This window comes from Myotis yumanensis, unplaced genomic scaffold (genome assembly GCF_028538775.1).
Source record: "Myotis yumanensis isolate MYYU_CA2020_CCGP unplaced genomic scaffold, mMyoYum1.0.hap1 SCAF_5, whole genome shotgun sequence".
In the NCBI taxonomy this organism is placed as follows: domain Eukaryota; kingdom Metazoa; phylum Chordata; class Mammalia; order Chiroptera; family Vespertilionidae; genus Myotis; species Myotis yumanensis.
Window position 1 is genome coordinate 27546382 of NW_027223756.1, and position 141869 is coordinate 27688250.

Here is a 141869-nt window from a genome sequence, read left to right on the forward strand (position 1 = left end):
TCCACGCAGCCACTGCCTTCTTCCTTCCGCCAGAGAGCCCACCGAGTTGCCATAGCAACAAAGGACTGCGCCAGAGACCAAATAGGGATGTCTGTATCTCCCAGCACTTCTGGGGAGGGCAGAGGGCAGGAGGGGGGTTGGCCCATAGCTGTGTCCTTGCTCTGTCTGCCTGGGGCCTGCCTGCTCTCTCTGAGCAGAGCGCCCTCCCCTGCTCCTCCTCCCCTCACTGAACATCTGAGGGAGCAGCACTCCCTTCAGAGTCTTCTCCATTGTTTTCTATCTCCTGCTGTGGAAGGAGAGGAGCCGGTGGCCTCATCTTTGTATCCTGTCCAGGCCCACAGATTGGCCAGAAGAACAAAGGAGAAGGATTCTCTGATGGCTTACAGCTCTCAAGACTGCCTTACAAATGTTTTCTCTCTGAACACCACATTGTTAATCTAACTGGCCAGCTCCTGGAGTTTTTTAGTCTCTGTTAGCTGCCTTTTTGGTCCCCCTAAATTTAGCAAAACATGGCTTTACTCCCCAGAAGCTGAACCCTTTGAGGAAGCAGCTATGAAACAGTTGTGTTATTTGTCAAAACAATGACAATAGCAACTAGCACTCACTAAGTGAGAGTGTGGCATGTATCACTTCTCATAATCCTTTCAACTGCCTGGGGGAAATGTCTTCATGGTCCCTCCGTACATGTAAGGACACAGGCTCCATCGTTCCTGGGGTCACAGAGTAGCTCAGAGGCCACGCTGCCATTTGAACACTGCACCCTCAGACTTGGACACCCACGCCATGGCCACCGCTCTACATTGGGAGGCACAAACAGCTACAGGGAACGACACCTGTAACTTCCCCAGCCCAGCCAGCCCCTTGGTCCTCATGTGGTCCTTTCCAGGTCATGGTGGCCAGCAGTTGGCTCTGGCCCCATGTCGCATCATCTCCACAGGGATCTGACAGCCACTCCCTCAGTGAAGGAACAAAGGCATCTCTTTTAGCCCCTTCTTTAGATACCTTGACTTCTTGCTGCATAAGCAGCTGCTTGGATTGGCTGCTACCATGGCAACTGACTGCTGATCTCTGTCCAATTATGTCAGCCCAGACCGAAGGGCCTCTGTGTCCATTTCCTGCCCCAGCTTGCCAACCCAGCCCTTCTGACCTCCAGGCAGCTTTGATTGCCTAGGCTTTCTAATTACAGCTGCTTTTCAGTTCCCTGGTCCTGCCTGAAACCTTTGTAATCTGCATTGAACTTCTCCTCCCAACAGCCCATTTGTCCCACCAGGGCCCCTTGCTCTTTATCTGTGGTTTCTGAAGCACTGGTTGTGTATCCAGGCTTGCCTCCAGTATACTTTCGCACTCTGGTCGGCAGATAGCTTGGACACAAAAATTTCAAGCGTCCTGGGATTAGTATTTGGCACTGTGATCTTTCTGCTGCAATTGTGACCTTGTAGGGGGTCTACAGTGCCCTAATTTCAAGCCTGATTTCTTCGTTCATACATTTATTCATTCACTGATTCATGAGCACCTGCTATGTCGCAGGCTCTAGGGTTACCACAGTAAATAAGAGAGTGGAACTTTGCATTTTCCGGAGGAAGAAGGGCAAACAGATCAGCAAACAAATATATATAATTTTGGTAGTGGTAAGTGTGAAGATACAGGAGCTAAGAAGCTTTAATCCTCGGGATGGCCTTTCCCTCTGTCCTCGTCTAAGCTCCCTACCTCCAGAGGGAGGGGTATACAGATGACAGGGATGAGGAGACGGTGCATGGTGTCCAGGGGGCACTCTTAGATGCAAAGGGCAGAGACCAAACTTAGGGAAGAGGGCTCTTTAGGCAATGCTGCTGCTGGGGACCTGAGGCCCGGAAGTCATCAGGACACCCTCACCATCTCCTCCCTCTCTCAGGCCACCAGCTTCCTTCTAGTTGTGGCTTTCCCTACCAAATGGAAAGTGTGGCTGTGACAGACTCTATAAGCTTTACTTTCCACAGCCTCAGTCATGGAAGGCAGCCTGACCCCAAGCATTCCTCCATTCCAACACCAAAACTCCAAGGGAAGAGACGCGTTGGCCCTGATCAGAGGTCCCCAGGTCTGGGCTAATGAGTGACGGCCAAGGATGGGTCAGAGTTCTAACAAAAAGGCTCCCTATCAGTTAGCTCCCTATGGTTGGGAAGGTGGGGGAGACCCATCCAGGTGTGTGCCCCTCAGTCCATCCCCCTCCCCCGACCCCTACTCCTACTTCCCCACTTTCATGGTCTCCATTCTGTGCCTGAGAGGCAGTTTTGTGCCAGTGCCCCAGTTTATTCCCAATTCTTAAGGTCACCTTCTGTTCTGGGGGCTTCTACCCACTATATGCATGACCTCAAGTCACCACCAACACTAGCTGTTGTGTACAGCAGGTTTTTCTGAAGGCTTGGGAGTGACAGATAGAGAACACCCTGTCGCTCAGAACTAACTTGAATTCCATCCATAGAATCGATTCTCACTGTCTTCTATCCTTAGTGCTCAGACTGTTATCACATTGTTTCCTTCTCTCCTTGACCGCTCCCCCCAGTACTGGCAGCAGGCACCTTGAAATTCCTGTTTATTTCCCATGTAGAGCTATTCCGCTTTCCGCTTCCACTCGAATCAAATTCCTGAACCTACCCTGGCCTAAAAACACACTTAGATGCTTTGCTAAGCCAAAGACTCTTATATCCGAGCCTACAAAGGACAGGAGCTTTGGAACTGAAGTTATTGGTCTAACTTATCCACTATCAAATTCTCAGGGCTCCCCTTTACGCCAAGCAGAGCAAGGGCAGGAGGTGGGAGTGGATGGGGTCATGCATTTTATCAGATTTGGCTGCAGGATAAAGTGCTGTCACCTCAATGCTGAGCTTTTGCAGGGGCGACTGGGAAACATACACATGGTACATCCCCTTTGAGGTTAGATGGGGTTGCATGCTCGGATCCCTGGGACTTCCTTTGAAGGGTAGACTCAGCAAGTCATACACTAACCCAACACTTTGAGGGTGATACAGAGGAAGAAAGAACAGCTACCCAACTGTAGAGGTCAGGAATGCCTCAGCAAGGAACACGAAATCTATTTCAGAGAAGAGAACGAGTAGCAGGACCCCTCCCTCCCACTGTCAGTTATATTTTCCAGCTGAAAAAGTTCAAGTCCGTGCCTGCATGTCCAATGCCTGCCCTTTTCACTCTCAGTGCTGTGGGGATCAGCAAATGCTAGAATTCTAACCGAGTTATTTCTTCTAAACCTAGCTATTGGGCTGGTGAAGATTCGAGGTGAAGGCCTCTGGGAAGCTATGCCCTTACATGTTTCCAGCTGCCTGCAGCTATTTCTGTGAACAATCAGAGCTTTCTTTGTGGCCTTGAAAAACCTGTTTGGGGGCAGACTGCCCACAAGGACACTCCTGCACAGTTCTAGCGTCTTGTTGTCAAGGCCATTTTTAACTTTAGGGAGGGATGGCAGGCAGTGGTGGGAGAGACAAACTGCCCATTCTGCTCTGTCCTCTTTTCCCCCAACGATTTCATATGAGAATTACCAAAATCTCGGTGCTCATTCCTTAGGAGTCTGGTTCCTTCTCATTAACTCAGGGTTCCTGAAGTCTGGACTTATTAATGGACTCCTTCTGACCTTGTGGTTATGAGCAGACTGCAGACTGCTTCTGCAAATAATCTGATTTTGGATCTAGGGACTAGGCTACATGGTTGTTGAGATCCTTTCCCCTTCTTATAAGAGGGAAGTAACCGGTGTAGGGGCATGAGAATGGGCCAGGAACCAGGTAACTTTGGGGATCTAGTCTTAGCTCTGATGAAGTCCAACTCTGAGCAAATCCCTCACATCTCAGAACCTTGCTCTTCTTATCTGTTAGCTATATTGTTTGACAGGGGTAGTTTCCTAACCCATCACTCATCTCTACCATATGTTTTGTCATACCCGTACTGTTATATAATGTTTGTTTTTTTTATTGAATTGCCTTTTCAACTTGGCTTTATGCTAAGCAATATATCCACGGAATCACATAATAATGTGCTAGTTTTGTTTCTCTACTATTCGTTAAAACAAATAGTTATTTGTAATCATACTCATCTGTAAAACCCCTGAGACCATCCTGAGTACCATTCATATGTACCACCCTTTGGGAAACAGTGGGTTAGAGCATCACTTCAGCTCCCAAATATTTCCACTCCTACTGTGGAATTCTAATAATCTCAAGAGGTAAAGCAATTTCAGATAAATATATATATATTTCCTGAGCCAACAGCCAGCATGACGCTTGAAACAAAATGGTTGTGTTTTGACTTTTTCTCTTCCATCAACTTCCAGACCCAATTCTGACCCCAATTTCCCACCCATTGCTCTTCCCTCAGCATCTCAGAATTCCACATGGTCTACTGAAGGCCTCATCCCAAACTACCCTAGGCCTGCACCTGTATCAGACTGTCAAACCTCAGAGGGAAGGCAGTGGAAGGTAGGAGGATGGATAAGAGATCAACCAAAGGACTTATATGCATGCATAGAAGCAAAACCAATGGACATAGACAGTAGGGGGATAAGGGCATGTGCTGGGGGGTGGGAGTGGCCGGGGAGAGGTCAATGGGGAAAAAGGATATCTATGTAATGCTTTAAACAATAAAGAATTTAATTTTAAAAAATCACCCAATGATATTCTGAAGAGCTGTGCATTGCACTGTACATAAATTTTACCTAAGTTAAAAAAATACAAAACTAAAAAAGATATGTTCTAGCTCCACCCCATTCCTACTGAATCAGAATCTCCAGTGGTAGAATCTGAAAAAATCCCCACCTTCTTCTGACACACAGCCAGGGTGGGGAACCTTTGGCTCCTAAGAAAGCTTTAGCTGACTCCCTCATAGTTTACCAGATTTAAGAAAATTATAAGGCGGCTACAAGAATGAAAGATTATGTAACAGCTATTGCTTATTGAACACTTATTCTGTTCTCAAATTCTTCCAATAATCCAGCAAAGCAGGTACTATTTTCTCCACTTGACAGATTTTTTAAAAAACTGAGAGTAAGACATTTGCCCAAATCAGACAGCTGGGAAGTAGCAAAAGTCCTTAGCCCAAGCCTTCTATACTACAAATATCTCATTCTTTCCACCATGCATTCGTTTCTCTCATTCGTTCATTCGTTCATTCATTCATTCATTCAATGAAACAATCAAAAACAATTAAGAACTGCCTGTCTTCTTGGAGCCTGGCCCAGGGAGCAGGCCCTCTGCTGGGCGTTTTGCCACACCACCTCCCTGAGAAGACGAGGAGTGATGGGCGAGGGAGATGAAGTCTGTGAGGCAGCATTTTCCTTTGCTTTGTAGACTTGGGGAGGAAATGGGATCCCAGGCCTCTTTTGATTTTAATTATTCAGGTGGCTTGGGGAAAGGCAGGAGGTTTATGGTTATATAAGCATAACTAAAGGAAGCCTCTGCTGCTTACTTTGGGAACTTTCCAGAAGCTAACACCAATAGCAAATCATGTTAAAAATGGGTTAAAATCATTATCAGATTATGAATAATTCACAAGGCACCCCCTGTTACCCATTACATTTGCTCTACATAATTGCTTCCTGGAAATCTGCTCCCAGTGCAGAGAATTGGGACTATGCTTGAAACGGAATATTTCTGCCCTTGACAAGGAAATTCAAACAAAATTGTGAATTAGTTTCAGTCCATTGCTGCCTATCCCCTTTGAGTTGCTAAGACTGGTCCTTTGCTCCAGAAAAATAACTGAGCAAGCAAAAAAGGGTCTCGTTCCTTGGAAAGGGAGGTCAGCCCCAGCTCCTATCCATACCAGGCAGTGCCCATGCTCTAGATGTTGTGGAGGGTTCAGGGCTACAGGAGGGATGCCTGTGGGAGAACCAGAGTCAAAATATACTCTGGATGGTACAATGTAAAGATGGGAATGACCAGACAATGAGAGTAATCTTTTTTTAAAAAAAATTCAGATGTAATCCATGCCCCCAAAATTCATCCCTTTTAATGTATACAAGTCACTTTCCCCCAGCCCATTCATCTACTTCTGTTTGCCTTTTATGGGTGTTTCACACAAACAGAATCATGCAATTTGTTGCCTTTTGTGACTGGCATTTAGCATCATATTTTCAAAGTTCATCTATGTTGTAGCATGAATGAGAATTGCATTCCTTTCTATTGTTGAATAATATTCCATTGCATGGATACACCATATTTTGCTGACTCATTCATCAGTTAACGGAAATGGGGTTGCTTCCCTTTTTTCACTATTATGAATAATACTGCTATCAACATTTGTGTATGGGTTTTGTGTGGACATATGTTTTCAGTTCTCTAAGGCTTCAATTCCACCTAGGAGTGGAATTGCTGGGTCATAAGGCATCTGTTCAATTTTTTGAGGAGGTGTCAAATTGTTTTCCACAGTGGCTGCGCCATCTCACATCCCCACCAGCAATGCACCAGGGTTCTGCCCTTTTCTAGCAATATCTCCTTTCTCTGGCAATACCCTTGCTTTATCTCCTCAAAATGTATCTGTTCTCTGTACTATTCACAGCTAATCTGGCTTCATGTGTCATCCCTCTGGACAACACATTCACAATTTAAGAAGAGCTTCCTGGAGATACACTAATACATTATTCAGGACACTTTCAAATTCTAACTGTCTGAAGAAAAAGAGGAGTTATTTACTTATGTAGCTGAGAAGATAGTGGGGTAGTTTACAGATCTAAGGGGGAGATTATGGGAACCAAGGCTTCAAGGTGAATCTCTTGCCCTCTCACTCTCACAACCCCCACCCTTCCGAATTTCCCTCTTGTTTCTTTTCTTCGGTGCCCTCTTTCCAGGATACTCTCTCCATCTCTCATCTCTGTAGCCTCTGCTGGGCCTCATTTAACATCAGGTTCTTTCCAAGTGCAAGAATATGGCTACCAGCAGCTCAGACTGACATCCTCCCAGGTAGTGGCTTAGGTCTAGGGACAGGAACCCTCTCTGTCCCAGCATCAGGTATGTCATGCCCATTCCTGGGTCAACCACGTGTTCAGGAAAACGAAGTCCAATGGTGGGTCCACACTGGCTCCCACAGAAGAAGGGAATGGATGTACAAGGCCAGGGGATGGGAGGGACATGCTAGGCAACAGAACATAATCATATTTCAAAGGGGAAGTTCTAGCCTGGCTAGTGTGGCTCAGTGGCTGAGTGTCAACCTATGAACCAGGAGGTCACGGTTCGATTCCCAGTCAGGGCACATGCCTGGGTTGCGGGCTCGATCCCCAGTGGGGTACGTGCAGGAGGCAGCCAATCTATGATTCTCTCTCATCGTTGATGTTTCTATCTCTCACTCTCCCTTCTCTGAAATCAATAAAAATATTTTTTTAAAAACACACACAAAGGGAAAGCTCTAGCGTTTGAGATTTCCATCATCATGGCAGACACATAGAAGGATACAATGGGGCAAGAGGGACCTGAAAAAGACCCCATAGCTTTCTCTGTCTGTGTCTAGAGCCAGCCCTGTTCTGGACAGTTTCCTGGGGTGACAGAAGATACCGAGTCCCTGGGAAACCAACAAGCGTGTCACACACTGTAAGGCCACACGCGTCACTGCAGCACACATGGAGGCCGGGCAGGCCCACGCCTGACCTAATGACTGCCTCCTTCGTCATTTCACTGTATGCAATTTTAATTTTTCTAAATGAGTGGAACTGAATCTTTCTCAGAAAACGGAGAAACAACTTCAGTAATTGAAAGCATTTTCTATTTTACTTTCAGTGGCTTCTAAAATTTGAGAAGGACTTCCAAGGGACTTTCAAAACCTCTCCAACAAGGTTAAACAAACAGCTATTAGAACCTACACATTAAAAAGAAAATGAGCTGAATCCTCAGATGTCAGAGCAGAAGGAGCATGTGGGACCACTTTGTCCCCCCACTCATTTTATAGAGGGAGCAACTAAGGCCCAGAGGTTGCAGAGCCTATCTGGTCATGTAGATAAGAGCAGGGCTGGCCCAGACAGGCGAGGCTCAATGGCTGGGCATCGACCCAGGAACCAAGAGGTCACTGGTTCTATTCCCGATCAGGGCACATGCCCAGGTTGCGGGCTGGAGGCTCATAGGAGGCAGCTGATTGATGTTTCTCTCCCAATGGTGTTTCTATCTCTCTCTCGTCCTCTCCCTTCCTCTCTGAAATCAATTTAAAAAACTTTTTTTAAAGAGGCAGGCTGGCACTAAATCCTGATCTCCCAGCCCATGCCCTTTCTTCTTGACCAGGCTTCTTGTCTGCACAAACTTGATTTAAAAAATACAGTTCCAGATGCATAGTTAGGGCACAGAAGGAGGTGTCGTACAGATGCAAATACTCCAGTTTTGACTCACTCCTTGGGCACTGCAGGATCCCGCTCTGTGCCTTGGGGAGGATTCTTGCTGAAATCAGCACTGTTTGGGCCATAACAAGCTGTGAGTCACACACTGCACAGGAAGCATCTTAATGAGGTTTCTGAGTGAGAGAGAATTCTTAAGGGGGCGGAACAGAAAAAGGTGCAGACATTTTTAGAACTGAAATAAAGAGCTGAAATCAACAGATTCGATCTGAGTACTGACAATGTGTAATGTTCTGTGGGCAGTACAAAGACATTTCAGACACAATCTTCTTCTTGCCCATTTACAATCCAAGTTACCCAGGAGAGGACACGTACTCCTGGAACGTGTTTAAGAGCCTATTTTTAAAAAATATATATATTTCTTTATTGATTTCAGAGAGGAGGGGAGAGGGAGAGATAGAAATATCAATGATAAAAGAGAATCATTGATTGGCTGTCTCCTCCACACCCCCTACTGGGGATCGAGCCCGCAACCCGGGCATGTGCCCTTGGCCGGAATCAAACCTGGGACCCTTCAGTCCGAAGGCCAACACTCTATCTACTGAGCCAAACCGGCTGGTTAAGGCTATTTTTTTATTTTTGCATTCAATTGAAAGGGCATTTGACATGAGTTTAGTTCTCATCTGTCTTATAAATTATAAATTATAAATATTTCTCTCCAGCTTTCAGCTTTTTAAAAAATATTTTTTTATTGATTTCAGAGAGGAAGGGAGAGGGAGAGGTAGAAACATCAATGAGAGAGAATCATTGATTGGCTGCCTCCTGATGGGGATTGAGCCCACAACCTGGGCATGTATCCTTGACTGGAATCGAACCCGGGACCCTTCAGTTCGTAGGCTGATGCTCTATCCACTGAGCCAAACCAACTAGGGCCAGCTTTCATCTATTGACTTGTTTTCCTCTTCTGAAGTTTTTAATTTTCCTGTGATCATATCTATCAATTATTTCCTTTGTGTTGCTTAAGCTTTGATGTCATCATTCAATATTCTTTTCTACTAGAAGATAACATTTATTATAAAACCACAAACCTCCCCTTAAAAGCTCGAGTTTGCAGTAACTTGAACATGACAGAATCAAGAACAGTTGCTCCCAGAGTTTCTAAGGGTCACGCCTGCGAGTCAGGATTCCCGGGACTGGTGGGGGTTGGGTCAGGGAGTGAAGGTGGCGCCATGCAAGGCCAGCTGCTGGTGGGAAGAGCTGGCTGTGGGGATTTCTAATGTGCCTCTGCCAGCTTACTCATACTTTAAACCTACAGATCCAGAGACAAAGCCCGGAGGGAATGGAGCCTGAAGGCATCATCGAGAGTGACTGGAATGAGATTGCTGACAGCTTTAATGACAGGGACCTCTCCGAGCTCCTCCCCAGTGGCACCTCCACCTATGATTTTGAAAAACCCTCTGCCATCCAGCAGCAAGCCATTTTTCCTGGTATCAAGGATACAGAAGGTAGTCACAGCTTTAGGAGATTACATGGGTGCCTCCTGCCATGCCTGCTTTGAGGTACCAACATGCATGCTGAGGTGCAGAAGCTGCAGACGGAAGTTCCCCGTATCATCATCGGAACCCCAGGCCGTGTTTGATACGCTTACCCGCTTAACCGCAGATACCTGTCTCCCAAATACATCAAGATGTTTGTCCTGGATGAAGCTGATGAAATGTTAAACCATGGATTCAAGGACCAGATCTATGACACATTCCCAAAGCTCAACAGCAACACCCAGGGGCGATGCTCGCCCGACTTCACCTTCTGCCATGGAGATACGGACCAGAGGAAGGAGACGTGATTATGAGAGAGTTCCGCTCTGGCTCTAGCAGAGCACTTACCACCACTGACCTGCTGGCCAGAGGCATTGATGTGCAGCAGGTTTCTTTCCTCATCAACTATGACCTTCCCACCAACAGGGAAAACTATGTCCACAGAGTCAGTCAGGGGTGGACGTTTTGGCTGTAAGGGTGTGGCTATGAATATGGTGACAGAAGAAGACAAGAGTACTCTTCTAGACATTGAGACCTTCTATTACACCTCCATTGAGGAGATGCCCCTCAGTGTTGCTGACCTCCCTGAGAGGGGCTGGCCTGCCTTCTCACTCCAGCCAGGGTTCAGTCGTTGGGGGACTGAGGAGGAGCAAGAGGGAGTAGGGAAGGGAGCCAAGGGATAGACATCTTGTCATTTTATTTCTTTTGTCTTTTCCTTTGACTGAATGTCACTTTTGAGGCAAAGAAGGAACAGTGAACATTTTAGATATTCTTTTCTTTGGGGTAGACCCGGCACCATCTCTTCTCTTAAAAACACTATCTACTTCCTTGACTTAGTAAACCCCCAAACTCCACAGGCTCTCCCTGCTCCAGCCAACTTCCTCTGAAAATGATCCAAGGGGCCATGATGTCACTCAACCTCATTTACCAGACCAAATCTGGAGGGAGAACCCCTGAGTTAGGTGGCCCAGGGGATTGTACCCAACTGTGGGGAGGAACAGGGAGAAAAATAGTAGCTATTTTTACATTTTTTGTATAGTGTTCATTGATTTAGAAACGAACTCAAAATTCTGAATAAAATTACTTGGAAACTGAAAAAAAAAAAAGATGAACAGCTGGCCCCATATCTATTCTACTTCAATTTCATCTGAATTTTCTTCTAAAACCTTTGTACACTCAAATATTAAACCATATGGAATTTATGTTGGTGTACAATGTGAGGTAGGGATCTAAGTTTCTGTTGTTTTGTTATTTTTTCCAAATGGTTAATCAGTTATCATTGGCTAATAGTCCTCTTCACTCCCAGTAATATTTTATAGAGGTGCAGACTGGGAAAAAGTAGGCTGGGTTGTTGTTTTAAAATATGTGCATAATCCATGACACTTCCCTTTAAAAGGTGGGATCTAATTCCCCTCCCCTTGAGTGTCAACTGTACTTAATAACTTCTAGTGAATACCCAAGAGTAAGGGGATTGATTAAATGATGGCATATCCATAAAATGGAACATTATTTAGCTTTGAAAAAACTATGCTGTAGATGAATACTTGTGGGAAACTGTTTATTGCCTTCACTAAATTGTTACAACTGCTTTGGGAAACAGGGTGGGCAGTATTACCAAAGCAAAACATACTCTATCCCATGGCCCAGGGTCATGGCATATACCCAGTTCCTTTCCCGAGTGTATACCAATAGAAATGAGTGTTTATGTACATACACCAAAATACATGTACGAAAGCATTCATTATTGCCTTACTAACAAGAGTCCAACACTGGAAAAACACCAGTGTTCATCAGCAACAGAATGGGGAAAATAAATTGTTACCACAGAATATCACAGAGCAGTGAAAAAGAACAAATGACTACAACATGCTATAATATGCATGAATTTCACAGATTTAACATTGAGTGAAAAAAAGTCTAATACAAAAAAAGCACATACTATATTATTCCATCTACATACAGGTTAAAAACAGGCCAAGTGAACTGTGGTAGGCAGTTAGACAGACGTGAGCAGAACAAGGACGATGGGCCAGGTACAAAAGGTCACCAGGGCAGAAAGCCGCAGGTGCCTAGCCAGGGACAACTGTAGGGTGGGACCTCATCCCCAGGGTGACCTTTCCTCCCCTAGGATATGGATGGTCATGGGTTTGAAGCCCTGACTTTTCCTCCCTAGAGATAACATCTAGGCCTCAGTTGTATTTCAGCTCCAGGCCCAGAAAAGCAGCAAAACCAGACAAGCAATGCCAAGGCTGACCTCAGGACCAACTGCATTGAAAAATGACCCCTGCCCTGGCCCTCTGCCCTGTCACCGACCAATCAATCCATGGAGGTCGGACTCTGAAAGGACACACCCGGAAAGCTGCTGAATAGTCTATTGAGATCTTCCCCTAGGACCTCCCCTAAAATCTCCACCCTTAGACCCCTTAGGATACGGACCCAGCACCCGCCAGTGCCTTTCCCTTCCCCACCTTCTCCCCCTGGCACATAACCATTACCTTCCTCACTCCCAAGCTCCACGGGCCCTTCTTTTGCCTCTACAACTTGTTTCCTCAGCCCATTGCTTCTAAAAATTACTCTACCTCTGTGATTTTCCAAATAAGTGTTCTCTTATAGTTTGAGTCTTGGCTCTGAATTCTTTCCTACGCAGAACTCAAGTAACAAGGTTGCTGAACCCAGATCCGAATTGACCCCACCGGTCTAACACCTGGTGCTATTCCCACCGCCCACAACAAGCCTAGGATGGCAGAGATCAGAATAGGGGTCACCTTTAGGGATGGTACTGATGGAAAAGGAACACGAGGGAGCCTTCAGGGTGCTGGGAATGCTCTATACCAGCACTGCCTGTTATGCCCAGATTTCAAGATTCCCAAGAAACCACATCAGGGAGCCATCCAATCCGATGCAAAAGCATAAGAATCTGTATTTCAAGCTAGCTTGAGCTCTCCATCCACCAGACTCACCGACACATCGGCTAGCCAAGTGGCCAAGAGAGCGAACCCCGCCCAGAGACCGGTTATATAGGGGGGGGGGTCGGAGTAAGGGGAGGAGAAAAGACTGTGCTCTGCCAATTGGCCAGGCGCAAGCCGGGTCCTGTTACACAGGATGTGGTCATATCTATGGCGCGCACTTCCCTTGATTGTCATTGGTTAGTTTAAAATCCCGGGTGTGGCCAGCAGAGGCCTGGGCTTCCGGGAAGAAGGCCGCACGTGGCCCCAACATGGAGGATACAGGCAAGATGGAGGGCATAGTCCTCGCCCTTTCACTGCCCAAAAGAAATATAATGCAAGCTGCACATGTCATTTAAAATTTCCTAGTAGCCATTTAAAAACCTAAAGAGAAACAGGTGAAATTAAGTTTAACGATATGTTTTCATTGAATGCAATAAACCCAAAATATATGTATATTTATTTATTGATTGATTGATTTTTATTGATTTTTTACAGAGAGGAAGGGAGAGGGATAGAGAGTTAGAAACATCGATCAGCTGCCTCCTGCACACCTCCTACTGGGGATGTGCCCACAACCAAGGTACATGCCCTTGACCGGAATCGAACCTGGGACCTTTCAGTCCGCAGGCCAATGCTCTATCCACTGAGCCAAACCGGTTGGAGCAATATATGTATATTTAATCATTATTTTAAAATTATCAATGAATGCTCCCTTTTATTTTTTGTACTAAGTTGTCAGGAGTGTACTTTACACTTACAGCACACCTCAGTTCCAACTAGCCACACTGCAATTGCCTGGTAGCCATACGGTGGCTGGAAGCTACTGTACTGAGCAGCACAGGACTGTATCTTGATCTGAGTGGTGTATACTTACATAAAAATTCATCAAGCTGTACATTTAAGATCTAAAAGTTATAAATCAATACAAGAAATGTAAAACAAATTTTTAGCCCTGGTGGATGAGGTTCAGTTGGTTGAGCACCTTTCCATGCATCAAAGGTCACCGGCTCAATTCCCCGCCGGAGCACATGCCCATGCCCAGGTGTGGCTCGGTCCCCACTAGGGGGTGTGCAGGAGTCAGCTGATTGATGTTTCTTTCATCAGTGTTTCTCTCTCCCTTCCTTTCTCTCTAAAAATCAATACAAACATATTTTTAAGAAGTTTTTAAATAAACATTTTTATCAAAAGGGCTAGGAGACATATCAAGTAAAGAAAAGCCGCCTGTGGCTCTTCAGCTCAGCTGACAAGCTGCTTTGGAGCAGAGGACACTGTTCAGAGTCTCAAGGTCACCTCTCAAGTCAGCTGACTTGCCTGCACTTCAGAGTCTTGCCCCGGGGTGTGGTGGAGCAGAGTGCAACCAGCTCCGCTGAAAGGAGGAGAAACAGAAACTTGAGGAGGATATGCAAGTGCTAATAGGAGTGTGGAGTGATTTTAAAAGTTAAAACACAGCGCCTTCTAACTGTGTTTGCCCCCACTGAAGAGAATGCTCTGGGACGCATCAGAAGGAAGGCAGGTGAGATCCCAACCCCCTGCCAAAAAGGTCCTCGCGGCCCCAGCTGACCTGTGTTCCACTCAAGCCTGAGAATCCGCCTCCGTAAATTTACTCTGAGCACCATAATTTAGGCCTGTGTTCCAAGGTGGGGCATATGTACCTGATGGTTTCAGTATACGCCAGTATATCTTCCTTGAAAAAATGTGTATCTAAGTCCTTTGCTAGTGTCTGAGTTTGAACGCGTCTTTGTTGTTGAGTTTGTAGCAAGGTGTTTACACGCATTGATTCCTTTCTTCCCAAATGCCCCAGAGCCTCCTCTTCATCCCCCAGCCAGGCACAGACTCAGGCCCTGCCTCCTCTGTGGGCAACACCAAGGCAGACCGGATTGGTAAATGAAACCCGCAATAGTAGTAGAGTCAGAAATAAACAAACGCAGAAAGGAGGGAGGGGAAGGTCAGCCAAGAGGATAAACAAACAGGCTGTACTTCTCTCAATCCAGTCCACACTAAATTAGATACAAAAACTCAGTGCCTCAAATCCAAATGTGAAGTGATTCGTATGAATTCCATCACTGAACTTCACAAGGGGAATGCGTCTTTGTGCGGAGTGACATACAAAGGAGCATCTCTCTGCCTCCCCCACAATGGAACAGCAGCAGCCAAGGCCAGAAGAAATAAGAAGAGTGAGGGGCCTGGAAAGTTGGTAGGTCCTGAGCAAGTAGCCTTCTGGGAGCAGAAACGTGTCTGGGGTGGGGAGAAGCAGGAAGAGTGATTCCTCTCCCGTCACATTCCCCAGAGGTGGAGTCTTAGCACAACCATGTAATAGTAAGATGGTGTTAATAAGTCAAGTGCATTCAGGATGAAAGTTATGGAGGGAAGACATGTGAGAACAAACTCAGAAACCCCCCTAAAAAGACAGCCATCCATGAGGTACTTTTAAAAAATATATTTATTTATTTATTTTAGAGAGAAAGGGAGAGGGAGAGAGAGAGAGAGAGAAACATCAATGATGAGAGAGAATCATTGATCAGGTGCCTTTTGCATGCCCCACACTGGGGATCAAGCCTGCAACCTCACAATGCCCTGACTGGGAACCGAACTATGACCTCCTGATTCAAAGGTCGATGCTCAACCACTGAGCAATGCCGGCTGGGCTCAAGAGGCACTTTTTAACCAGACTTTCTTCCTCCCCTGACAGTGACTCCAGCCCTGCCCCTGACTCCTTCCCAACATCTTATATAATAAAAGCCTAATATGCAAATCGACCAAACCACAGAAAGACCAGTTGCTATCCCACGCACAGATCACCAGAAGCAGATGCTCAACGCAGGAGCTGCCCCCAGCCCACAGGCCCCAACTGGTGGTGGCGATGGGGGGCGGGGACAGCAAGTGGGTGGTGCTGGGCCAGCCAAGGCGGGTGCCAACGGGGGCCCCCCCGATCGCCCTGCCGGTTGCCCTACAGATCAGCCCTGATAGCTGGCCAGGCCTAGGGACCCTACCCATGCATGAATTTCATACACCGGGCTTCTAGTACTAGAATAAGACTATAGCTCTTCACCAGGAAATGCTAAATGCAGGTTCGTGGGCACTATCTCCAGAGATATGGCCTCAGCAGGCCTGGGGTGGGGGCCAGGAATCTGCATTTTGATCCAGCTGCCCACGATGGCAGTGATGCAATGGCTGGAGCCCACACTCTGAGCCCTTCTGACTACCCTCAGTGGCAGAGACTCCCTTGGGCTCTCCCCAAATTCCTCTCCAATCTCCTCCCTAAATTCCTGAGATTATGAACAGAAAAGTTGCGGGGGGTGGGGGGGGTGACATTTACCCCATGACAACATGATTCTTCCTTTCTCAAAATAATTTGCTAAGAGATGCTTTTATTTTTTTTAGGTGCTTGTCTTTATGTGTTTGTTTGCCACACTAAGCATATGGGAGAGGTTTGGCAGATGGCATTCAGGGGAGAGATGGAGAGTCTTTTAAAGCCATTGGCAAACTGAACATCCCTGAGCAATGAAGGTAAAGGAGAATTGGAAGCTAAAGTTACAGAGAGAATAGGATTTGATTTACATACTTTTCAAGAACACTTCCTTTTATAACTGCAATAATGACTCATGAGACTCATGAACCAGGCCCTGTGCTGAGTGCTTTCTTCCTTAATTCATTAAAAATATATTTACACATGAACAAGTACATAAACAAACAAGTACAAAAATATAATCAGAGGCCGCATCTATAGATGGCAGATCAGTCAAGCAGTGTAGCCTTGTGGTTTAGCACAGGAGCTGCAGACAGCCTCAAGTTCAAGTCTGGCCTCAGTTTTCTCATTTGTCAAATAAGGGAGCATGTAGCTCATGGAGCTGTTCTGTGGATTAAATGAGATGATACATACAGAGTTCTTAGCACAGTCCTACATATAGTAAAACTGCTAACGAGTGTTTTCAATGGTTGTTATTATTACTGTCAGAGTAGAGTGTGAGTCCTCTGTCCTGAAGTGGGGTGAGTTGGTTCTATAGCCACTTCTGACTTCACATGTCCCTACAAAGATCCAAAGAAATCAGGGGTGGGGTTGGGGGTCGGGGCAGGCAGCTGCCAGGCCAGCATAATCACTGAGGTGTCATCCAGAGCTGGGAGCAACCTGCCTCCAGCATTCATTATGCTGGCTGACTCTCCTGCACAGAGAGTATGTCCTAGAAACTGCAAAGATTTATAAAATAGGCATGAGGTCATTTTAAGAATTAAATGAGGTCATAGACAAACAGTACCTGGCTCATAGCCAGTATTCAATCATTATTAGGCATCATTATTATCTATAATTTTATAAGACATTTGCTGTAGTGTCTCTAAAAATATGGCCTCATCCTATATAATAAAAGGGTAATATGCAAATAGACTGAATGGCAAAACAACCAATCAAAGAGTAATATGCTAATGATATGCTAAGGTTGCTCAACCGCTTGCTATGACATGCACTGACCACCAGGGGGAAGATGCTCCGACCGGTAGGTTAGCTTGCTGATGGGGTCCGGCTGATCGGGAATGGGCCAGACACTCCCTGGAGCCCGCCTGTGGTCCTTCCGCAGCCCGATTGTGCACCAGTAGGGTCCCTCAGCCTGGCCTGCACCCTCTCGCAATCTGGGACCCCTCAGAGATGTCGGAGAGCCGGTTTCAGTCTGAGCCTGCAGGCCACTCCCCTTGGGAAGGTGACAGACGCAGGGCTCATAGCTGCGAGCGCTGTGTGGCAGCCCGAGCCTCTCCCAATCAGGACTGATAGGGCGCGAGTCCGCAGCAGGCACAGTGAGGCCGGGATGAGCGGAAGCGGCAGGTTGGAGCTGCAGGCGGCGTTGGACTGCGGGTTTCAGACCAATCCCTGCAGGCCACCCAGAGGGACCCCACCTGTGCATGAATTAGTGCACTGGGCCTCTAGTCTATAATAATAAAAGTGTAATATGTTGCCCTAACAGGTTTGGCTCAGTGGATAGAGCATCGGTCTTCGGACTCATGGGTCCCAGGTTCGATTCCAGTCAAGGGCATGTACCTTGGTTGCGGGCACATCCCCAGTAGGGAGTGTGCAGGAGGCAGCTGATCGGTATTTCTCTCTCATCGATGTTTCTGACTCTCTATCCCTCTCCCTTCCTCTCTGTAAAAAATCAATGAAATATATTTTTTTAAAAAAAGTGTAATATGTTAATTAGACTGGACAGCTGAATGACCTTCCGGACGAAGTGCGGCAGTGGCAGGGGCTGAGGCAGAGGCAGTTAGGGGCGATCAGGCAGGCAGGCGAGTGTTTAGGGGCAATCAGGCAGGCAGGCAGGCCAGCGGTTAGGAGGCAGCAGTCCCAAATTGCGAGAAGGATGTCCGACTGCCAGTTTAGGCCCGATCCCAGGGCCTAAACCGACAGTCGGACATCCCCTGAGAAGTCCTGATTGTGAGAGGGTGCAGGCCAGGCTGAGGGACCTCCCCTCTCCCCGTGCATGAATTTCATGCACCAGGCCTGTAGTTAATAATAATTAGCATTAATTGAGCACCGCTCCAAGAGCCATCTCTTGGGTCTGGGTGCCCGATACTTTCACCTTTTCCTGATGGCAGCAGTCTTCTTTCCTTTGGGGAACTTCAGCCCTCCAGCCTATGACCTGGCAGTGCTGCCAATCACAGACTTCTAATCCAGCCCTTGGCAGTCCCGTTAAAGCCTAATGAGCCAGAGGCCACCATGGCCAAACCTGCAGTCTGGAGTCCGATCTTGACTTGATACAGCGAGGCGGGGCATTCCAGAGGACCCATGGAAGGAGGACAGCTCTTTTGTAAATTTTGGGTTCCAGCTCAAGAACTGTGGGGTCTCAGTGAAACAGCAATCACTTCTGGTCTGGCTGCTCTTTGGAGTGGGGATTGAGAAAAACAGAGATTAAGTACAGATGGAGTGTCGCCATGAGGTGAGGACAGCTGAGCAGTTGGTTATCCCAGTGATAGATGAGAACAGCAAAGCAGGCCTTTGCTTTTGTCCTAGATCAGAAAGCAGTAGTCACCCAACCGGGGGTCCTCGTGACACTTCACAGCTGCTGCATGGCTTCGGGAGAACGTCAGTTATGTACGTGTTCATATGTTTCCTGTGGCTTTGCAGCTGGCTTTAACTTCCCTCTCCTCCAAGCTGGCTTTTTTCTTTTGCAGTCCAAGCTAACTTCCACTTCTGGTCCCAGACTGGGTTGGGCTCTTTCAGCCCCAATTGTTACTTTGTACAAAGATACCCTTCTTCAAGACACTTGACTATTATTTGCTAAAAAACTGTCGTAATGAAATTTCCAACCTCTGATGACCTTGACATAAAAGTACCACTCCCACCACCCCACCCTAGAGTTGTGCAAAGCCCAGCCTGTAATTATAGGCAGCACCCTACCACACATGCCCTGAGCTGGGGCAATTAGGTGGGAGACAAAGGTCAGAGCAGGGACATCGAAGGCACAGTGCCAGGGGAGCCAGAGCGAAAGGCCAAAGGCATGGTGCTGAGATGCCTCCTGGCCTCTTCACCGCGCCTCCCAGAGGACCCGATGAGCTATTCTTTCAATTCTGAGAGCTATCCCAATGTTTTCCCAGTACATCAAGCCACTCAATTTCTGCTGCTTGCCACCCCAGAACTCTAAGTGCCATATCTCTTTCTGCAGGCCTTGTATTGGCGGCTGGGGAGGAGAGGAATATGATGCAGGCCCGCCTGAACGTACTCACTAACTACTTGTGATTAAAGGGAGTGATTAGTCTCATGACAAAAAAGATTCTTCCCTTTGCAGAATAATTTACTACTTGGTCCTCATTTCCTTTCCCAGCCCCTCATTCTGTAAACTCCATGATAGCTCACCCTACCCCAGCGCCTGGACCACAATAAGCCCTCAACACTCACTGAATGAATGAATGAATGAATGGTATGATCATCTCCATTTCTCCAGATAAGAAAACTGAGCCTCAAGAGGCTTATACTGTAGCTAGCCTCACACATGCCATCAACAGAGATTCAAAACCAGCTCAGCCTGTATGTTCTCTCTACTACACCACACCATGTTTCTTTTATGTGCCTTAGAAAGGAGCACTCCTTTTCTTAGATAGGAGAAAGCCAAGGTACCAAAGAAAGATTCCAATGGCAAAATATCACATTCCAATTTGGTGGGTCCTCAAGAGTTAAACACAGAATTACCATATGACCCAGCAATTCCACTCCTGGGTATATACTCAAACAAGTACATGCACATGCATATTCACAGCAGCATTTTGGCAAAAGCCAAAAGGTGGAAACAGCCCAAAATGTCCACCATTGCATGAATGATAAACACACTGTGGTATATGCATGCAATGGAATGTTATTCAGCCATAAAAAGCAAAATAGTACTGATATACGTTACAATGTGAATAAACCTCAAAAACACTATACTAAGTGCAAGAAGCCAGACACAAAGGAATCATATTGTATGGTTCCATTTATATGAAATATCCAGAATAGGTAAGTCCAGAAGCAGAACACAGATTTGGTTACCAGGGGTTGGAGGGAAGAGGAAGTGGAGAAACTGCTTCCTGGGTAGGGAGTTTCCTTATGGAGCGATGAAAGCTTTGAATTAAATAGAGATGGCATCACACAGCATGGTGAGTGTACTAAATGCCCCTCACTTTTTCAGTTTGAGATGGTTATTTTTGTCATGTGAATTTCATCTCCATTTTAAATAACACATTCCAGGAGCTCTGTGGGCACTCAGAAACACCAAATGTCCTTGACACCTCTCCCAGCCCCAGGCACACAGTAGGTATGCAGTGAATGCTTGAGGCTTTTCATTGGTTTTGATGCTGTGCTAGAGAAGCTCTCTTTTGGAGAGAATACGATCAAATGCCTAGAAGTACAGACAGCTCGGGTTCAAACCCCAGATCGGCCACTGCCATGATCTTGGGTGAATTCTGTCTGCTAGTTTTCTCATCAGTAAAACTGGAATAACTGTGCCTATCTCAGAGCGTTGTTCTAAGCACGGAGATTATTATGCATGCAAAGCACTTGAACAGCCCCTAGGACACAATACATAGTATTTGCTGCTATAATAATGGTGATTATCTGCTACAGTGGGTTCCACCGCTCTCAGCCCCTCTATTTTCAAAAGTTTTTGTCATACTACCTCCCTGTAGTACATTTTGTGCTGCAGAGATCTGTTTTGCTGGGAAAGAAGCTATTATATTCAAAGTGGACTGACTTGCAAATGAGGAGACCTCCAGCGATGAAATTTCAAGGACACTCTGGAGAACCCTTCTTGGTTTTTATTTCTCTTAGCAGCAGAGAGCTCCCGGGAACTGAACTCAATGCAGAGTAGCTTAGAGTGGTTCCTGTTCCCTTCGGCTGCTTGTGCAATTTAGTGCATTTCTTGTGAGGTCTGTTTCTCCATTATTTGCTATGTGGGGCGGCATTGCTCCCCTCACAGCCCCAGGCTATTTCCTGTGCCCTGTGATGTGGAGGAGACTTGAGATGTGGGAAACATTCCGCACAGCTGGCCGGCCAGCCTCAGAGGCCCACCCTGGTGCAGAAGGGTCACCGGCTCAGAAATCATCCTGCACTGATAACTTAGTAGTCTTATTTTCCTTATTATTTAAGCCTTATTATTTAATCCCCCCACACATACATATCAAGCTTGTACTTCTTCTATATATATATATATATATATATATATATATATATATATATATATATTATTGATTTTTTTACAGAGAAGAAGGGAGAGGGATAGAGAGTCAGAAACATCGATGAGAGAGATCGATCAGCTGCCTCCTGCACGCCCCCCAGAGGGGATGTGCCTGCAACCAAGGTACACGCCCCTGACCGGAATCGAACCTGGGACCCTTGAGTCCGCAGGCCGACGCTCTATCCACTGAGCCAAACCAGTTCGGCAAGCTTGTACTTCTTGTCACTCCCCAGTTCACACATTGGATTTTTATTATTTATTTATTTATTTATTTATTTATTATTTTTTGGGTTAATCCTCACCTGAGGATATTTTTCCATTGATCTTTCTAGAGAGAGTGGAAGAAAGAGGGAAAGACAGAGAGAAACACTGATGATGTGAGAGATTGGTTGCCTCATGCACAAGCCCTGACCAGAGCCCAGACCAGGGAGGAGCCTGCAACCGAGGTACATGCCCTTGACCAGAATCAAACCTGGTCCGCAGGCCAATGCTGTATCCACTGAGCCAAACTGGCTAGGGCCACACATTGGATTTTTAAAAATCATGTTTTAAAATAAAATAAAATAATTAAACTTGTTTAGTATAGGTAATGCATTCACAAAGGATGTAGTGGAGAGAAGACACAGGCTGACCTGGGTTTGAATCTCTGTTGATAAGTGTGCATAGGCTGGTTGCAAGCCTCTTTAAGGCTCAGTTTCCTTATCCATGGCGTGTAAGGGAAGATTCTTTCTGCTCCCTGTCCACAAAGAGATCATCACAACTGTTCCATGACACCATGCAAACTTTAGAATAAATGATACTATACATGGAGTTCTGCATCCCGCTATTTTAAAACCTAACTATCTACTAGTTCACAGAGCTCTGACTCCTTTTTAATGGCTATGTTTTATTCCATTTCATAGGCACAAAACTATATCAAACCAGCTCATGACTGATGGCTATTTAGGCTGTTGCCAATGTTTCTATTTAACAAGCAGGGCTACAATGACTGCACTTCCTTCTGCTAGGGGTGGGGCTTCCTCCCTTTCCCCTTGCACTTTCCCCACAGGGGTGCCTATATATACAGGACGTGTCCTGTATTTTGTCCTGCATTCTGTACTGACTAATAGTTTGTATTCAGCTGCCCCCCCCCACCCCCCAAAAAATTACAAAAATGCATCCGAGCAATTTCCTCCACAGTAATTGGTACTTAGTCACTTACCTAGCAACACTAGCTGAAAAGCATTTCTGCACAAATAAAGACCTAGACCAGTGGTTCTCAACCTTCCTAATGCCACGACCCTTTAATACAGTTCCTCATGTTGTGGTGACCCCCAATTTCATTGTTACAAATTGAACATAATTAAAGCATAGTGATTAATCACAAAAACAATATGTAATTATATATGTGTTTTCCGATGGTCTTAGGCGACCCCTGTGAAAGGGTCGTTCGACTCCCAAAGGGGTCGCGACCCACAGGTTGAGAACCGCTGACCTAGACGATTCCTTATGGTTTCCTTCGGGTTTGGCGAAGGGAAGTACAAAAGGGGAGACTGGGAATTAAAGGGACTTACTTTCATATTCAAGAAAGGAAAACACTGTTCTTTGGCCAAGTTCTGAACAGTAACCACCCTTAGTTAATAAGAAATAACTTACGATTTTTGTTCTGAAAATCAGCCAATCAGCAATACTCTCACCCTAGTTAATGCTTCTGAAAGTGAGCAAATCCATGGCAGAACCTAGTTTCTGACAGTCAGCCAATCAGTGACAGCCCCCACATCTAGACACAGCCAATCAGCAAGTGCCTCACTCCAGGACTGTGCTTGAAGTCAGCCAGTTAAAGGCAGCCTTGCTCCAGAGATTCACTAACACAGCTGAAAGGCCTTACATCCCTTAAATACTTCTGAAAGCCCACCAGCCCCTGCGCTGGGCCCAGGCTTCCCCAAACCTTGCCTTAAACCAGGTCTGGCTTTGTGGGGGAGACTTTGCCTTAAAAGTACAGTTCTCACTTTCAGACAAACAGGAAGTTCACCTTCTTTGCATCAGATGTCAAGTTCAATTTAATGAATTTGGAGCCCTTTCAACAATTATGAGTTCAGACTTGTGATAGATGCACTGTTGCCATTGTGAGATTATCAAATTCAATCTCTTTGATCCTTACAGTGGTTTCTATTATATATTTAGTGTATATTTGAACCCCAAATACTAAAAAGCAAGCAAAAATTTCATGCTGGATTTTCTGAGCAGCGAACATTAAATGAGGAAAAATTCCATTTGAAGCTTTCTATAGTATGCAATTGTTCATTTAACGTAAAAGATGGAAAATCACATATAAACCAGCATACGATGCATGAGTTAAGCATAAAAGATGCATGAGTTCCTCAAGTAGTCCGAAGAAAAGTGATAACCTAACACTTTTTTTGATGAAGAGAAATTCAGATTAAGAAGATAAAATAATTGTAGCAGAAATGTAATGGACTTCCCCACTCTATATCATCCTCAGTCTTTCAGCTCAAATAACTGTTTGGCTCAGCTGGTGTGGCTCAGTGGTTGAGCGTCAACTTATGAACCAGGAAGTTCGGTTCCCAGTCAGGGCACATGTCCAGGATGCAGGCTCAATCCCCAGTGGGGGGCGTACAGGAGGCAACCAACCAATGATTCTCTCTCATCACTGATGTTTCTATCTCTCTATTCCTCTCCTTTCCTCTCTGAAATCAATAACAATATATTAAAATAACTATTTGAATGTACTACTACCAGAAGTGTTTTTTGGCTCCAAAATTGCAAGCACATTTTCAAAAACGTAATAGCTCCATTTATTATTACAAAGATTATCAAAGATCTAAATGCCTCACCTTTTTATGGCACGGCCACAATGCAGGCAATCACAATGCAGAAGCAACTCTTCCTTTGTGCAGTATTTTTCTTTGTCTTTTTTTATAATATATTTTTATCGATCTCAGAGAGGAAGGACACAGAGATAGAAACATCAATGATGAGAGAGAAACAGTGATTGGCTGCTTCCTGCATGCTCCCCACTGGGGATTGAGCTGGCAACCCTGCATGTGACCTCCTGACTCATAGGTCGATGCTCAACCACTGAACCACACCGGCTGGGCTGTGCAATATTTTTCTTATGAAAAATGTTTGCTTATGAGGCTATTGGGAGTAGAATTTTTTCCAGATGAAACTTCAGAAACAGTAGCAAATTTTTGCAGAAACTCTGTTATTACTTGTTAATGATAAACACACGCCAAAAACAAAAGGACACAAAACACTTTTGGAGATGATGTATGTCTATCTTGATTGTGGTGACGGTTCACAGATGTATGCATATGCCCAAACTTAATCATATTACACATTAAATATATGCAGTTTGCATATATAAAAAAGAGTTAATTTGAAATTTTTTACTACTTAGTTGGAGATAATACTTTTTAAAAAAATATATTTTATTGATTTTTTTACAGAGAAGAAAGGAGAGGGACAGAGAGCCAGAAACATTGATGAGAGAGATCGATCAGCTGCCTCCTGCACGCCCCCCACTGGGGATGTGCCCGCAACCAGGGCACATGCCCCCGACCGGAATCAAACCCTGGACCCCTGAGTCCGCAGGCCGACGCTCCATCCACTGAGCCAAACCGGTTTGGCAATAATACAACTTTTGATGAATGTCTGCATAAGGGTACAATGTTCATTCAAAGTTGAAGCAAAGCATGGATAACTATGGAAGGTGTTGCTTATCCTGCCTACATTCTGCATAATGCTGCTCAATAGTATCTGATTGTGGCGAGCCAGCACAGCCATGGCATACTCAGCCCCAGGGCGCCTTATGTGCCGTGCCAGCTCAGCCAGGTTCGGTGAGCCTGAGAGGGGGTGGTGAAGGATTAAGAAAGGACAGACAAGAGAATAAAAGCTGGGTCTGGGTGGGACGCCGTCCTCTCTGATGGAGAGCCTCTTTGATGGAGAGCTAGCGACAGCGCCACGGACTACAAGCTGTGTCTTTATTTTATAGCCAGATTCCACGAGGCAAAGTAAGGGCGTGGTCAAGATGTTTACAACATTCTCGTGGGTTTCGATCCTATTCAACTACATACACCTGAACTCTATCAAGCCCATATTACTCAGACACGTGGGGCCACGTGTTCGGACCATAGGTTCTAGCTTACACTATAGCTGTTGGCTATAATTGTGCTGGGAGGGCTCTGCCCTCCAAGCTAGCACTTGCACGTGGCAATGAGAGGACTGTGCTCTCTCATTAGTCCAAGGCTTGAACCTGCCAAACACTGTAGCCGCTCTCCACATCTGATGTCTTTTCTCTTGAGACTGAAGTAACTGTCATGAAACTGTTCTCCTACTTCAGCATTTACACTGTTCTAACTGAGCAATGTAAGGATTTTGGTGGTTTTGGTGGTGTTCAGTATTCTTCATTTCCCTCATATTCAAAGGCCATTGACTCTCTTTAACAAATGTCATCGGCTCTGGCCGGGTAGCTCAGTTGGTTAGTGCATCATCCCAATACACCAAGGTTGAGGGTTCAATCCCGGATCAGGGCACATACAAGAATCAACTACGCCCTGATCAGTGTGGTTCAGTTGGTTGGAGCATCGACCCAGACATTGAAAGGTTGCAGGTTTGATTCCAGGTCAGGGCACATATCCAGATTGTGGGTTCGATCCCCAGTCAGGGTAGGTAAGGGAGGCAACTGATCGATGTTTCTCTCTCATGTTGGTGTTTCTCTCTCTCTCTCTCCCTTTCCCTTCCTCTCTCGCTGAAAAAAAAAAAATCAACCAATGAATACATAAATAAGTGAAACAAATCAATCTTTCTCTCTTTCCCTCTCTCAAATCAGTAAAAAATGTCATTAAGAGAATCCTCCATTTATATGAAATACTAACATTATACTTTAATTCTAAAGAAAAGGATCCCAAAATTCTGGTTGACTTTTGAAATACTACATTGGATAAAGTCTACTTATTTCTTGTTCATCTTTCAATATCAATTTAGCAATAAGACTACACAAAATGAAAGAAAAGCAAACAGTGTTACTGAAGTACTCCATTGCTTAAAGAACTTGTTAAATATGTTAACGAATTAATGAAAAGTTTATCCCTTTTATTAGCAAAGCTGTTCTTAAGAGGGACATTCTATATAAACAGGAAAATGAATCACAGGCCAAAGCGGATAATTACTGTACCACTTGCTATGACTCTTTTGAAATGAATTTCATCTGGTGAAATTTTGTATTATTTTACCTGGATGTCCCTCAGTACTCTTTCAGCACGGGTACAGGCGGAATCATCACGTGTAGCACTGAAGACTCAGGGAAAGCCTTGGCAGGAGATCCCAGAAGCACGGGGAGGGCAGGACAGTGTGGGGGCGTGGGGGTGAGGAATGGAGTGTCTCTAGTGGGTCAGAGATAAGGGTTGAATCCCTTGCCCATCATCCACTCCACATGCGGAATTTATCTGAATATAATGTTACAGAAAACTGGAGAAGAAGCAAGCAACACTTAGAGAGATGGAGTTACATTTATTATTATTATGTGCGGGCCCAGAGGAAAATGTCTCTCAAATTCTGGGCAAAATCACACAGGAAGTTTCCTGTATTTATACTATTTTACCTTTTTTTGTCTCCCAAATATGGGGTTTTTCCGGTTCCCTTTGCAAGTTCTTAAAGGGCCCTATGTGCTGGGGCTTTGAGACCTCGACCAAAGGCTTGGCCTGACGCCAGCACTGATAACTTCATCTGGAGAAGGTTTAATGGCCTCTCTGAAATGGGAGTAGTCTTATTTTCCTTATTATTTAAGCCAGCAAGCATTTACAGAAGCCAGAAATAGCAGGGCTAAAATTTCAAACAGCAGTTTTTATATAAGATGGATGCTTCAGTATTAGAGATCTATTGCTGCTAACCAAATATTGTATAAGTTAGCAGCTTTAAAAAAATACAGATTTTTTAAATCTCATAACTTCTGTGGGTCAGGAATTCAGGAGCAACTAAGCTGAGTGATTTGGGTTCGGTGTTTCTCAGGAGACTTTCCTCAGGATACTGACCAGGCTGCAGTCATCTCAAGGCCGCGACTGGGGCTGCTGATCCACTGCCGGGATGGTGACTCCCATGGCTGTAGGGAGATCCCATTTTCTTGCCACATGTGCTTTTTCCACTTTTCTCAGAAAGAAAAGTATTTTCTCAGAAGCCATCCTTTTAATTCCTTGTCAGAACTAAGTTACCTGGCCTGCCCGAGGTGAGAGGCAGGGAGCGTATTAGACTGTCCAGCGTCTACAGTGGAAGCAAGGGAGAAGGAAGGCTGTACCTGGCTGTTGGGTTAGTGTCTTCCATGACTACCCTGCCCTGAACCAATCATGGCCAGCGGCATGGAAGCCTCTAATTCAGTGGTTCTCAACCTTCTGGCCCTTTAATACAGTTCCTCATGTTGTGACCCAACCATAAAATTATTTTCGTTGCTACTTCATAACTGTAATGTTGCTACTGTTATGAATCGTAATGTAAATATCTGATATGCAGGATGGTCTTAGGCGACCCCTGTGAAAGGGTCGTTCGACTGCCAAAGGGGTCTCGACCCACAGGTTGAGAACCGCTGCTCTAATTGGTAGGGCCAGGTTCATCAAACTCACACGAACCCATGAACCAAGCAGGATTTGGGGGGCAAAGGAGCAGGATGTTTGCTCAAAGCAAGGGCGTATTAGAGAGTACAAAAACATCCATCCACACAGCGGTGCAGGAAGTTCTGAGACAGGCTGATAAGCCAGGACGAGGGGAATAGGGACACTGAGACAGAGAGTTAAACAGCCAAGCAGTGTACAGCCATCTAGCAAATCGAAAAATCCTATCTTCTGTAACCAAGGACACTTATGAAAACATCTGTAGTTGACTGGATTTTTTTCTGGCTCCTTTTTCCTGCCTAATAATCAGTTATTTCTTTCGTAGTTTTCACCTGGCACACACATGACAGCAGAGTGGAAACAAATCACAAATAAGAGTGTACCAAAATAATCGAAATTGTTTTCATTTTGTAAAAACAAACAAACAAAATGAGTAAATGGTCTACACTTCTCCTTAACCAGAGAATAAAGAGCTTAAATCGTGCTTTTCAGGGAGAAATCCAATTAGTGCCATTTGCCAGCCACATCCAAGGACAGAAGAAGTTAAGGGAATAAATCTCATTTTGGCACCTCAGCATAAAACTGATGAATATTCTATTGAGATCCTCCCCTAAACTTTCAGCCTTTAACCCCCTGAGAAAACAAAGATCCCAGCGTGGGCTCTTCCTCCCAGGAGCATGCCTGTGCCTTTCCCTTCCCCCTCTTCTTCCCCACAGGCACGCATCTAAACTCTAAGGGACCCCACAAGGCTTGCAATCAGGGAGCAGTGGGCAGCGGCAGCTCGTCCAGGGCTAACCCCCTGAACCTGTCCCCAAGGACCCTTTTCTCCGACTTCTTAGTGAGTCAAAGCAGTCCCTCTCCTGTTGTTTCTTCTATCCTAGGCCCTTCCTTGTTTCACTGTCCCCAGCTTCAATAAATATCCTCTAAAAATCACCTGGACTTGTAATGTGAAATCTTTCCTGCACGAAGTCAAGAAGGTACACACTACCAGCCGGCCTAGGCAGACCCACTCAGGGCCAGGTCCCCTTCCAATAGCAGTTCCACTGTGTGGATGAACTCATGCTTCTTCAAATTAGTCAGTCAATTTTAGTTCTGAAACAAGGGGACGGGAGTCCCGATGGGTGTGGGTAATAGTTTAAATCCAGGCATGGAGTGGGAGGAGTGTGAAGGGGGTAGGGCCGTGGTCGGCAAACCGTGGTGCGGCTCTTCCACAAAATACCACGCGTGGGCGCGCACGTACAGTGCGATTGAAACTTCGTGGCCCATGCGCAGGCGTCGGTATTTTGTGGAAGAGCCACACTCAAGGGGCCAAAGAGCCGCATGTGGCTCACAAGCCGCAGTGTGCCGACCACCGGGGCAGGGGGTCAGGGTGGAGAGCATTTCAGGGTTAGAAAATGGGCTGTAAGGAGAGTAAGAGGAAATAAGATTTAATCACGGCTAGCCATGAATGCCAAGCTATGCTAACATTTCATTTAATACACACAACAGCCACATGAGGTCAGTTTTCTTTAAGTCCCTCTAAACTCCCATGTTCCATCCAGGTAAGAAAATAAGAGCTGGAGAAGTGGAGTCTTTTGCTGGAGTCACTCACCCGAGAAGTGGAGATTGGCTAGACCAGAATTCAAACCCAGGTCTCTCTGTTTCGTCCCCAGGCTGACTCCACAGATTCCAGATTTCCCTACAGACAGGAACATGCCCTATTAAAGTCACATGAAGTCACTCCTCCTGGAAAGATCTGGAAGCAGCTGCTGCATTCCAGCCCATGTTATCTGATGTGTTTGAAGACTAGAGCTGGAACCTCACTGTGAAACATCTGCAATCCTCATGCTGAGATGAGATTTCAGACTGAATTAAAAGCAAGCTATACCAAGGCCCTGTCCGGGTAGCTCGGTTGGTTAGAGCATCAGCCCTAGATGCCAAGGTTCGATCCCTGGTAAGGGCACATACAAGAATGTATGTCAGGGCATGTACAAGAATCAACCAATGGGTGCGTAAATAAGTGAAAGAACAAATTGTTGTTTCCCTCCCTCCCTCCCACCCTTCCTTCCTCTCTCTCTCTCTAAACACACACACACACACTATACGAACACTGACGCCAAAGAAGAAGTCCCTCCAACTATAAAAGGCCCCACAGCCCTGTCTCTTCAGGGTCTCACCAGGTTAAACCACCTCAGTGAAGCTGTTCTGCAGCAGCAGCTGGGCCCAGGGGAGGGGTCAGCCCAGGGCTGTCCACACAGAGCAGTCACAGGAACTGGAGAACGTGGCCACCTAGCTGATTGTGGATGGCATGGGTATATTCCCATGTCTGTAAAATAGCATGTAAGTATATTCAAGGAAAAACACTTTAGACTGGTGGGGAGACCAGGGACCCCCCCTTTTTCTCTACTATGCGTTGGGCTTAAAAAAAAAAAAAAAGCAGAAAAGAACCAATTACATTTAAAACAACATCATTAGGGGGTACCCCCCAAATGTAGACACATACATTTTTTGATAGCTCAATTGATGTTTCTTTCTTTTTGTATTTAACCCATTGGAATGAATAATTATTCAACGTGTGTACACATTTTTGGGGGGACACCCTGTAGTTGTAATATCTAGGTAAGTGACATAAAAAAACAAAACAAACAAAAAACACACACAAAGAAACTGAAGGCAAAGCCGGGCCCAACCCAGGAAACTCTAAGGAATGACTCTGCTCTTCCTCCCCCAACCTCACCGCCCAGCGGCAGCCCGGGGCGTGAACCGCATTCCTGGGAGCCAGCACCTGAGCCTCCAAGTGTCCCACTCGCGCACAGAGCACGTCCCCGAGCCCCCCCTTCCCGCGCACAGGCCTGCACGAGAAGAGGGGTGCGCGGCCCCCCAGGGCCAGGAGTCAGCCCTTGAGGTGCGGCCCCACTGAGCCCGCCCAGCGGAGCCGGCTCGGGGGGCTGCGCGCGGCACCGCGTGACCGCGGCCACGTGACCCGCGCGGGGCGGGCCGCCAGCGCCGCAGCTGCTCCTGCGGCGGGAGGTGTCGGCGTAAGTGGGGAGCGGGGCGGCGACCTCCTCGCAGCAGGAGCGGGGGCGGGCGGGCTTCCGGGCGCTGCCCTGTCCTCCGACACCCCGAGCCGGGACCCCAGCGACCGACTCGGACGCCCTCCTAGGCGGGGCTGCGGGCCATGGGGTCGCCTTCGGGGTGGAGGGAACACTCCTGTACCCCACCAGGGCCGAGGCGGTCACTTCCGCCTCGGGCCTCCCACTCTGAGCGCAGTGCGGGGGAGCAAGTGCCCTCCTAGAACGGTTACCTGTCCCCTGTGCGCTTGGGCGGAAACTGAAGATCCACAGGCAAGGCCGGCGCGTGGGAGAGAACCCGTCCCCCCAGCAAAGCGCACGGCCCCTCCTGCCCTGGGGACCCACGATGAACCGCTGGCCCCTGCAGTTACTGGGGAGCCTGTGGGCAGAGAAGAGCCAGCGGGTGGGGGTGGAGGGGGGTGGGGGATGGGTCGAGCTACAAGGTCCTAGCCAACATAGAGTACTGTGGTTACACGCATTCCCTTCGTTAGTATTCACCATCGTGAAATTGGTCAGGTAGGTACTTATGTTCCCATTTTCACGTAAGAGAAAACAGGCTATGGGACTCTGGGTCCTTAGACCGAGGTCCTGGTAAAGGAAGTAATTGAGACTAGAACCCAGGTCTCTGCCACAGCGGCGCCTCCTGGTGGGTGATGGCGGCACTGGGCCCAGCTGTCAGTTCCTCTATGAACTGAAAGTTAGTGCTGCCTCTTCCCGGCTCAGCCGCCTGGGGACCAGGTGTTGCTGTGTGAGAGGGGCTGCTCCTCTAAGCCAAACACCTGCATCCCTTTCTCCCCGCCCCTTAGTAGTGAGTCCTTTTCTCACCTGCCCCCTGCAGAACAAGATGAAGCTCATCATCCTGGACCACTATTCTCAGGCCAGTGAGTGGGCCGCCAAGTACATCAGGAACCGCATCATCCAGTTTAACCCCGGACCAGACAAGTACTTCACCTTGGGGCTGCCCACCGGTGCGTTATGCGATGGAGAGCGGGCCGTGGGTTGCGGAGTGGGGGGGAGATGAGGGGATTTTAGGGAGGCAGGGGACTTGAAGGAGGACTCTGAGGTACCGGTGCTATGAGTGAACAACTCCCCTGCCTCCTGGACACACAAAACAGAGGACCCAGCTTCCTTTGTAGGTGGTTGGGTTGCTGCCTGCTCCTGAAGATTCCTGGAGCAGGAAGAACTTGGTTTTTGGCTACATCCTAAGTCAGCCCTGTCAGCCGTGGGTTCCTTCCCAGGATTAAGTCCCAGCGCCTTAAGGCATACATTTTATGTAATGAATGAATTTTCTGTGCATCTGGAGTGCTACTATCTAGTCCCACCACCCAGTCCATTCCTTTGGGAAAAATCAGAATGTTGCCCTTATAGGAAGATATTTTGATCCCAGCTCCTCCAAACAAATATCCTGATTCTTTCAGAAGCGGTCTTCCTGCCTTTTTTATGTATTTTATGACTCGCTCTTTAATGAGACTCAACCTGGGAGTTTGCTGTTCCTCAGGGAAGTCTTCTCTGAACCCTCAGGCTGGCCTGTGCTTACCCGTCACAGCTGGAATTACTGCTTCTTGTCCCCACTCTGAGATAGTCTCCCAGGGTGGCTGCTATATCCCTCGCATCTCTGCATCCCCATCACGAGCCCCTGTGCCTCACACGGAGTAGTTGCTCAGAGAATGTCATGTTAGTAATTAAGTCTGATGTTCACTCAAGTACTAATCACAGTCATTTCAGTCATCAATGAGCTGCACGCTGAGGATTTAGCAATGGACAAAACAGACACAGCTCTGCCTCTCTGGGGCTTACAGTCTAGTGGGGAACTAGGCAGTAAACATGCATGACATGCAACATTTGGGTAGGACTTCAGATCTGACTTGTTCGAAGCAGCCCTGACTCATTCCCGGGTGCCCTCTGGGCTTCCAGGGGTGGGGGTGAGGGGCTGAAGGGTGTTCATGGCTGTGCCCTCTCTTGTAGGGAGCACCCCACTTGGCTGCTACAAGAAGCTAATTGAGTACTATAAGAATGGAGACCTGTCCTTCAAATATGTGAAGACCTTCAACATGGACGAGTATGTGGGTGAGTCTTGCCCTTTCGGTCCTTATCTGATTCTAGGAGAGTCGGAACTCCTCCCCCTCGCAGGCTGGAGAGGAATTCAGTGTCAGGAAACCAGTGACATTTGGTGCTAGGCTCAGTTACTGATACCTATCTCTTCCAGGCCTTGGTTTACTCAGCTATAAAATGGGGCCAATAAAACTGACCTCATAGGTTGTAAGCATTACATGATATCACAGATGTGGAAGCCTCTTATTTAGAGCAAGCACTTAGTAAATATTCTAGTATTTTCTCCTTTGCCTCCCCCCCAACTCCATGCCCTTTCTTTTAGAACAAATGACTGGAAATGGGATCATGGCTGGGGGTGTCCCCGTGTCTGTCTGGACTTTCTCTCCAGTGTTCATCCTCTAGCGCCCCTTGCTGCCAGGTACACTGGGAGGGGAGATGAGACTGGTGTCTTTTCCACTACTGAAAAGCTACAGCACCTTGGTCTGTCACCTCCTTCCATGCCTGACCACCCCCCACCCCCCCTATAATTTTGTAATGGTTTCACTTTAAACATTTTTTTAAAATTGTAGCAAAATACACATAACATAAAATGTGCCATCTTAGCCATTTTTATGTGTTCAGTAGTGTTAAGCACAGTCATACTGTTGTGCGACCAATCTCCACAACTCTTTGCATTTTGCAAAACTGAAACTCTATACCCATTAAACACCAACTCCCCGTTTCCCACTCCTGCAGCCCCCGGCAATCACCATTTTACTTTCTCTATGAATTTGACTACTCTAGGTACCTCATATAATGAATCATAAAGTATTTTGTCTTTTTGTGATTGGCTTACTTCATTTCACATCATGTTGTTGAGGTTCACCATGTTGTAGCATGTGTCAGAATTTCCTTCCTTTTTAAGGCTCACTGTAAACATTCTTGATGTTTAACATTAAGCATTAAATATTCACTTGAAACATGCTTTTTCTTCTTGACTGAAAACAACCTTTTGAGATGCCCTGAGATAATTCTCCCTAACCACCTGGTATTCAAGTGGGGGTTCAGGCTGAGCAGGGTATAGCGAGGGGAGTGGTGGGGTTAGGCACAGGGTGAGGGGTGTGCATGCTTCCTTTCCCAGATAGGCAGAGCTTCACCCCCAAGTACCTAAGCCACCTCCAGAAGCCCAGATTAACTCTGGCCTCCAGCCTAAGGTTATTCTCCCATGAAAAGGAGATCAAAATGAGGGATTCCTCAGGCCTCTGGGGTGTAGCTACTCTGGCCCAATCCTGTAGTCATAGGTGGAGGTGGTGGGTAGACAGAGACATCAGCTCAGCTTATCCTGAGGGGGGGAGGGTCGGAGGGCTGGTGCCCAGGGTTCCCTGGCTGGCATTTCCCTGAGAGCATCTCTGGGGGCCTGGGGATATCCTGGCCTCCTCCCCGAGAGGAAGGCTCTGGCTGCGCCTGGGCATGCCTGAGTGTGGCCGTGGCCCCACAGGCCTTCCTCGAGAGCACCCAGAGAGTTACCACTCCTTTATGTGGAACAACTTCTTCAAGCACATTGACATCCACCCGGAAAACACCCACATTCTGGATGGGAATGCAGCTGACCTGCAGGCTGAGTGTGACGCCTTTGAAGAGAAGATCCAGGCTGCAGGCGGGATTGAGCTGTTTGTTGGAGGTGAGCAGGTGGCTAGGCCAGACCCAGCACAGTTAGACACATGCGGTCTCAAACAGCTTCTTCTCTGCTAGTGACTGTAGGAGCCACTCATGACTCTGAGGAGGCAGGGAAGGCAGAGTGGGACCCCTAGCTCCCTGCCCTGGTTCTGCTGCTCAGCAGCTGTGTGACACTGGGTGTCTCCTCTTTCTGCACGTCAATGCCTTGTCAGTAGATTGAGGGTTTGAATTTGGGCTCTGAGATTTTGTTGCCCAAAGTTTTATAGCTCTGTCCTGGGACTTACCTAAACAGGTAAAATCACATGTAGTCCCAGAAGGTTCCTCACTCAGCCCCTGCACGCTGTAGACAGCCAAGTGAACTCCAGGGAAGTTTTGTGATTTGCCCAAGGTTAGCTGGCCAGAGTGGTGGAGACAAGGCAGGCACCAGGGTGTCCTCCTCTCAGATTTGTGCCTTTGTTCTTACACTGGGCTGCCCTCTTACATTTCCATGTGTTGCCAGCTCCAGAGTCACCCACAGGGGTGTGAAGTTGGACTGCCTTTTACTGCTCTGGATTTAACTCTATTCAAGATGGGGAGGAAGAGGCCAGGAGCGCTCATATTCTGAGATTGTATAAAGTTGGCAGCCCCTGTCCAGGCCCTGTGTGTGTGTTATTCACTATGACTCCCCTGGTAGCAGGACCCCTGACTGTTAGCAGGAGAGAGAGAGAAAGAGAGGTTACACTTCAGTGACCTGGGAGGAGGAAGCTATTTGGAGTCCCCGTTTCCTAGCTTTCTGAGGATGGTAGCAGTTAACAATGGCGGTGTGCGCCCTAGAAAGAAAAGGGTGGGAGACGGAGAGGGAAAGATCACGTGCTTAGGTACCTGCCCAGGAGAAAAGGGACATGGTTTTCAAGTTTTATAGACCCCGGATGGAGGAGGAGAGAGCGTCCACCCCTGCAATCTGAGGCCCTGGCACTGATAGGCTGCCATGATTCTTCCCTGGGCAGGTATCGGCCCCGACGGACACATTGCCTTCAATGAGCCGGGCTCCAGTCTGGTATCCAGGACCCGTGTGAAGACGCTGGCCATGGACACCATCCTGGCCAATGCTAGGTTCTTCGATGGAGACCTCGCCAAGGTGCCCACCATGGCCCTGACAGTGGGTGTGGGCACTGTCATGAATGCCAGAGAGGTAAGGGTGCAAGGGGTCCACAGGCCTTCACTGGGGATTGGACTGGGCTTGTTTCAAAAATTTAACTCTACAGGTACCACTTAGATACATTTGTATTAAAAATGAATACATTATGAGGATAAAATCCCAACTGACACTGTCAGTGTTCCTCCTTCCTCTTTGGAGGGAGCCATTGTTCCCAGTGTGAGGACTGCCCAGGAGACGGCAGGCTCCCTGGCCTGTGTATGTACCCCTTTCGAGCTGCTCACAGGCAGTGGAGCCCAGCAGTACTGCTGAGTATGAATTTGCACCTGCCCAGGTACCAAGATGGACCCTCTGGTTCCCTGCAGTTGGGGGTCAGTGTTTGAAGGGAGCTCCTATAGGTCCAGGATGTTGGTGGTTACAGCCCTGAGTTTGGGGATTCATAAATGTGGGAAACATAAGTGTCCTAAACTGAATTTAGTAAGTTTTTTTCCTAGAAAGTTGGGTAACAATTTTTTTGTGTGTGTGTGGCTCTAATTTCCTACTGTCTTTCATTAGAATTTTAGAAGCATTTTTTCTTCCTGGATTATATTTAGTGGGAAGCAGACACAGACATTTTAACTTTAAGCTTCTTTGCCTAGGTCTGTAAACAAACATCTAAGTCCAAAGTGAACTCTTGTGAAAGGTGCAATGGCGCCAGAATTCTTGTGGGTAGCTTCAAGTCAGTACCTAGGGTCACTCTGCTGTACTTGGCCTTGTGGCTTGCAAACCTCCCTGTCGTGTTAGTGAATGCTAATCTGAGAAAGAGCCTGGGCTGGATATCAGGAAATTCTCTCTTCTAAAATTAGACCTGGAATCCTGAACAAAGAGCCATATTTCCTCTATGCCTCTGTTTTCTCACCTTTTAAGGAATAGTAGCCCTGGCTGGTGTGGCTCAGTTGGTTGAGCATTATCCTCTGTACCAAAAGGTTGCTGGTTCTATTCCTGGTCAGGGTACATGCCCAGGTCTCAGGTTCAGTCCCCGGGAAGCAGCTGATCAATGTTTCTCTCTCACATCCATATTTCTCTCTCTTCCTTACTCTCTAAAATCAATAAAAATGTATTTAAAAAGAAAAAAGAAAGGAACAGTAAATCCTGTTCACAATTCCATGGTGCAAGTGAATTACAAAGGAAATCCACAGAGCTGAGTTCTTTATGATCACTGTCCACTACTTGCTTTCTTGGTATTTCAGCTGTTGAAGGGAGTCTGTGCCTTTGTTTCATTTAAACCAGCGGTTCTCAACCTGTGGGTCGCAACCCCTTTGGGGGTCGAACGACCCTGTCACAGGGGTCACCTAAGACCATCAGAAAACACATATATAATTACATATTGTTTTTGTGATTAATCACTATGCTTTAATTATGTTCAATTTGTAACAATGAAAATACATCCTGCATATCAGATATTTACATTACAATTCATAACAATAGCAAAATTACAGTTATGAAGTAGCAACGAAAATAATTTTATGGTTGGGGGTCACCACAACATGAGGAACTGTATTAAAGGGTTGCAGCATTAGGAAGGTTGAGAACCACTGATTTAAACAAAATGCATTACCCCAAGTCACATTAGTAGGTCTAATATTTGGAACTAAAAGTGACCAGATTAAGTGGCAGCTGTGACCTCACCATACAGAGGACTCTCAGCATTGTTTCCAAGGCCCCCTGAGAGATTGGGACTCATCTTTTTGTGACTGTGAAAACTCACAAAACCTAGGACCTCCTAGAACCCAGTATCAAAACTGTTGGGGTAAGTGTGGGCCTTTGTAGGGCACGTCTGTTCACAGGGCACTTGCAGCCACCATCAAAGGTGCCAGGAGACACTGGAGTGGTGGTCAAGAACATGCACTTAGGGTCAGAAATGACCTGGGGCAAGTCACTTAACCTTGGCCCCAACCCCAGCCCATTTCCTTACAGGACAAGGAGTAATGATGCTCCCTACTCAGGCAACTTGTGTGATAACGTAGGGAGAGCCCGGAGCAGTGTGCTGCATGCTAAACACTTGCGATGGTATATAGAACAGTAGTCCTTACAGCGGTTTGGGGCGGCCACACTAGAGTTCAGGCGCCTGGACTTCAGGTTTCGCTGCTCCTCCTCTGTCATGGGCTTGTTCTCTGATCCCCAGGTGATGATCCTCATCACAGGTGCTCACAAGGCGTTTGCTCTGTACAAAGCCATTGAGGAGGGAGTGAACCATATGTGGACCGTGTCTGCCTTCCAGCAGCATCCCCGCACCGTGTTTGTGTGCGATGAGGATGCCACCCTGGAGCTGAAAGTGAAGACCGTGAAGTATTTCAAAGGTGAGGGAGGGGTAGGCTTGGGAGTAGGTGGCCAAGTTCAGGATATGCCTAGCTTTCATGCTCTGGACATTTTAATCAAATCTGATTTTAATAAAAATCAAACGCCGTTTCAGAATACACAGTCATTTCTCTTCCATCCGTAACTGTGAGGGTCCATTTCTGGAGACTGGTTTGCTCGGAGGAGGAGGAGAGAATGAAAAGTTGTAGTCCAGGGCTATGTGATGATCTCTGCAGGACTACTGAGCCTCAGGCTATCTGTCTTCCCTGCTCTCACACAGGCCTTTCCCTGTAGAAAAGGCACTGAACTGTCCTGAGGCTCTTGTTCTTTTACTTTAAAAGGACACAATGCTTTAAGCAAACTTGTATGAAAATCCTTTTACTGAGCAAATTAGGAATTTGTTCTTTGCTGAAAAGATTCTTTTAATGGCCAACTCTCCTGGAGATTGGGTTTACAAAAGTCCTGTGGATTCCAGCATTTATTGGGAATAACAATTTCTTTCCTATTCTTAGTGTGTTTATCATTTGGAGCCACAAGAAAGCATGAATTGTTATCAGTTCTAGGACAAAATTTAAGAGCTCTTGTATTACCGTTGACAGTTGTGGAACTCTGCCTCTACCTCCATTAACTACTTTGTTTTTTAATTTTTTTTGTAGGTTTAATGCTTGTTCATAACAAGTTGGTGGACCCCTTGTACAGTATCAAAGAGAAAGAAACAGAGAAAAGCCAGTCTTCTAAGAAACCATACAGTGATTAACCTGTGCTAATCCTAGTGCCAGGTACCTCACCGGGACAGGCAGGTCTTTCTGGAAATTGTCTTGGGGACAGAATTGTGTTTTTTTCATCCAGTATGATTACTCTGGATAAATGGTTGAACGTAACTGTTCTTGGCTCTGCAGTGTGGAGCCTATTCATGGAGTTTAGCTATAGGAGAAATGACTTGTCTGTAACTTACTAATCAGAAAAAAAAATCACTCCATATTTTGATGTCTGCTCTACACAGATTAGGGGGTTTCGGCTTTGTGTTCTGCCTGACACTGTTCACACGTACAACACACTCCTGTTAGGAATCTCTATCATTATGTGCAGATTCTCGGCTGGGGAAACAGGCTTGTGGCATTGGACAAACCCCCTTTGGAGAGGCTTCAGAGCCCCCTTGAGCCGGCTGCCCCTATTTGAGAATCAGTGCTCCAGGTGAAGGGACAAACTCTCAATGGCTAAAGTCAGCATAAGGAGGCAATCCCTCTGGTCAGTAACAAGTGCCATGGACAGAAAACTGCCCCTTACTTTCTTTCCTGTCTCTGTCTCTGTCTCTGTCTCTCTCAGTTGGCCTTTCCATGAACCCTGAGGACTCCTTGGGGGAGGACTTAGGAGGAGAGGGCTAAAGAGAAGGCTTTGCTGATAAGCTCAGTGCCTTGAGAGGCTCAGCAACGTCAAACTTCTCTCCCTCAGGGACCCTCCAGCACCTGAGGAAGGTGAGAAAGGCGGAAACCCTTTTCCCACCAGAGCCCTGTGTTTTTGTTCCAAGGCCTCCCTGTGGCACCCCCTTTTACGTACTCATTAATAAGCAGAAGGTCCCCTGGGGCAACAGACGCTGACACGGTTTCAGTGTGTTCAGCCAAGGTGCTAGGGGCTGGACAAGCAGCTCAATGGCGAGTTTAGTCACAACACGAGTGACATGCTCTCCTGCTTCCCTAGGAGCTGAGTGCCAAGACAATATACAAATGCTTCTAAGGCTGCCTTTCCCCACCTAACTGCCCCTCTCATCTCTCGGGTTCATGTTGTGTGCTCTGATGTTTCTAGAACATCAGGAAATAGAACCCCTTTGTCCCTTTATCCTTTACCCCTGCTCACAAGATGAGTCTATTGCTGTCTTCCTTTTACCCTCTTACACCTCCTCCCCCCCACCTTTGTGCCTGTTTCAAGCTGCTACCGCCTGTTTCTCATGATCTTTAAAAGCCAGCTCAAGCCTCTAAGTGCTGTTTGGTACCAGCATTTTGTCTTTTGATACGTGATTGTGCTGTCATTCTGTTTTAAGCTGACAGATCAATAGGCTTGTTTACAATGTTATATTTTCTATTAAATCCAATGTTTTCAAATTTGTCATTTATGGACTTCCACCATCCCCACTCTCCCAAAGGTTAGAAGATGGTCTGGGTTCATATATATTTTGGGAATAGCTGGTGAACAAAGCTTTATACTCACTCCTCACAACAGCTCTGCAGGAAGTCACAATCATAGCAACTGCTGATCTTTTTCATTTACTGGCGGAAAAGAAAGTATGTCATAAAAGTGAGTTGAAAAGCACCTGTGTGAAAAATGGTAGGAATGAAAAGTTGAGCAATAAATTGTTCATGTTCTAACTGTATTTGGGATCCAAACAAGGATACAGCTGTTAAAAACAATAAGGCATATCTGTGACCAGGAGGATATAAAATTAAAAACTGCATGATATGGAAAATAGGTTGTTTAGTTTTGTTTGTTTGTTTTTAAAGTTAAAAATCAATATAATGGCATATCTTAGGTCGATATAACTGAAGTACAAGTAGAAATTGGAAGAAGGGTTTAATTTTTTATCAGTTATATTGACATATAATTTATGTGCAGGGTGGGATTAATTTTTAAGAAGGTATGTTATAGAAAAAATATATTAGAATGAAACGAAAAAGGATTTAGTGACAACAGCCAAACTGGAGATGTCTGTGTGAACTCAGGTCCTTAAAAAGATCTGTCTTGCCCAACTGGCGTGGTTGAGCATTGACCCATGAACCAGGAGGTCACAGTCTGATTCCCAGTCAGGGCACATGCCCAGGTTACGGAATAGAATCCCCCGTGGGGAGTGTGCAGGAGGCAGCAAATCAATGATTCTCTCATTATTGATGTTTCTCTCTCTCTCTCTCTTCCTTCCTCTCTGAAATCAATAAAAATATATTTAAAAAAAATAAATCTGTCTTTCCCAGGCCTGTGTTTCCTTGTGGTTCAACAGCAGTGTCATCCTGCTTCAACCAGTTCTTATGTGGATTCTGGGCCAGCCTGGGCCTCTGATATACACAGGGCTTCTTGGACAGGAGCTAATCACGTTTTGGGCAGGGATCACAGTGGGCCTGGAATGTCTTATTGCCATAAAACAAAGGTGCTTTCAAAAATGAGGCAGTAGCCCTGCCAGGATGGCTCCGTGGTTGAGCATGGACCTATGAACCAAGATGTTGATTTGGGTCAGGGAACATGCCCAGGTTGCAGGCAGCTGATCAATGTTTCTCTCTCATAGGTGTTTCTATCTTTCCATCCCTCTTCCTTACCCTCTGTAAAATGAATAAAAACATTTAAAATAAATAAAAAATGAGGCAGTATTGAGAGGATGAAACAGCCTGTTAAATGGGCCTTCCAAGGCCAGGTTGTGACAATTTGATCAATAAATATTTAATATAGCTAAGTAGAAAGAGTCCAGTCTGAAACCCCAACTCTGATACTCAGAAAGGAAAAAGATTAAATATACTTGGAGAGCTATATTTCAGGAAGAGTGGGTAGAATGTGTTTCAAGTTATAAGTGGCAGCATGTTCACACAAATGTGTCACCTCTTCTATTAAATTTGTCGTTTACAAAGTAGAGATGGATACAAGAGCCTGGCCCACTATTCCCCTCCAGAATGGCTTACCCTCGTACTTCCTCAGATCTCTGCTCAAATGTCATTTATCAAAGAGATCTTCGTTGGCCCTCCAACATAAATAGCAACCCCAATTCTCTCTCCCCCACTGCTCTATTTCTCAAACCTCTACCACCTGGCATGATTTTGTTTCCCACTAAATGTAAGCTTCATGAAAGCAGACTCTAAATGCTGCTCTATCCTGTCCCTATCAGTGCCTTGGTTTCTAGAAGACACCCATTATTTGTTGTAAGCCTGACAGTTACCCCCAAGAGTAGTGATCATATACAATAACCAGGGAAATAACAGCATATTATATGATAATGGATTAGCAAACTGGCCTATTGAAGATATAAATTTGCAAATTTGATGCCTCTTTCCTGGGAATCAAAACCTTTACTATGATGAGATGCATAAGTTTCCAATAAGATATTGTGACAATGCTGAGCATCCTCTGGCTCAGAGAAATACGGGAATCCTCGGAATTGTGCAAAATTAGACTGTGGGTGCTGAAAGTTATCATAAACATTTGTTAAGAACATCATCAAAGCCATTTTTCTGACTCAAAACCCTAAGACTGGTATGCTGGCTGACTTTATTATTGAGCCAAAGTTCAAGGACCTGACTATTTGGCTACTCTTTCCAGAGGGTCCCACAATGTCACAACTTCTCCATCCTCCTTAGGAGCTGCATCACAGTACAACTATAAGTTATTTTCTTCAGTGGCTGCCGACAAGTACTACTATCAAGAATGCCACCTTCCTATACAGCGGTTCTCAACCTTCTGGCCCTTTAAGTACAGTTCCTCATGTTGTGACCCAACCATAAAATTATTTTCATTGCTACTTCATAACTGTAATGTTGCTACTGTTATGAATTGTAATGTAAATATCTGATATGCAGGATGGTCTTAGGCGACCCCTGTGAAAGGGTCGTTCGACCACCAAAGGGGTCGCGACCCACAGATTGAGAACCGCTGCTATATAACAATTGGATGTCAACTGGTTCAAATATAGTTTTAAGTGGCCTTACAGTATTTGGTAATACTCCTGTTCCTGCCTTGCTGCTATTATTAAACTAGAGGCCTAGTGCACAAAAATTCGTTCGGGGCAGGGGTGTGTGTGTGTGTCCCTCAGCCTGGCCTGTGCCCTCTCGCAATCCGGGACCCCTCGGGGGATGTCCAACTACTGGCTTAGGCCCGATCCCTAAGTTGGCAGTTGAGGATCCCTCTCGCAGTCTGGGACCCCTCACTCCCTACTGCCCGCCTGCTCACTATGCCTTACTGCTCAGCTAGCTGCTCATTAGCGCTGCTGCAGAGGCAGGAGAGGCTCCCACCACTGCCACTGCGCTTGCTGGGCTTCTGGCTGAGTGGTGCTCCGATTGCACTGACCATCGGGGAAGCTCCTGCATTGAGCGTCTGCCCCCTGGTGGTCAGTGCACATAACAGTGAATCAGTTGTTCTGCTGTTGGGTCGATTTGCATATTAGGGTTTTATTATCTAGGATGTCATTTTACTCACCAATGTGTATAACAGACTAATGAAACACAATGAGGAAAATTAAAATCCCAGACATAAAACAAAATGCTACTAGTCTTAACCATTTACTGAATTTTTATAACATGGCAACTGCTGCCACCTGCTGGTGATGCTTATGGCAAAATTACCACTCAGTGGGATCTCCAAAATTCCTGCCAAAATTTTTAAATTCCTTTCCAAAGCAGGCAGCCACATGAATGGCTTTATGATGATCATATCTGATTAATTCTCTTAACAACAAAAATGTAAGTATATTAATGTCTAATGTAAACTAGAACCCTCTATAACTAAAAAATGACCTTGCTGTTAATACTATAGGTATGGAAATGTGGCTGCCAAGTCTTTTCTCCATCATTCTTTTCAACAGGAAGGGATGTATATTTATTTTAAGTTAAAAACATTACTTAAAAAATAAGTGGGATGAGATGCATCTCAACTGACAAAGGCAGGCTCTTAAATTTGTTCAATCACAAGCTTAAAATGTCACAAAACCTCTATTTTGACTTAAAAAGTCATTTAGTAACTTATTTTCATTTATCAGTTCTACATCCAAACCTTTTACATAAAATCAAGAGATGTGGCTTCTTCAAACTAGTTCTGGGCAGGATGAACTGACAGTCTACAAAGGGACCCTCTGCTCTCTCTCACTCTCACCAAAAGAAATCATGAGGTTCATGTCAATTTATGGTAAATCTCAGTCCACTTGTAAAAGTGGCCTTCATGAAATTAAGTTATGTACAACACTCTTTGTTCATGTACTTTCTTGATATACCATCCTTTAACAAGGTAATTTATTTCTAGGGCATTCAGGGGGTTACCCCAATTTTCATTATAATCAGAGACAAAAGTACTCTACCCAAAACCTCACCATCTTAAAAATGGCTTATAACTCATGCCTCAAAAATAAGACTTTACAAGCCTCTGGCGACAGAACACGTATTATCAAACTCTGCTCTAATTATAAGACAATTTTTAAGTTATTTTTATTTTTAAGATTAAGCATCCTCATTGACAATCCAGAAATAGTCACTGCTGACTCTTTGGATACACACACATAAAATGGTTAAAAATGATTCCCCAATTTTCAGTGACAAGGTAGGAAAAAACATTTTCATAGCTGCAGCTGAATTCTGCCCTTTTCAAAAAAATCTTATTTTGTTACCAAACCACTCACCAAACCAAAAGGAAAGACAATTTTTCAAAAAGCCAACAAAACCCTGAAATAGGGATCTAGGCAAGCTAAAATTATCCTCCAAAACGGTGCTGTTGCAAAAAACAGGTGGGAAACCAAACTCCCAGAGCACATTAGAGAAGACCTATAGAAAGAATTTAGAAAGTTAGGACTGAACTACAGTAGTGTGGAGTTCAAAAAGCACAAAATTGGAAGCTCAGCTTGTTCAGCTTGGGAATGAATATATTAAGCTTCCTCTTATTCCAGCAACAGAAATAAAAATATGAGCTGATGGAGTTGATATTAAAATTGTCCTTACCAACAGAAGGCTGGGTGAGGGTAAAAGAGAGAATGTAGAATGAAAGGTGGCAAAGACAAGTTGTTTTGAATCTAGGCTCTACTGCTCAGGAAAGCTGAACAGCACTGAAATTCTTCTGAGCCAGTGTCATTAAATGACAGACTTGGCTCAGCATCAGTGAACTATATACCACCTGCTATATCTGTGACCCACATTTGTGGTATTAAAGAATATTTTTTAAATTATTAATTTCTATTCTGAAAAGCAGTATCAGGTGACCCACATTATTTGTGGCATTATAGAATATTTTTTAAATTATAAACTTCTATTCTGAAAAGCAGTATCAGGTGACCCACATTATTTGTGGTATTATAGAATATTTTTTAAATTATAAATTTCTATTCTTAAAAGCAGTAGATCAAAATGGCACTGGGCCATCCAATCAGCTATAAAGGGCTCCCTCCAAAAAGAACTCAGCAGAAATTTAGGTTGGAAGGAATGTGACATGGAGTAAGATCAGGCTCTTGGTACAATTTTAATAAGGCTTCTAACCACCCAGCCGTAAGGAGACTCCCTCAGAAGTTTAAAGGGATGCTTCTCAGAGATAAAAAGGTCTGTGAGTTGAACTCTTGACCCCTTCTCCTTACCTAAAGCTTGGGGAAGAAAATAAATATTTAAATTTTTAACCATTCAGAGTTTTGGGAACATAGTAATATTTAATATTCCTTAGTTTTCCTTTTCTGAACCTTTGGCTTATAATTTTCTCAATTATGTTACACTGAAAAATGTATGAATGTGCCTTAGTCAGTAGTGCCACATGAAAATGTAAACCTCGTTCTCCTCATCTTCTACACTGGAAGCGTGAATGAATGGTAACCCTAAATATCCTGCAAATATCCTGAGTTACTTCGTATACTCAGCAAAAGATTAGGGCAAACCATTTCACTTCCACGTCTTGAGCAGTAGGAATGAACTAGTCTTCTTCAATCTCATCTTCCCAAATATCTTCATCAACATCCACAGCATAGAACAACCTGGAAGCATATAATAAGGTATAATGTTATAAACTTGAAAGAAACTATAAATAATTTATTTCCTTGTCTCAAAAATACTTTCTGTACTCCTCAGATAACATCTTTATCTTTTCCTCTCCTTTAATCTTCCACTGAGGAGGACTAAAATATGGTCCCTCTGAACAGCTAGCTGCCTTAAAGCTTATTAGAATAGCCCTTTTAGGATCAAGACACACTCTCTAGGGCCAGGGATAAGTAATGGAAGATGAGTGTCACAAAACTGATACTCAATGCACATAATATGTGGAATAAGCCAAGACTGGGGAAATCAAGCAATCTAGAAGTTGAACTCTTTTGGGACACTATAACTTTATTACATTCTAATCATTCTATCTTCAGGGTCGATGCACTCTCCATTTTTAGTATGTTTTATAGTTACCAGCTTGTCTTCCTTCCCTTATGTTATCTCTCTCTCTTCCTTCCTCTCTGAAATCAATAAAAATATATTTTTTAAAAAAGAAATAAATGTTTAAAAAAGAGAGGCTTTAAAAAATAAAAAAGAGAGGCTTAAGAGACAGAACCAAATAAAATGACTGAACTTGATTAGATCCTGTTTCAATAAAACATATTTTTAGGGATAACTGGAAGGTTCTTAATAAGTTTATTAACTGATAATATGCCATTGTCATTAATCTGTTTGAGACTTTTCATTGATTTTTTTAGAGAGGAAGGAAGAGGGAGAAAAACATGGATGTGAGAGTGAAACTTGATGCTCCCTGCTGGGGATCAAGCCTACAACCTGGGCATGTTCCCCAATGGGAACTGAACCAGCAATCTTTCAGTGTAGGGGATGACACCCAACCAACTGAGCTACACCGTCCAGGTCTCATTAATTTTTTTAAAGTATTGTTATATAGAAGAATTTTCTTAGGCCATACACATGGAAGCATTTAGAGATGAAGCATCCTATCTCCGACTTAGGGTCAAGTACTTCAGCAAAAAAGTTAGAGAACAAGCATTAGAAAGTTTTAATTAAAAAACAGAGAGAGAACAGGTCCAGCCAGTACGGTCCAGTGGTTGAGCATTGACCCATGAACCAAAAGGTCACCAGTTCAATTCCCAGTCTGGGCACATGCTGGGTTTCTAGCTCTATCCCCAGGAAGGGAGTATACAGGAGGCAGCCAATAAATGTTTCACTCTCACATCTAAGTTTCTCTCTCTCTCCCCCTTCCTCTCTCTAAAAATCAATAAAAACATATTTTTTTAAAAAAAGAATATGGCAAAACTCTCTCAATTATTAATTTTGGTGGACGTTATCCTACTATTCAGTCTTATCCTTTCAACTTTTCCATTTAAAATTTTTTACTATAAAAAGCTGAGGACAAAAAAGAAGAAATTTTCCAGGTAGCGTATTTTCATCATAAACCTCATTTTCAAGAAAATAATATAAAAATTCACATATGTGGGAAGTGTGTAAGAGAATTCTCTAATAAGCAAAGCACTAAGTCAAACACTGGATCTGTGGTCTGCAAATCAAGGGCCAAAAACTGCTGCTGAGCCTGGGGAATTCTGTGTACATACCGGTTAAAACACAGGGAAGCAGGATCAGTGAAATGTTTATAAGGGTTTGCTCTAGAGAGAGAACCCATGCAAATCCAGCAGAAATATTGCATACAACCAGTACATGTCATCTTGTTACATCCATCTAATTTCTGGTGGGAAAGACAGAAAGGGAAAAATATCAAGGCTATAAAAGCAAAAGAGAAATGCACATGCCAAAAAGATTCAGTATAACATTCTCCTACCAGCGGTTCTCAACCTGTGGGTCGAGACCCCTTTGGCAGTCGAACGACCCTTTCACGGAGGTCACCTAAGACCATCCTGCATATCAGATATTTACATTACGATTCAAAACAGTAGCAACATTACAGTTACGAAGTAGCAACGAAAATAATTTTATGGTTGGGTCACAACATGAGGAACTGTATTTAAAGGGCCAGAAGGTTGAGAACCACTGTCCTAGTCCCTTTCCTCATACAGAGCTGAACACTATGGTAAGTAACACATTGATAGCTAGTTAATGCCAACGCTTTTGCATTACAGGTGAAACAGGAAATATTTAGCAGGCTTTCCTACAACTAGATACTTAGCAAGTTTTCTTCTGATAAACTCTAGATACAAACCAAATGCACTGTATTGTACACAGAAAATGTAGTTAGATTAATTAAAATGTTTGGATTTAATATATGTGATTTTAAACTTTTTACATAAATCTAAAAAACATTTGGTATCAAGTCCTCCACTTTATCATAGGGCTGAGATACATCAGAAGTGGTTAAATTGGTTAAATAAAATGTCAGTTTCCTTAATGGAGTACTTAGGGAATGACCACCAGGTTCAGTTCAGATATACAGTAGTACCCCCTTATCTGCAGTTTTGCTACTCATGTTTAACCCATGGTCCAAAAATACAGAGTGGGGCAAAAGTAGGTTTATAGTTGCGAGTATGCAAAACAGTTTATTTTTGTATTATTCATTAATTATTGTATTATTTTCCGTATGAACAACTGTAAACCTACTTTTGCCTCACCCTGTATTATATGGAAAACTTCAGAAATGAACAACTCATGTTTTACAGTGTACACCATTCTGAGTAGTGAGATGAAACCTTGCGCCATCTCAACCAGGACGTGAATCTTTCCTTCTCATTAGCCTGTTTCCATATCGCAGCACTCATATTCAAGTAACCATAACCTAACACTACGTCACCATCCTATATTATTCACCTCATTTTGTATCACTGCACATCATCTCAAGAGTGAACACAGTACAGTAATATATTTTGATGGAAAAAGATCACATTCACATAACTTTATTATAGTATATTATAATTATTCTATTAGTTATTATTGTTAATCTCTTACTGTACCTAATTTATAAATTAAACTTCATCATGGGTATGTATGTATGTTTTGGAAAAATACATAGTACATATATAGGGTTTAGTATCATCCTCAGGTATCTATTGGAGTCTTGGAACATATCCCCCCACAGATACGAGAGGACTACTGTAATGGATTGAAACAGTAGAATCAAATACAAAGATATATTTTGATTTTAAAACATATTAAGATTTTTGTCAAGAAGCAATAGATTTATATACATTTGGGAAAATGTACCCATTTGTTAAGCATATACTTGTTAAACAGGTGTGTTCAATTCCAGGATAAAAAGTTCTGAGAAGAAGTCAGGCTTGATTTTTTTAAAATCACATAGATGAGTTAAGAGTTGATTCTGGCTCTAGTATGGCTTCCTCATAACCCATTCAATTTTAAGAGGGGGGTGGGTGGATATAATGTGAGAACAATTGTCACTGTATGAAAGCACTTTGAAAAGGGACATCTACATACATTTAAAATAGATGACAATATTAAGTCCTTAATTTGCAACTTCCAAGTAAGAGGGTTTAATAAATACCAAAACGTGTTTTTTTAATCAGTCATAAAATTAATAGGCTTCTTGAGATGATCGTAACATGCCTGTGAGTCTGTTTACCTCTATGGGAGTCCCACAATTTGGGCAGTTCTTTGAGTTCTTTTCTAGCCACTCTTTACTTTCCATTTCTTCCAGTGCCTTCTGAATCACCCTCTTACCATACCTCTGTTCCAGAAATCTTTTATTGTCCTCATCTGCTTGCAGGTACTCATTTTGTAAGTCTATTAATTTCTCTAGAAAGTGAAATGGAAAATTAACTTTTATATAACTTCGCAATGCTGATTAAAAACTATTAAAAATGGCCATAACCTTTGACTACTCAATAATGCTACCTCTGGGACTTTATCATAATCCAAAGTAAAGTTATATGCATGGAAATGCACATAACAATGGCAAACAAATTAAATGTCCAAGGAAATAATTATGTGCGAAAGAGTCATTTGTGACATAATATTGTTATTAAAAACTTATAGTTAGGATGGCTACAGCTCAATTAAAATACTTATTACAGAATCCAGAAAAAAAGCATATTTAGGTTATGACTAGGTGAAGTTAGACATGCACAAATAACAAAGAACAAAAAGGAATCCTCCAACTAGAAAAGTTGAATTTGGTAAAGGTGGTAGAATAATAGGTTATCTTTTCCTTTTGATTTTGACTTATTAATGTTGATATGTTTGTACAATTAGTGGTGTAGAGTTAAGGACTGACTTATCTAAAAAACGCAAAGGTTGAAACAGACACTGATTTTCCACTAACTCAGCATCATTCACCATCTATATACAGTGGGGCCTTGACTTACGAGTGTCCCGACTAACGAGTTTTTCGAGATACAAGCCGTCTCTCGGCCGATTTTTTGCTTTGAGTTGCGAGCTAAAATTCGGGTTACGAGCCAGCTTCAGATACCCCACTGCTAGTTGGCGCAGCGAACGTCACAGTGAACGCCACAACATCAGCCCAGCATCACGTGTCTCACTCGTTCACTTCTTGATTTGACATACGAGTAATTTGAGTTACGAGCTCCATCACGGAACGAATTAAACTCGTAAGTCAAGGCCCCACTGTACATATAAAAGCCTAAGCGACAGGCCGATAGGCCGACTGGCCGACTGGCTGGTAGCTATGATGCACTCTGACCACCAGGAGGCAGACGCTCAGTGCAGGAGCTGCAGAGCGACAGCAACTTTGCAGAGTGCCCTCTCGCACTCTGGGAACCCTCAGAGGATGTCAGACTGCTGGGCGAGGGACACCACCACTACACAAATCCATGCACCAGGCCTCTAGTTTGATAATAACAAGGTTTATCAAATAAACAAAAGCACCTTTGGCTTAAAGGCAAAGACGGTTTAATTTGGTATATTAAAAAAAAGTCAGTGAATAAAATTTATCACCCACAGCTACTAAAAAGTTCCTCCTGACACCTTTCCCCTTGATACTCTTCAATCTGATTTCTATTTATCACTTAAATGAATAGGCAGCAATTCCCAAAGCCTTTACTTATACACAAAAGGCTTTTGTTCATAATCCTATTATCTTAATTTTTCAACAGGATCAAGTAAAGACTCTCAACAATGTTAATTATTTTGTGTTCCTAGATATATTAAGGACAAAGGTTATTGCTCTAATGTTCTCAAAATAATAAAAATGCTAGTGTTTCATATATTTTATATGGTAAAATCTAACATCTATATATATATATATATAGAGAGAGAGAGAGAGAGAGAGAGAGAGAGAGAGAATATCAGATGCCAAATTTTACTGAAGCCCCTAAGTCTACCTTCGATTTTTTCCTCAAATGCTGTGAAACACATGAAATGTACTTTAGCCTCTCAATGCTAAGGTTACAGAAATCTAATAAATGGCTTATAATTATGCTGTGGTGAGTTCTTCAGCCCATCTACTGGACTACTACAAGACTCTGCTCTAGGCAATGGCAGCACCTACTCATTCTCCTCAAGGTACTTTCCTGAAGATAATAACACTCTAACAGTGCCAACTAGTAACTATAATAACGGCATTACTAATTACCACTTTGCCCTAGTTGGTTTGGCTCAGTGGATAGAATATCAGCCTGTGGACTGAAGGGTCCTGGGTTCAATTCCGGTCAAGGGCACCAAAAATCCTATATAATAAAGAGCTAATATGCAAACAGTCGTCACACCCTCACACCGTAAGGGCTCAGACACTCAACACTGGGGAGAGAAAAATGGGGACCAGCCAGGCACAAATGAGCTTGTGAGAGAGGAATGGGGACCAGCCAGGCTGCAGCCCGGGAGAGGGACAAACCACCCGCCCCATGGTCCCGGGTGCCAGCGGCTATGGCTGCGCCATCGGCCTGGGAGAGGGACAAGCTGCCCGCCCCACGGTCTCCATGGTCCCCATGGTCCTGAGTGCCAGCGGCTGTGCCTGCGGTCCAGGAGAGAGACAAACCACCCGCTCTGTGGTCCCGGTGCCTGTGGTTGCGACCCAGGCGAAGCCGCCCACCCACAGTCCCCGGCGGCTGCAGCTGACCTGGGCAAAGCCGGCCCGGGTCCTGGGTGCCTGCGGCCGGCCAGAGGGAGGAAAGCCCAGGTCTCGGGTGCCTGCGACCGGCCGGAGGAGGGAATCCTGGGTCCCAGGTGCGGGGCGAGGCAGAGGCAGTTAGGGGCGATCAGGCCAGCAGGAGAACAGTTAGGGGTGAGCAGTTAGGAGCCAGCAGTCCCGGATTGTGAGAGGCAGTTGGACATCCTCCGAGGGGTCCCAGATTCAAGAAGGTGCAGGCCAGGCTGAGGGGCCCCCCCACCCCCCGCATACACACACACCCCTGCATGAAATTCGTGCACCAGGCCTCTAGTAAATAAATAAAACTAGTTACCACTTTGCCTTTTACATGTACTGGCCCACTGTTCTCAAATTATCTATGGTGAAGGACTAGTTTTTCTCCCCTACTGTCAAGGACCAATACTTTTATTTATTTTTTAAAATATATTTTTATTGATTTTAGATAGGAAGGGAGAGGGAGAGAGATAGAAACATCAATGGTGAGAGAGAACCATTGACCAGCTGCCTCCTGCACACCCAGGGCATGTGCCCTGACTGGTAATCAAACTATGACTTCCTGGTTCATAGGTCGATGCTCAGCCACTAAGTCACACTAGCTGGGCAAGGACCAATACTTTTGAAAAATACAATCAAATGAATTTCTTCCTTACAATAACCCTAAAATAGCTATTATCATCATCCCTGTTAGTTTGAGAAAGACTAAGTCCATTTAAATGAGAGTCCAGTTAAATCTATGTCAAAGGCCTGCCTTCTCAATCCTTATCTAGATCAGAAATGGCAAACAGATTACATATCTTGTGTCTACTTCAACAGAGGATGGCTTTCTGAAGTGCTGTGTTCAGGAAGATTCTGAGGCCTCCCTGACCTCAATGAGAAACACACTTGATGACTGATCAGACATATGTGCCATGGAAACAAGAGTGACAGCTATGCATCTGCCAGCCAGAACAGACATTATTTCACGTTCATAGATAAAAATGACCTTGCCATTCCTTCCCTGAACTATTGTCCCCTGATATCTGCATGACTTGTTTCCTTACTTCCTCCAAGTCTTTACTCAAATCACTTTGCCAGTGAGGCTTCCCCCTGGCTTTCCAAAGTAAAATTCCAAGCTCCTTCCCTTTCAGAACATTTAATATCCTATCTCTGCTTTATTTTTTTTCCTCCTTAGCACTTACTATCATCTGATATTTTTTACATGTTGTTTGCCTGTCTCCTCCATTAGAATGTAAGTTTCATGAAGGCATTTGATCACTAATATATCCACTGAAGTGAGGACAGTATCTAACACAAAAGTTTCTGTTGAATAAATACTTCCAAATGGAAAACTCAAGTGATGAGTTTTGGGGTTTTGGTGGGGGGATGGGGGACAAGAGAACTGAGTTCATTGATACAACTTACCTGCCGTGAGCTTACACGGAGAGACGCCATGGTAGGTCAATCTGCATAAGGTACAGAAGGCAAAATTGCAGCTGGAGCAGATGCCCATGGTGCAGCCAGGCTCCTGCATCACAGGCAGCTGGCAGCATGGGCGGGGGCAGTACACCACATCTGCCATCAGGTCCAAGGTGGACTGGAGAAGCAGCCGATCGTAACGGGCAAATAACTCTGCTTCTACTAGCTCTTTGACCTGGAGTAAAATATTTTAAAACACAGAGGTTTGACAATTTCCCAACCAGTTCTGTTCCTGAGGATATACTTAGGCTGCTGGGGCAAATCAGATGCACATAAATGAAACCCCTCTACCTCACTTCAAGATCAAAACAAGCCCAGCTGGTGTGGCTCTGTGGCTGAATGTTGACCAATGAACCAGGGGTCACAGTTTGATTCCAGGTCAGAGCACATGCCTAGGTTGTGGGCTCAATCCCCAGTAGGGGGCATGCAGGAGGCAGCCTATCAATGATTCTCTCTCATCACTGATGTTTCTCTCTCTCCCCCCCCCCCCCACTTCCTCCCTCTCTGAAATCAATAAAAATATATTAAAAAAATAAGATCTAGCCGAAACCGGTTTGGCTCAGTGGATAGAGCGTCGGCCTGCGGACTGAAAGGTCCCAGGTTCGATTCCGGTCAAGGGCATGTACCTGGGTTGCTGGCACATCCCCAGTAGAAGATGTGCAGGAGGCAGCTGATCGATGTCTCTCTCTCATCGATGTTTCTAACTCTCTATCTCTCTCCCTTCCTCTCTGTGAAAAATCAATAAAATATATTAAAAAAAAAAAAAAAAAAAAAAAAAAAGATCTAACCAAGTATGGCAAGTCTGTATCTTGACTGAGATGGTGGTTACATGCATTTACACATTTGTCAAAACTAAGCAAACTGGCCCTGGCCAGGTAGTTCAGTTGGTTAGAGCACTGTCCCGATACGCTAAGGTTGCAGGTTTGCTCTCTGGTCAGGGTACATACAAGCATCAACCAAGAATGCATCAATAACTGGAACAACAAACTGATGTTTCTCTCTTGCTCCCTTCCTCTCTTTCTCTAAAAATCAATACATTAAAAAAAAACCAAAAAAACTAAGCAAACTGTACACTTTAAATAGGTACATTTATGCCTTCATAAATTTAATTTTTTAAAATCACACCTAGCAAGCTGTCCTTATGTTACAGTCTATTAATGATTCAGTTAACCATTCCAAGGGATACTCCTTCAGATCCCAACCTCACACAAAGACAGGCAGTGATTCTCCAAGGTCGATGGCATTCTAGTAAATATACAAAGTAAGTTACCAGAATTACTTTACACCTTTTCAACATTCATCCCTGCTGAGGACTGCCCATTCTGAGGCCAGTAAAGAAAGCATTTATGTATGCTTAAATGGTAAAGACCATAGCATTCTTTAAATTCTCACCCGAGGAGTGAGGATATTTTTTTCCATTGAGTTTTAGAGATGGTAGAAGGGAGGAGGGAAGGGGAGAAAGAGAGAGAGGAGAGAAAAACATCAATGTGAGATGACACAACAATTTGTTGCTTCCCATGTGTGCCCTGACCAGGGGTAAGGATTGAATCTGCAACCCAGGTACATATGCAGGCTGACGCTCCAATCAGAGTAACGTTGGCCAGGGCAAGGCCATAGCATTCTTTTTTTTAAACTCCTTTCTTTTATTTTTTAAAAATATATTTGTATTGATTTCAGAATGGAATGGGAGAGACACAAACATCAATGATGAGAGAAAGTCATTGATCTGCTGCTTCCTGCACGCCCCATATTAGGGATAGAGCCCACAACCTGGGCATGTGCCCTGACCAGGATTAAACCCTGACTTTCTGGTTCATAGATCGACGCTCAACCTCTGAGCCACGCAGGCTAGGCAAGACCAGAGTATTATTGATGGATACAGTGAAACAACTTGTGGGCTGGCTCCAAGATCTCAGAATGCCCTCATGAGCCCTAGCAAGGAAGTTCCTGAGATGTCTCCCTTTGTGAAATGAAATCAGGATGCAGCTGTCGGTAAAGTTACCTGACCAGGAGTAGCCACTGAAGGGCACTTGGGTTCTGGGCAGTTGAGGCATTTAACTTGGCCATCTTTGATCTGGATTTCAAAGTAGTCCTTCAGACAGGCTTTGCAATACACATGTCTGCACTCCAAGAAGTGCATGCATTCACTACCCAGCTTCTCACAGAAACAGATATTGCACAGGAACAATTTACTATTAAAGCATTTTATCTGCTGAGCTTGATCAAAGTCCAAGATTTCCTGGATCAGACTGGACAACGATTCCACATCCTGCACGGCTCTCTCATCCACAACTTCCTCTTGGTCTACAGCAGATCCAGCTGCTCCTCTACAATCTAGCTCTGTGTTGGCAGAGGCTTGAGCCGTCCTTCTCTGCAATTTTTTCTGAGAACCGATCTTGAGCTCGAAAGGAGAGACAATATTCAGGTACCCTAGGGTCTCTTCCTTAAGAAACTGCATCCAGGCAAACAGGACCACATTGCCACGGTGTTCTTCCCACAAGTTGTCTAAGTGCTTGCAGAGAGCAGACAGCTAGGAGAAAACACACGAGGATGCAGGTGAGTTTGGAAAGATCATGATGCTTTCAACTCCTGACTTCCCTTGAAACTTTAAGTTAAGCTCTCACACTTCCTAAAATGATTTTTTTTTCCACTGCTGTGATACACTGTGCTATAAAACAGCACCAATATTCATTCTTATCGGATCACTTCTTAAATTATTCAGCATCATGAGCCATAGTAGAAGACAAAGTCAGAAGCTAGAGGAAGTACCATGAAAACAAGAGAGATGGTATGACTGCACAACATGTAGAACTAGGTTTACATATGCTCTGCTGAACGGAGGACTTTCTCTGTTCTTTAACTGTCCTTTGTGTTAACATTGCTATACCTCATGTACGAGAAAGAGATCCAGTTCTAAAATTAACTGTTTCTATTCCTGTCGAGCCTTAGCCCTGTAGATACCCTGCAGTAATAGTTAGAGAACAGTTTAAAGGTTTTAAAATTAATTCTTCCAAATCCTATCAAAAAGTCAACTCATGAAAAGATCAGTAACAGGATCCAACCTCAGAGTCCTTGTTACTCAGATTTACGAGCTGGTTTTAACTAAGCAATCTGGGCTCATACCAGAACCTGGTTAATGGGGGCAGACAGACTGATATGGAACCTGGACATGATTACAAGCCTGCAATGTGGTTTGGCTGCCATAGGGAAAATTCACACTTTCTAAGTAAGCAACCAAAGTTTAAACTATTTCAACTTTTCTACCTTAGAAGTAGTCTGTTTTATTTGAATGACAAATATAAGAGGACTCTCTATTAGAAATGTGAAATATTTGTAAGCAGAACTCAGGAATTACAAGCAGGTTTTCTTTTTAGGCAAACAAAAAAAATAAGTCTTCCAGATGCAAATAAATTTTGTAAATTTAAATAACAAGTGAACAAGGACTACATTTTCTGTTCCTTGCTGCTCACTCAACCCTACACAGGCATGAACTTAAACCACTAGTGATTTTCCACATTTCATGAATATGCTTATAAGATCAACCACACTTTAGAAATCTGTTGAAAGCTGTAAAATGGAGTAAACACTAAAAGGGAAGCTTTGAGTTCTGTTTGAGCAAAATCCAATGAAGAAGCCATTCTCTTCCATCCTCTTTTCTCCAGCCCCTTCTCAAAAGAGGCATCAGGGATATACATAAATGTGAGAAAGGGGAGCTAGAAAGAGGAAAAGAGAAAAAGAGAGACTGTGCATGTATATATATTGGGAGAGGAATAATGGAAAATATAAGAAAACTAAGCCTAGTTCCCTTCTATTTACCAACCCCAATTCAGTGAAAGACAGGTCCATGTGTCAACTTCACTATCAGCAGGTGAAATTCATAATGCCAAGGAATCAGGGCCCAGCAACAAACAAGAACTGAACCAAGAAGGAGTATAGAAGATGAGTTAAATGGCAATTATATACACAAAATTTTTATTTGATAGAAAATCCTACTGTAATTTTAGCTATATAACATAAAATAATGAACAACTCTCCTCTCCTACACCTTCCAAAGCTAGCATTAAGTAGATTCTATTTGACTGAATCTGAAACTACCTACAGCCACACACCCTATTAATCTGTCCTTGTGTGGTACGTGTGTGTGTGTGTGTGTGTGTGCGCATATGCATACACACGCATGGATATAAAGTATCAGGAGTTCTCTTGAGAAATGGGACTATAAATATCTAAATAATTTAGTCAACTATCAGTGATCTAAATGTCAAATAGCCTTTAATATTGGGAAGTGGGCAAATAATTCACTGTCTAGCATGTATTGCCTCTGGCACAGCTATTAGAATGTAAGGTAATACTCCTTTTTATTCTATGTGTATTACCTTTTTTTAAGTTTAATTTTGTTTTTAAAGCTCAATTTTATAAAAGCACTCTTATCTAAAGATTAGACTATTGGGGCAGGGAGAAGAGAGGGAATGAAAAATACATGATCAAAAAGGCAAAACTGACAAGCTGTTCCTTAAGGTCAGTAACTCTGACAGCTTTTGTCTTAATATACATCAATCTATCAATCTTCATCATGACTTCTAGAAAAGTAGCTGCTATTGATCCATTATCTACATCAGAACACTCTATATTAGCTTCAAGTCATCTTTATGACTCAATCACGAGTTAAGGTTGTTACTAGAAAAGGTTATATAATCTAGAGGAAGTTACTGTTCATAATATAAGGTCTCCAGCCTTCATGAGCTATCTACAGGAATCATATACATTTCTATTTGTGTGTAATCATATCGGTGTGAGAGACCAGTCAACAATTATTTGTTATTATTCAGAGCTTTAAAAATAAAAGCACTTATTATGTTTATTTAAGAAATGTGCTTATTCTAACTATAATAGATCAATTTTAGTCCCCCTAATTACAATTGAATCTTTCTTTTAAGGAATGGATAAGAAACTAAGAAAAAAAGAGTAATTCCAACATCTTAGGAAAATGAGGAGAAACTTATTGTTTCATCACAATACAGAGTAAATGGGAAAATAGCAAAAAAAGAAAAGAAACAATATACTTGATTAGAAATTACTCCTATTGCAATTCATAATGATTAATAATTTTAATACTGCCATTCCTTTCTAAAGCACCAAACATTTTCAACCCATTAACATTAGGATTCATGAAGGCAAGGGGGAAAAATTACAAAATCCAAAGCCATCTGTTCTCCATGCATTGAAGTCAAGATCAAGGTAGTCTTCAATTAAAGATAATTTTTTAAGTTTCTAAAAATGGATAAGAGAAATTAAGTTTCGGGTCTAACCTGAGTTGGTGACAGCCATTTGCCACTAAGTGTGAATGAAGGTGGGGAGGAGGATGGATAATCTGGTGGCAGTTCAAAGTTCAGCACAAGTGGAGGCAGAAAGCAAATGGTGTATTCAAAGCCACTATTCTGGAGACACTCATTTGAATTGCCTGAACCAAAAACAAAGATTAGAAAGGATCAGTTGGTCAATACTTGAGTGTCCATTACTGTTGAGCAGTGCTCAAGACTTTATGTTTTTGTTGAGGGGATAAAAACCCTCCCCCAAAGCACTTTCTATTTCCTAATTTTAACTTCTTAGCCGCCACCTTAAAAAAAAAAATCTTGTAAGCCCTTGAAAAATCTACTAAGCACCATGAAATTTATAATGATGATACACAACTTACTCTTGTATTCACTTTTGAGTACAATTCCTAACAGTAAAGAGCAAGTAATACACAATGTTTTCTTTTGTTACTATTTTACAGTAGATGATTAAAAACACAATCTAGAGAAAGGCATGTTTATTCCTATCAAAGAGCCATGACCTACTTAGATCAGCATGTATCAACTACCCATGAATCATAGTTGGGACAATTTGTTCCAACATAATGATCTCAGGCTTGAGGACAAGATACAGCACACAACACAATCAAAGTTTCATTTTACATTATCACACTTTCTTTTCTCAATGTCTTTATATAGAAATATTTGAGAAAGTGTGTATCAAAGTCTCCTGTAAATGTTTGTATCAAATAAAGCAATTTTTTGTTTTTCTCAAGCAAATGGTCACAGAGTAATAGCACATGTCACATGTTTATAGTAGTTTAAATCAGCGGTCGCCAACCGGTGGTCTGTGAGGTCCAATGGTTGGTGACCACTGGTTTAAGGAAACCTTTGGAGCAGCAGTTGCCAACTGGTGGTCTGCGGACCACTGGTGGTCCATGAGGTCTGAAAGGTTGGTGACCGCTGGCTTAAATAATTCTGGAAAACAAATAGTATTAACCACCACCATGATACTTTAAAGCTTCCAAGTGTTTTCGCATACATTATTTAATTTCCTCTTTTATTATCTCTATTTAATAGCCCATGAGTCATGGCTGATAAACTGCTAGTTAGAAGATTAGAATGCATGGAATATGCAGGATAATACCCTAAATTCAATGGTCAAAAGGTGGAATCAAATTGAAAACTGTTTACCTCCCAGTTCAATTTTCACTTAAAACAGAAACATGAACTAAATCTGTAATAATACCACTTATCACTGATGCTTAAACACACAAGGTGATAAATAATTTAGGTTTCAAACTCATAGATACAGCGACAGATTGACAGTTGTCAGAGTGGAGAGAGGAAGGGGGGCTGGTTGAAAAAGATGAAGGGATTACGCAGTATAAATTGATAGTTACAGAAGAGTCACAGAGATGTAGATTACAACATAGGGAATATAGGTAACAACAGCAATAACTATATATGGGACCAACTGGGTACTTGAAGTACATGGTATTCTAACCACTTTGCTATACATCTGAAACTAATATAGAATAATACTAAATGTAGACTGTAATTGAAAAACAAATAATTTAAGTTTCACTAAGAAATTGAGAATAATCTTCATTTAGAAAAATCAGTTTAAGAGAACATTATTAACTAACCGCTCACAAATATCTTGAAATTTTGTGGCAAGTCCAAATAGATCCTTGTTTCTCCACCTTGGACAGACTCTGCTTTTCTAAATTCATCTCCATCATAAATACTCGCCAGGGCCAGCAATTCATCCTCCTGGGCTTCTCGGTCTTCTGCCGACATTTAATTTTCTGAGGAGCTAAAGACAATTACATCAGTTAAGAACAGGAAAGGCTGAGTTTGGAAAAGTCTAGTAGCACACAAACACACATACACAAAAAAATTCCTCATAAAGAAGTGCAAAGGATTAATCAATATTCTCACTATTCTGCTAAACTAAAAAATGACAGGCATGTCTAATATTCTAGTAGCTTTGCAATAGTAACAGCCTTTTTTCCAAAAAGAATGACTGTGGTGCTTCTAACTGCTGACTTTATCAGTTAATATAACTAATTTAGGGGGAAAAGCATCATGTAAAAAAAATTTTTAAGGACAAATCCCAAATTAGTTTGGCTTGTCCACTAAACCTAGCAACATGCCCTGCCCACAAAAGAAGTCAAAGTATATTTGATATATTTTTAAAAAATAAATGATTTTTTTAAATCCACAGGAATCTCTACGGCAGGTTTTCTCAACCTCAGCACTATTGACGTCGGAATAAATAATTCTATGTTGTGAGATGCTGTCCTCTGTATAGGATGTGTAACAGTAACCCTGGCTTCAACCAACTAGATACCAATAGCATGCCTTTCCCTCAAGAGTTGTAACAATAAAAAAATTTTAAAGAGTTGTAACAATCAAAAATATCTGGACACCCTAACTGGTTTGGCTGAGTGGATAGAGCATTGGCCTGAGGACTGAAGGGTCCCGGGTTTGATTCCAATCAATGGCACATGCCCGAGTTGTGGGCAGCTCCCCAGTAGGGGGCGTGCAGGAGGCAGCTGATCAATGATTCTCATCATTGATGTTTCTATCTCTCTCTCCCTCTCCCTTCCTCTCTGAAATCAATAAAAATATATTTAAAAAACAAAACAAAAATATTTGGACATAGCCAAATATTCTGAAGGGACAAAATTACTCACAGTTTAGAAAACCCTGTTCTAGAAATGTTATAGGCACAGATACTATATAAGAGAATTAGGTAACTAAGGAAGCAGCAAAGTAACATTAAATTTTGGAAATACCAAATTTTGTCAAATCAAGTTTAAGATTTATCATTATTTTAGGTAACACAAATATGCTACTATTAAAGTATGAATCAATGCTTTTTAATCACAGCAACTAAAATATGCACCAAAATTTCAGATAATTTAAATGTAAAAAAATATGAATGAGAATCTATGAAAATAGTTTAATCAAAACAACAAAAATTTACCATTCTGTCAGTTAAAATATTGGGACTATAATTGCATTTGCAAATATTCTCCCTCTTAACAAAAAATTTTTTTATTGAAATGTATAAAACTAAGTTAGGACATGGCTTTTCAGATTATAAAAGGTGACACTACAAAATTTAGACAAATTCATTTAAAATAATGCCACTTTCAAAAAATAATTGCTCCAACATATGAAAATAGTTCTGCTTATGCTGCATCCCTATCTAAGACAATGACATGTTCCATTTGAGGTTAGTACCTGTTAATAATAACAAGAAAAGAATATGAACACTGCAGTCTATTTCTGTTCAGAGTCTGGAATTCATGCAAATATCCCATTTATTCTCCAGATGGTGGAGATGAGACTGCTGAAGTTGGATAAGAGGCCAAGATGTGGAACTCATACTAGATATACTATAGAAATCCTGCCATCTACAGAAAAAAACACAAAAGATGGTGTTAGCACCCTCTCCAAATTTAAATTCTGAATTTCCATTATTGCCACTTAAATCAAACACACAGTCAATCCTAATCTGCAGCTGAATACTGCTCTCCCAGAACAGCCTGAGTCACATGGTTAAAGGGGCATTTGCGTGTATCCAGCAGAGAGAGGTCTTATCTGACATTTTCAGCCTTGGGAGGAGCTGAGAAGGACCACCAAGGAAATGAGACAAGTCTTATCTTACTGATTTCAGACCTGGGAGGAGCTGAGAAAGACCGTCAAGGTCATGAGAGGAGAGTACATCACAAAACCCTTGAAAAACATCTAGTTTTTGTTTCTCCTTTCTTCTGCTGCTGCTTCTGTTCCTTCATTTCCTATCTCCCTCCAGTTTTTCCTCTCACTGCTAATGAATTAATCCTGCAAAGGGACACTCCACATTAGGTAATGGAAGCATGACAGTAGAATATTTAAAAGCACTTACACACATGCACACAGGCAAACTTTTTTTTAAGAAACTGTTTATTTTCTGTCAACCTTATTTCCATTCTGTTAAGAGTTTGTGGAAGAACAGCTTAAGACCATTCAGTAGTTGTTCCTACCCATTCAGTGGCCTGAGCAGTGGTGGCTGCAGACCAGCCTTCAGTGGCAAGCTGAGCGCTCGTCTTCAGTAGGAAACTGCTGAATAGGCAGAGGGCACCTACACGCCTTCAGACCAGTCTGGGACCTCAGGTTGAGCAGCAGTGAACTCGGGAGCTGGAACAGCCTATTCACTCTGAAATTTCTCGTGGGTCACAGCCTTTCAGCAGCAGCCTGCTCTTCCTTTTCAATCTCTTCAGGATCTCTGTAGAAGTAAAAATCAGGCATGACCTCCCACGGGTGTTCACGGGAGGTGGTGCCATGCATGCGCAGAACTTCCCAGGCCAGCATCCACCATGAGACCCACTGAGCTAGCCCGCTGGTTGTTGCAAAGGGTGGCAATGTCCACATAGTACAGAGGACAGTCTGTGTTACACAGAGCAATGGTGGGCAGGCTAACATAAGACGCCTCTGTGAGAGGCTGGTGGTCAGCCCTGGGATCAGAAGTCTTGGCTCCAAAGGCTGCTTGGATGTGGTTAGTGAAGGTTCCAGGAGTGAAGTGCCCAGAAATAGGAGTGGATCCAATGGCAGCCGCAAGCTTCAGCAGAGCTCACTGGCCAGTGTTCCTGGATGATATGACACTGACATCAGCGGGGTTTTCAATGGTGACAATGGCATGAGCTGCCAGCAAAAGCTTCTCCCAGGTTCTCTTCAGATTTATGATGCAAATGTCATCACTTTTCCTTTAGTAGATGCACTGTTCCATTTGGAAGTCAAGATTGGTGCCACCTCAGTGGGTTCCTGCTGCAAGGAATTTGAGGACATCCTCCTCCTTTATTTGCAGGAAACCAAGGGCTCTGGACAGTGTGAAAGTTTCCTTTTAAGTTGCGTGGGAATCAAGAGCAATGCTGTATGGGCCCCCTCAGGGTAGTGAGGAAAAGACTAAGTTCATTCTAAATACTTTAGAGCCCTAGCTGGTTTGGCTCAGTGGATAGAGCATCAGACTGCAGACTGAAGGGTCCTGGATTCGATTCCGGTCAGGGCACATGCCCAGGTTGTGGGCTCGATCCCCAGTTGGGGGCGTGCAGGAGGCAGCCCGTCAATGATTCTCTCTTATCATTGATGTTTCTCTCTCTCTCTCCCTTCCTCTCTGAAATCAATAAAAATATATTTAAAAAATAAAATAAATAAAAAATAAATGCTTTAGAGCCAGGCTTCTGGGCTGGGAGTGGGAGTGAGGGTAAAGGGAGGGGTAGCCCATAGATGAGTTATGGAGAATCCTATGAACACCCCAAAATTATGCAAAAGTATGATATGAAACCATAATTTTAAAAACAGGTTCTCAGATGTATGACTCTCAAATAAGCTATAAATGAAATTCAGAATCAATTTACATTTATTGAGCACCTACGATGTATTGTATTAAGTCCTTTCAAATGACCTTATTTAATTTTAAACGATTTTACCAGATGTAGTAATTAAGCTTAACATAATTAAGCTGTTATTTCCTACTTAATATTTATAAGTGGGGTGAGAGATGAATTTATAGTTTATAGTTTCTGGTTTTAGGTTAGTTTTCTCCATAATGTCTGCACAATAGAGCCACCTGAGCAATTAAATCAGATATCAGTGATCTTATGTGCTGCCAGGATTGAGATCTACTCCAAGCAGTTTCCCATCAACCGTTCCTCATGATCTACCCCACCACACCCCAGCTTCTGAAGCTGCCATGGGGGTCCCAGTCCTTTAATCCAGGTCGCTGACCTACATTTCCCTCTGATTCTATCCACTTAGTCTTCCAGACCCACCTCCAAAGCCCCTACTCTATGTAGAAATTTCTAATTAGATGTCATGCCTGTCTAAAAATCCAGCAAACTTTTTTAATGTAACTTTCCTATGACACTGTCTGGGGGGCTGAAGCCCACCTTGCATGACAATAGTTTGCACTTTCTCACCTACCAGACGGCTCAAGTTCCTTAAGGGTGAGAATCAAGTCCTTTGCGTGTGTGTATTTTTCTCAGCATCTGGTAGTGCCTTGCAGTAGACACTGGAAAAAATTAGAAGTGCATTGGAGTGAGATGCAGTGTGCTGAGATGGGGAGCCAGAATCATACAGCTCAGTAACTGCTCTGCCACGTCCCACTAGAAGCAGGAGGTTGGGCTGGTGTCACAGTAACAACAAGAACACGGAGGTCGGCAAAGGGGACGAAAACTTTGCTTGAGGTGATGGGCCCACGATGCAGTGTGCAGATGATGTTTTATTGAGCTGGACACCTGAAACCTGTATGTCAACCCCAATAAATTCGATTTAAAAAAAGAATGTCAATTTTGAGTTATGTCAATAACTCAAAAACAACAATAACCCAAACCAGCAAGAACAGTTAATACTTGGTGAGCTCTTACCGTGCGTAAACCCTTTCAATGCATTAACTCCTGCTAGAGTCCCACAACCCAGGAAGCAAGTGCTATCACTACTTCCATTACACAGATGAGAAAAAATGGCATTTTGGGTCCTTTTCCGGCCCAAGGCCATACAGCTCATTAATACATAACTAAATCTGGATTCAGCCCACCCTGTTTCTTCACCGGTAACACCGGACCCAGAATAAATCCTGGCGCAATCAGACAAGAGATAATCCCAGGTTGACATTAGTTTTGGCAAACTGGAAACCGCTACCCTGCGGAGGGCAGCCCCTCCTCCGCGGTCCCCTGCGGCCCGGGAAAATCTCCTCCCTCTCCCGGGCCACACCCGGGGACTCCGGAGCTGGGGTCAGCCCGGCTCCGAACCCGCACGCCGCCGCCGGCGCCTCCACCGCTCGCCAGCCCGCGTGCAGAGTCGTAGTCCGTGCGACTCACCTACACCCGGGGAGCAGGCCCAAGCCGCGCTCGCTGCCCCGCGCCGGGACACAGGGCGCAGTGCGGCCGCGTGAGGTCCCGCGGAAGCCGGGGCTGGCCCCTCCGGTCTTTCAGCGCCCTGGGGCGGGGCGCGGTCTCAGCCGGGCCGGACTGGGGGCGCCCCGTCCGGTGTCCGTGGGGGGCTGAAGCCCACTGAGCTGCCCCGGCCCGGCCGCCCTTCTCGGACTCGCGTGCACCGAGCGCTGGCCCCACCGTTCCTTCCGGCGAGCCGACCGTGCCGGGCCCGAAGGTTCCGCCCTCCGCCCTCGCCCGAGGCCCCTCCAAGCCTCTGGCCCGACCGGTCGGGAGACGCCCGGCTCAACCTGCGCACCGCCTCTTCCGCCTTAGGAGCTGTCAGCTGAGCCAGGTGGATCCGGCTGGGGCGGCCCGGCGTGAGGACCAGTCTGCGCAGCCGCAGCGTCCGCCCAGGCCCCTCGGCCGCCCCCCGCAGGCGGAAGGCTGCGCTGCAGGCGGGACCACCGTCACTCCTACTCCTGCCCGGCAGAAGTATTCTGCGTGCCAAGAAGTTGATAAAGGGCAGATCTGAGACCCCGTGCCCAGCGGGCTCCTTTCAGTGGTTCTGGGATAGGGCCCGGGAATTAGGATTCCTACCAATCCCAGAGGGGATCGCGAGGCGGCGGTGTACGTGAGGCAGACACTCCCGTAACAATCCTAGACTTGCTCCTCCAGGGAGAGGTAAGCAAGCCTCCTCGCCATCCTCTGATCCCAGCTACCTTCTTAGAAATGCTGCCCATCTTTCTGGCACCTCCACGATTAAAGTATTCATTCACTGTTCATTTTATAACAATAATAACTGTAGGAGACAGGCCTCTGTGTAGAATTATTCCGCAGCATAGTCAACTGTTAGAAAAGAAACAGCCTGTGGCCAGCGGGTTACTGAATTTCTCCAGGGCAAACAGGATGGGGGAAGAGGGGGAATGGAAAGGGCATGAGAACCAAGAACTGTGCCCACGAGACCAACAGCACATTTCCCAGGAAGATCCGCCTAGAGTCTAGGGCCCCTAGACAAAAGGAGGTGGAGACGATTAGAAAAGGCCTCAGTCCGTTTTTTTAAATAACCCAATTGGAGACAGTAAGACCTAGGCGATGTATGGGGAGAGACTGTTAATTCCTTAGTATTCAGCCAATGAGGAGGGACTCTCCCACTATAGAGTTAAATTGCCTATGATCACTGCTCTGTGTGTGTCTGCCTGCCCACAGACACCAGCTCTCCAGAACTTAGTTTTTGCACAACTTTGTGAATATACTAGAAACCACTAGATAGTGTACTTTTAAAGGGTGAATTTTATGTGAATTGTATCTCAATAATTTAGCTACAGGGCACATTTAAGTGGGATGCTGAGATGCTGGTTCTTGCTTCTGGGACCTGCTCTTGGTCTAATGATCTGCTATGGCCATCTTGAAATTCTTGATAATTTTCAAAAAAGAGGCTCTACATTTTCATTTTGCACTGGGCTTTAGAGATGTGAGATGATGGAGCTGAAGTCTAGGAGAGGATGGGGTGTGTGACCTTGGCCAGAGGTCAAGACCCAAGGCATTGGGTAGAGAAGCAGGAGTGAGTCTGACTATGTCTGATACCTGCAGGTACTATGTTGGGGTCAGCAGGCCTCCATCGAAGCCTGCACTTGTTCTCATCCATTGTTGGCATCCACGGGAGACAGCCTCTCTTCAATGGCCATCACTCACAAGCACCCCTGAAACAAGCCTTGGCATGGAGAGGGGCACCAGGGTGGAAGGGAAAGCCCTGCCCCAACTCTGGGAGAGGAATGGAGGGTGGTGAGCCCACCCCAGTACAGAAGTGTCACTGACTTCCTGCTAGTCTCCTGTCCTTGTGTATTTGCTCACCCTCTAGATCTTAAAAGTTTTACTATTATCACATGAGAATCTGAAAAATTGGTTTTTCTTAAAAAAAAAAAAGCTACTACACTAAAAGAACAATTATAAATGACTAACTATCAGAGTGCTACTCATGTCCCAGGTTCTGCTCTAAATGCTGCGCATTGTCTAAGCTAAACCTTACAGCAGCCCTATAACATAGTTACCATCATCAACATCCCTATTTTAAAGCTAAGGAAACTGATCACAGAGAAATGACGTGACTTGCCACTGGCACACCGATGGTAAATTACAGAGCCAAGCTTTGAACTGGGCAATTGGAGTCTAGAGCCCACATCATTAACCCCGAGGCTATGCTTACATCTAGTTAATACTTTGCTCAAGGAAAGTGGTCAGTGAGGTTTATAAAGAGAAATAGCCAGATCACCTCCTGACCAGCTTCCTGGTCAGTGCAGCTCAAACAGTACCTCAGGTCATCCCAGGGTTATATAAAAACAGACGCCTAAAAAGGCTTGAGGTGGCTGACAGTATAAAATGTTTTCTGTGCTTCTGAAGCAAGTAAAATTTGATTTACAGTAATAGGCACAGAATGATCATGTTTATACTTGCAACCTGGCATTTTATTATTATTCCCCTGAATAACAGTGAAAAGAGTTTTGTAACCCCAAGGTAACACGGCTCTGTAAGAAGGAAAGAGGGGTGAGATTTAGCAGCAGCTGCCATCATAAATCAGTGTGCGGTTGCTTCTCTCCGAGCTCCAGGCTCAACTCCTGGCTGTCAAAAACTAATAAAGGGAAGCCCCATGAGAATTAATGTAACGACGGGAAGACTCATTTTCCTTCCTGCAAGACTTACCTTGCTGAAGCAAGGAGAGAATTAGGTTGATTAGATTCTCTGTGAAGAAAGAAAAACAAACCAATGGTTTGGAGGAGGAAAAATGTGGGTCAACTTCAGCTACTTCCCTTGCCAAAAGAAATATATATATATATATAAATGACCTTATAAATGAAGAATTCCACCAAATAAATGAGAGCCTGGGTGACTGAATAAATTAATGAGTGAGTGTGATCCAGGCTTCCTCCAGGGTGGTTCTTACAGTCTGAGAACAGTTCAATCCTGGATCACCAGAAATGCTGAAAACATAACAAGGCCAATCAAAACAGTCAGCCTCTGAATATTCATGCACAGATGATGCTCCCAGTCAATATGTTTGATCTTTGTGTTTACTCATAGATGTTCAAATTCACTGAGCAAACCAAAATTCTGAAACAAAACAAAAAGCAAGCCACACACAGAAAAACAGAAAAGAACCCTGTGTTGAGAGCTTATTATTTCTAGATAGGGCTGCCAGATAAAAATACTTATATTAAAAAAATTCAGTTTATCTGATCTAAATTTATTTATTTGTTTGTTTGTTTACTATTGACTTCAGAGAGAGGAAGGGAGAGGGGAAGAGAGATAGAAACTTCAATGTCAACTGTAATTGAAAAATGAAAACTTTTTTTAAATTAAAAAATAAAATCAAAGAATGCAAAAAGAAAAAAAAAAGAAACATCAATGATGATAGAATCATTGATTGGCTGCCTCCTGCATGCCCTCTACTGGGCATTGATCCTGCAACCTGGGCATATGCCCTGACTGGGAATGGAACCATGACCTCCTGGTTCGTGGATCAATGCTCAACCACTGAGCCACACTGGCAGGACTATCTGATCCAATTTTAACTAGGCGCCATGTATTTTTATTTGTTAAATCTAGCAACCCATTTCTGGGCTAATAACCCTATGCTGAAAAGAGGATGAGGATGGTATCTGGGGACCATGCCCACACCTGGGAGTCAGAAGCAAGGAAACCCAAAGGAGGAATCAGAGAAACAGAATCTGGAGGGAGAAGTAGGTGTGCACAGAGCTACTGCTGAGCAGTGACAAAGGCCCAGGGGCGTGATGGGGACCAGGGGGGATGCTCAGTAAGAAAGGCCTATTGGCTGTAGAGTTTGGTCCTTACAAAGTTGCTGGTGCTTCTAAGAAGTTCTAAATCAGTGGTTCTCTATGAGGTTGGGGTGGAGATGGGTGTGTGTTGGAATGACCTACTGCATATCAGACTGAAAATCTACATGCTGGAAATAGCCCACTTCCCCTCTGCAGGTTGGGAAGAGAGACATACTATATGAGTAACACTTATCAACTCAGAATGTATGTGGTCCAATTTGGGGGCTGTGTTGTGGTTACTAAAGCACAAAATAAATTATATATCTTTTATTGCAAACCATAAAGGAGACCCCTAATTTATAACAATTCATTTGAAAGTCCTCATCTTCAATCCTTGTTGTTCTCTAGTGCACCTTCCTCCATGATTTCCTTCAGCATTCCCCTTCTCCATCTACTTTCCCTTTCGTTAAGTAGATCAACTAGACCTTTATTTCCAACAAAAAGGTCCAACTTCCCCAACCCTGTCCCAAATCATCTGCAAGATGAAGCCTTTTTGAAGAGGGAAAAATGGAGCTGACAATTATAAAATTCTCTTTGGCAGGCTGGGAAAGGGAAAAGTATGCATTTTCTTGCTGTATCCCTGGTATTTTGAAAAACTTTCCAAATGATTCTAATATCTGGCTCCCTTTGTGTCTTAACCTGGACAGAAAGCCTTTTTATCTCTTGAAAAGTCCTATTTCTTAGAAAATTTCTCTCTGCAAATTGCATCCTTCTTTCTGCACTGGACCCAGAAAGAGGTGCCACTGTGTGAGAGTGGACATCTGTCATCTGTGCCTACAAAGACCACAAAGTGCCATGCCACCAGCGGGTGACCCTGAACATCTACCTGAATCTCATGTCAAGATTCCTGGCTAGACTGCTCTAACTTCAACAAGATCTTGTTAAAAGAAAAAGAGGCAGACTTACGAGGTCCAGTCACCTTCCCAACTAGAATGAGCCTGAGGACGAAGCTCCCAGCGTCATCAAAGCTGCCTCGGTGGTTGTGATTATGGCAGCCGCTGGGCAGATTCACAAGGAGCCCGGCGTGGACAGGCAGCCCAGCAGGATATTAGTGGTGTGGGACATGAGCTGAGCCTTCCAGCTGACCTGTGAATCCCCCAACGGGCAGAGTCCCACTCTACTGATCTGGCTCCTCAAGGTTTCTTAGGACTCCAGGTGTTTTAAAAAGATCCTCTGACCCCTGCCCTTCCCGCTTCACCCTACTACCCTTCTCCATGACGAAGGACTTGTGTGAACAACCTCAAGTCTGGTGGTGAGCAAGGCCTCCAAGTACCAACCCCAATTCTACCCCTTTAAACAAAATTCAGCTTGAGGGAGGCTGTGCTCAGTTGTTTTAAACCTATTTTCAAAACTCAGGATAATGACCACAGGCCTCCAGGCCAACTAGCCCTGACCAACTCCACTGACAGCTCCGTTCACCCCCTGCCATGTGGCTGCCAATGATCAATTGACCCTTGTAGCCAGAAAGGGGGAGAGGAAATTACTAAAGGGGACCTCATTCCCAGAGGAAATTGCCTTTAAAAAGGCTGGGCCTTGTTTGCTGGCTTTGGATTCTTAAAGGGTTGTCTTAGCTTCATGCCCCCAATGTTAATAAAACAAACAAAAACAATAAAACTACCTGTGAAATCCAAATTCAAACTTTCTTGTGACCAGTGAGTCCATTTTTGGCATCCATGGTCTCAGTTAAGGCGACATGCACACATACACACACACAGAGCACATATATAACAATGTCAAGAACATAAATGTTAACACCCATAAAACTGTGAGTTCATTCATTCCTCCTGTAGGCATTGGGTCACATTAGGTTTCTCACTGAGACTAATGGTTGTTGTCTTGTGTGTTGTATGCAGCACAGGTCTGGAGCTGTGGGTATTTGTGAACACCGGGCACCCACCTTTCTGCCTCTGTGCCTTTTCCTCTGCCTTTGGCCACCAGATGGCATTCTGGAAACATTCTCAGCCCCAGAGTTTCTGCACCAGGGCTTCCCTGCTTTTCACTCCCCACAGGCCTTTCTCCCTCCCTCTTCTCTATTCCCTTCCAATCCGTTTTCCAGAGTGCAGCTGGAGGGGCTTTCTGCAGGGCAAATGTGTGTGATCTCAGGCAACTTACCTAACCCTCTCTACTCAGGTTCTTCACCCAATGGCGTGGCTGTGAGGGTGGCATGAGACGATGTCGGCCATTGAAACTCAGGGAGCAAGGGAAGGGAGAAACACAAGACCATCTTCCCCATTTGCATGTGAGGCATAAAACCTGGTAAAACACACACACACACACACACACAAACACACACACACACACACACACACACACACACACACACACACCCGCCTCCTGTATTGAGAGCTTTCTCTGTACCAGGCATGGTGCCAAGGCCGTATGTGCATCATCTCATTAAATCCTTACCACAAACTCATGAGATGGGTCATGGCCACACTCTACAGAGAAGGAAACTGAGGCCCAGAGAGGTTATGTGACTTGTGAATGTCTCCAAGCGAGGGAGTGTTCTGTATGTCTCCAGAGCCATGCCGTAGGAAAGGCCCCTTGCTCTGGCTGACAGGCTTTGGTAAGATGGTTGGGAAATCTCCAGAAGTGGATATGGGGTGAAGGAGAGGGTGTGGGAAAGTAACACAGAAGGAAAGGGAGGGAGCGGAGATGGGGCTTAACCTAGGGCGGTCCCTTAGCCACCCCTGCCCTAAGGACCACAGGCCTCCAGGCCAAAGGCCCTGATTGGAGTCACTTGTGTTGCATCTCTGGTCTCAAGGACTCAGCTGCAAACACGCATCTAGGGAAAGCTGGCCCTTAAGCCCCACTACTTCAAATGCTTTATAAGCCTCTGGACTCAACCTCAAGGTAGGGTGTAAGCATGGGAGAGAGCTGGAAACAGCAAACTGAGAAGCAGCAAGTCGCCTCAAAGGCCACCCAAACAAACTGCCCACTCCCTTCCTTCCTGAGTCTTGCCTCTGCGAGGAGGGGAATGCGAGGGAGGGCACACCTTAGTCCTGAGGGGGTAGCAAGGAAGTTATCATTCAGGGGACTCTGCCATAAACAGCAGTGGGGAGAGAATTGGAGGGAGGGGGAAAGGGAGGAAGGTATGGGAGAGGGAAAAGTCTAAAACCTCCAAGACACAGGAGCTGAAAGCTGGGGGATTCCCCAGACAGGGGCTCAGACTGGACCAGATGCAGAGAACAATGGGCTTCTAGGCTGGGAAGCAGGAAGGGAAGCGGGTAGGAGGCCACATGGTCAGGCCGAGGAGATCCTGGTACTTCAGGAGCCAAGGCCAGGAGCACTCCCATGGGTCCCTGTGGGCAGGGACTGCCCCAAGGCCAGTGCCAGAGTCAGCCACAGGTGGGGGGAGCTGTGCCGATCATAACACCCTCCACTAACAATAACGTCATTACCTGTGCTTCGGGCCAAGCGTAGGCCCTGCATGCATTATTTCATTTCATCCTCACAGTTTCCTGCTGCAGGGCTACTATTCTTATTCCCATTCACACTCTTAAAAGGGAGTGGAAACCCAGACAGGCCCAGTGACTTGTTCCACATGACCCAGCTGGTAAGCTGCAGAGTCAGAATTTGAACCCAGGCAGTTTGACTCTAATGGCCACTCTCATAATCACAGTTGTTTCTCATGCGACAAAAACAGGTGATCAGGACAGAGTCAAGATTAAAGATAGATGAGTGTAGGGAATAGATCAGAATGGGAAAGGGATAATAGGGAGACGCCGGACACAAAGAGACAAGGAAGGGAAGAGACAGGGATCATGATGTTGCCCAGGAGGGGCCTCAGGCCCTGGCGACAGGCAGGGGCTCCGTTTCCCTCAGCAGTCACCTCGCTGCAGGGACAACACCTTCCCATCCGCCTGGTCTCCGGAGTCCCTGCCGCATCCTCCTCAGCAGCAAGCCACTGGGCTTCACAGGAAGCGCGCTCTCTTTCTCTAATTGGCATTGAAACACACAGCCCTCCCTTTTCCTGTAGGTGGGGTTTCCATAGGAAAAAGCTGCTTCTCTGTTTCCCCAGCATAGCAACTGTTTGGAAGTTAGATCCCTACATCCTGCTCTACTGGGTCAAGTCCCTCTTGGCCCGGCTCTTGCCCATCGTTGGCTCTACTGGACCAACGGGTACCGCTGGCGATCTTACTTCATCGGTGCAGAGACCTCTAGGATCTCTTCAGATGAAAATGGCCTTGCCTGGGAATCCTGCTCGTTCTATCATCATCTAATTATGGGACAAAGCTGTGCCAGCAGGTCTGGGGGCAGGAAAACAGGGCTAATCAAGCCCGCCCCCAGGAACACTGGAGGACTTCCCAGCCTTTGAAGAACTCTAGCAGTTTCTGAATCTAACCCATTCTGGCGGTAAGCATGATGCAACTTCTGAGACTTTTGCTGGGGCTTTTGGGGCCAGGTGGCTACTTATTCCTTTCAGGAGATTGTCAGGAGGTGGCCACTCTCACTGTGAAATACCAAGTGTCAGAGGAAGTGCCGTCTGGCACGGTGATAGGGAAGCTGTCCCAGGCACTGGGCTGGGAGGAGAGGCAAAGGCAAGCGGGCACTGCTTTCCAGGTCCTGCAGCTGCCTCAGGAGCTCCCCATCCAGGTGGACTCTGAAGACGGCTTGCTCCGCACAGTGAGGCGGCTGGACCGAGAGCAGCTTTGCCGGCAGCGGGATCCCTGCCTGGTTGCCTTTGACGTGCTTGCCACAGGGGATTTGGCTCTGATCCACGTGGAGATCCAGGTCCTGGATATCAATGATCACCAGCCACAGTTTCCCAAAGGCAAGCAGGAGCTGGAAATCTCTGAGAGTGCCTCTCTGAGCACCCGGATCCCCCTGGACAGAGCTTTGGACCCAGACACTGGCCCCAACACCCTGCACTCCTATTCCCTGTCACCCAGTGAGCACTTTGCCCTGGATGTCATCGTGGGGCCTGATGAGACCAAACACGCGGAACTGGTGGTGGTGAAGGAGCTGGACCGGGAAATCCACTCGTTTTTTGATCTGGTGTTAACTGCCTATGACAGTGGGAACCCCCCCAAGTCAGGCACCAGCCTGATCAAAGTCAACGTCCTGGATTCCAATGACAACAGCCCTGTGTTTGCTGAGAGCTCCCTGGCGCTAGAGATCCAAGAAGATGCTGCCCCTGGTACTCTCCTCATAAACTTGACTGCCACAGACCCTGACCAAGGCCCCAACGGGGAGGTGGAGTTCTTCTTCAGCAAGCACGTGCCTCCAGAGGTGCTGGACACCTTCAGCATCGATGCCAAAACCGGCCAGGTGATTCTGCGTCAACCCCTCGACTATGAGAAGAATCCTGCTTATGAGGTGGATGTCCAAGCCAGGGACCTGGGTCCCAATCCCATCCCAGCCCATTGCAAAGTCCTCATCAAGGTTCTGGATGTCAATGACAATGCCCCAAGCATCCACATCACATGGGCCTCCCAGCCGCTGCTAGTGTCAGAAGCTCTTCCCAAGGACAGTTTCATTGCTCTCATCATGGCGAACGACTTGGACTCAGGAAACAATGGTCTAGTCCACTGTTGGCTGAGCCAAGAGCTGGGCCACTTCCGGCTGAAAAGGACCAATGGCAACACATACATGCTGCTAACCAACGCCACGCTGGACAGAGAGCAGTGGCCCAAATATAGTCTCACTCTGTTGGCCCAAGACCAAGGACCCCAGCCCTTATCGGCCGAGAAACAGCTCAGCATTCAGATCAGTGATGTCAACGACAATGCACCTGTGTTTGAGAAGAGCAGGTATGAGGTCTCCACTAGGGAAAACAACCTACCCTCTCTTCACCTCATTACCATCAAAGCTCATGATGCGGACTTGGGCGTTAATGGACAAATCTCATACCGCATCCAGGACTCCCCAGTTTCTCACTTGGTAGCCATTGACTCAGACACAGGAGAGGTCATTGCTCAGAGGTCACTGGACTATGAACAGATGGCCGGCTTTGAGTTCCATGTGGTCGCAGAGGACAGGGGACAGCCCCAGCTCTCATCCAGCATCTCTGTGTGGGTCAGCCTCCTGGATGCCAACGATAATGCCCCAGAGGTGATTCATCCCCTACTCAGCGATGGAAAAGCCAGCCTCTCAGTGCTTGTAAATGCCTCCACAGGCCACCTTCTGGTGCCCATTGATACTCCCAATGCCCTGGGTCTGGCGGGCACTGACATGGCACCACTGGCCACCCACAGCTCCCAGCCATTCCTTTTGGTGACCATTGTAGCGAGAGACGCAGACTCAGGGGCAAATGGCGAGGTCCTCTACAGCATTCGGAGTGGGAATGAAGCCCGCCTCTTTGTCCTCAGCCCCCACCTGGGGCAGCTGTTCATCAACATCACCAATGCCAGCAGCCTCATTGGGAGGGAGTGGGAGCTGGAGATAGTGGTAGAAGACTGTGGCAGCCCCTCCTTGCAGACCCAAGCCCTGCTGAGGATCTTGTTCGTCACCAGTGTCGACCACCTGAAGGACTCCGCCCGTGATCCCGGGGCCCTCAGCACATCAGTGCTGACGGGGATTTGCCTGGTCGTCCTGCTGGCCATCTTTGGGTTGATCTTGGCTCTGATCATGTCCATATGCCGGACAGAGAAGAGGGACAACAGGGCCTATAACTGTAGGGAGGCTGAATCCACCTACCGCAACCAGCCCAAGAGACCCCAGAAACACATTCAGAAGGCAGACATCCACCTCGTGCCTGTGCTCAGAGGCCAGGTGGAGGAGTCTGGTGAAGTGGGGCAGCCCCTCAAGGATGTGAGCAAGGAAGCGATGATGGAAGCAGGCTGGGACCCCTGCCTGCAGGCCCCCTTTCACCTCACACCCACCCTGTACAGGACCCTTCGTAACCAAGGCAACCAGGGAGCCCTGGCTGAGAGCCGAGAGGTGCTGCAGGACACAGTCAACCTCCTTTTCAACCATCCCAGGCAGAGGAATGCTTCCCGAGAGAACCTGACCCTTCCTGAGCCCCAGCCTGCACTGGGCCAGGCCCGCTCGAGGCCCCTGATGGTGGCAGGCAGCCCCACAGGGAAGCCTCCTGGAGACCAGGGCAGCGAGGAAGCCCCGTTGAGCTCACCAGCCTCCTCTGCAACCCTGAGGCGGCAGCGGAATCTCAATGGCAAAGTGGCCGCTGAAAAAGAGTCAGGCCCCCGTCAGATCCTGCGGAGCCTGGTCCGGCTGTCCGTGGCTGCCTTCGCAGAGCGGAACCCCATAGAGGAGCTCACTGTGGATTCATCTCCTGTTCAGGTACAGCTCTCTCTCTCTCTGGTCACCCCTGGATCACTACTAACAGCATCAGACACCACCATTACCCTCACAATCCTCATATTCATTCCTTAGGCGCACTGGGCACTTTATGATGTATTGAGTGCAGTGGTTCAGGGCATAGCTCTGGGGTCAAAAGAATTCAGCTGTGTGATTCTAGACAAATTACTTCCTGTCTCTGAGCCTTAGTTTTCCCATCTGTAAAATAGGAATGACTATAAGAGCATCTACCTCACAGAGTTGTCCTGAGGATCTAATCAGTTAATTCCTATACAGCACTTGCTCAGGAAGCCTGGCATAAGTAGACACACAGCAAATGTAGGGATCAAGAATAAAAGCTTTGGAGCAAGGCTGCCTGGGTTCAAGTCCTGGCTCCACCTCTTTCTAGCTGTGAACCACAAGGAAGTTACTCAGCTTCTCTGTTGAAGGTGTCCATGTTAATAGCACCCATCTCCTAAGTTTGCTTGAAGATAAAATGAGGGCACTCTGGTGTCTGGCACAAAGCTAGCACTCAGCAAATGATTACAATGACTTCTGCAAAGCTCTTTCCATCTCCACCTGGGCAACCTCTCTGTAAAGCAGGCTGGCATGGGCATCATTGCTCCTAGTCTCAGGGGCTGCATATCACTTGTTTGATATGCAGAGCTTGCCGGCTGGGTCTGCAGGATGGGACAGTGAACGTAACCTTGGAACTTGGGAGTTAGGCAGATCTGGGCTCAAATTTTAGCATAGCCACGTAGGAACTGGGCAGCTCTGGGCAAGGCCTTTAATATCGGAGCTTCACTTTCCTCGTCTATAACGTGGGGACTGTATACCAAACTTACCCTGTGTCTACCTCCCAGGGGTCTGAGGATTAAGTGGGATGATAAATGGCCAAGTGTCTAGAGACCTGGGACTTATTAGACACAAATGGGAGACATTTTCAGAGATGGTGCCTGATACCACACTCCTCTCTGCTTTTCTGCACCCCAGATAATTTTCCCTGTGCCAGGCTACTTATCCAAAGCACACTTCTGTTTGGCCAGGCCATCATCTGAGGCTTCCTGTGGAGCAAGGACACAGCTTCCTTCCCCCGATTCCCCCCCACCCCCTTCAGGAAGCCACCTGGAGAGGGCCCAGCTGCTTTCTTAGGAGTCCTGCCCTGAGCTCTATGTAGCCCCAGAGGTTGCCCAGAGCCATTCACTCATTCATTCATTCATCAAATCCTTACTGAATGAGCTCTTTGTGCCAAAAACTGGTTGATAGTAAATAGAGACAGCAAAGAGCAGGCACTGTGGGTGGCCCCACTGGGGTGATGGAAAGAAGGTTGCCCATCTGGGATCAACTTGAGGGTAAGAGGCAGCTTGCCTAACGCTGCCTTTCCAGCAGCACAGTGGAGTCAGATCCAAGTTCAAATTCCAGACTACCACTAATAGCTGTGTAGCCCCTGGTGGGCCTCCGGTTTCACACCTACAAAATGGGTGTCATGGTATCTCTTCCCTTGAGTTATTGTAAGAATTAAATGAGATTATATATAACTTGACAGTTATTAAGTGCTTATCATAAGATCGATTAAGAAGTGATTTATATACTTTTACACATTTAATCCTATAACCACAACCACTGTATGACCTGGATCTCATTATTATTCCCTTTTTTACTGCTGAGGAAACTGAGGCTCAGAATGTTCATAGGTGGGAACCCGAGACCAACGAACTCCAGGGTCTAGGCTCTAACTGTGAAGTGACCTTCAATGCCAGTGCTCAGCTCAGGGTATGGCACTTGGGGAGTGTCCCTGAAGTATAGGCTGTCATTCGGGAAAAGGGTGGCACATGCCTTAGGAGGTGGGATCTGCCCGGAGGCAGGCAACGGGACGCTGACCCTCATAGAAACCCCAGTCCTGGCCACCTTCCCTTCCAACTCTCCTCTGAGGTTGGCACTTTCTGTCTTGAACTGCTCAGGGAGGAATGGGGGTGGGCTCAGGAGGCAGAGGCCGTGTTTCTAGGAGGAACAACCCAAACTCCTTGCATTCGTGGAGCATTCTAAACTTTCAAGCCATCTAATTAATCCTGAAAGCCCATGAAAAGTCTGGGTGGGTATTTCTAGCTCCACCTTAGAGACAGAAGGTCTGAGTAGGTCTGAAAACCTTCTTGACATTACACAAGCTAGAAATGACCTTGAACTGGGACTCAGCCTGCCAAGACTTGGTCTGTTGCCTTCTCCGTTGTGAGGCCCTGCAAGGTCTGGCCCTGGCATCCTTCCCAACTTCTGCCCCACTCTCCAACCATCTTTCAGTGTTCAGTGCCTTCTGTCTGGAATACCCTTCACCCTTGGCCAGGACCCTCACCCTCTCTCCACCTGCCAAACTCCCATGGAGCCTTCGGGTCTCAGCAGAGGTGCCTGGCATGTAGTATGAACTCAATAAACATTTGTAGAAATAAGTATTCAAACTCCTCCCGTTTTACCCCACAGCTTCCTATTTGCTCCAAGATGGGTGAGGGGCCCTCCTCTGCTCCCATAGACCCCCATCCTTTCTCAACCCAATGCAACTCCCTGTAGTAACTGCTGTGCCCTGTCTCCCCTGACAGACTATGAGCTCCCTTCAGGGCAGACATTGGCACAAACAAGCTTACTAAATGCCTGTTGAATGAATGAAAGCATGAATCAATGAATGATTAAATGATACCATTTTTGCCTTCTCTACAACATAGTCTTATATCTGGCCTACAAAAATTGGCTGAGTGCTTGAATACTGCTGAAGGCAGGAAATGACTGTTTAAGATAATCCTGATCAAAGTAATAATGAATTTATGGTCAGGAAATGCCTTTTTCACCCCTAGCCCTGCCGATTCCAACAGGAGCAGGTCACTTGGGGAGATGAGAGGGGACTAGCCCAGATGGTCCCTATTCTCTCCCTCAGGCACCCAGGTCCTGGGGCGACAAAGGCAAAGTAGGGAACCTGCCCGTACAGGTCCCTGCCTCTCTCACTGTTCACCACCCACCATCCCCCGTCTGATCACACAATCATCTGAAACTGGAGGAAAGACTATAAAAAGAAAGCGCCGGCATTGAGGGAAACATCCGGCGAGGAAGTGTGCTGGGTCGGAATTGTGTGGAGTCAACAGATTTTTCCTGTCTTGTAGCAAATCTCCCAGCTGCTGTCCTTGCTGCATCAGGGCCAATTCCAGCCCAAACCAAACCACAGGGGAAATAAATACTCGGCCAAGCCCTGCGGAGGCAGGTAAGCACACGTAGCCCCCACAGGCTTCTCCAGCCCCCCTCACCCCTGCAGTCTGTGATCTTAAGGAAGGGTGATCACATCCCAGACCCACTCCCCTGGGACAGTGCCTCGGACAGCATCCATCCCCCCATCCCAGGCCACTTGGTCCTGGAGCCACTGTATTTATAGTATTTACAGGACAGGGTCACTAGGGAAATGACTTCATCCTGAGGCTCTGCTTATCTGTCCTCTGATTGCAGAGGTGCTGGGCTAAGGACTTTCAATCTGTGACTTTCAGCTTTCTTTCACTTGACCCTTAAACATAATATGAAGGCCCCTGGCTAAGGACATGGATATGTGGGTGTGTTCCTTTAGGCTGTCCCAGAATTAAAGAGACGTCAAGAGGACATCTAATCTAACTCCTTGTTACAGATGGAGACATTGAGGCTCTAAGTAGTTGGGTTCAACCCAGTTACGTAAACTTGAGCAAGTCAAATAAATCTCCAAGGCCTAGTTTCTCATCTTTAAACTGAAGGTCACCACAATTCCTTGTGGTGATGGGGTAAGGATTTAATGATCAAATGTATTCTAAGCCCATAGCCCAGTGCTGGGCACATAGTAGGTCCACAAGCAATGATAAGTCCTTTCCTCTTAAAGTGACTTTGTTCAAGGTCATATAGCCAGTGAGTGGCAAAGCTGGGACCAGTTCTCAAGGTCATATAGCCAGTGAGTGACACCTGACTCCTGATTCAGTGCTCTTGCAGTGAAAACTTGTAGCTGCTGCTTCTTTTTTTTTTTTTGTCAAAGGGAGTGAAAGGTAGTGAAAGGTAGTGCAGGGCAGAGGTGAGCACTCCAGAGTCATAGCAGTCTAAATTTGAATTCTCACTTTATCACTTAATCCATGGGGAGCTTGTGCAAGCTGCATAATCTTCACAAGTCTTGGTTTTCTCATTTGTAAACTGAGAATGATAACAAGAGAACCCCTTACAGATGTGAAAGGTTTAATGAAAAGGTGCATATACCCTGCAAAGCTTAAGGCAGCGGTTCTCAACCTGTGGGTCGCGACCCCTTTGGTGATTGAACGAGCCTTTCACAGGGGTCGCCTAAGACCATCCTGCATATCAGATATTTACATTACGATTCATAACAGTAGCAACATTACAGTTATGAAGTAGCAACAAAAATAATTTTATGGTTGGGTCATAACATGAGGAACTGTATTTAAAGGGCCAGAAGCTTGAGAACCACTGGTAAGGCATGACTCAGAGTAATTTCTCAGTAACATGAATTGCTGTCACTGTTACTTGCAAACTTGCCACCTCCCTGCTGATCTCCCCATGCAGTAGAAATAGCCACTGGAAAAAAGAAAAGAAAAGAAAAAAGAAAAGACCCCTCTCTCCCCTGGCCTTAAAGCCCCTCAGGGAGCCTTCCACCTGCTGGATGATGAGGGGCCTTCCCTGTTCCCCCATGCCAGGAAGTCTGAGGAACTGGCCTCCCCCAGGTGATAAGAAGGGTCTATGGAGGGAGAAGCCAGGGAGGAGGCAGTAGGAGGGTGAAATGGGATAGTAGGTTCTGAATAGCTTTTGGATGCCTCGCTTTAGCTGGACATGCTCTTCTGGTCTACAATTTGGCCTCAAATAGGGATGAAGGAACATTCAATCACGAAATCCACAGAGTATTAAGTACCTACTATGCACTGGGCCCTGTTCTGAGCACAGATAAATATCCCTGCCCTCACTGGAGCTCATACTTTGATGGAAGGATGAATGGGTGGATGGATGGGTGGATGGATGGATGGTAGATGATCGCATTGATTCAACTGAAGTTACTAAATTCCTACTCTGTGCCAGGCAATGTGAAGGAATTGGAGGGACAATAGTGAGTAATCACATCTATGCAGTCATGGTCACTTCTGTTTGCTGAATGCTTACAATGTGCCAGGCACGGTGTTAAGCTCTTTACATAAAACCTTTCATGTTACAACGTCTCACCATGCCCCATGAAGTGGATGTTACAGACTCAGAGTAGGCAGGAGGGATGGGATCGAGTCACTCAGGTCGGTCTGACTCTGAAGGCTGGACTATGTGTATCCAGGTCCCGATGTGGATGAATGAATGCTGGCATGAATAGAAGAATGTGCACGAGCTAGAATGAATGAACCTAGGTTTGAACTTTCCCACTTGGGGGCTGGGTTGGTTTCCTTTGCAGGAGTGTAATCCCAGACACAGATGGCCCCGGTGCCAGGGCTGGTGGCCAGGCAGAACCAGACCAGGAAGAAGGACCCTTGGACCTTGAAGAGGACCTCTCTGTGAAGCAGCTGCTAGAAGAAGAGCTGTCAAGCCTGCTGGACCCCCACAAAGGTAGGGACTCCCCAGGGTGACCCAACTCTCCTTCTACCGCACACACAGTCTGCTTACATGCTCAGGCTCCAGAGTTCCGCTCCAATCCACTGCAGGGAAACACAGCCATTCCGTTTCTGGGGAGGAACATCAGCAACATTTTACTTGTCCTGGAGCTTCAGGAGGCCTTCATTTGTTTAAAGACCAGATTCTACTCTGATTATTCGTTTTACAAATCATCGTAAGAATAGTGAACGATGCCAGGTACAGGACACATCTTGTACACATTATCTCATTTAAGCTTCCAAACAGTCCTTGGAGGTAGGTATTATGAGCACTCTCATGAGAAAACTGAGGCTCCTAGAGGTAACAGCTTGCCCAGTCACCTGGCTCATTAGCAATTGAAAGTGAGTCAACCTAGGCCTGCCTTCCACCAAGAGACCTCCCCTTACCTCCTGAACCACTTCTTAGAATTTCTTTGGTGTGTTTAAATATCCTTTTACCCTGAGAACTGAATCACCTCATTAATGTGCTAACATTTCTTACTGAAACAAAAATATTTTTTTTCTGAAGAAACAATTAGTTTTGAAAATAGATACAAAAGATGAATTTTAATTAAAGAGTCTGCTAGCTGGCCCCTCTGCTGTGGACAGCCGTCAGCCCCCTTTAGGTAACACCTACAGATCCAACTGTCCCTAAGCTGTGGTTTTGTTTCTGTAGTAACAAGCTGCTTCTCATCTGGACATCCCCTGTGTGCTCCCTCCGGCAGCAAACATGCTGAAGGCATGGCAGGCACTTCCTTTTCCTTGATTAACAAAAATAAGGCTAACATTTATTGAGTGCTTTCTATGTGCTAGACCCTGTCCTAGGTGCCTCATGAGGAACTCTGACGAGATACGGACTATTCATTATCCCCAGCTTATAGAGGAAAAATCTGAGGGGCAGGGGTGTTAAATAATGTTCCCAAGGTTGTGCAGCCCATGGCTATTAATACCACTGTGGCTCTAAATTAAAATTAAGTAAAATGAAATCGAATTAAAATTAAGTACATGTAAAATGAAGAATTCAGTGCCTCAGTCATACCAGCCACATTTCAAGTGCTCAACAGCCACCTATGGTTAATGGATATTGCTTTGGACAGCACATATGTGCAAAGTTTTATAGGACTGTATTGTCTAGAATGTAGAACTGTGAAGTCCAGTATAGCAGCCACTAGCCACATGTGGAAATGTCTAGTCTGAACTGAGATGGGATGTAAATATAAAACGCACTCCAGATTTTGAACACTTAGTATAAAAAGTAATTTATAATATCCCAATATTAAAAATATTGATTATGAAAAAATATTGGTTATGTGATAAAATGATAGTAATTATAAAATATTTTATGAATTAATTTCACTTTTTCTTTTTACTATTTAAAATGTGGCAAATAGAAAATTTAAAATGACCTCTGTAGCTCACAGTCGATCTCTATTGGGCAGTGTGGGACTGGAACCTGTGGGCTCGGTTCCCACGTGGCCCTGCTTTCCCACAGCACAGCGGGCAAGCACAGGGGGGATGAAGAGGGCGGCAGGGATAAAAAAAAAAAAGCCTGAGCTACTCATCTGAATGCTTACAGCAGCCCAACAAGATGAGTACTGCCATTTCACCCTTTATGAGAGAAAAAGGAGGCTCAGAGAGGTTAAGCAATTTCCCCAAGGTCACACTGCTCACAAGCAGCAAAGCGGGTAAATCAAACCCAGGTCGGCCCAGCACCCACCCTCCACAGAGTGAATTCACCATCGCTTTTCAGCCATTCGCACCCACCCCAGTGATTTTCTCATTCCAAGCTTCATTCCTTCGGAAGCTCTCTGACCCTAGTACAAGGAAAGGCCTAATTCCGTAACGCCAAGAGTTCCAACCTTATTACTCCAGAGTCGCAGGAAACTAAGGTTTACATTTCCCAAATGCTCAGGGTTAATATTTGTTCATTCAATCATTCAATGAATGTTCTCTAAGTCCCAGGCGTGGGCTGGACCAGTTGGGAAGTGGCCTGACCCTGCCTCACAGGCTGCACAGTCCCACGCTCACTTGGTGAGATGGAGACTCATTTATATCAATATAAAAAACAATTAGCTGTATTTTGAAATAACTTTTCCAAATTACAGAAGCAATATTTAGTTAATGTAGAAAAATGTAGATAAAAAGAAAATAAATCACTTCTGCCCAGGGTAATTTCAGTTAATACTTTGGCAAATCTCCTTTCAGGCTTTTATGCTATGCATAGATTTTATTTACTTTTAATTTTTTTTCCTTTTTGTTGATTTATTGGGGTAACTGGTTAATAAAATTATATAGGTTTTAGGTGTACAATTCTATAACACATCATCTGTATATTGCATTGTGTGTTCACAACACCAAGTCAAGTCTCCTTCCATCACCATTTATTCCCCCTTGACCCTCATCTACCTCCTTCACTCCCTTTCCCTCTGCTAATCACCATACTGTTGTCTGTGTCTGAGTTGCTGTTGTTTTCTTAATCCCTTCACCTTTTCCAACCCCACTCCTCTCTGGGAACTGTCAGTCTGTTTTCTGTCTGAGTGTCTCCACTTTGTTTGCTAGTTTATTTTGTTCATTAGATTCCACATATAAGTGAAATCATACAGTGCTCGTCTTTCTCTGACTGGCTTATTTCACTTAGCATAATACTCTCCGGGTCCATCCATGCTGTCACAAATGGATAAGATTTCCTTTTTTTTTTTTTACAGCTGAGTACTATTCCTTTGTGTAAAGGTACCACAGCTTTTTTATCCAGTCATCTATTGATGGGCACTTGGGCCACTTCCAAATCATGGCTATTGAAAATGTTTCAATGAACAAAGGGGTGCATATATTTGTTTGAATTAGTGTTTTGAGTTTCTTTAGATATATTCACAGAAGTGGAATCACTGGGTCATAAGGCAGTTCTATTTTTAATGCCCATCCTGCTTTCCAAAGTGGCTGCTCCTATTTGCATTCCACCAACAATATGCACAAATTTTAAAGCAGCTCACTTTAGGCAAACACTAAATACCTGTTAAAGTAGATGTTGTACCTCTTTTTTTTTTTGAAAGACACAGTTTCTTTAACTATATTTCTTAAAGATAGTCTTTCCTCTGCTTGGCCTCTACCACCAGGCCTGGGACTAGTTTTTGAGACAGGAAAAGAAGTGATGGTAGCACTGGGTTCCAGGAGACAGTTTTTCACTGCCCCATCCCTTTCCTGGGACAGCCCTTAGAGAGCCAGCGCTTCCCCCCTCCCCCAGCCTGATTCTCAGCAGAGGCCACAGATGGGCCCCTGGAGCATCCAGGGGGAGGAAGGGGCAGCTCTTCAGAGTGGATAGCAGTGCAGTCACAGGGGGCTTCAGAGTCATCAGACCCAGGGTCAAATCTGGATTTAGTTGCCTAGTACATATGTGTCTTAACTTCTTAGAACTTTACAGTTTTCTCATCTATAAAATGGGATAATACTCTGGACTTCAAAGGTTGTGTGGCGGTTACATGGGATAATGATGTAAATTGCTTGGCACAGAAGTACTTAGTAAGTGGTCACTATTATGCGTATAGACAGAAGGCAGCCCCAAGGCAGGAACTCCAGCCTCGGCCAAGAAAAGGAATTCTCCCCCATTCAGGGTGCGCCTGGCTATAAGGAGTGGGTGAAAGACACCTAGACCTGAAACACGCCACCCACCCAGACGTCATTTAAAAACAGGCCAATTCTAATTGTAGGCCTTCCTCCTGCCTCCTCCTCTCTCAGCTCATGGGCAACGTCAGTCAGCGGCCTTCCTGCCCAGTGAGCTTCCCTGTCAGGGCCTCTTCCTTCCTGTCCCCCTCTGGCTGCCCCGTCTGTCCTCTGCCATTTCCCTTCCCTCCTTTGTTCAGTGCCCTTGCCCTGCCCACACCCCACCCTCACCCTCTCTGCCCTTCCGTGGGCTCAGCCCTCACTAAGTCCTCTCCTCCCCCCGCAGGCCTGGCCCTGGACCGACTAAGCGCCCCAGACCCGGCCTGGATGGCCAGGCTCTCTTTGCCCCTTGCCACCAACTACCGTGATAACGTGTTCTCCCCGGACACTGCGGCCTTGGAGGAGCCGAGGACCTTCCAGACATTCGGCAAGGGGTCGGGGCCAGAGCTGAGCCCGACAGGCACACGGCTGGCCAGCACCTTCCTCTCGGAGATGAGCTCGCTGTTGGAGATGCTGCTGGAGCCACGGGCCAGCGTGCCCATGGAGGCTGCCTCCGAAGTGCTGCGGCGGCTCTCGGTCTGCGGGAGGACCCTCAGTCTGGACCTGGCCACCAGTGGGGCCACAGGCACGGACGTCCAGGGGGACCCAGGTGGAAAGAAGGGGACCGAGGGCAGGACCAGGACCAGCAGCAGCAACAGCAACAGCAGGGGCCTTTGGATCCAGGAACCAGGGGCCCCGGGAGATGTTAGGGAGTCCCGGCCCTAAGGGCCCTCGGACATGTTCTGGTTTCTAATATTGTTGAACTCACTGAGCAGAAGTGGCTCGAGAAGTTTAGGGTGACTGATGTTGCCCCACGGAGGGGACAGGGGCCCAAAGACTAACAGCTGGCTGACCAAAGCAGCCCCTTGTTAGGAGCTAGCTCTGCCTCTGGATTTCCTGGAGGATGGAGATAGTGAGTGGCTGAGATAAGTGTTTGCTGGCAAAACACAGGTAGAGCACAGAGGGCTGGTCCTCGGGCGGAACAGAAGCCACGGAGTGTCTGTCACGAGCAGGAAAGAATAGCCTTGCTGCATCCTGGAGGGTGGGGGGCTGCATCCTGGGGTGCCAGGCAAAGCTCTCCGACCTTCTAATAAAGGAAAAGCAGTGGCTTGTTCGCCTGTTTACACCCCTCAGGAGGGACGAATAACAGAGTGATAGTTCTTTGTCCTCCAGTCCCTGCCAAGTGGGTCAGGCTGGGCCTGGACAGGAACGGGGCACGTTGGTGCAGTGTTAGGTACGCAACGAAGGACATGTGTACTCTTGACCCCACTCCTCTAGTGCTGCATTATCAAATAATCCGCTTCTCAGCTGGAAAATTAGGGCTACGAAAAGCGTGACTATTTATAGAGCATTTACATGAGCCAGGCACCAGGCTTACAATAGAATTTAATTAATAATTTCTCAACAACCCTGAGAGGGAGGTGTTATTATCCCCATCTCACAGACAAGGATATGAGCCATGGAGAGGCTGGGTGTCTTGCCCAAGATCAAGCAGAGAGCAGAGGCAGTGCTAGGACTTGGAGCCACGTTTGTCCAACACCAAAACCCATACCCTTGACCTTGACACTAGACTGCCAGCCACGGAAAGGAACGGAAAAGCCCCCAGAGGTGAGCTCTTGTTGGTAGCGGACTTGCCTGAGCTCCCCTCCAGAAACATGGCTGAAGAGTATTTCCAAAGCCGAGCAGGCCTGCGCGTCTAACCACCAAGACCAGAGTGAAGGGGATTGATCTGACCTGACGCAGGCCTGGGCCTCTGCAGAATCCTGTCCTTTCCCAGGGAGCAGCCCTTCAGGTACAGACATCATCTTCCCAGAAACCACCATTCGTAGGGAAATCTTTGTCACAGCAGGTTTGGGCCTGTGAATTCAGGCGCGGGAGGAGAGTGTGTGAACCGGCTCCATGAAATCGATAGTGACAGCAGCAAACCTTCCAGGGGAGGAGGGAGTGAAGAAACAGCAAATATCTTCCCAAGGCTCAGCCTTATCATTCTCTTGGAAATTTCCAAGCTATCATTCAGCTAGATTCTCCATATCGTGGGGATTTCCTGACACTGAGGGCAAAAATTCCTCCTTTTTCCTCCTTTGGAGCTCAGTGCCCATGTTCACTGTCCTTCATCCTCCTAACCAGGGCTAATGATGCCAAGCATACTTAGAATACAGTGTGGTGTCATTATTCCATTGTCCTATTTTACAGATGAGGAAACTGAGCCCCCAAAGCTAAGTGTTTCAGGAGCAGGGTCTCTGATCACCTCAGCCAAGACAGAGTGATGATCTCCTTACAAGATCTCCTTACAGTCTGACCAGCCAGGTGCCCGGCACAAAGCAACATATGATGAATACCCACTGAATGAATGAATGAATGAATGAATGAAATAAAAATGTTTCAGAGCTCCCTTTTATCTATATTGGAGCTCCAGATAAAGCTCTACTACAGGGGTCCTCAAACTTTTTAAACAGGGGGCCAGTTCACTGTCCCTCAGACCGTTGGAGGGCCTGACTATAGTTTAAAAAAAAAACTATGAACAAATTCCTATGCACACTGCACATATCTTATTTTGAAGTAAAAAAACAAAACAGGAACAAATACAGTATTTGTATTTGCATGTGGCCCGCGGGCCATAGTTTGAGGACCCCTGCTCTACTAGGACCAAAAAAAAAAAAAAAAAGATTCCATATGTAAAAGCAAGCCTGAAAACCATAGCACCAGACAGGCTGACCTCCCATTTACTAGTGGCTCTTCAGTACAGAGCCGATGTTGGGAGGGTGGACAGAAGAGATGGGGGAGCGGTGACCTGAGGAACCTTGAAGCATGGTTGGCAACTAGAGCATTGGATATACTGGATCACTGCCTCCTTCCTATTCAAAAGTCCTAAATCTGTAGACCTTGGACCTCCCACCCCCACTTCCCTGAATTCTAGGCAAAACTTTGTGTATAGGCATTTCCCTAAGTAGAAGACAAAGTTCTCATCAGATTCTCAAAGGAACAGGTGACCTGTAAAAGGTTATGCGGCACTGCTCTAAGTCACGATCTAAACCTCCACAGACATGGGTAATTTTGGTTATCAGGAGTCTGAACATTTTATAGCAAGGAAATGGCAGGACAGAAAAGGCTGACTGGCCCAAAGTCACGTGGCCGGTTTGTGGCAGGGCTGGGATTTAGGATGATGTTCGTTCTAATATATCAAGGGTTCTTAACCTGGGACCCGTGGGTGGGCTTCAGGATCTATGAACCTGCTGAATCGCTCATAAGATTGGGAAGTGCATTTTGCTACGGGAAGGAGTCAGTGCTTTCATCAGATTCTCAGAGGGCCTGGAACCTAAGTAAGGTTAAGGACCACAGCAGTCCCCTAGTTGGTCCTCAGTTTGCCTTTCCTGCAAAGCCTGGAGAACTCCTGAGTAGAGCTATTCTGAGGTACCAGCCTTTGCTCAGGGAGGGGGGGGAGGCACCAGACAGTATATGTGGGGACAGAACTGAGTGGGCTGAACAGGAAGGTCAGAGAAACTTGTTGACGTCAGCTGAGATGTCAAAGCTGAGACTTTGGACATGCTCAGAACAGTTTCCCAAGATGGGCTCTGTCCCCTGGGAGACTGAGGGAGCAGGCGAGCCAGCGAGCACTCAGTTAAAAGTCGTCTTAATTTGGAAAGTGCAGTTTTTTATCAACAGTCAGCTGATCTTCAGCACCAGGAGTAGAACGCAGTGCTCACTCTGAGCCTGGGGCAGCTCAGAGATTGATGGGTGGCCTCCCTTCCCTGCCTGTCACCTGACTTCAACTTGGCGGCTCACTGACCCTACCTCTTCTGGCTGAAACAAGAATGAGATGGTAACCACCACCCTTGGGACGCTGGGGAGAACCACATCTCAAAAAGGAGAAGACAGGAGTGGAGAGGCTCAGCTGGGCACGGAAAGTGTACCTAGAAAATAGGTCGGCATTTTTCAGCCCTACTAAATATTGGGTACACGGTAGTGGGTAAGGCAAGGAGGGAGGCATGATCAGAAACACTCAGTCAACAAACATTTTGTATCTGTTGAGAAATTACTATGCATCAAAATCACTACTGAAGGGGGTGTTATATAGAATCAATCCCTTCAACAAATATTTTAAGCACCTACTAGGTGTGGGGTAGGCTTGATGTTGGGTGGAGAAGGGGCAATGCGTAGAATCACTCATTCACTGAATAAATGTTTAATGAGCATTGTATTAACACAAAGACATAATGAGCCAAACAACCTTATTCCCACTGTAGCATCAGGGCTCTCTGAAAATAGTACCTCTGGATAAGGAAACTGAGGCAGCAGAGCCTCCCACAAAGGTCTCATTGCTGAGGGCACCAGGCCCTGAGCCTCAGGTCACCCAGCATCCTGACCCAGGCTGGCCCTGCTGGTAGGGGCCACCTCCCTGTCCTCCCCCCACATTTCCTTTCAGGGCCCTGACAATGAGTCATTAGTAAAGGAATTTTAATGGCAAAAGCACACAGTTCTGGGTCTGTGGAGGAAGACCATCCCCTGGGGCGGTGTGGAGACCGCAGTGACTGAACAGCCAAGGATTTCTGGTCCCTTGAAAACCTCTCTCTCACGACTTTCCCATCCTTCCCTCCCCACAGCGAGAGCTTAAAAATATCCCACCTCCACGCTTGCCACCTCAAATGGAACCAGTACTTAATTTGTAACGACTGAGGGGGAAGGAGGGCCGCATCTGGCCATCACCACACGACACCCAGTGTCCCTGGACAGTCTGAACTGCCCCGTGGCCCAGGCATGGTCAGGAGGCAGCTGTAATCAGAGAACCCGAAATGCTAACAGGAAGGGAAGAGGCTGGCTCCCCGAGCAGTGACTTTCCACAGAGGTGCCCCTCGGAGGTTCATGGGCGATCTGCAGGGTGCCGCTCTGTGCTCAGCTCCACGAGGAAGCATCGGGTTAACCACGCTCTGTACTGCAGGACTTCTTGGAACCCTGAATATGCTGATGTGCTGTGTGAATCTATAAAAAGGGGACGTCTAGTGCAGCGCTTCCCAAACTTATTTGACCACAGAAACCTTTTTTTTTTTTTTTTGCAGAGAGATTACTGCATGGCACAGCTTAAAACCCTGAGCTTTAACCAATGCGTGCATGGAGCCCCTACCTGCACGGCCCCGTGCTAAGTGCTGAGGATACTGGAATAAAAGGAAGACAAGGCCCCTGCCCCACGGGAGGGCAGTGCGAGGCCAGTGTGTAAGGCAGCCCTGGAAAGGCAGCAGGGGCAGGGGAGGCAGTGGAGCTAGAGGAAGCTTAGGGCTCCAGCAATGACAGGAAAGTGACAGGACCACTAAGGTTGGGGAAGGGGGGAGCAGCAGGGAGGGAAATGTGGACACTCCCCTCAATTCTTCCCACCTTTGAACTGGCCGAGCTGGTGGTCTTTCCCATCTGAACCGTCACTAGGGGTTTTGGTCGTCAGTCCCTCCCACACCCGACTCTCAACCACATCTATGCTATTGAACTTGGGCTCACATCCAGAAACCAGGGCACAGCTATTCACAAATTCAGTAATTGAAGTCATTAGCGTTGACTCAGAAATCATTTTTTCTAAGTCTCTCTCTTGGAGAAGCTTTTAAGACCCTTTAAATTGGTTAATGGAAAGTTTAGAGACGAGAATGGAGCCTAGGCTGTCAGTTCCCCGTTCCCGTCTCCCTGGCTCTCCCCAATACACTCAAGGGCAGAGTGATGAGATAATCCCATATCTGCTTTATTAAACTCCATGCATTTCTAGCACACCCTTCACAAGCAAAGACCACTCAAAATCCACACTCTCCTGCTCCAAGAGTCCAGGTACTCGATCTCCATTCACTCCCTCATATCCACAGGACGATAAAAACACTCCCATGTAAAATTACAGTGTGAACAGCAGAGAGAGCCCTGGACCAGGAGTCAGGAGGTCTGGCACCCCTCCTGGCCTGGTGACTCATAAAGCCACGTAAACACATATGCCTCCTCAGGTCCTGTCCACAGTGCAATGCCCACACCAGCCCTGCAGAGTCGGAGGGCAGACACCATTGCTCTTGGTCTACAGCAGAGGGACAAGGCGGTGAGTCAAGCTACTCACTGCTCCAAGGTGACGTGGCCATGCACAGCGACACGGCCAGAACCCAGGCCTCCACACACTCTCCTCCTCCTTACGGTGCTGGGGCAGGTACTTAAGGTTCTTTGGGAAGGTGGGTGGATGACTGGCCTCTTCTTTGGGACTCAAGTTGTGGTATCTCTCTGAGAGCCCACAGGCTCCATCTTTAGGGCTGAAGTGAGAAGGTCTGAAAAAAGTCAAACAGATACATCAGGGATTTAGGCAAGAAAACTCCTTACTTCCCAACCAGACACTCATGAATCCGTTGGAGAGGAACAAAAGCGAACTGATTCAGTGTTCCCCGAGTTTTAGCTGCTCATGGAACCACCTCAGGACTTTTGCCACCTCTCTGGATCTGTGTTCCCTTCTACGCAATGTCACAACGCTTTCCTTGAACTGGATTCACTGTTCTTAATGTCTGTGAAACTACAATATGCTAGTCACATTGTTATATATTAAATATACACTACTAAAATAAAAACTATCAATTTGAATACCACCTAAAATCCTCTTGTGAACCACCAGAGGCACACATATCAGCTGTTGGCAAAAATATGATGTAGTCTTGCCCTGGCCGGCGTGGCTCGGTGATTAGAGCACAGGCGGCACTTGCGTGTGTGTGCACATGTGTGCAGCAACCAATCAATGTGTCTTTGTGACATCAATGTCTCTCTCTCTCTCCCCCCTCCCTTCTACTCTCTCTAAAAATCAATGGAAAAAATATCCTCACTCCTCTGGTGAGGACTAATTGAAGAAGAAAAAAAAAAAGATATAGTCTAAGCTTGAGGAAACTATCGGGAGGGAGAAGGTAACTGATTTGCTCCAAGACAAAGGCTGAGGTGAGGACCTGGGTCTCCGGAGCATTCAGTGCCGTTTTTCACACGTCACTGAATGAATTCTTTCTGTGCACAGACCAGAAATGCCTGTGATTTATCCACTGCTCATCTGTGAGGCTACCAACTGAGGGGAAAGGTCAACGTCATTTATTAGCCATGCACTTGAAATTGCTTGAGAACTTGGCTCCCACTTGATTTCCACCCTGGAAAGGCATACTGACCCCTATCTTTATTGCCATCCAACTTCCTCCCTGCCCTCCCCCATGCACCAGTGAGAGGTACCGGTGACTGGTCTCACCTTAGCCAAAACCCAGTCTGACGAGACTCCTTTCCAAGGAGTGTGGGGGGACAGCCATATTGGGGGCCTTGGGGCTGGCTCTGAGATGGCCACTTCTACAGAGGAGGCCAAGGTTCCCTGTGCTCCAGGCATGTGGGAGGCGCGAGGCTCCTGCCAGCAGGGTGTTCAGGCTGCAGAGGGAGGGGCTGGAGAAGGACTTCAACCCTGTGACTGCCAGGTCCTTGGGCCCCGAGGCTGCGAGGAGAGGTGAGAGTAACTCTTGCTCATGCTGTATTCTTGGACTCTTATTTTGGAGCAAGGAATTCTTAAAGACTTGGTTCCCCCTGGCACTGTTAACCCACCCAGCCCGAGTGACTCATGGGTGAGCAGGGCTCTCGGAGCCCTCGCAGGGTAACGCAGGGTGCCGAGGCAGCCTCAGGACGTTGTCTCTCCTGGAAAATCACCAGGGCAGCTGCCACTTATTTAATACCTACCGTGTGCCAGCCTTGCCGAGCCCTTTATAGTCATCTCATTTAACCCTTACGACTACTGGGTGAGTCAAGTACTACTAGTACCTCAAAGTCAAAGGTAAAGAAACTGAGGCTCGAGGACATGGAGCCCAAGTTCAGTGACAGCACAGGGGTCAAAACAGGTTTGTCTGACTCGAAAAGCTGTGCTCTTACCCAACCACTGGGGCAGGAAATAGCAAGGAGACCAAGAGCGATTGCCACCCCCTTCTCTGACGGGGAGGGGCCCCGTGGGCTTTGACCTGCACCTGCACCTGCTGCCTCCATGGACAAGAGGGTCCGCAGCCTCTCCCGGGCGGGCTCATTCCCCAGAGCCGCTGACTGCTGGTAACATCGCACAGCCTCTCCCAGGCTCCTCTGCACACCAAGGCCCTTCTCATAGCAAATTCCCAAGTGGTACCTGCTCTGTGAGTCCTAAAAGAGAAAACGGACAGACACACAGATACACACTGCTTGCTTTCATCCATGAAACAAACGCTAGGCCATGCTGCCTGGATGCCAATGCCCCCGGTTCACAGACACCAGACACCCCCCAGCAACAGCCCGGGGTCTTCACGTGTCTTCTGGATCCCCTGGATTACAACACGTGTAACAACGCACCTTCTGTCTGTACAACTTACAACATGCTTTCACACCTGTTATCTTAGTCAGATTTTGATCCTCATGACAACCCTGTGAACTAGGAGATAGGCAGGCATTACTGTCCCAATTTTAGAGATGAGGCAACAGGTGTGGATTAATAAGTGACCAGCTCAGTAGTGCACTGGTTAATGTGTAACACCTGGCTCTGCGGGAGAAAGAGCCCTGTTCTGTAGCATTCAGCAATTTCCATGGTGCAAATACTCTGGCCATCATTGATTTTACATATAACAGCTCTCACAGGCTGGTCTGAGCCAGCTCAGCACACCACTGGACTTGCGCAGGTCACACGTAAATCAGCAAGAGCTTGAAGCTGGCCCAATTCTCCTATCAAAAAGTCCCCTAAACAAAACAGAACCCAGTCCCAGCTCCAAAGTCCTCTCCTTTATCAGAGCGGGTCCCCAAGATGCCTGGATATTGGAGATCTCATACCCCATTGTTGGCAGCAAGCCAAAGATACTGCACAGCTCTCTGCTCGTCCAAGTATGGCTCCTTGGTGAAAAGCACCCCGAGGAAAGCTTGGGCCTGTGGTCAAGAAGGAAGGAAAAACATATTTTGGTTGCTGCCAGGCCCCACCCACCCCAGGTGCCCGGGAGAGACCCCACCCATGGCCCGCACCTCTCTCAAGCCTGAGTCTGCAGCCTGCTTCAGCATGAACACTGCCCTCTGCCGCTCAGGGTCCCTCGAGGGGGTTGGGCCTTGTAGCAGGCACCTGGCATAGCGGTACTGAGCCAGGCTGTGGCCCTGGCTGGCAGCCAGCTGGTAACAAAGGACCGCCTGGGGCAAAGGGAGAAACACCGTCACTGCAAGCGGCTTTTTCTTTGATTGAAAGTTTTAAATGTTATTTTAATTAAATAGTACATCATGATTACGGATTAGTCAGAAAATGCAGATAAGCCAAAGAAAAATTTAAATACAGATACAACGAAAAATAGAAACATACAATCCCAAGAAATCCTGCCTCCTAAAGATCATTCTGTTAACATCTCAGTGTACAGCCTTGCAAATTTCTTCATATATATGCTTACATATATACTATATACATTTACACACATAAATATGTGTCTAGAGGGAGAACTACATTCACTATTTTGTGACCTATTTTTTCATATAACAATACACCATGAATGTCTTTCCCAGACAATACATATAGATCTAGCACATTATTTTTAAGGCCTACAGAGATGTTATTAACCAATTCTCTACTGAGGAAACTTCAGGTTGCTTCCCTTTTCTTTGCTATCATATACAATTTTAAGAAATACATTCTTGTATATAACATCTTTCTGTACTTGTTTTTTTTTTTAATGTATTTTATTGATTTTTTACAGAGAGGAAGGGAGAGGGATAGAGAGTTAGAAACAACGAGAGAAACATCAATCAGCTGCCCCCTACACACCTCCCACTGGGGATGTGCTCGCAACCAAGGTACATGCCCTTGACCAGAATCAAACCTAGGACCCTTCAGTCCGTAGGCCGACGCTCTATCCACTGAGCCAAACCGGTCAGGGCTATCTTGCTGTTTTAGAATTAATTAACCCACTCACCATAGTAATACTCTAGGCCCTGAGGGTATAGCTGCAAAGAAGAAAGACCAGGGCCCGACCTACCTGAGTTTGAAATCTAAATTCTTAGAAGTTAGAGCTTTGTAAAAATGTTTCCCGCACGGGTGGGAGAGAGACTGGACTTCCCCACACCCTGCCCACTGCTCATTTCCGGAGGTCGCTCTGGGCCTTGTGGCACAGGGGATGGGTCTGGGGACAGGAGAGGAGGTTGGTACCTTGCCAAGGTCCCTGGAGGTGCCTCTGCCATATTCATGACACAAGCCCTCGTTGTACTGTGCTTTGCTGTAGCCACGCTCTGCTGCTTTCTGGAAGTAGGAAAAGGCCGCCGTGTGGTTCCCATTCCTCACGTTCTCTGTCCCTGTAAGAAAGCACAGGGCGTAAACGCTCACAGCTTCCCCTGGGAGCTTCCCACATCCTCGGCCAGGTACCCACAGCTTCTTCCTTTCTTTTTGGTGCTGGACATTTGCATGTATTTCCATTCTCCGAACATTTCACTGGTTTGCCATACACATCAATGGGCTCTGCCCTCCTCTACACCATCCTCCTCTTGGCAACAGGATGCCGATTTCCCTTTGGGACTAGCCCTCCCCCCAGTGCTGTCAATCAACGTGTCTCCTCTCTTCCCAACCAATGAGAATCTCCCTCAGAAATCTGACTCTCGATCTCTTTGTGACAGGAGAGAAACAGCTTTTGCAGTTTATTCTGAGGACAGCACTTTGAAGGCACTATAGGTACTGCCCCCTGGGTCCACGGGCTTCCCTGATGCCTGTCAGTTCTGAGGCTCGGCAGGTCAGCAGGTCTCAATAGACTCCTGTTGTGTTTTAAGTTAGCCAGAGTGGGTTTAGGCTGTTTGTGACCAACACAACCTCACACAGCTGATACTGTTACTGTTGCTTTATGACAACACCGTGAGAGAGAATATAAGAGAGCAAAGACCTGAACTCAGGTGTGTCCAAAGCCCAGGTTCTTTTATCCTCCAAATAAAAAGGAAAACAGGAGAGGGGCTGGGCACAGCCAATTCTCAACTCTAAGCCTTTGCTCAAGCTGTTTCTCCTGCCTGGGATATCTTTTTCTGCCTCCACCATCTGGCCTTCGCATCCTGTTTCTGCTCTAGAACCTGCAGACCACACTCAGGCTTGAAACACTTTTTTGGCACTTACTTAATATACGAGCTTTTTTCTCCAAACTAAAATGTTTCAAGAATATAAGCCCTGTCTCCTCAATTAGACTAAAATCCTGGAGGCAGATGCAGAAAAAGAATGCAAAAGAAATAACTTTGCATAGGGTGAAAGCTCTATACAAATGCAAAATATGATTATGGCTTATGCTCCTTTTGTGTTCTGTCACAGTGCTTAGCATTTGCTGAATAAATGAATATATGAATGAAGGAATGGGCAAGAAAATTCTCAGAAGAGACTGTCTGCCCATCAGAATCACAAAAAGCTAATGAGGCAGAAGCCAGGTTGCATTCAGCCGGCAGTGAACTGAAGTCGCCTCCCTGCTGCCTAAAAACTCTCCTACCAGGATTCACAGAGTTCTCTTGTCCTTGAGAAGGCTCAGAGGGCAAAGGATCCCACCGTCCCCATTCCCCATACTGGCTCTACCAACATACCCAGATCCATCTACCCTTCTCAGTCTCCTCTGCCTCTAACCTAGACCAAGCTACCATCACATTTTGCTTAGTCATCAGCAACAGTTCAACCCAGCCTCCTGTTCCCTTCTCTGGCATCCCTTTAATCCACATGTGTCTACAGAACGGCCAGAGAAATCTTTAAAAAAGTAAATCAGATCATGTGACTGCCCTTCTTCCTGCACCAGTGTAAAACCCTCTAATGCAGCGGTTCTCAACCTTGGCTGCACATTAGAATCACCTGGGAATCTTTTTAAAATCCTGATTTCTGGGCCTCATCCTCCAGAAATTCTGTTTGTTACTAATGTTGTGGCCCCACCCCATAACAAAGATACAGAATTTCTGGAGGATGAGGCCCAGAAATCAGGATTTTAAAAAGATTCCCAGGTGATTCTAATGTGCAGCCAAGGTTGAGAACCACTGCTCTAATGGCTTCCTATCTTAGCAAATCCACACTGTACCATGGCTCAGAAAAGCTCACTTGATCTGGCCCCTGCCAGCTTCTCTGACTTCATTCTCCCTATGATCTCTAAGATCCAGACACACTTACCTTTCTTTTGTTCCTCAAAAAGGAAAATCAGTCCTGCCTCAGGACCTTTGCACTTGTTGTTGCTTCTACTTGAAAAGCTGTTTCTCCAGATGGAAACAAGACTGGCTTGTTTTTGTTAATCAGGTCTCAGCTCAAGGATCTCCCCATCAGTGAGGCCTTCCAAATTAAACGTTCCTTGCCCAAATTATGAACACACTCCCCTGTTTAATTTTGGTCATAACATTTATGACCATCTGAATTCTCTTTATCTGTTTGCCAATGTATTGTTTTTCTCTCCTTCAACTCACATGTTAGTTCCACGAGAGTAAAGGCTTTGATTGTCAAACACTAGATCCCCAACACCTAAAATACAGCTGAGGAAAAGGTGAATGCTCCATAAATTTGTTCTGAATGAATCCCAGCCTCTCACTCACCTGCCTACTAGACTCCAATAGATGCTGCTTGGGAGTCTGGGTCTCCACATTAGAAGGCCTGAAACTTAAGACAAGTCACTATGGAAACCAGGACACATGGTGGAGAGGCATCTGCAGTCTCCAGATGTGGGTAAGAAGTTCTTACTCATGCACTTGAGGGCCTGCTCCAAACCTCAGGAGCCCGTTCTTGCCTATATGTGGCAGAGCATGCAAGGTGTTCTCCAAGATTTATTTTCTCCTTCTTAATAGTAGGCATATGGTCATTCAGCTAAAGACTACATTTCCCACTCTCCTCTGTGATGAGGGTGGCTGTAAGCCTACATTCTGGGCAATGATTTGTGCAACTTCTCAGTCATGTCCTTAAAGGGAAGGAGTGGCCCTTTGCTTTCCCACCTTCCCCCCTCCAGCTGGCTAGAATATGGCAGGATTTAGAATAGCCAACTAGGACCTCAAGATAGGAGCCAACTTGAAGAATGGCAAACATGTTTGAATGAGAATGGGTCCCTGACACCACAGTGCCCCCATGCTAGACTTGTTTACCTACCTGGGAGAAAAGAAACTCTCTGATTTAAACCAATCCCTACCGTGACTCTATTTGACCTTCTCCATACCCTTTCTGTTTTCCCATCTGCCTGCCTTGAGGGAGGGTCCACCTAGTTACCTAGGAAGTTGAAAGCGATGGAAACACTGAGCTGGAAGAGTTGCTCAATGGAAGTCACAGCCTCCTCGAGGGAAAGCGTTTTTGATTTATCTTGTTCCTGGGAAGAAATACAAAGACTCACCATGGGGGAGTTCACTGGGATTGCCACCTGCCCAGAGCAATGTTACAAAGATCTAGGTGGCCAAATCTAGACAATACCTGCTTTTCACCAGTGGGCTGAGGCTGGGTTGGTTTTGCCTGGGAGCTGAAGCTACTGCTGGCATGCAGGAAGCTGACATCACTGGGATCTGCAAGGGAAAAGGCCAACAACCAGCCAGGGCAAAGGAGAAAGTAATTTCTCCTTTTCTCCCACTTTACCAGTCTCCCAGCCCCTCCAGCCAGCACCACTGCCAGGAACCACAATAACCGTGAACTACCTCAGGAAGCCTGGGGCCTCACAGGAATGACAAGTCCCTCACCTGGCATATACAACAAGAAATGTTCATCAGTCCAACTCCCCACCCCGCCCTGCCTTCTGCTGGTTCTAGGAGGTAGGGACATACCTTCCTCAGGGGGCTCCTGAGGATCAGCTGCTCTCAAGGATCCGTGTGCGGAGGGGCTCTCGGGCTGAGTGGAGAGTTCTTCCTGGCCCAGCCTGGGTTCCCTGAGGCCAGTGTGCCTGGGAGCTGGGCTGTCAGGGCTGGGGAGAATGTGCCTCCGCAATGCTGGAAGAGCCGGCGACAGCAGTCACATTAGGAGGGGATCAGTACAGTGAACTCGGGGAAGTTTTGGGGACTAAAGGAAGAACTTGGAAACTCCGGTGACACCTCCCTCACAGACCTCCTCCTCCATTTCCTTTGCTGGCTTCCCTCTGCACGGGTTTAGAGGGGCCCACATTTACGCTGACCTCCTGCCTGAAGCATAAATCACTCTTCTGCTTTAATCTTCCAGTGGCAAGGAGGCATCTACTTTATTTATTCATTGTTGTAGCCCCAGCACCTAACACTTTGTTGATGATAATACCGGTAATGATGGTACCATGACAATAAGGGCAAGAATTTAAACTAATACTGAGCACTTCCTATGTGTCTATGTGTCAGGCACATATGACCTTGACATATATTAATTCATTTAGTCCTCCCAAGAAACCTATTATTACCCCTTTTTATAGATGAAGAAACTGAGGCATAGGGAAGTTTAAAATGACTTGTCCAGGGACCCAAGACTAGTATACAGCAGCTCTGGGGCTTGAACCCCAATAGTCTGACTCCAGAGCCTTAACCAATTGGCTTCATTGCCTCTGTACCCTGTTACATAATAATTACTCAATAAAGATTCATTTATTAATGACTGACTGAGCAGAGAATGACCTAACTGGCTCAGAGGTAGACAGGAAGCCACACCCAATATCTACAGTCTACTGCACCCCAGTGGGGCTCCCTCCATGGAAGGTGATGGGAGGACATTGGAGGGTAGGTGTGGCCCACACCTTGGGTGGATGGAACTTCCTCACATTCTCGTTCCTCTGACTTCAGATAGGAAAGGCAAGGAGCTGCTGATGGCTCTTTTCCTGAGGTGTGTCCAGAGATGCTTCCTGGCCCAGAGAAACTCCCAGCCCAGCCCTCCTGTCCCCGGGACTGAGAACTCACAGGAGCACGGATGCCACAGGGGAGATGAGAGGAAACAGTCCAGGGGACTGCGCCAAGAGCCGTGCTCCGCTCGCCGAGGTCCTGCTGGCAGCGATGCCTGGAAGTGGATCTGCCTTGCCAGCTGCAGGGCCAGCACAGCCAGAGTGCCCTGGGAAAGACAGCCCATCAGGGACACAGCTGTCACCAGTCAGCCCGTACAGTCCTAGCCTGCAGCTCAAACATCACTTCGAGAAGCTTTTCCTGACCCCTAGTGGGGGCAGCTTCCACTCCACACTCTCACAGCACCCAACTTCCCCTGGGGAACCCTGGTGGTACTGGTACCTAAGCAATCATCTCTCCAATTATTCCACTAAGGTCTGACTCTCCTGTTAGTCTTAAAGCACCACGAGGGCAGCAGGAACCATGTCTGTTTTCCTCACCAATGTATCCCTGGCACCTAGTAGGGTGCTAAGATATACATGCTGAATAAACGCATGAGCGAGTCACTGAATAAATAGTCTGAGCAGGCAAAAAGCTAATGTGGTAAGTTGGGGCTTTGCCAAAAATGCAGGGACAGGTCAGAGTTCCCCACCAGGCTCACTCTCCTTCTCTAACCTGGCACAACTCTTCCCTTCCCCTCGCCCTGACCAAGCCACCCCACCACACACCTCTTCACAGGTGCAGGCTTGTTGAAAGTGTCTCTTCTTCCACAGGTCTGCAGAACACCTGAGCTAGTTCCTACCGAGTGCCGCTTGGTTTTCCCTCCCCCTTCCTATATATTGAAAGGGACACCCAAATACTTAGTGTTGCAACAGGAACTGGGCACAATGACAAACAAGACAGACACAGTTTCTGCTCCAGTGGAGTTTATCATATTCATTGATGGAGAAAGACAAAAACCCAAATACACAGAGAAAGAACTACAAATTATGCTATAGGAAACAAATCAGGGTTTACACAGAGTGTAAGGAATCAGGGAAACCCTCTCTATTGAGGTGACGTGTGAGCTGAGGCCAGAAAGAAGAGAAGGCGCTGGCATTGTCAATAACAGCGTTATGTACCAGGCACTGAGGAAAGCTTGTGCTCAGGCCCTTTCACGCGGCAGCAGTGACAGGGCTGAGGGATGGCATCAGGAAACCTGGGATCCAGGTCCAGTTTCCAAAAAGACTCTGGGGGATCACCCTAGGGTTTGGATCTTTGGCAAAATGGGAAAATGCTTGCCCTGGCCGGTGTGGCTCAGCTAGTTGAGCGTCCTCCTATGCACCAAAAAGTTGCCAGTTTGATTCCCAGTCAGGGCACATGTCCAGGTTGCAGGCTTGGTTCCCAGTCTGTATGTGTACCAGAGGCAACCAATCGATGTTGCTCTCTCACATCGATGTTTCTCTCTCTTCCTCTCTCTCTCTCTCAAAAAACTAAAAAATCAATAAAATCTTTTTTTTTTAAGGGAAAATGCTCCCCTCTCCAAAGTGTGTTATGCCTCTAGTCCACAGCTTCCCAGACAGAAGTACCCCTGTCATGGGAGACACTCCAGGCTCAGCTCTGCTGATGACACCCATTTACAGATGAGACAACTGAGGCTCAGAGAGGTGAAGTCATTTGCCAAAGTACACAGCATTGAAGTGATAGGGATGAGATGTGACAGACACAAGAATGATGCGTGTGCCAACTTCATTCAAAATACCTTATAAGAACAACCTGTAAGGCAAAGATTCTGCCCTGCTAGATTGAGCATCTGATTTTATAGATCAAATTCAACAAATATTTATTCAGCAACAGTTATGGGCCAGGATCTGTACGAGGTGCTTTTACAAGCCATACTAGGTGCAGCAACCAAGCTAGGGAACATGGTAGGTAGGAGTATGAACTCCAGAGTAAAATCTGGCTCCTCTACTTAAGAGCTGTGTGACCTTAAGCATGTTACCTAATGCTTCAGAGCCTAAGTTTCCTCATCTATAAAATGGAGATATTTCCCTTACAAAACTTTCGTAAGGATTAAACAAGGCACAGATAATACTTTACATTAATAAAGAAAATATTAGCTATTTAGCATTATTTATTGTCAGCTCCATGAAGGCAAAAATCCTATCTACCTTGTTCTCCACTATTTCCCTAGTGCCTACCCAAAATGCCTGGCTCAGAGGAGTTAAATAGAAGTTTACTGAATAAAAGGAGGAATAAACACATGGAGGGCAGGGGATGGGGAGTGTGGCTCTATATCCCTAAATATGCTCCAAAGTCACGAGTTACTCAAAATGTGAGTGTGGGCACAATGATGCCCTAGCTCCTGTTTCTAGACTACACGTCCATGCAGGATCATTCTCACCCACACTGAGGGGTAAGGACAGGACTGAGGAAGCCTTACCCACGATACGGCATCCCACAAGGTGTTTGGGGAGACACGGCCAGACATCCACTGGAAGGCATCCTTCCATCCATGGGACCGTGGGCCCCTGCTTGTGCCTGGACCTGGGCCATGGGGGTCTGACCTAGATGATGTAATGGCGGTCATTAACTTCTGTCTCAGGTAAGAGGGAGAGGGGGGCCAGGAGAGGAGAGAGTGAGGGGATGGCAGTATCTCACCTGTCAAAGCTTGGCACAGAGACCAGCAGAGTCGAGGAGGTAGCTTGAGACCCATCTGGACCGGTGGGCTTGGGGGTCACCCCCCGGAGGCCAGGCCCAAGCAGACGGGGAAGAGCTGTGCAGAGCAACAAAAACCAGTCACCTCCATATAAACAGAATTGAGGCAATGGCAGGCCCACCCATCTTCCCTTTGATACTTGGAACCCCAGCCCAGGAACCCAGGGATCTCTGGCATCTGATTCTGCAAAAGTTCTTAAAGGATACATGTGGGAATTTTTTGCCTAGTACAGATTCTAGGGTGCCACCCCAGAACCAATAAGCCAGACTGTTCTGGGTGGGGCATCTATATTTTGTTGCCCCTGGCAATTCTGATGCCCTCCTAGGGTTGACAACCACTGTTCTAAAATGACCAGGCATTCATACACAAATTGAACTCTAGCTCAATATTTGGAGCAGTTTCTAAATCCCGCCTTTTCATTGGCTCTGCCTACGCCACTGGCCTCTACACCAGTGGTTCTCAACCTTCCTAATGCCTCGACCCTTTAATACAGTTCCTCATGTTGTGGTGACACCCAACCATAAAACTATTTTCGTTGCTACTTCATAACTGTAATTTTGCTGCTGTTATGAATTGTAACCTAAATATCTGATATGCGGGATGTATTTTCATAGTTACAAATTGAACATAATTAAAGCATAGTGATTAATCACAAAAACGATATGTAATTATGTGTTTTCCGATGGTCTCAGGCGACCCCTGTGAAAGGGTCATTCGACCCCCAATGGGGTCGGGACCCACAGGTTGAGAACCGCTGCTCTACACCTTTTATTGACTCCACCCACCACCTCGTTATTTGGCTCCTCCCCCTTGAATAGCCACACCCACCTCCTTGGCTCTAAGCTCCACCCTCTTCCCACTAGCTCCACCGACCCCTCAAATTCCCTCAGTTCATCCCCGGGTGTGCAGCCCCGCCCCTCCAGGCCCCGCCTTCCCCGCTCCAGCCAGGTCCGCTGTAGCTTTGGCTCAGCCCTCCCTCCCATCCCGAGCCTCCGCTGCCTCAGGACGCGCAGCTCCCACGCCCCTCACTTCTGCTTCGGAGTCCCGGGAGGCGCCACATGTCGTCGCCGACACCAGAGGCTCGCAGCCGGAAAAGCGAGGCCAAACCGCGGGACAGCGGGTACGGCGGCCGCTGCAGCGCCCTCCGGGCGGCGGAACCCGGGGGGAGCTCCCAACCGGCCAATGAGAAAGGGGCCCCGCCGGAAGGACGGTGCTGGGCGAACGGAAGTGGGGTGGAGGCGGGTTTTGGGTAGCGGGAGGTGAAGTGCGGCAAGGGCACGGCCACGTGGGCTGTGCTGGCACGAGCCAGGGGAGAGCGCGGAGGCGGGTGCTCGCGGCTGGCAAAGCTGAGCCGCCCGAGAAGCGGGACTAGAGCGGCCTCGGTGGCGCCAGAGGCTCTTGCAAAACACCGTAGAGACGCGAAAGGGGAACAGCCTTCCTCCGGCCGCGATGCTGGAGGAGGTGGGAGTAACGAGACCCATTGGGCGGAGAAGAGCCTTAGGGTCTCAGGTAGGAAGCCCGTCGTCCAGGCTCCCCGTCCAAGGCCCTCGGCCTGGAGAGGCGGGCCGGGCCGACGGGGTAGGCGGTGAAGAGCTGCACAGGCAGGCCCTGATTCCGGGCTCCCAGCTCCGGCTCGGCTTTTGTTTCACCGCGTAGCCTCTGACCACCCCCTCCACTGTCTGGGCACCAGCCTTCGTAACGAGAGGGTCAGGAAGAGTGGTCTGGCCCTAACTGGCTTAGCAGGAACAACTTGAGTTGCTGTTTTTAAAACACCTAAGAGAGACCTAGCTGGTTTGGCTCAGCGGATAGAGCGTCGGCCTGCGGACTAAAGGGTCCCGGGTTCGATTCTGGTCAAGGGCACATGCGGGGGTTGCGGGCTCGATCCCCAGTAGGGGGCGTGCAGGAGGCAGCCAGTCAATGATTCTCTTTCATCATTGATGTTTCTATCTCTCCCCTCTTCCTTCCTCTCTGAAATCAATAAAAATATATTAAAAAGTAAAATACTTAAGGGAGAACTCTCCGCCCTGCTACACAAACACCTGTTGCTAATCAGAGCCCTCATCTTCAGACCCAGTCAGTGCCACTGATGTGTGTTCATTTGCTGGGAAAAGCATGGTTCCTCTTCCACTACACTCGAATCCATAAAATAAAGCAGCTCAAATTCAAATGTAAGGTGTGTAGATTTCCTCCTCCTTTTCCCCAGGTGCCTAACTTCTGGGTATGTAGAAGTCTCCACCTGGGGTGAAAGAGTACTGGGGGGTACCTACTTTTAGATACAGGCAATTAATACAACCAGACTGATATATTCATATGTTCAATTTTTGAGCCATATGTCAGCCACCATCCTAGAATCAGAAGACAGAGTAAAGAGCATTTGTGGCCTCCAAGGAACACATGGTCTGTTGTTTTAAGTGTGGCCTCTGGAGTTCCACAAATGGTTTGAATTCCAGCTTTCTTACCTCCTAGCTATGTGTTCTTGGGCAGTTTACTTAACCACTTTAAGCCTCAGATTCTTCATCTATAAAATAGGAAAAATACTATCTCATGCAATTGTGAGGCTTAAGTAAAATAGTACGTTTAAGGTGTTTAGCATAGTTCCGGGCACACAGTAAGAGCCTTGTAAGTGTAAGTTGCTCTTAATTGTACTGGGGGAGGTGAGTAGGCAAAATAAATAGATATTTTCCAATAGTGAAAAATAGATATTTTCCACTGGGTTATGGGATACCAGGAAAAGATTCTGAAAAGTAGATGCATTTGAGTTAGGCCTTTAACTATAAGAGTTTGCCAGCCAATCAATGATTCTCATCATTGATGTTTCTATCTCTCTCCCTCTACCTTCCTCTCTGAAATGAATAAAAATATATTTTTTTAAAAAGAGTTTGCCAGGTGGAGAAAGGCATTGCAAGCAGAAGAAACAATAAATAGACTCAGACATGTGAATATTAGGGAACTATTCAGAAATATCCTTGCTTTGGGATTTGGGGCAACCACTTTTCATATACCTTGTGTTGCTGCCTCAAAATAAAATATGCATACTGGTTCGGCTCTGTTCCTCCTGGGACTTCCACATTCTTTTTCCACTCAGCCTGTCTTGTAGTTTATTTTATTCTTCAAGGTTCAGCCACATCTAGCGCGTCAGTGACAACTCCCCAACTATTGGAGCCCTCACTGCTCTCCACTTTTCCCAGTTTCTCTAGCACTTAATTTCTTACCACACAATTTAGCAGTAATTACATGTTGCCCTGTTATTTACCTCATTTGTATAAGTCTAGTCTCTCCAGTTCTCTCCCTCAGGGCAGGGATGGCATTTTCCCATTTTGTGTCCCATATTGGGCTTGACATAAACTGTCCACAGAAGATGTTCAAACAATGCCTGTTGACTTGACACCTTGCACTGCTATGATTACAGACATAGAACACCAGCCCCCAACCATCGGATTTATTGATTCTAGCATAAATGTATTCACTCCACATATACTATCATTGCGGGTCCTCCGTGTTTGAGGCTAGTTGAAGTTTTTTGAAGATAAGGTGTCTGTTCCCATATGTAAAATGGCCTGATGACATCTCGTGTCCCTAGAAGTCTGAGAACACTAACAGACCACCTGTTTGAGGGTAGATGGCTAGGGCTGCTGGAGTCCTCACTGACACACCAGATCACCTGTGGAGTGTGGCCCAGAGGAGCACCATCAAGGACGGCAGCTTTCTACCTGGCCTTTAGTTTTGCCTGAACTTCAAGCCAACCCATCAGCCATTCTCTTCTCCCAAGATTGCTCTGTGTTGGCTTGTGGCCCAAAGTCAATTTGACTCAATCCCTCTACAAAGGTAAGTGAACGTACTACTCAGATGTCCACTTAACTAGTGGACTATCTTTTGTTGATGCCATTGTGTACCCACCACAGTGAGGGTTCTAGACATTTGTTTTGGCAGACATTCTTAATTTGCACTAATCCAATATCTGAGAGCTGATTGCGTGCTGGGGAGTGTCCTGAGTATACAACAATTTTTTTAAAAAATGAGTGTAGTCCCTGCCCTCACAGAGAAAATAGTCTAGCAGGGCATGCAAACTCAGTAGACAATTAAAATACAGAATGGTGTTTTAGTTATTGCAGCATAACAAACTCCAAAATTTTGTGGCTTTAAACAGTCATTATCTTGCACAGTTCTGTGAATTGACTGGACTCAGCTGGCAATTCTGCTGGTCTCACTGGGGGGTCTCTCATGAGACTGCTGTCAGGCGGCAGCTGAGGCTGGAGTTATATGAAGGCTCGCCTGGGACGTTGGAAAGGCTGAGCCTCTGCCATGTTCCACGTGGCCTCTCCAGCTGGGTAGCTGAGCTTCCAAAACAGTGGCTCAGAACTTCCTAAAAGTACAAAAGTGGAAGCTGCCAGGCTCCCTAAGGCTTAGGCCTGGAACCTGCACAGCTTCACTTCTGCACTCTGGATTAAAGCAATTCACAGGATCAGCCCACAGTCGGTGTGGGAGGGGAAGACACAGGGGCTTGAATAGTGGTTAAGAGCTTAGCAAGTGCGTTAGTGGGAAAGTGCGGGGTGCTATGGAAACACCAAGGAGAGGCTCATAACCTAGGAATGGAAATCCAAGGAAGACTTCCTGAAGGCAGCAACATCTGAACTCATGAGCCTAAAGGTGAGGACTGGAAACTAGCCAGATGAAGAAGGGGAAGGGAAACACAGTTCTGGCTGGTGCAAGTGCCCAGGAAGGCAGAGAGAGTACAATTGTAGATCAGTGTGGTTGTTGAAGGACTGGTAAGGATATAGGATGGTGATAGCCCTAGCCCGTTAGTCTGGAGAGGTAAATGGGGCCAGGTCATAAAGTCTTAAAAGCCTCCTAAGATGTCTGGACTCTGTCCTGAGGGGATGTACATCAAGGAAGGGAGCGTGATTAGGCTGGAGGGATCCTGAAAAGGTTATTGGCTGCTGAGTGGGTGATGGATTGAAGAGATTAAGCCCTTATTTTCACCATGTCCCTTCTAGCTGGTGACCTCACCATCACTGAGAAGGCTGAGTCATCCCCTCAGCATTGCTGTCGGTTGTTTTTGCTTTTAACTAGTGGGACTTTTTATCATAAAAAAAATGCAAGCTCCTTTGTACAAGTTTGTTTTCTCATTTTAAAATGAACACTTTAAATGTTCTGGACATGTGGTTGGTCAAGTGGTCAAACAATTCATACCTAAGTGTGAAGTGAATTAAGGAGAGCAGGGAGCATGCCTAGCTCAGTGGATTTTACCCCTCAGTCAAGTAATGGTTGGTTAAGAGAGCACCTACTCTAGTAAAAAGTCAAACAGTACTACAAGGCTTATAAAAAAACAGAGCAGACCCCTGCCGTAGGCAGCTCTCCATGCTCTATTCCTACTCTCTAGAGGCAAACATTTTCAACTCTTTGAAGTTTCAGGAAGCAGCACAGCGGAGCACAGGTTCTAGAATTGGACTGTCTGGCATCCAACACTGCTCTCCCACTTACAGCTGGGTGATTAGTCAAGTGAATTATATCTTTTACCTCGGTTTCCTCATCTGGAAGATGGGAATGAGAATTGTACCCTTCTCATGAGTTAACATAAATTACCTGGCACATGGTCAGTATATGGTGATAATGAAGAAGGATCTAACGTGAGAGCAGCTGTGAGGACAGCTGTGGGCTTTTAATTGCACACTGTGCAAATAATTGTAAGGCATGAATATGAGTTAGAGGAAATGACAAGAACAGAGACTCATTTGCAGAGGTCTGAGTCCCTTTGTTCTAAGGCCAAACTCCTCTGTTTGCTCTCAGTCCCATTCCCTTCCTGTCTCTTCCAGAACCCTGTCTATTTATCTTGTCTAATTATCCTAATCCTCATGCCAAAGCATACATCTCTCTACTAGTTTTTTCTTTCTATGAAATATACACAGGCCTTTCCTATCTTGGGGTGGGGGCAGGGTCCTTCATTTGATCGCCCTGCCTTTTTCAGCTACCATCCTGTTTCTATTGCCACATTTTTTTAGGTAACACACAAACTCTCTTCCATTCCTTCAAAACTCCTTTGTTTTCAGCTTTGTCTCCCAGCTCCCATCACTGTTTTTCTGACACAGCTGTCACTAGGGTCATCAGGGCCACCTCATTGACCACCAGTGGGCCTTTGCTCAGTCAGTGTCCAGAGCACCTGACTCAGTTGACCATCTACTCCTTAAATCTCATGTACAAACCACCTCACTATCGTATTTCCTCATTCCTGTCAGTTGTGCTATTTCCCCAAGCTACTCAGGAAAGAAACTTTGAACTCAGGGTTGGCTCAGCCCTCCCCCCACATTAGTTTTGACTCTCATTGACAATATTAGAAACTCACTGACACTAGCTCTTTAGGAAAGTTGTATCAGGATACAGAAGAGTAGGGGGACATTAATGGACCCCAAAGGCAATATGCAGCTGGAACCCAGGACTGTAGACTCAGGAGCCAGTGAAGTGAGTCCTCTCTCTAGCTTTCCGTCTGCATTTCTTGAGATCTGCGCAGACATCCCAAAGGTGTCAGACACTCCCACACACAGCTAGTCACCAGGTCCTTAAAAAATTGCATTTTCATCAGGGCCCTGAATCTGTCCCCTCTCCAGCTTCCCTTGTATGGTGTCTCCCATGTTTACCCCTTGATTGTTCTGTTTCTGTCATTGTGAAACCGAGGACTCTTATGACTTAAATTTGGTTTTAAATTCCAGCTCTAGAAATCTTCTCTATATACTCCTCAGAGGCCTAGCCTTTCCCCTGGATAATCAGCAGCCCCCGAGGCAGCAGGAGACAGTAGGCCTGAATAATGGTCATGGGGTTGGGACCTCTGGCAGGCTGAAGATAACATCTTGACCTAAGTTATGTTTCAGTTCCAGAGTCCTATGGCTCCCATGAAACCATGGGAACAGGCCTCAGGGCTGACCTCTAGACCTGAAGAAATGATTCATTACCCTTAGCTCACAGCCAACACGTTAACTTCCAGCAAGACACTGAACTTCTAACCCACCATGTCTTGTGATTTTGCCCTATTATACAACCTGTAACCTACACACCATTGGGAGTTCGGGCTTTTGAGCATTAGCTTCCTGTTCTCCTGGGTGGTGTCATTCATCAATAAAATAACCAATATTTCTCCACTGCAATCCTCCAGTGTTTGACTCTGTCTGGTGGTGGACAAGCTCTTTCTGTTCTGTAATAATTGCTTCTTCCGCCTCCTGACCCTGAGTATCCGCATTGCCCACGTTTCAGTTCTTTGTTGGTTGGTCTTTTCTTGAACTACCTTCTGTGTTGTTGACCAATAATGAGAGTAGAGTGGTTAAGAGCTTGGACTTCAGAGTCCTAATGGCCTGAGCTTGAATCTCCCACCCCTTTCTAGTTGTGTGAACTTGGGGAAAGTACTTGAATTTTTTCAGCCTCAATTTCTCATCCGTGAAATGGGGATAATATTGGTTCCTTCCCAACATGGTTGATGTGAGGATTCACTGACCATGCTAGCTAAGCATGTAAAGTGCTTAGTTAGCACAGTGTTTGGCACACAGAAAGGACTCAATAAATGGTCACAATTATTAGTCTTGCCCCTGTTCTCTTACCTGAGTTCTAGTCTTGCATCACTGCTCTGACCTCAGATCCACCTGTCAGAATTCTCCGGGTACTGCTGGAAGATGCAGCTTTCTGAGAGCCGGAGGGTGGGATGACCTGAAAAAGAGGGGTGGTCTTGAATCCTTGAAGGAACGAACCCCCATCTAACCAGTCAGCCCTGTGCAAGAAGACTCAGAACAGTCCCCTGTAAGCCTCCAAATCTTTTTGCTGGCTGAGTCCTGGAATCTGGGAGAGCAGGCTGGGCTGCCTTTACGAGAACAAATGAACCTAAAAAAAAAAAAAAAAAAGCCCAGGGGTGGTCAGAGGAGATGTAGCAGGATCAGTGGAGCTTTGAGGTGGGTGTAAAAAGTGAGAGCGGCACCCTTAGGGCGCTGAGCCCGGCTCAGGCTCAGGCCTCCCTCCAGCACTGGGGATTTGGCAGCACAGAAGCCAGAGGCGCTCCTGTTTTTAGCTGAGCTGCAGCGGGTCTCCTTTGCTGCCCAATGAGCATGCCTCATTAAGCTCAATGTGGGGGAAGCTTTCACCTGCCCCTCAGCCCTGCGCTTCCACTTCCCTCCCTCTCCGCTCCTGGGTGGCAGCATTCCTACCAGCAGGGATGTGGGGAGGGGCAGGCAGGGATGTGGGGAGGGGTAGTCCCATTCTTGCCAGTTCAGAAAGGGGTTTGTGGGCTGGGATGTGAATGCAACCTTAAAAAAAGGGCTAGGAGGCAGCATGGTCAGGTAGTTAAGAACTCCGACTCTGAAGCAGAATGTGCCTGTGTTCGAATGTCACTTCCGCCATTACTGTCTTTGTGATTCTTGGCACGTTGTTTAACTTCTTTTTTCTTTCAGAGAGAGCAAGGGAAAGGGAGAGAGAGATAGAAACATCAATGACGAGAATCATTGATCAGCTGCCTCCTGCACACCCCTGACTGGGGATCGGGCCTGCAACACGGGCATGTGCTCTGATGGGGAATCGAACCGTAATCTCCACTCAAACACTGAGCCACTGGGGCCGGGCTGTTTAACCTCTTTAAGCCTCCTCTGTACAATAGGGATGATCCTAGGCCTATCTGATAGTGGTGAGTTTTAGTGCCATAATGCAGGTAAAGCATGACACTTAGTCCACCCATACCACCTAGAGCCAAGGGCCCTGGCCTTGCAGGAACAGCCATCCCCATTCCCCCCACACACACCCTTGCTGCTGTCTATACCCCATCTGTGCTGTCTTCTGTTTATATGTCTGTCTCTGCCCTTGGACTATGAACTCAATTAAGTCAGAGATAGAATTGTATGGCTCTGTGTCCTAGGCACCCAACACGGGACCTGGCACATAGATGAGCTTAATAAATACAGGTTTACCATGGGAAGGCACTGGTGAAATAATAGAGAAGACTCAAGATTCCCTCTGGTCTCAGGATCCCACCATCCACTCTGGGTCACTTACCACAAATAGAGGGCCTATGCCAGACACTGTCCTGGGGCCTGGGGATTCCACAGTGGATGCAGTAAGATGGGCTCCTGGCCTCATGGAGTGGACTGTCTAGGGGGTGATGGACGTTAAACACATCACATTTATACATTTTAACTAGGAGCACTGCTAGCAAGGAGAAGCCCAGGCTGTTATGAGAAAATAGAACAGACTGCGTTTGGAGGAAGGAAGAATCAGGGAGAGTTTTCTGGATGATGTGACAAGTAAACTGAGGCCCAAAGAAAGAGCAGGCTGGCTTGAAGTGGAGGGTGGGAAAGAGCCTTCCAGGCAGAGAAAACAGCACATGCAAAGGTCCTGAGGCAGAAGGGACCTAGGCTGCTGGGTGGAAGACAAGGTTAATGCTGCTGGAGCCCAGTGGAGGGGGTCAGTGGCCTCTCCAAGGCCACAGAGTTGGGAGCTTGGGTTATGCAGAGCCTTGTAGGCTATGATAATTGGAGCTTTGATCTTAATGACAATAACTAACATTTATTCCATTTTATGTATGTGTGCACTGTGCTAAGTATTTTACATGTGTGTTATCATTTACTTTTCACAACTCCCCTAGGAAGCTGGTGCTATTCCCACTGCACAAATACTGAAAACCTGGCTCGGAACTTAATTTGTTCAAGGTCAAACGGTTGGCAGTGGCAGAGCTGGGTTTGAACCCAGACATCGGATCCAGAGCCGCCCAATTAACCCTTGGGTGGCCCAGCCTAAGAGCTAAGTCTTCGATCTGAGCTGCAAGTTCCTCATGGCCTAGGTTCCTCTTTCACCCCCTGTCCCAGGTCCTTCTGACCGGAATTGGGGAAACTCACACAGAGGTTCTCTCTGGCCAAATGAGGGTGGGGTGGGGTGGGGGTGGGGCGCCAACTGCAGGCGCTGCAGCTGCGGAAGGAATCGCCCCCAGCCGCCCCCGCCCACACCGCCCACACCCCAGCGGCCGCAGTGCAGTGGGCGCTGGGTGTGCGGGCTCACACAGCCGCGGCAGCTGTGAGATCTGGAGGTAATGGACCCCAAGAGCCTGCGGGGCGGAGAGGGGGGCGCCCCTCGGCGTCCGGCAGGGGGCTCTCTCTCCCCGCTGGCCCCTGGCAGAGCGCCGCAGCCCCGCCGCCGGGATCACGTTCCCTCCAGCGTTCATTTCTGATTAAAAATGACTATTTTTTTTAAAAAATGGGCTTAATTCTTTATTTCTTTCTGTCCTTTCCCAGGGCCAGAAAGAGGCAGAAAGCGACACCGAGAATCCATTCCAAACGAGCAGCCAAGGGGAGCTGCGGCAGCTCCCAGATGTTGATGTTTTGTTTTTTGACATAAATCTTTGCACTCATATGGGAGTTTTCATTGATTCATGTTCCCATCTGCTGAATTTCCTTTTATTTATTTAATATGGCTTTTTGGGGAAATCTTGCTCCGAAGCTCTGGAGGAGCATAAACTGTGCAACCGCCGCACACCCTCCTCTACCCTCCCACCCCGGGCTGCTGGGGGAAGGGAGTCAGTGGCGCGCTGCAGAGGAGGCTGCTCCGAGTCCCTGCAAGGGGCGGGCGGGGGCAGGGGCCTAACACCCCCTGCCTGGGGCCAGCCCGAGGCTGTAAACCCGAGAAGAAACAGCATGAGTCTAGTCACATTGCGTCTCTGTTCCTTTCTCTTCCTGCCCACTCGCACTCTGCATTTCCTTCACACTGAAACACACCCACCCTGGTTTAACAGTTTAGAAACCAGGAAACACCTAACACTGGATGTGGGCATTAAACATGTTAGAGGATCTCCTCTTCCCCGAGCTCATGCCACAGGCCCCACCCCACCCGTGAATCATAATAATGAAGAGCTTCAACTGCAGAGTCAGATGGCCTTCGTGTGAATCCTGACTGTACTTCCTCCAGTGCATTCCTGAGCAAGTTAACTTCTAGGAGCCTCAGATTCCTCATCTGTAAAATGGAGATAATTATTCTTTCTTTCTCAGATGCAGGCACATTTCACCCATAGGAAACTGAGACTGAGTAGTTACCAGACTTGCCCAACTAAGAGGCAGGACACACTCCTAGGTCTTTTCTGATCCTTATCCTATTTCCACCCCTGCCTCTTGTCCAGCTGCTCCTCCAGGTTTCCCAGGATATGCCATCTGCTGGCAGAAAGAAGGAGCTGCCCTCTTTTCCACGAGGCAGAAGAAAAGACCAGAAGTTAGTGGTTCAGAATGTCTGACCAAAATCCATTTAACCTTGGAACATAGGCGCAGGTTTGGAAGGGATCCAGAGGTCATCTCATCTGGTCTCCTACGTCGTCCTTGCAGGCTTCCCTGACAGGTGCAGGGAACTCACCCCCTTACAAGGCAGCCCCTTCTATCTGAGGCTACCTCTGGCTATTAAGAGACCCATGGAACGGGACCATTTGAATGCGAAAAACCATGATTTCCACAGACCAAGCCCCTTAAGACCTATCATGGCTAATGCCCAAGGCTGTATCTCTAGTCCTGAGTAGACGAGGGATTCCTCAAAGTGGGAGGTGATTCCATCACACATATATCGAATGCATATTCTCTCCCTATGTAGATCCCATCCAGCCCAAGCTGTACTGCGTGGGACTCTCCTTGCAGAGCAGGATAGGGCTGCATATCCAGGTCTCTGATTTGGTTCTAGGCTCACCCCGTTGGTGCACATGCCCTTCACCCTATGTTCCAGGTCCACTGTTTTCTGGAACTCCCATGCATGGTAAGTGATATGATGTCTCTGCATGTCCTCAGTGCCTTATAGGACAGTGATGGCGAACCTTTTGAGCTTGGCGTGTCAGCATTTTGAAAAACCCTAACTTAACTCTGGTGCCGTGTCACATACAGAAATTTTTTGATATTTGCAACCATAGTAAAACAAAGACTTATGTTTTTGATATTTATTTTAGATATTTAAATGCCATTTAACAAAGAAAAATCAACCAAAAAAATGAGTTCGCGTGTCACCTCTGACACGCGTGTCATAGGTTCGCCATCACTGTTATAGGAAGTAAGCCCTCAAAATATGTTTATTGAAGATAATCAGATGGTATGGGAGGGCACTTCTGCTCACTTTGCCTGACAACCACCTCGAATGAAACCAGTGCCTTCTTGAACTAAAATCTATTCATTAGCTACATAAGTTATCCTTGAGATTGCCATGAGAGAAAAGAAGGGGGAAATTACTTGAAACAAGACCTGAAAACAATAGAAGGGGAGAGGCAATACACTGTAGTGAGATGGGTAATTATCCACCAAAATCCATCCTCAGCTTCTTCTACGGTAGCAGAATTGAGCTGGGATGGCAGGTGACTCAGTAAAGAGATGACGTGCACCACTTTAACGCCAGGTTCTTTGAACCTTACACATATATAAACCCTGACACATGCCTCCCCCTTTTCACCAGCTGGATCTCAAACATGCCAGCAATCTGGCCATAACCATGTACCCCATGACAAGGCCCTAGAGTGACCTTGATTTCTTAATGACTGTGGAACAGAACAGCTTGCTGATCTGAAACTCTCTCTTCAGACCATTACATGAGAGAGAACTAGACATTCACATTTTTTAAGCTCCTGAGTTATGACTGGCTTTCTAGTTATAGCAAATGAGTATACTCAAATTAAAACAGAGCATAGGTAGTGAGCTAGTTAAGAGCCTGGGCTTCAGCCCAGCCGGCATGGCTCGGTGGTTGAGCGTGGAGCCATGAACCAGGAGGCCCGGGTTGTGGGTTCAATCCCCAATGTGGGGTGTGCAAGAGGCAGCCGATCAATGATTTTCTCTCATCGTTTATATTTCTATCTCTCTCTACCTCTCCCTTCCTCTCTGAAATCAATAAAAATATATATTTTTTAAAAAGAGCCTGGGAGCCCTGATCGGTTTGGCTCAGTGGATAGAGCCTCGGCCTGCAGATTGAAGGGTCCCGGGTTCGATTCCAGTCAAGGGCATGTACTTTGGCTGTGGGTACATCCCCAGTAGGGGGTGTGCAGGAGGCAGCGGATCGATGTTTCTCTCTCATCAATGTTTCTAACTCTCTATCCCTCTCCCCTCCTCTCTGTAAAAAATCAATAAAATATATATTTTAAAAAAAGAGCCTGGGCTTCAAAGTCAGGTTGACTTGGCGTACCCTCTAGCTCCCCACTTAGAGCTGGTGGCCCTGGGGTACTCATGAACTCTCCTAAGCCTTCGTTTCCTCATCAGTAAAATGAGAGGGATCAATACAACACTTACGATGACCACTTTGACAAGCAATCTTTGGGATTGTCCATTAAAGCTGAAGATACTCATAGTCTTAATGCAGCTCCCTTTACAAATTATACACCCTAGAGAATTATGGGCGCGTACACCAGAACTCATGTACAAGAATGTTGGGATGTCCAAAAAAGGGAGACAGCCCCAATACCCATCTATAATGGAAATATACATTGTGGTATTCCAGACAATGGAATGTACATCAATGAACAGCAATTAAGTTCAGACACATAAAACAACATAAATGAATTCCACAAGGATTTCATGCTAAAAAAAAAAAACCCTCAAAAGAATATATGTTGTAGTATTCCATTCATATATAGTTAAAATATATACTGCCCTAACTGGTTTGGCTCAGTGGATAGAGTGTCGGCCTGTGGACTGAAGGGTCTCGGGTTCGATTCCGATCAAGGGCATGTACCTGGGTTGCAGGCACATCCCCAGTGGGAGATGTGCAGGAGGCAGCTGATCGATGTTTCTCTCTCATCGATGTTTCTAACTCTCTATCCCTCACCCTTCCTCTCTGTGAAAAAAATCAATAAAATATATTTAAAAATATATATATAATACTAACCTATACATGGTATAATTTAGAAATCTATACATGGTTAATAAAACTATAAAGAAAAGCAAGGGAATATTTATCACAGATATATGTAATAATATGTAATATATTAATGTTATAGCGACAAGTATGTGTTTTAGACATTTTCTGTATATCTGTTATATTTCACAACTAAGTTTATAAAATCACTTACCTATACAGATCTTGTAATATAGAAACCCACATCTGAAAGCTATATGTTCATGTTGAACAATGTCACCCCAATAAATGTAATTAAAAAATAAAATAAAATATCACTTATCTGGAAGTGTTGTGTGAGAACTGAATGGGGCCATACTATATACCATTGCCTGGTATATAGTACATGCTCAATGGAAGTGATTTTTGTAATGTTGAGGGAAAGATTCAGGGCCTTGGAGAAGGCCACATGATAAAATTAAGAAAAGGATCTACTTTTTCCCTCGAAGTACATTGGCTTCCTACTTTTATGCTGTCCTGTGTGAAAGTGTAAATGTGGAGGAGGGGGGTTGATTTAGGGATAATTGACTGTTGTAAGCTTAGTATAGAGTTGGAAAACTTCACTCTCCCCTCGTAGAAGACACAGAGGGGAGGGGGACTCTACGGGGCCTGGATGAGGAGGGTAAGAGCAGTGAGAAGAAAATTACATCTGTGCAGGCCCCAATGGGAGGTCCAGGCATGAGGCTCCAGCCCGTCCTCAGGATGTCTCCCCCACACCCTCTGGGCTGTGTCAAGCTTCCTGCAGTATGGATGAGGCCTTAGAAGTCCGCACAGGTGACAGCAGGATGGCCCAGGCCCAGCTCAGTGACAGTGAGGGAAGTCATTCTGCTGACTGTGCTCTAAGGCACCGTGGAAACAGCCAAGATTAAGAGCAGTCACCCAGCCAAATGGTGCTGGGATACACTAGGCGGCCAGGAAAACCTGGCCAGAGTTTTCTAGCTAGGAGATGCCAACAGAGGTGTGCACCTCTGGATGCCATGTCTGAGGGTCTCAGAACTGAGACTGCTGTGCCCAGGCTTGACCATGAGCTTCCTAGATGTGCCTCCTTAAGGAAGCCCAGTTTGGGATCCTGGGGAAGCTTCCCTTCCCAACCAGAGTGTGCTATTTCCACACGGGGGGCCAATACACTTCACCATGGGGGTGGTGGGGAGGGGAGTCATGGAGAGAAGGGAAGCTAAACCTTGGACCCACCATCAGGACTATGGGTTCTTGGACTAGAGACTCCTTAGGATTTTCCCCTTTTACTCTGACTCCATCTGGTTAATCCAGTTCAGTAATTCCACTCTCCCCATATCTGCTGAGGACCTATAATGTCCAGGTGCTTTTCTAAATGCGGGGGATAGCCCGGCTGGTGTGGCTCAGTGGTTGAGTGTCGACCCAGGAACCAAAAGGTCACCAGTTCAGTTGCTGGTTCGATTTTGGTCAGGGAACATGCCTGGGTTACAGGCTCGATCCCCAGTGGGGGCCGTGCAGTAGGCAACCAATCGATGACTTCCTCTCTCATCGATGTTTCTATCTCTTTATCCCTCTCCCTTTTTCTCTCTCTAAAAATCAATTTTAAAATATTTTTTAAAAATAATAATAAAAAATAAATGCTGGGGATATTATGATGAATAAAGAAGATGACCTGGGCCCTGCCCTCAAGGAGGTTACAGTCTAGGGGAGAAGAAGTGCAGGATAAATAGTTTCAGTGATGAGGTGTGTTACAAAAGGGGAGGCTCAGAAATCTATGAGAGAGGGTCAACAGGAGGTTTAACACAGTTTAATGATGTTTCTCAATACATGGTCCCTGGGCCACCTGCATCAAAGGCATCTGGGCCTCGGACCAGATCTACTGAGTCAAAGGCTCTGATGGTGGGCCTGCTATTTTTTAAAAATTGAAGTAAAATTTACATAGCATATAATTAGCTATTTAAAAGTGTGCACTTCAATGGCATTTAGGATATTTGCAATGTTGTGCAGTCGTCACTTCTATCTAAAGGGTGTCCCAAAATTCACGCAAGAAGTAATTTTGATAGAAAACACAGGTTTATAATTAAAAATTGTAATTTTTTTTATTGATTCATAAAGTATATAGTCTAGGGTTTTGTATGGAATGGCATATCGGGTAAATGGCCTCCACGGCTTTGCTGGCACATACGCACTCTTTTGTTGAAATTTTCCATGACCGTTTTGCATAAATGTAGCTGAATTTTGTTGATACAGCGCTCAATTTCCTCCTTCAAGGCGTGGGTGGTTGTGGGCTTGTTGGCATAAACCTTAGACTTCAAAAAACCCCAAAGAAAAAAGTCCAACGGCGTTAAATGGCATGATCTGGGCGGCCAATTCTGATCACCAAAACGGGAAATTACACGACCAGGAAATGACTCATGCAGTAATTGAATTGTTTCTCGGGCTGTATGGCATGTGGCACCGTCTTGTTGAAACCACATGTCGTCCACATCCATATCTCGCAATTTAGGCACAAAAAACTGGATTATCATGTCACGTTATTGCCTGAGCAGCCGCATTTTTGAGGAAGAATGGTCCGATGATGCCTCCAGCCCAAAATCCGCACCAAATAGTGACACGTTGTGGATGCATTTGTTTCTCAACAATCACTCGTGGATTTTCTGGACCCCAAATGCAACAATTTCAGTCCGAGAAACAATTCAATTACTGCATGAGTCATTTCCTGGTCATGTAATTTCCCATTTTGGTGATCAACGAAGCAGTCACTCCCCCCTAACTTATCTCTTGGCAACCACTAACATGCCTTCTGTCTCTTTGGATTTACCTATCCTGGACATTTCATATGAATGTAATCATATATGACCTTTTGTGTCTGCCTTCTTTTACTTAACATAATGTTTTTGAGGAGCATTCATATATGTTGTAGCATATATCAGTACTTCATTTCTTCTTATTGATGGATAATATTCCATTATTGTATCACATTTTGTTTACCTATTCCTCCATCAATAGAGATTTGGGTTGTTTCCACCTTTTGGCCATTGCTAATATTGCTACTATGAATATTCATGCACAAGTATTTCTTTGAGTACTTGTTCTCAATTCTCGTGGGTATATACCTAGGAGTGGACGTGCTGAGTCATAAGGTAATTATGTTTAACTTTTTAAGGAGCTATCAAATTGTTTTCCACAGTGGCTGCACCATTTTATTTTACATGCTCATTAGGAATGTGCAAGGGCTCCAATGTTGCCACGTCTTTGCCAACACTTGTTATTTTCCTTTTAAAAATTTTATCATAGCCATTCGAGTGGGTGTAAAGTGGTATCTCATGGTGGTTCTGATTTGCATTTCCTAATGACTAAGGAAGTTGGGCATCTTTTCATGTACTTATTGGCTATTTGCATCTCTTTTTTGGAGAAATGTCTATCCAAGTCCTTTACCTATTTTTCAATGGTGTTATATGTTTTTTGTCATTGAGTTGCAAGGGTTCTTTATATATTCTGGATATCAGAATCTTTTTGGATGTGCAATTTGCAAAGGAAGAAAGAAAGAAAGAAAGAAAGAAAGAAAGAAAGAAAGAAGGAAAGAAAGAAAAAGAAAAAGTGTGTTTTTACTTTCTTGATGGTGTCCTTTGATATACAAGTTTTTAATTTTGGTGAAGTCCAATTTATTCTTTTTTTTCTTTTGTTTCTTGTGCTTTTGGTGTCATATTTAAGAAAGCATTGTGAAAGCTATGGTCATGAAGATTTACCCTTATTTTTTTCTAAGATTTACCCTTTTTTTTATAGTTTTATCTCTTACATTTAGATCTTTGATCCACATTGAGTTAATTTTTATATACAGTATGAGGTAGGGATTCAATTTTCTTCTTCCCCTTCTCCTTCCTCTTCCACTCTGCTTTCCCTTCACGCCCCTCTCCTTCTCCTTCTCCTTCTCCTTCTCCTTCTCCTTCTCCTTCTCCTTCTCCTTCTCCTTCTCCTTCTCCTTCTCCTTCTCCTTCAGCATGTGGATATCCAGTTGTTCTACTATTTGTTGAAGAGTATTCTGTTCCATTGAATGGTCTTAGCACGCCCATTGAATATCAACTGACCATAGGTATATGAGTTTATTTCTGGACTCCCAATTCTATTCCATTGATCTATATGCCTATCTTTATGCTCGTATCATGCTATTTTGATTACTGTAGATTTGGAGTAAGTTTCAAAATCAGAAAATGCGAGTCCACCAACTTTGTTATTCTTTTTCAAGATTTTTTTGGCTAGTCTGAGTCCCTTGTAAATCTATATGCAATTTGAGGATCAGCTTTTTAATTTCTGCACTGTCAAAGATCTAAAGGTAGGGCCCAGAAATATTCTGTTTTAAAAAACAGAAGTACACATAACATAAAATTTATCATCTTAACCATTTTAACTGTACAGTTCAATGGTGTTAAGGATATTCACATTGTTTTACAACCAATATCCAGAATTTTTTATCTTGCAAAGCTGAAACGCTATGCCCATGAAACAACAACTCCTTATTTCCCCTGGAACCCACCATTCTACTTTCAGTTTGTATGAATTTGACTGCTCTAGATACTTCATTTGAACTATGGTGTTGGAAGAGAGCTCTACAGATCGCCTGGACTGACAGAAAGACGAACAAGTGGGTCCCGGAGCAAATTAAGCCTGAAACATTGCCAGAGGCAAAAATGACAAAAACTGAAGCTGTCCTACTTCAGACACATTCCGAGAAGGCAGGATTCTCTGGAAAAGACAGTAATGCTGGGGGAAAATAGAAGGCAGCAGGAAAAGAGGAAAACCAAATATGAGATGGACTGGTTCCATGAGTCTCCAGGAGCTGAGCAGGGCTGTTGAGGACAGGACATTATGGACATCACCCATTCATAGGATCACTAGGAGTTAGAGTCAGCTCAATGGCATGTAACATACACAGATACCCCGCATAAGTGTTGTTTTGTGACTTGCTTATTTCACTTAGCATAATGTCCTCAAGTTTCGTCCATGTCGTAGCACCTTCTGTATTCTTGCCAACACTTGTTATTTTTTGGTGGGTTCTTTTTTTAATCCTTACCTGAGGATATTTTTCCATTGATTTTTAGAGGGAGTAGATGGAAGGTGGAGAGACACAGAGAGAGAAACACTGATGTGAGAGAGACACATAGATTAGTTGCCTCCTACACAAGCCCTGACCAGGGCCAGAGATCGCCTGCAACTGAGGTACATGCCCTTAACCAGAATCAAACCTGGGGTCCTTCAGTCCGCGGGCTGATGCTTTATCCGCTGAGCCAAACTGGCTAGGGCTCTGTTTTTTTTGTTTGTTTGTTTCTTTGTTTATTAATAGCGTGAGCTGATATCTCACTGTGATTTTGATCTGCATAGGAATCTGCTTTTTTAAAAATAAACTTTTATTTTGGAACAATTTTTAGATTTGCAGAAAAGTTACAAAGTTAGTACAGAGAGTTCCTGTATAACTCTCATTCATTTTCAGTTTCTCCTAATGTTATCATCTTATATTGCCATGGTACTTTGTCAAAACACACACACACACACACACACACACTGACTCTTACATGTAAAGTTTGAGAGCCACTGATTTAGGAGTCAGGAAAGTCCTTCTTGGGAAATACATTTCAACATTACTTGAAAGATAAGTATAAGTGAATATAGGAAACAGGGTGTGATCCAGACAAAGGGAGCAAATTGTGCCAAAGCCTGGAAGTCATATAGAACTTGGAGCATTTGAGGATAATAAAAATGGCTATAATAGTAATTTATTGATACTTACCATATGCCAAGCATTGATAAGCACTTCAGAACATTACTTTATTTAATTTTTATAGCAATTCTATAAAATCGGAAATGTTATCGTCTCCAGTTTATAGATGATGTAACCAAAAATTTCAAGTAACTTGCCCAAGGTCACTCAACTATAAAATGACAAAATCAGGATTTGAACTCAGATCTTTCTTTTCCAATTCCTTTTCTCCCACCAGGTTTTAGTCAAGTTTAACCATCTGCTTGCAGCAAGGAGCAAAACATAAAACATGTGTCTGCCTTGACCTCCTCCTTGTCTAAGTTTTCCCACTCTCTTTCTCAGGCTACTCATCCTTCAGGACTCAGAGAGGCCTTCTCATTCCAAAGCTGTTCCTTACTATTTCTTATGCCTTCTCATTCAATTGATGGTTGTGTAAATACATGAATAGAAATAAGTCGCGTTAACAACAATTTGCAATTATATACTTGTGTGTTTATTTGTTTAATGTCTCTTTCTCTCTCTCACTATATAGCCAACCCACGTAGGTAAGGATCCAGACTGTTTTGGTTCACCTAGTACCAGTAGGTATGTACTGAGCATTTATTGAATAAATGAAGATAGAAACTCAATAAATAATTTTGTTTTTAACTTTTAAAAATATATATTTTTTTATTGGTTTCAGAGAGGAAGGGAGAGGGAGAGAGACAGAAACATCAATGATGAGAGAGAATCATTGATCAGCTGCTTCCTGCATGCCCAACACTGGGGATTGAGCCCGCAACCCGGGCATGTGTCCTGACCAGGAATCGAACCATGACCTCCTGGTTCACAGGTAGATGCTCAACCATTGAGCCCTGCTGGCTGGGCTCAATAAACAATTTTTGGATGTTGAGTGAGTGATTTTGATTTTTGAGACAGAAGAAAATCAAATGGATTGTCAGATGTCATTTAAGACATTTGGATTCTCTCTCTCTAAAAAAAACTTCAGCCTCATGCCTCCAACTGTCAAACCCTGTAGAAAGTGCCAGTGGTTTTTATTCCTCAGAAATAGATATAAAAGACAACTTGGGCCCTGGCCGGTTTGGCTTAGTGGATAGAGTGTCGACCTGCAGACTGAAAGGTCCCAGGTTCAATTCCAGTCAAGGGCATATGCCTGGGTTGCAGGCTTGATCCCCAGTTGGGGGCATGCAGGAGGCAGCCAATCAATAATTCACTCTCATCATTGATGTTTCTATCTCTCTCTCCCTCTCCCTTCCTCTCTGAAATCAATAAAAATGTATTTAAAAAATAAAAGAGAACTTGGTCCTACTTAAGAAACATATCCTTCACTGTTGGGAAGTTCAAGTCTTGAGATGAGGGTGAGAAGTCTCTATTCAAGAATATCATCAAGAAGAAAATAGAACAACACCCTAACAGCCTCAGATAGTCAACAGCAAGATGAGAAGGGGCACAGCGACCTCCCCAGCCATTTACTCACTCTGGGAGTTTGCTTTTCAGCAAAGCACCAGAGAGCTAGCAGAGTGGCCATGCTGCAGGTGAAGCATAATTGCTCCTATGTCCCCTGGCTCCCCCAGTGTTAAATTAGCTTTATGTCAATACCTCACTGGCAGTTGGGATGAATTATTGAAGCTCATTCACTGAAATGGGCCCAGGTTTTACTTGCTTTATGGAATGAAGTAGAATATGAGCATATTATTCCTGTTTGCCTTGTTTCAGTCAGTACATTTTCAGTCTGTTGTTAATATGAAGGGACTCAGCCCTGACCAGCAGATAACACAAACCTCTGCTTCTCATGAGATCAGCAGAGACAAGCAGAGACAAGCAAAGGGGAAGAGCACACAAACAGGTGTGTTGGCCCCAAACTCACAGGGCTCTTAGTTAACACAATTTCCACTGTAGTCCCCAAACACCAATTCATATACCCATAAGCACATGCAGTCAATATCCACACACATATATATCCTTGCATACATTCAAAGATTCAATAAAGGTACACTCACCAGGGGCCCAGGAAGAAAAATATGGAGATGCCAATATTTTAAATAATAATTTTTTAAAAGACTATGCAACTTTTAAAGCTTCTCTTCTTCCCTCTCCTTCAACACCAATGCTTCCCTGGCAGGCCTGGCTAGTTTGTCCCCCAACACTTGGCAGACATAGATGATCTGGGATTTCTAAGGTACAAGGTAAGAAACCCAACTGCTGGGGGCTCCTATGTATACATGAGGGAACAGTTTTCCTTCTCTGCTCTCCCCCATGAGATGGTGTATCTGTGGATTTAAGATATGTTTCTACTGTTGGCTCCGATGTCAAAATTATTAGTTATAGCTCTGCATTTATCCATACATACATGCACTGACATTCACAGTCACAAGTTTGCATTAGGCTCTCTCTCTCTCTCTCTCTCTCTCTCTCTCTCTCTCTCTCTCACACACACACACACACACACACACACAGACACATACACGCCTTCTGGACACATGGTTGGTTTGGGTGCCGCTGAGAAGGCCGCCTGACCCTATCCATTGGGTCATATGCCTCTCGAAATTCCCACCATTAATTATTTATCTCTTTGGGAGTCCCTAGTTAAGAATCAAATTCCTCTGGTCAAAGCAACACACCATAAAGTTATCATCTAACATTTTGGGAGAAACTCACTCTACCCAGGGCTCCTTCCCCTCCTGGCTGACTGATTCTTACTCATTCTTCAGGTCTGATCTGGCCTTCTCTGCCCCTCCCTTTTCCTCCAGATTAATAAGGGAGATTAAGTTACCCCATTATTCACTCTTATTACTCTCTGTTATTTCCCTTGTATGCACCTAAGTGATTATTTCTGTGATTTTATTTTTTTAAGTATATTTTTATTGATTTCAGAGAGGAAGGGAAAGGGAGAGAGAGATAGAAACATCAATGATGAGAGAGAATCATTGATCAGCTGCCTCCTCCACACCCTTACACTGGGGATTGAGCCCACAGCCGGGGCATGTGTCCTGACTGTGAATTGAACTGTGACCTCCTGGTTATAGGTCGATGCTCATCCCCTGAGCCACACCAGCTGGGCTAGTTCCATGATTTTATATGTATAGTTTGTGGTTCTGGTAGACTGAGCACTGCAGTTGGTTAAGGGCTGCTTTCCTCTCAGCTCTTCACTGTACCTCCAGTGCATAGCACAGTGCCTGGTACATAACAGATATTCAATAACATTTAAATGAATGGAGGGTTTGGGAAGAGGAGCAAAGAAGGAGGGAAAGGGGCACAAGAAGTCAGAGCAGATGGTCCCAAACTGCTTTGATTTGGGCTCTGAATATCACCCGTCTCTCCCTTCCTCACCTGCCTGGGAGACATCATGTCCCCCTTCCTGGGCAATACCAATGGAACCCGAGGGACAGCACTAGGACTCAAGGGAACAGAGACTTCTCATCTGCAGAAAACAGGTTTGAGGAACATCCTGGCCTGGTCTGGCTCCGCACTTTCCCACAATGTGACTAAGAGCTCATATTTCTGGAGCAAGGCTTTCATGAGGAACCCTCTCTTCTAGATAATTCCTGGTAAGATGGAAGATGTTTGTTGCTGAGAATATATGGTATCAATAACAATAACAAAAATTCTATCAGCTGTAAGGTTACTATATGCCAGATACTGGGCTAAACATTTTATACATATTTATATATAATTATATCAATTAATTATCAACCATCTTATGAGGTATGTACACATTATTCCCATTTCACAGATGGGGAATAAGCTCGAAGATGTTGGCCCAAGGCCACACAACTAGAAAGCAACTGAGCCAGGGCAGGACTCTTGAGGCCACACTTTTACCCACTGGCGTATACTACCTTCCATTTTAAGCCCATGAGGAGATGCTAGCCCACCCCTTATCCCTAGGCTTTCCTACTCACTCAGCAGATAGAAACTGATATCACTTGTGGACTGGGGATTTATCTGGGTCTTGGAAGCTGCCACTATGTCCTTGTCCTGGAAGCACCTGGACTGGGCTCTTGATTCCTAGAGTCAGAGAAGAGGAGATGCCAAAACACTTGGAATCACAGGAAGAAGCAGATACAGGCAGCTGGAAGGTGCCAGTTCCTCGATGTTCCCAACAAAACACTCCTGGGCTCAGGCTCTCCTGCTTGAGAGATGGGCCCACGTTAATCTTCCCTCTGCACTTCTCTGCTCCCCGTGGTGATCCTGAGGGCTCATCACTGGTCTTGCGGCACGTGACAGGTGAGCCACATAGGGCCACAAAAAAACAAAACCAGTCAGTGTGAGGAAGGAGCAGCCGCTGAGCATGGGCCCTCTTTTTTGGGACTGCACTCAGGGCCCCAATTGTCTACAGCCCCTTCCAGGAAGTGAGCACAGTCTTGGACATTGGATCATGGTCTCTTCTCTGCCTCTCTCTCCCTAGTGCACTGACTGCAGCTTTGCTCCCTCCAGTGACTTGCAGAGCCTGAACTCTATGCTCCACATTAGGCCTGGAATCACTTTAAGACTTCTAAGGCCCCCGACCTCATGTGGAAGAAGTTTGGTCTGCTTCAGATGCTTTCTGGCTCAGCCTTTCAACCTGCACTGATCCTGGTGTTACCCCCTTTAGTCTGTGAACTCCTGGAGGGCAGGGTCTAAATTAGTGTTGAATGTGGCCAGTTGGCATGTGTCCTCCATTCCTACTTTCTTCTACTATGCTGCAGAAACTCGAACGCTGGAATACATTTCCCTAACTCCTTTGTAATTAAGTGCACTTGTGTGGCTAGAAGGCAGAAAGGAGGGAGAGGCCTTCTTTCTGCTATTTTTGGCTTTCTGCTGGCAAACAGGATTCTGGAGACATGAGGTTCTCCTGTGAGAGCCACTCCAGCTTCCTGGTCTCTTCTTTCTAATTTCTAGAAGGCAAATCTCTGGCAATGAGCTCTTTAATTCAGCGATTCTTTTTGAGTCCCCATCTTTCTGATCATGGTCTAAGTATTAGTTCTCCTAGTATTATTAGCTCTCTAGGTACAGTTTCTTGCAGTACATAGAGAGCTAATTCCACAAGTCTTTTTAATGTTTTTTGTAAACACTTAATTCCCTATGTTAAATTCCCTCCAGTTTAAAATACCTACAGTAGTTTCTAATTTTTTTGCACTGAACCAAGCTCTCAAAGAGTTGTGAAATGATTTCTTCCAGAAACTGGAAAACAACAACAACAAGATACATATAAGCATAGCCCATGGACACAGACAACAGTGTGGTGATGGCCAGAGGTAGGGGGGAGGGGACTGGGTGGAGGTGGGTAAAGGGGGGAGGGAATTGGGGACATCTGTAGTAGTGTCAGCAATAAATTAAAAATAAATAAATAAATTCTTGTAGTATAAAAATAAATTTAAAAAGCAAGACTGGTGCAGGGTAGGAAGCTAGTGAACAGAGACAAATGATCATAAACCAGTTTCTCTTACTGACAATCAGCAGGCTTTCCCATTCAGGGTATAACAAAGATAGAGGCAGGGGCAGGTAGGTAGGTAAGCAAATAAACAGACTTATATTTCAAGGGTTGTATGAGTCAGACATAGGGGATAGATAGGCAAATAAACACACAGTGCAAATGTGGGAGTTCAAAATTGGCTCTAGATCCACCATGGGATGTGAATTAATGTGTGTGACCCTTAGACAGACAGACAGACACACACACACACACACACACACTCACACACACAGACACACACTCTAGTTTGAAAATTCAAGCCCTTTATTTACTACTAGAGGCCCAGTGCACAAAATTCATGCACTGGGGGGTGGGGGTCCCTCAGCCCAGCCTGCCCCCTCTCACAGTTCGGGAGCCCTCAGGGCAGTGGTTCTCAACCTTCCTAATGCCATGACCCTTTAATACAGTTCCTCATGTTGTGGTGACCCCCAACCATAAAATTATTTTTGTTGCTACTTCATAACTGTAATTTTGCTACTGTTATGAATCGTAATATAAATATCTGATATGCAGGATGTATTTTCATTGTTACAAATTGAACACAATTAAAGCATAGTGATTAATCACAAAACAATATGTAATTATATATGTGTTTTCCGATGGTCTTAGGCGACCCCTGTGAAAGGGTCATTCGACCCCCAAAGGGGTCGTGACCCACAGGTTGAGAACCGCAGCCTCAGGGGATGTCCTACTGACAGCTTAGGCCCGCTCCCCATGGGGAGCGGAGGCTTAGAGTAGGTGCCCCGTGTGTGTATGTGTGTGTGTGTGTGTGTGTGTGTGTGTGTCTGCTGGGGGCCTGCCCCCAGCTGCGCCAAAGAGGCTTGGAGCAGGCACCCCTCTGTGTTGATAGCTCAGGCTTGAGCAGAGCCAGGCCCCTCCTCCTGAGCTGGTTGTGACCGTGAAGAGTCTTGACCTCATTTGCATATCACACACACACACACACACACACACACACACACACACACGATGGCCCCAAATGGGATGAAGAATTATATAAAAGGTAAAGGATGCATGTATGTTAGGAGGATAAGAATAAAGGTGGAGTGATAAGACTGCAGTGAAAGAAGAAAGAATGGAGTGGGAATAATGAAGAAAGAGCTGGAAGTAGGTGGGAGGGTATCATGGAGTGAACTTACATTTAAAGAAGGGAAGGAGGTGAATGAAAGAGTGTTTGAGGGCAGATAAGCAAGAAAACCAACATCCTCCCTCCTGGAAAACTTAATCTCTAATACACAGTTTCTGGAAAATAGTAGGTATTACATATACATTTACTGAGCTGAAGAACAAAGGGAGGATGGGAGGCAGGATCAGACAGGATGGAGTATGTGTGCACTAATAACTACTATTTGCCAAGTTTTACCATGAGCCAGGTACTCTGCTAAGCACTTTACATGCACTATCACTTTAAATCCACACAAGCACTCTATGAGGCATTAAACTGTCTCATTTAATAGATGAAGGAACTGAGTCTCAGGTAGCTTAAGTACTTACCCAAAATCACACAGGTAGTAAGTGGCAGAGTTAGGATTTAAATTCTGACTTGTCAGACTTCAAAACCAGTGTTTTTTTACCACTACATTATATGTTTTACCTTCTGAGTTAAGGGTAGGTTCGTATTCCACCCTCCTACCCTCCCCCCCTCACCCCCCCTACACAAAAGTTTAGAGGGAACCCCAGGGACATGGTCCCAAACCTGGCCTATCAGAGAGGAGAAGACTAGCAGAGGAGGGATGGGAGCAGGCGGCTGGGGCCAGGCCAGGCCCCCTGTCTGGGGAGGGACCATATTAAAGCCTCATCTTCAACAACACAAAGAAAAACAATTTGAAACTTAATCATCTCCCAGAATTATGATCCCTCCCCACAGCAGGGAGCACATTAGCAGAGCTGAGAAATGATAATTCAGCAGCCCCCAACCCAGCAGGGAGGGAAAGAGAGGAGGATGGAGGGGAGAGGGAGGAAAACAGAAACAGAGGCAGCAGGGAGAGCTGGGGGAAGGGAGAGGCAAGGGCCTGACCTCTCAGGGCCCTTTCTTCTGCCGAGTTTGAAACAGAATCCCAAGGGAGTGGCCTGGAGGCACTTGACCCTTCAATTCTGTGGAGATAGGGCAAGGGTCAAGTTGCTCCTCGCGTTAGTTCTCAGCATCCATGTCTCCCATGTCTGGACCTGCCCTCGTGCCCACGCAGGCCAGGTGTGATTTGTGCCTTAGCCGGGGTGAAGGAGAGCCTCCGAGCCCCCAAGGCTGGCCCTGAGCACCCTCTAGTCCGAGGGCACCTAGGCGAAATCCGCGGTCCGTCAGGACCCGAGGTGCTGGACAGCTCCCAGTCCCAGAATAGCTTCGCTGGAGTTAGCGCGAGGGGTGGGGCCGGGCTTCCCCCACGCCCCGCAGTCCCCACCCTCAGGAGTCGCGCGAAGGCTTCTGGGAGCTAGTGAGGGAAAGGGCTCGGGGTCGTGAAGGGGTCTGGTGGAGATCTGGTGGGGACCTGGACACTGGAGCCCCGGGGGCAACTTCTCCAGACGCATTCCTTCCTTCTGAGGCGAGACCCCCCCGCTGCCCCTACCCCGCCCCCTGCCGGGGACAATGGCGCCTTCAGCCCCCAGAGATGAATGGAGCCTTTGAGAGCTGCACGCCACGGGGTCAGCGGCGGCCACCGGGTCCGGGGCTGTCCAGACTCCGGAGCACGCTGGAGGGAGGAAAGCATTCTATGGTCCCTGTCTTAGAGACTGGCGGCTCTCGGGAAAGATCCATCCCGGATAAGGCAGGCAGCTCATGGTTAAAAATAAAATGATTGGGGGTTGGGGGAGAAAACCCACCTTCCTGTACCAGGAGAGAGACTGTTGTACCTCCTCCTCAGGAGGACAGAATCTAGGCAACTTCTACTACCTCTCCTCTTCCCAAATCAAGGCCCCACCTTCCCTTTGGAGGGGGCAGCTACCTCTTCTCTCAGTGCCCATGTCCCTTCCTCTGTGTCTGCCCTGCGGTCTGGTCTCTCCTCCCTGCTCCTCTCTCCCTTCCTCTTCCCGCAGTGCACAGACTACCCGGTTTCTATAGAAACAGGCCCAGGAAGGCTCTGCCTGGAGGCCAAGGCCAGTACTGCTCTTGAGGGGGATGGAGGAAAGGGATGGAAAGTGAGGAGCAGAAGGTGAGTTCTAGAAGGGGAGGAAACCTGTTGAGAGTGAGACTTTCTGGGGAGGCAGGGGCATCAGGAAGAGCGGCCCAAGAGGTAATTGTGTGATGTGGTTGAGGCAGACTTGAGGGGCTCCTTCTTGCTCCCCCAGTTCTCGGTGCTCCAGACATCTAGACAAGCTCCCTCAGAGGGAAATCAGTGGGCAAATAAGTAAGGAAGACAAGTGGTACCAAGAGCTCTGCCTCTTTCTGCTCACACGAGGCTCCATGATTTCATCCTTCCTGGGGTATAAGCCCACTTGAAAGGAGGCCCCCCAGGAAACTGGAGGAGAAATGGAAGTGGGTGTGAGTGTACAGGGCTGTTCAGGAATATCCCTAGGCACCTGGGGCTGGAGGCGGCCAGAAGCCTAGGCGTGCCACACACTTCTTCGGCGTCCCTCCCTAGTACCTCCACTGAGGAGTTGGGGTGGTCCTGGAGGTTGCAGCCGCTGCCCTTCTGTCCATCAGTCAGGATTTGACTATGGAAATAAAAAAGTAGAGGTGGTCAAGTAGGGGTTGGGAGCAGTGAAATCAGAAGCCTAAAGAAGGAGGAGCCGGGAGAGGGATGGATGGGTGCAGATGTGTGTGTGGCTAGGGCAGGTAGGGAGTTTCTTAGAGGCTTGACCCTCAGCTCCTGGGAAGTGAGTCCCAGCCCTCACACCCTCCCAATGCTCCCATCTCAGGCAAAGCTGCCTCTTGGACAGGGACCACTAGAAATCTTGGAGTCCTGGGAGAATGTGTTGGGGGGGGGGGGCTTGGAAAGGAGCCTTCCAGGTTATCAGAAGGTTCAGCAAAGCTTCCCTGGGAAGAGGGGATAGTGAAAGGCGTCCGTTGGGAACCTGGGATTTCCTGGACCCGAGCCATCGGCTCTCCCTTGACTATAGTCCCCAGCACAGCCGTTTTGGTGTTTGCTTATTTTGGTTATTTTTTGATCAGATATTTTGGCACTGTGCACACTGCCTTCTGTTGCCATGGCAGCCGTGACAGGGGCTGAGATACCGTGAGAAAAATACCAAAATTAATGAGTGAGCGAAAGTGCAGCCGAGAGAAAAACAAGGTTAAAAAAAGAGTTAAAACAGTAATGAAAACAGGCTTCCCAGCTCCACAGCAGAGCAGCTGCGGAAGCCTCCCCAGAGTGGCAGCCCCTGCTCAGCCTCCTGGCATCTCCCAGACCTCAAGGCAGAATTCACTTGCCTTCTCCCACCCAGTCAGCCACAGACCCAGCAGCAGACACTCGGAGTTGTCCCAAGCACAACCGGAGATCAGTGTCAACAGCAGATCAGCTCCCATCTCAGGTAGCATCCTGCTTCCCAGAACAGCATCCCAGGGAACAGCTTCTCATCTCCTAGGCAACGCAGTCTGGGCTTCAGCCCCCACACAACAGTGGTCCAGCTATATTACCAGGAAATGGCCTCCCGGCTACACTCGAGCTTCAGAGCTATGGCTGCAGGCATAATAGCACCCCAGCTAGAGTCCTGCATACAGTAACAGCCCAGCCACAAGCCTGGGCAACAGCATCTTAGCTATAGCCAATCACTGTATGCTGTCATCACAGCTATAGCTTCAGGACCAATAGCATCCCAGCTACAGTCTTATACACAACAGTAGCTTGTTCTTATCCCAGGTAACAGCCTTCCTCCCAAGTACAGGCTCCTAGCAACAGCCTCTCATCTCCTAGGACCTAGGCAATGGATCCAGCTATAGCCCCACTTACGTCATGTTTGCAGAGAACAGGTTCTCAACTATCGCCAGTCTCTGGTGTGATGGCCTCACACCTATAGCTTCAGTCCAATGGAATTTCAGTTACAGCCCTTCCTGCAACATGTACACAGGAACACACACACACACACACACACACACACACACACACAGCTTGGCAACAGCCTCTTTGGTAATCTGATTATTCTGGCTGTAGCCTAGGCACACAGTATCACAGCATCACAACAGTGTTCCAACTGCAATCAGAGGCAACAGCTTTTCTGTTACAAAGCCAGGCCCTACAGTATCCTAGTCCTCGTAGCTACATCCCATGTCACAGCAAGAGCCTTAGGCCACAAACATCCCAACCACTCCCACATCTAACATTCCCCAGGCTTCAATCCCAGGCCACAGTCTCAGCTGGAATCTCAGGCACTGTCAGTTTCAGGAGCCCGCAATTCTCTACTTGCCAACCTGGTTCTCCTCCCAGTTTGGTATGGGGCCAGGAGGCTGGCTTCTCTCCCCTTCAAATGCCACTTCCCAGTCCCTGTCCTTTGCCAGCCCCCTTTCCTGGGCAAGTCAGCTCTGATCCCCATATCTATATTGCAGGCTCGGTCCCCCACAGAGCCCAGCCTGGCAGCTGGGTAGGAGTGGACAGGGGCAGGGAGAAGAATGGGCACACCCTGGTTTGACCTGGCCTAGTTCTGCTCCTACCACTTTGGTGCAGGATTTGGGTTTGATGGTGGTGAAGCAGGGAGGACGGAGGAGAACATCTGGGAGATTAGCATTTCCTGCCCAGCTCTGCGGCTGCCTATCTTGCTCAGCCCTGAGCAAGGGAGGAGAACAGAGGAGCCTTTGAATGACTCCCAGCAAGCAGACCAGGGAGGGCTTGCTGCAGTGGGCAGCAGGCACATGCTGGGGGCAGGGTGGCTGGGCAGCTCCTCTGTGGGAGATTTCTTCTCTCTGGGCCACTGATTCCTTCCTTGGAGCTGTGAGCAGTGATGGGGAGAGTATGAGTTTTGCAGGGGGCAGAGAGAAGCCACTTACAGGACAGATTCTCCTTTCACTAGTTCACCCTACCTCTCATCCAGAGCCCCTGTCCTGGGCTCCTGGGGCTGAGGGCTGGGGGTGGGGACTAGATCAAGGCCCAGGCCAGAAAGGGAGTGCAGTTGAGGGGGGCTGCTCTGGGAGAGATCTTGGGCAGTCATTGCTTGCCTCCTTAGCTGGCCAGAAATCCTGCCCTTACCCAGAAGAGTGTTCCAGAGAGGCCAGGTATGAGAAGGGGATGGAGCAGAGGAAAGAAACAAGGGATAGAAGAGTAGTATGGATGGGAAAGTGGGGGAGGACAAGGAGGAGGAGTTAGAGGCTATGGCAAATAGAGGCCCAGCAACCAGTCATCCCATAATAGGTCTTTCCACACCCAGCGCCAGGCTTTGCCAGGAACAGACTTCCTCATTCTTCTGACCTAGAACACCTTGCCTATGCCTCTAGCTGGCAAAAGGCGGGAGGTCATATTGAACTGGGGCACTTGGGAGCCTGGGGTATACAAACCGTGAGCTAAGGAAAGGGAGTTCCCCAGCTGCTCCGAGAGCTCTAGATGGCGCCAGAGAGCCAGAGCCGAGCGAGAGAAACAAGAGTATCCAAATGTGTAAGACACTGCGTGTGACGCTGTGTGATTCGGTGAGTGTGAGTGTGACAGGGAACGTGTGGCACTGCGAGGGCATGTGACACTGCGCGGCCTTGCGGGGCAGGGACCCGCGTGACTCTGGGCGAATGTGTGTATCTCACTGGTAAATGTGTGGGGCCACAAACTCCATGTCGCCCTGAGGGCAGGTGATTGGGGGACCCTCAAATAGCCCGACTCAGACACGTCACCTCATTCTCACACTTGCATATTCCCCCATTCTCATTCTAGAGGAGGCCCCAGTCCCATAACCCTCCACTTCTAAATGTCCCCTCCACAGCCCCACCTCTACGGTTAGCTGCGGCCACCGAGGCTGACCGCTCTGCGGCTCCGGCCAGAGGGGGAGGGGTGGACTTCCCCCGAGCGCAGTAGGAAGAGAGGGCCACACGGGGTGATCGGGGGTCCTGGCGGGAAGAGGATGGATCTGGAGAAGCAGATGTCCATGGAAGAAGGCACTGGGGGAGACACTTCCTCGGCCTCGACTTCCCGGGGGACAGGGTAGGGACAGGTGTTTGGTGAGGTTAGGAAGGGAATTCGGGAGGGCCCCAGATGGGGGCTCGGGTGGGATAAGTGTAAAGTGAAGAGCCAGGGGTCGCCCTGTGTATCCGGGCCCCGGGTAGTGGAAGACAGCAAAGGGGGTTCCTGGCTTTGGGGGAGCGGTGCTGGGGCCCCCTCCCAGTGGGACCGGAGTGTCTGGAGCTCCACCTCCCAGCCGGGGGAGGGGGGGGGCGGGGAAGCGGGCGGGAGGCGGGCGGGCGAGCCAGGAGGGAGGAGGAGGGAGGGGGCGGGCCGGGCTGTGAGCTCTGCTCGCTGCTGGCTCCGCTGCCGCCGCCGCCGCCGCCGCCGCCGCCTCCGCCGCCGCCTCACACACTCGGGGAGCGGGAGCGCGGCGCGGACGCGGAGCAGCCGGGGCTGCTGCGCCTGTAGCCCTCCGGAGCCGGAACTTGAACCGCAGCGCCAGCCCGAGCCGTGCGAGCCGCAGCCCGGGCCGGGGCCGGTGGTGGCTCATGGACTGCAAGGCCCGCGGCCGGCGCTGCCCGGAGGCGGGTAAGGATCCGGTGGCGGTGGAGGCGGTGGAGGCGGTGGTGGCTCCCGGCCGGGGGAGCGGCCATGGCCGACGGGAGCTGCGGGAGGGGCGCTCATTCGAGCGAGGCCAGGGGGGCCCTGTCGATGCTCCACGCGCCGGGGCAGAGGTGGGAGAGGCTGGGAGCTTGGAGTGGGGATTTCGGCCGGAGCACCCTGGCCTCCAAGGTCCGCGGCTAGAAGCGGAGCTAGGAGAGGGGGTGCTGAACCGGACCCCAGCTTCGGCGTCCCGCACCCACGCTCACTTGGAGCCGCGGGGATAAGGAGACTCTAGGAGCGCGCGGGATGGAGATGGTTTGGGGGAGGCGCGCAGCCCTCTGTGTGTTTGTGTGTTGGGGGGCTCCCTGAGGACGAAACAGCAAGGACCCTCATCCACACACTTGTTGGGCAGCGAGCTTTGCTCGCGCGGGCGCTTCCAGCTCCCGAGGGCACCCCGAGGACCAGACCACGGACATATGTACACGCACACATACATCCGTTCATATGTGCACAGACATACCTCCCGAACACCAGCGCCCACTGGGGCACCGGCACTGGCTCAGAAGCCGCTCCAGCGCCTGCACGTTCAGCGGCAGGGACACACAACCCGTGGCCACACAGAACCACGGAAAGCAGCCGGTGTGACATTCGGACACAGGCACAACCCCGTGCCCTCGTGTAAGAGTGCCTCGGCCACAGTGCCCCTAGATGAACACTTAAAGCCTAGCCTCACGCGCATATATTCCTTTAAGGAACATACCCTCACACAAATGATGTTACCTACTCCCTGGCCAGAACATAGGCACACATCACAGGTCGGCTTGCACCCCTCGACTGCACCCACGGAAACATACAGCCTGTGTCTCAGCACACACCTTGAGCGCACACACCCTAACCCGGTAAAGCACCTGCAGCAGCGCCTCGCGATCACAAACACAAAATCCCCTAACGGTGGGCGTCTCACACATCTTACACCAACAGTGTCACAGTACACCTTGCACCTTGACACACAAACACACGCTCTGTCCCTCTCCCTCGGAGACCAGATTCCGCCGGCGGAAGCCGGGGCCACCCGGGGAGCCCCTAATGCCCCTTCACCTTAATCGCATTGTTATTGTAAATATCTGCACCGCGGGAACACTGGAGGCCGCCGGGCCGGCTTCCCCTCCGGCGCCTCCCTTACTCCCACTCCGGGGCTGGGCCGACCGGGTATTCCCGGAACCAGCTGGACCTGGCCGGTCGCGCCATCCCGCTCCCCAGGGCTCCAGGGCCCTTGGTCCCTTTGCAGAGGGAGCCAGCCTGGGGAGGTCATTGAGACCCTCTTCGGACCGTGTAGCTGTGTCCTCCAAGCCACCTGGGTCCCCAGCACACCTGTTTCCTCTCACACCTGGGCGCCCCTCCGCGGGTCCCCAGCTCCAGGCCTGAGTCTTGTGCGCCCGCAAGGCCCTGGGGCCAGAAGGGAGATCGCGGCGCACGCAGGAGCAGAATTGGTAGGTGAGATGCGCTCGCACCCCTTCCCCCTAGTTATCCTCGGGAGCCCAGACTTGTGGCCTCAGTTCCCCCAGGAGTGGTCGGCGACTATTCCTTCTACCAGGAAATATTTGGGGCGGCGATGAGGTCTTTGGGGATTGAGCGCCGAGCGAAGACCCCTTTGCCGCCCGCCGCGGGAGGGTCGGTTTTATGGGGACGTCCCCTCCGGGCCTGGCTCGCCGCTTAGTGATTCCGGCGCCGGATCCCTCCCGGCGCCCGCCGCGTGGCTCCGGCCGACGCGGGCTTGCGGGAGACCCTAGGCAGAGGCTGGAGATGCGGAGGAGAGATTCCCTGCAGCGGCCCGTGGGGCTGGGGGCGCCAGGGGCCCGGTGGCCAATGCGTGTTCTCACCGCGCGGTGCCTCCACCTTGCCGGGAGCTCCCAAGGCCCGGCGCCGCCGGGTGGGGGTGGAGCCACCCGAGCCCGAGGCTGGTGGAGGAACTGTCGCCATCACCCCTCTCCCCCACCCCCAGCTCTCCTGCGTTCTCTGGGAGGAGACGCCCCGCGCACGGGGTGTGTGCGGGGAGCGCCCGCGGCGTAGGCAGGGGGCTGCCCTGGCCGGCAGAGTCCAGGACGTCGTGACGGAAGGCGCAGGGAGCCTTCCATTACTCACTCTGGGCCAACCCTCGTGTACTGCCAGGAAAGAGGGCACCCAGAAGGTGTTTGTAACCGCCGAGGTCTGGGTGTGTGTCTGGGGAGGGGCAGGGTGTCACTTTCTTGACGTGGGGGGTCTGCACGGATTGACATTTGTAATTACAACTAGACCAGGCCATGGGGTGGGATTGAGGGGAGAGGAATAAGAAAGACCTCCAGAGATGGCTGGGGACAGTGAGGTAGGGGAGCAGGCCTGGTTTCCCTGCTCTCCCCTCTACCCCCCCCCCCCCCCCCCCAGTCCCCAATTCCAAAAGGGATCAGCTGGAAAGGGGTGTCCTGCGGGTCTGGTGTCCTCCTGGCAGAGGAGCTGCTGCGGTGGCTGTTCTTCAGGGAAGCTGGGCTACAGAGAGAGTGAGCTAACTGCTGGGAAGAGTGGGATGGAAGGGCCAGGAGGGGGCCCGCAAGGGTGGGGGTGTGGCTGAGTGGGAATCAAGGCTGGGGAGAGAGGAGATGGAGGAGGCCCTTCTGATACAGGGTAAGGGCTGCCCCTACCATGAGCAAGGAGAGTTGGTGCTGCAGACAGATTCTTTCAACAATGCCTGGGGCACCTCTCTGCCAGGGCCCATGGTGGCTGGTGGGGATGCCATGCAGTAATAGCATACATACCATCCTTGCCTTCATAGATCTTCCCAACTGGCAGGGGATCGAGTCAACCAATGAGTACCTACTGTGTGCCTGATGCTGTGAATAAAATGCTCTAGTCAGTGATAAGGAGTGATATATATGTTTATATATCCTTTATGATGTAATAGAGCTCCCAAATAACTTCAAGAGGCAGGATTTATTATTTCCAGTTCAGTGTGGAAATAGGTTCAGAAAGGTGAAGTCACTAGGCCAAGGTCACACAGCTAGGAAGTGGTGGAGCAATGGTTTGAGCCCCGATAATCTGAAGAATGCAGGTGGCTGGAAGCTCTGCAAAGGTTAATGGAGGGTTGTGTTCACTGTGGGAGGTCTCTGAACAGCTCCACCCCGCACAGCCCTGCTTACTTATCCTCCTCTCTAGACATTCACTTTGTTCCTGGGTGTGTGTGTTCACATGTTGTGCCTGTTGTGTAACAAACAGAGCAGGGGTCGGGGCTGGGGGTCCAGGGCTGACCTGGGCACTGGGAAGTTGATAACTGTCTCTGTGTGTTTCCTTTTCCGACAAAGCATTCAGCAGGAAGTGGACTCGGTCCCCCAGGTGGGCTGGAAATGAAGGTTCCAGGTGAACCGTCACCACTACTCTCCTCCCTCCCCAGATGTTGACACAGATGTTGTTTTTCCTTGACCTTCCCTGGATTCTGCCCCCTCACACCACCTCACTGTGCTCCTTAGGCCTGAGAAGGATGAGTCAGTGTCCCTGCTGAGGCTCTGGTTTCTTAGGGTTCTGGGTGCCCATGTCACTGGGTGGAGGTGGGGACAAGCCTTGCCAGGAAGTCAACCAGGGCTTGGGGAGGGGCAGAGATAAGGGCTTCAAAGTCTGCCGTCTGGGACCAATGACTTCCAATAACTAACCACTCGGACAAAGTTCAGGGATGTTGGGAGCAGGGGTGAGGAAGGGCCCTCATTGGTGTTCGTGGCTGCTCTGAATTGCCCTGCAGCCCTAGGGTCCCTGAAACAGCTAGGGAGGCCTGGGGTCCTTCAGACCTTGAACCCTAGGCCCTCTCTTTCTGTTTCCCTCCTTGCCTGGCAGGTTTGGCAGCCCAGGGTGTGTGTGTGTGTGTGTGTGTGTGTGTTGGGGTGGGGGTGGGGGTGGGGGTACATAGCAAACATCATATTCTAGCCTCAGGGGTGATTTCTGTTGACTTTCCCTCCCCCGTCCAGTCTTTCCCCCAGACTTTGGGATGTGAAGAGGCATTCTTCTTTCTCAAACCCTGACTTCCACTTCCTACTTCTTTGACCTAAGACAAGGAATTATTCTTTTTGAGCCTCAATTTTATCATCCATTGTGGGGAGCCGTGTAGTAATAAACAGTACTCACTTCAGAGGGGTGGGAGGATTGGATGAAATAATGTATGTAAATGTAGAAAAATATCAGGAGTGTTAACTTGGGTCCTGGTGATAATAGCGAAGATGATGGTAAAAGTGATGATGATAGAGTTCGAATTTCCAACTCCTAGGATTTAGTGTATCTCAAATTTGTCTCTTAAAAGTTCAGGGCCATTGCTTCCTGCTACCTGGAGCTTTCTCCAGGTCCTTTCTCCGGATTAGAATTCCTAAGGGTGGGGCCAGAAAAATCCTAATTTTAAAGGAACTCTCCAGGTGCTTCAAGGGCCTAAATCCTCTTCAACTCTTGCCCCTACTCTGGGTACCCTCCCCACCCCCATTCCCCCGCCCCCATTCTTCCTACCTCTTAGGAACACCCCTCCCCCCACTTCCTTGCCTTGATAGTTCTTAGTGGTTCTTTCTCCAACTCAAAAGTTAGCTAGATACCACAGTCCTTTCCTGGCTCCTCTGCTTGTTGGAGGTAGCGTGGGGGGGTGGGGGGGGGGGAAGGGGAGGAAGGGGGGAGAGAATATGGGGCAGGTCACAAGCTGTTGTGTTTATGCTGCTGGGAGGCCTGAAGGTTTAGAGCCTCAGGTTGTGATCTGGAGATGGGGAAGGAAGCCCTAGCTACTAGTCAGTCACCCTAACTCTGCCAGACCATGGGCCTCTGAATTTGTAGCTAAAACTTGTGGCATTCATTTTTCTTGGAAAAATCTAAACCATAGTTTCATAAAAATTCATAGAGGGGGATGTGACCCAAAAAGCTTAAGAATCCTTGATCTGAAGAGAGTGAGTGGAGGCAAGCAGTCACTGCCTTATTTCTACTCTTTGTCAGGTTTAGGGTAATTCCCTGGTGACCCCCACTCTGCCAAGACGTACGCATGGAACTGGATGCACAGTGATCCCGAGTTATGGAGTTGTGTGTGTGATATAGGGGTGGGGGTGGGGGGGCAGAATAAGGTGCCCAGAAGGGAATGAGTTTCTTTGGAGACAGGTATGTTTGGGTTGGGACATGATGGTCAGATAAGCCCTGTGTTTAGTCTATGAAGGTAAAGGCCTGGAGAGTGAGTCCAAATGGAACATCTGACAAATTCCTCCATTTTATTTTAGTTTTTTACATTGTGTAACAGTCTATTTGATTTTTTTTTTTTTCTGTGTCTCTTTCAGAATAGAGAGAGGTCCAGGGAGGGCAGGGAAATTCCTCCTTCTTTTAAAGAGATTAAGATTGCGGTTGGGAACAAACACACACTCATCTGATAATGGTCTCGCATACTTTAAGGACATTCTGAGAAGTGACCAGGGAGGGGCTGTGCCTTGGGCGGGCCATGGGGAGGAAGTGAAGTGTTTGACTTGAGTAAGGAATCTGTGTGTTCAGTGAGCATTTGCTGAGAGTCTACTATAGACTGAAATAGAGAAAGATTAAGTTTGAGCCTTGCAGGTTCTCAGTAGGGGAACAGGCAAGAAAACAAGCCAGGACCACCAAAAGTGCCAGGAGAGGGTAAGCCTGGGAGCTAAACAATCAGTCATTCTGGAGCCCTTGCTGAGTGCCTACTGTATGCCGAGTCAGGGTGGGATCTTGAGGATTTAGTAGTAAACCAAGCAGGGGCTCTCCTGCTCTCTGCTCAGTCTTG

The 141869-nt window shown here is 46.7% G+C and overlaps 5 protein-coding genes, 1 long non-coding RNA gene and 1 pseudogene across 15 annotated transcripts in view; 3 read left to right on the top strand and 4 right to left on the bottom strand.

Moving 5' to 3' along the window:
* Window positions 1–26638: 26638 nt before the first annotated feature.
* LOC139011635 (uncharacterized) lies at window positions 26639–30960 on the bottom strand. 2 transcript variants are annotated; one of them, XR_011471612.1, is made up of 4 exons: window positions 30824–30960; window positions 30216–30364; window positions 29651–29737; window positions 26639–27715 (listed from the first exon to the last, which is right to left on the bottom strand). It is a non-coding gene; the product is annotated as an uncharacterized lncRNA (long non-coding RNA). The 2 variants fall into 2 exon arrangements; XR_011471613.1 differs by lacking the exon at window positions 30216–30364.
* Window positions 30961–30999: 39 nt separating this feature from the next.
* GNPDA1 (glucosamine-6-phosphate deaminase 1) lies at window positions 31000–40750 on the top strand. 3 transcript variants are annotated; one of them, XM_070414725.1, is made up of 7 exons: window positions 31000–31076; window positions 31948–32077; window positions 33075–33176; window positions 34639–34821; window positions 35804–35988; window positions 38117–38291; window positions 38946–40750. In XM_070414725.1, the coding sequence occupies exons 2-7, from the start codon at window positions 31954–31956 to the stop codon at window positions 39044–39046; spliced, it is 870 nt and encodes a 289-aa protein (XP_070270826.1). In that variant the 5' UTR covers window positions 31000–31076; window positions 31948–31953; the 3' UTR covers window positions 39047–40750. The 3 variants fall into 3 exon arrangements, with proteins under 3 accessions (XP_070270826.1, XP_070270827.1, XP_070270829.1); XM_070414726.1 differs by lacking the exon at window positions 31000–31076 and adding an exon at window positions 31208–31382; XM_070414728.1 differs by lacking the exon at window positions 31000–31076 and adding an exon at window positions 31539–31625.
* A 3497-nt stretch (window positions 40751–44247) lies between these two features.
* On the bottom strand, window positions 44248–65975 carry RNF14 (ring finger protein 14). Of its 6 annotated transcripts, XM_070414720.1 has the most exons (10): window positions 65606–65975; window positions 64710–64797; window positions 61992–62164; window positions 60386–60555; window positions 58752–58903; window positions 55445–55972; window positions 53389–53617; window positions 49507–49679; window positions 47534–47664; window positions 44248–45973 (listed from the first exon to the last, which is right to left on the bottom strand). In XM_070414720.1, the coding sequence occupies exons 4-10, from the start codon at window positions 60537–60539 to the stop codon at window positions 45913–45915; spliced, it is 1428 nt and encodes a 475-aa protein (XP_070270821.1). In that variant the 5' UTR covers window positions 60540–60555; window positions 61992–62164; window positions 64710–64797; window positions 65606–65975; the 3' UTR covers window positions 44248–45912. The 6 variants fall into 6 exon arrangements, with proteins under 6 accessions (XP_070270821.1, XP_070270820.1, XP_070270824.1 ...); XM_070414719.1 differs by lacking the exon at window positions 64710–64797; XM_070414723.1 differs by lacking the exon at window positions 61992–62164.
* LOC139010107 (small ribosomal subunit protein uS2 pseudogene) lies at window positions 62701–73588 on the bottom strand (annotated as a pseudogene).
* A 22-nt stretch (window positions 73589–73610) lies between these two features.
* Window positions 73611–87162, top strand: PCDH12 (protocadherin 12). Its single transcript, XM_070417129.1, has 4 exons — window positions 73611–76731; window positions 79872–79969; window positions 82157–82308; window positions 86275–87162. Exons 1-4 carry the CDS (start codon window positions 73852–73854, stop codon window positions 86751–86753), a joined length of 3609 nt encoding a protein of 1202 aa, XP_070273230.1. The 5' UTR covers window positions 73611–73851; the 3' UTR covers window positions 86754–87162.
* Window positions 87163–91730: 4568 nt separating this feature from the next.
* Window positions 91731–104616, bottom strand: DELE1 (DAP3 binding cell death enhancer 1). Of its 2 annotated transcripts, none has more exons than XM_070414730.1 (13): window positions 104491–104616; window positions 103404–103518; window positions 103186–103309; window positions 100845–100992; window positions 99759–99920; window positions 99415–99503; window positions 99217–99313; window positions 96178–96320; window positions 95016–95174; window positions 94830–94922; window positions 94013–94172; window positions 93253–93486; window positions 91731–92305 (listed from the first exon to the last, which is right to left on the bottom strand). In XM_070414730.1, exons 1-12 carry the CDS (start codon window positions 104519–104521, stop codon window positions 93254–93256), a joined length of 1554 nt encoding a protein of 517 aa, XP_070270831.1. In that variant the 5' UTR covers window positions 104522–104616; the 3' UTR covers window positions 91731–92305; window position 93253. The 2 variants fall into 2 exon arrangements, with proteins under 2 accessions (XP_070270831.1, XP_070270830.1); XM_070414729.1 differs by having other exon boundaries at window positions 94007–94172; window positions 104491–104615.
* Window positions 104617–135906: 31290 nt separating this feature from the next.
* The window catches only part of PCDH1 (protocadherin 1), a 14677-nt gene continuing 8714 nt past the window's right edge, over window positions 135907–141869 (top strand). The window contains exon 1 of the mRNA XM_070414731.1: window positions 135907–136075. Coding sequence (XP_070270832.1) covers window positions 136036–136075 — 40 coding nt within the window. The 5' untranslated portion in view covers window positions 135907–136035. The remainder of the gene's footprint in view (window positions 136076–141869) is intronic.

Coding starts and splice junctions, on each gene's coding strand:
- GNPDA1 (XM_070414725.1), top strand. CDS start 31,954: ATGAAGCTCATCATCCTGGACCACTATTCTCAGGCCAGTGAGTGGGCC. Junction 32,078..33,074: donor CACCTTGGGGCTGCCCACCG/GTGCGTTATGCG, acceptor CCTCTCTTGTAG/GGAGCACCCCACTTGGCTGC. Junction 38,292..38,945: donor GACCGTGAAGTATTTCAAAG/GTGAGGGAGGGG, acceptor TTTTTTTTGTAG/GTTTAATGCTTGTTCATAAC.
- DELE1 (XM_070414729.1), bottom strand. CDS start 104,521: ATGTGGCGCCTCCCGGGACTCCGAAGCAGAA. Junction 100,993..103,185: donor TGTGGGATGCCGTATCGTGG/GTAAGGCTTCCT, acceptor TGTCTTTCCCAG/GGCACTCTGGCTGTGCTGGC. Junction 96,321..99,216: donor CATCGCTTTCAACTTCCTAG/GTAACTAGGTGG, acceptor GCTTTCTTACAG/GGACAGAGAACGTGAGGAAT.
- RNF14 (XM_070414721.1), bottom strand. CDS start 60,539: ATGTCGGCAGAAGACCGAGAAGCCCAGGAGGATGAATTGCTGGCCCTG. Junction 53,618..55,444: donor CAGTGGCTACTCCTGGTCAG/GTAACTTTACCG, acceptor ATTTTACTCCAG/GTCAAAGAGCTAGTAGAAGC. Junction 45,974..47,533: donor GCTTCCCTGTGTTTTAACCG/GTATGTACACAG, acceptor ATATGCTTCCAG/GTTGTTCTATGCTGTGGATG.
- PCDH12 (XM_070417129.1), top strand. CDS start 73,852: ATGATGCAACTTCTGAGACTTTTGCTGGGGCTTTTGGGGCCAGGTGGC. Junction 76,732..79,871: donor TGGATTCATCTCCTGTTCAG/GTACAGCTCTCT, acceptor CCTGTCTTGTAG/CAAATCTCCCAGCTGCTGTC. Junction 79,970..82,156: donor GCCAAGCCCTGCGGAGGCAG/GTAAGCACACGT, acceptor TTTCCTTTGCAG/GAGTGTAATCCCAGACACAG.